This window comes from Dryas octopetala, chromosome 3, assembly GCF_963921425.1.
Source record: "Dryas octopetala chromosome 3, drDryOcto1.1, whole genome shotgun sequence".
NCBI classification, from domain to species: Eukaryota; Viridiplantae; Streptophyta; class Magnoliopsida; order Rosales; family Rosaceae; genus Dryas; species Dryas octopetala.
In genome coordinates, this window is record NC_141368.1 from 21,496,368 (window position 1) to 21,636,569 (window position 140,202).

The 140,202-nt window shown below is 38.4% G+C and overlaps 3 protein-coding genes, 2 non-coding genes and 1 pseudogene across 5 annotated transcripts; 4 read left to right on the top strand and 2 right to left on the bottom strand.

The window, feature by feature from the left end:
• Nucleotides 1–13,004: 13,004 nt before the first annotated feature.
• LOC147291775 (transcription factor TGA2.2-like) lies at nt 13,005–23,998 on the top strand. The gene is made up of 9 exons (XM_086234766.1): nt 13,005–13,196; nt 13,338–13,507; nt 13,761–13,838; nt 13,934–13,993; nt 16,608–16,685; nt 16,819–16,870; nt 21,187–21,458; nt 22,637–22,885; nt 23,528–23,998. The coding sequence occupies exons 2-9, from the start codon at nt 13,442–13,444 to the stop codon at nt 23,672–23,674; spliced, it is 1,002 nt and encodes a 333-aa protein (XP_086090892.1). The 5' UTR covers nt 13,005–13,196; nt 13,338–13,441; the 3' UTR covers nt 23,675–23,998.
• A 20,161-nt stretch (nt 23,999–44,159) lies between these two features.
• LOC147291776 (uncharacterized) lies at nt 44,160–45,404 on the top strand. Its single transcript, XM_086236020.1, has one exon. The coding sequence runs from the start codon at nt 44,160–44,162 to the stop codon at nt 45,402–45,404; it is 1,245 nt and encodes a 414-aa protein (XP_086092146.1).
• Nucleotides 45,405–54,321: 8,917 nt separating this feature from the next.
• LOC147291777 (uncharacterized) lies at nt 54,322–56,016 on the top strand (annotated as a pseudogene).
• A 21,362-nt stretch (nt 56,017–77,378) lies between these two features.
• LOC147291778 (uncharacterized) lies at nt 77,379–77,982 on the top strand. Its single transcript, XM_086237681.1, has one exon. It carries the CDS (start codon nt 77,499–77,501, stop codon nt 77,886–77,888), a length of 390 nt encoding a protein of 129 aa, XP_086093807.1. The 5' UTR covers nt 77,379–77,498; the 3' UTR covers nt 77,889–77,982.
• A 16,697-nt stretch (nt 77,983–94,679) lies between these two features.
• Nucleotides 94,680–94,789, bottom strand: LOC147291779 (small nucleolar RNA R71). Its single transcript, XR_015121578.1, has one exon. It is a non-coding gene; the product is annotated as a small nucleolar RNA R71 (small nucleolar RNA).
• A 6,798-nt stretch (nt 94,790–101,587) lies between these two features.
• LOC147291780 (small nucleolar RNA R71) lies at nt 101,588–101,697 on the bottom strand. The gene has a single exon (XR_015121579.1). It is a non-coding gene; the product is annotated as a small nucleolar RNA R71 (small nucleolar RNA).
• Between the last annotated feature and the right edge of the window lie 38,505 nt (nt 101,698–140,202).

The following is a 140,202-nucleotide window of genomic DNA, read 5'->3' on the forward strand; positions in this document are numbered from 1 at the left end:
GTAACTCTGATTTACGCGTGTTTCGTGTCTACGAACTCGTGGACTTGAGACCTATCCAACGTGCCCAAAGTTAAAGACGAAAGCCCACTAATTTTAAAAATCAACTTTGGGTCAAGCTCAATTTAAAACAAAAATTTAAAGTTAAATCAAAACCCTTTTTATTTCTCAAATAAATTCCCAAAATAATCAAAATAAATTCTCAAAATATTTAAAATAAATCCTTGAAAAATACGGGGTCTCACATGATGAATGCTTGGAGGCTACTCCAGGGTGATGTGGATATCACTCTTAAGACTTGGAGGCTACTTCAAGTCTCCATATGGACATCTACACATATTATAATGTTCACAACATAATGTATGAATTGATGGTGTTTCAATGTTCAAAAAACAATACAAGGTTTTTCCCCTCTAATATGAATTATTGTGTGAATTTTAACTTATGGTTATTGTTGTTAGAATTTTGCAGTTTTTGTTTTTTGCTAAGAGCAAAATTTTGCAGATGATCCTTCTAATAACTAACAAAAAAGCTCTAAAACTAACTAGTTAACAAGTTAATATGAACCTAACCACTCTTTTGGGCACACCACTCGATGTAATCTCATAACCCAAATCGTTCATTTTTTTTATGCCCCACTTCAAATGTCATCAATGTAAAAAATCTCTAAAATCGAAAGTCATTTAGCGATTTGATTATAATAACAACCATTTATATGCTTTAACGTATCGAAAAAAATGTTCGTCTATTTATTTAATCACAGTTAGATGACTCAATGATTTCTTTTTCGGATTTTGAAATCACTCATGTAGTAGGCCCAAAAGGGTGGTTAGCTTCATAGTAACTTACTAACCAGTTAGCTAGCTTTAAAGCGCTCCAACAAGAACTAATAATCATGAAGGATTTAAATATTTTAATTTCTCATAACTTTAATTAATGAAAAAATGTTCCTTAAAACCAAATAACTTTGGTTAACAACTATGGGGTATCTAATAATAAAAATACATATTTAGTTTAATTGGTTAGGAGTGTGGCATTTAATTTAACATTACATAATAGATCATGATAGAGTATAGAATAAATATTTATTCAATTAGAGGAGGAAATAATTTCATCTATGTTTGCTTGAGGTCAGCTTTCTAAAATATCTTATTCTTAGTTGGATTGAGATCTTCTTAGGCAGGAAGTATATTCTTTAGTTTGATAGAGATCTAATTTTTTAAGCAATTTTTTTTATTCTTTTTAAGATAAGCACACAAAAATCTATAAAAATTACAGTTAATGTAAAGTTTCACAGAGTTATGTATCTCTTAAAATGTATAACAATCTTCCAATTTCAGAGTAGGCATTATTCCTCTTTAGAACATATAATAAATTAATATAAAATCCCTAATCAAACTTCTATCTAGTTAAAGTAAAATAATATCTTTTTTTTTTCATCTTTTCTTTTGAATTAAGTATATATTCAATGATTTGTATGCCTATTTTAATGGAATAATTGTACTATTTTAAATTATCAAACTACTAATTAATATCACATCATTTTATTTATATTTATTTATTTTCAAAATTTTAAATGCCATAACATTTTATTTAGTATGTCCATTTTTGGTATAACATTTATACTTTTTGATAGTATTTATCGATTGACCTTCTTGGTGTGTATAAACATGTACTTAATTGATAGGACCATAACTAGATTTCACTTTCAAATTCGGAGTTAAGGGTGGGCATCAAACCGCCCAGACCGACAAAACCGCCACCACATGTCACACCCCAAAATGAGGTCTGTCACTTTGGGCATGTTGTAACGACCCGACCCAAATTTTCACTAGAAATTTAAATTTTTATTTAACTATGTTTTTAAGAGGTTTATAAAAGATGTTGGATTGTATTTTAAAGATTTTGAAATTTATTTGGAAAGTAAAAAGGGTTTTGAATTAAAGTTTTGATTTATTTATTTTCATTTTAATTTAAGCTCGACCCAAAGTTGACTTTTAAAATAAATGGGCTTTTGATTTTGACTTTGGGTCCGTTAGATAGGTTTCGATTCCACGATTTCATAGACACGTAGCACGCGTCATTTCGAGTTACGGTTTGAAAGATACGGACACGCGAAGTGAGGGGCAATTTTGTAAATTTGTATAAGTGGGTTTTTAAAATACCCAAAATCAGAAATTTTTTTCTGATTTCTCTCTCTCTCCAGAAAATTCTACACTCTTCTCTCTCCCCTTTTATCTCTCTCTCTCCCCCCGCACCCACTCACTTCTCCCTCTCTCCCCGAGCTCACTCACCTCCTCCTCTCTTCTCTCACCGGCGCGGCCAGCTCCGGCGACCAGAGGCCGACGACCAGCAACCCAACTGACCCAGTTTTCTCTCTTCCCGTGCTCTCTCTCTCTCATTCGCGTCTCTCTCTCTCTCTCTCTCTCTCTCTCTCTCTCTCTCTCCCCCTTCTCGGCGCGCGACACCACCAGGCCGGACCGTCCTCTCCGGCGAGTTTCTCGACCAGCCCAGGCCACCGGCGAGCCTTCCCGACGCCGACCACCTCTCCCGGCCATTCCTCCAGCTAGCCCAGCTCCCACACGCGCGAAAACAGGGCCAGAGGAAGCCCAGCCCGCCGCCTCTTCCTCGCCGGATTCCGGCCAAATCTCAGCCCATTTCATCCACATTTTTGGTGAGTTTTCTTCCTCTTCTATTGGGCCTTCATTTCCCTAAATTCATATTGTTCAATTTCAAGTAATTGGGAATTTGAAGTTTTTGAGTTTTGAAACCATTTCGGGTGTTCTTTAATTTTCGGACTAGAGGACCATTTGTGTTGTTTTGAGTAATAAATTCTATTCCTAGGAACCCCAATTGTGGTTTAAGATTGAAGGACTGAATGTGTTTGAGGAATTGGGCATTCTCGGCTAAAAATCTGATTTGAGACAGCCACCTTGGGCGGCACACAAGGGGATTTCGAACCCCATTGTATTTTAGTGAATGTAGGATGATTTTAAGGAAATGGTGGAGTGAGTTATTGATCTTGGTTAGGACGTTTTTGGTTAGGCTGAGCCGAGGAGCTTCCGGAGTGTTCATGTAGTGGTTTGGGGTCTATGAGTGGAGGTTGGGAATCGTCGAGCTAGAATGGGAGTCGGGTGGGGACGCTTAGGTTTTATACACACATCTACGTTTAAGTGTCTTGAGGCGGAACTAATTGTAATTCGTTGATTATCTATTTTATAGGCGAGACGACCGCAGCCCGAAACGATTCTGCGGAGGAATCGGAGCTAGGATTCTCACTGTGAGTGGACTTTTGTTTTAAAAATATTTTGTTTATTTTATGGTTGAATTTATTAGCTTATCCCGAGTTTTATTTGAGTATAGTTTGAGTAAAATATTTTGGGGTTGAATTTGTTATAAATGATTATGATTTTCAAGTTTACATTTCCGTTAGTTTGATTAATATTCTTATTTTAAGTCTTATTACATGATTTTCATATGAGGTTGATGAATTAAGTTGGTTTTAAGAGTCGAGAGAAAGATGCGATTTCAAACTTGTTTTAAACAAGAATTTATTGGAAATTGATTTTCAAAGTTTTTGAGAAAGCCTTGAGTTGATGGCAAAAGGTGTGAGAATCTCATTGGGACTTTTCATTTTTAAGAAATTATTTTGCGTGGCATTGAGATATTAAAAGTGGTTTTCAAACCACCTTTGCAGTACCCTCCAGGTTTCAGATTTAATAGGTCTTTGGGACCCATCACGATGCACATATAGGCTTTGGGCCGTGTGTCGGGATGCTTCGCCCTTTGGGGGCCGTTCTGCGTGCGCGTATGACCAGGATTGCCTGCACGTGCTGATTTATTCACACGTGTGTATGGCCAGGATATTGCCTGCACGTGTTGGATTTACTCCACGCGTGTGTATGGCCAGGATATTGCCTGCACGTGTTGGATTTACTCCACGCGTGTGTATGGCCAGGATTGTTCAGGGTATATAGCATGGTGGAAAATGAAATTGGTATTTTCAGAGTTTGAGTATGGATTTTAAGTGAGAAATATTTTTCGAGTTTTATAATGATTTTGATTTTATTATTATTTTTATGACTTTGTTAATTTAAATGATTTGCTATTGAGATATGTGTTATCTTTTCCTTAAGTTTTATGGGTTTTATAACATTTTTAAGACTTGTGAAATTGTTTTAAAACTGGGGGATTTCAAACAGTAACGAGAGGTTTTAGAGTTAACGTGGTTTTTGAAGGATTTTCTGGAACAGAAATTTTACTTATGTTTCTCGTTAAACTGTCCACTCACTGAGTCGTCTCACGGTTTATTTGTTTTGTCTTAAATTGTCCCCCAGGTAGTAGATTTGGTGGAGGTCGAGCCAAACACGTCGAGGCAGTTGCAATCATCTCCTTAGTTGGACCTTGTAGGCGCCATTTAATTTTTGTAAAAATTCCTTGTAATAGAATAGCAGCTCTGATAACCACCCTGCAAATTTTAAGTTGGATTTCTGTGAGATTGTTGGGTCTGAGACCCTATTTGGTTGTGGTAGAGGTGGTTGCTGTCTTAGAAGTGTTTTTAACAGGTCTTGAAATTTTTGGGTTAGTCCATTTTCAGGGGAGGTTCTGCCGAATTTTCGGTAGGATTTTCCTTGATTTTGGATTCCCGCAGGATCTTTCCGGGTTTCAGGGTGGAATCCGGGAGCGGTCCTGTCACATGTGGTAGTGCCACATTGGTTATCAGTTTTAAGATAATCTCATCTCAAGGCCAATAATCAATGTAAGGCAATTAACACATCCAAATACCTTGGAAATCAGAGTTTAATTAAATTTTTTTTTTTTTTAGAATGATATGAAAATATATATGCAGCCATGGAAACTTTGCATAAATGGTGAGTTGTGAGGTTTACAGTTGTAAGTAAGAACAATAAAATGGAAATTAGACCCTTGTTTGAAACATTCAAAATAAACCAACTTTTAAAAATAAGTAGTATAGATCAAATTTTTTTGAGATGTCAAAGACTAAATAGTTCATAATTAAAGCAAATAAATCAAATAGCGAGCCATACTAATCCTTAGTAATTTCAATAATGGGATATATTCTCATTCAGAAGGTAAAATAAAAGATAAAATAAAAAGGGGTTGTTACACACTCATCCATGGAGGGATCCTCCTCCTCCTCACTTGAGTAATGAGATGTTGGGGGTGTTGGTATGTCAATACGTGGTGACCTATTCAACCAACCTCTTCTCTCTTCTTCAAAATCCGAAAGTTCCACCATACTCACCATCTTTCCTAAGGGTTCCTGCACCATCAAAATTGTGTAGGGGTGAGCATCACCAAAAACAATTGATCCTTTGCTCAACCAGTTCAAAAACATTGCATACATTTCAAAATAATTTTCATACTAACTTAGGTTTAAATTAAAACTATACAACTTTGCCAAACTGGTTCAATATCACAAACAAGCACATTCAGGGCATGGAAAAACAACAAATAGGCATATGATATCTTACGTACTAGTCCCCTAGACCGATTGATAATGACAAGTAAAGGTAAATAGGTTCCCAAGCTCACTTGTTGTTTATGAAACCTATAAGCAACAGTCTCGGATTATATCATCACATCACTGTTTCACAACTATTTATGGATTAACTTATGAGAACAAATGCATGTTAATTTAAAGAGCAATGCAGTGCGTACCTTTCCTCCAAGTAAAAAGCTCACTTGTCAACTGTTTAAAAAAAGTGGACTTGTCTCTAATTTGTTAAATTGTAATTTTCATTACCCCTATCCTAGCCTAGTATTCAATTTACAAGCAGGCCTTAGATGGTGAGATGTCTTATAATGAAAGTAGATAAGTTTATCCCTAGCATATTCTTAAAATACATAACTTTCTAGAGTAAATTGTATGCATACTTTTAGGAATTTGAACCCAAGGATAAAAAAATATTTATCCCATTATCTCTAATTAAGAAGCTTAAACACTCAAAACACATTAGAGTTTACATTCTTTATTCAAATCACTATAAATGTTAATATAATGCACAAACAGATCCCTTGGGAAGGAATCTATTTTCAATAAACCAGTGATGTGTCATGCACATGAAATCATGAAATGACAGTTCCATATATGCATGCTCAAGTTCACTATACAAGTCTTGTTTGCGTGCATTTATCAATTTAGTTAAAGGATGCAGTCAAGCATAGAATAAATATTAACAATTGTAGGGGCTTGCATTTCTCAGATTTTCAATTTGAAACAATTAATTTTTTTTTTTCCTTATCAGTTTTATTCCTAGGCTTTGATCCAACTAGTATTTATTCCTAAAGACATGCATTCCTATACCAAAGCAGTAAAACCAAGTTCCAAATTCATTTATACATAGCAGTTCCAACCATGTAGGGTGTAACCAACACATTTCTAAGGTGGTTGGTTCCTTACTAGTCTCAGGTTCATGCAATGGGGAAGGTTGCAGACTCCACATGGTTTGTTTCAAGTGCACTCAAGTTATATTTATGGCCAGTACATGCTTTGTCCCATTCCGAGGCAAGTTGAAGTTATTAACATGCCTTAACATGTTTTTCTAGTTAGTACACAAGTATATTACCCAAACTTGGTATTTATAAACCTTGCAGGCCAAAGTAACTTTAAGGAATCTAGCAAGTCTAAAACAATTGGTTCAATGAGTCAAGCATTGTAAGAACTTATTATCAATTGAATTATTCTAGTGCTTAGCATATATGTTTTTAACCTAATAAGATCATTGTAACATCTATATATACTAATGCATACAACACCAGAAAAATCAAACACAAGCACAAGTTCATACGTACATAGTTATAAATATATAAAAAACATAGGGTTTAAGTGGACTAGCTCCCCCTACATAAGATGTAGTCCTTGTCTTTGCTACACTCCCAAACAAGTTGATTTCCTAATCCAAGACATAATAAAATCAGAATCAGCATTTGTAAATCAAGCTTTAGGTTTTCGTATGGTTAATTTAATGGCATATTGGCTCACTTAAGTGGCATTTAATTCCCTAATCCAGGAATGGCTACCAACTGCCTTCACACAAGTTTTAAATCATGTAATAAAATTTTTGGCTAATTAAGTTCCCAACCCCAGTCACGATATCCCTCACAAAATACACACATTCCCATCGCGCTTTGCAGACATCTCCTTCTCTCTCACCCTCGCTCAAACTCACTCGGTTCTTCTCTCTCACTCGATCCTTCTCTATCCTTCTCATTCTCAGTCGGCTCGCAAATCTTCCTTTTCCCATCCTTTCTCTTTCTCTGCCTTTCGCTTGTCGCAATCGATGATGAACAAATTCAACTTCACGACGACGATCCGCCTTCTCCAACGAGTTGCGACATCGACCACCCAAGACATCATCGTCCTCTCGACACTTATCGTCATGGTTTCTAGTAGCTTTGAGGTGTTTCTCTCTTTATCTTCTTTGCAGTATGCAACACCTCTCATCCTCATCATTTTTCTCCTGCTTTCTTTTTCTCAATCTTTTGTGTTTGGGTAAGTTGATTCGATTCTAGAAATAGTAAATGGATTTTGATAAATCTAAGTTTGGGGAATATCTAGTACTTTTAGATTTTCTAAATAAATTTGGGCCTTTTTTGTAAACTTTTTAAACTTTTAGATTGCAATCAAGGAAGGCAAGCAGTTTCATTGCCTGTTGTTCAAACATGGGTTCGATTGAGCAGTTTCATTGCCTGTTGTTCTTTCCAGTCTCACAGAAGTAGGTAATATGAGACCCAAGACGTCAATATTTCCTTTTCATTTTTCTTTTCACTTATTTTAGTTATATTTTCAATCCATTATTGGTTTTTTCTTGTTGGTTACTGTCAAGAAGTTAAATTTCGATTTTTGGGAGTATCGAAATTTTAACACGTATTCGTCAAAATTTCGTTAAGATTTTGCCAAAATTTTGGAAATTTTGGAAATTTTGCTCACTCTTGCTCTCTCTCTCTCTCCTCACTGTCTTCTCCTTCTCTGTCTTCAGCAAAATAGAACAGTTCAAACAATCAAACCCACCCAACGAATGCGAAAATGAAACCAAGGAAATAATCTTTTGAGAAATGAATAATCTTGAAAAACCCAACCAACTCTTTGCTCACTTAACTGCAGCCAACTCCGGCCAGATCTCGGCGGCCCGAGAGAGGGAGAAGAGATCGGGGAGGAGAGGAAGAAGAGAGGGAGATCGGGGAGGGAAAGGAGAAGGAGGAAAGAGGAAGAGATTGACTAGGCTGGGAGAGAGAAATGAGAGGGAAGTAGTCACAAACTCTTACCCAACCTAGCTAGTTGTCTTCAATTCACTCAGGCGGCTACAGCAAACCCTATTTGGACTACTCAATTATTTGTCTATGTACTGTTACTATTGTATTCGATTACTTCTCTCAACAACAGCAGCATAGTCAAATATATATTAGTTATTTTTTTAATTTGGGTAGGACCGCATGATTAAATTTTTTATTTTTTTTATAACAAAGAAAAAGAAAAAAGAGGTTTACTGATCTTATTTGTTTGCTAATGACCAGTAATATTTAATTAATGATTGACTAGGCTGTTAAAGTATATGGGAAGGAAAGAAAAAGAAAAAAAAAAAAAGAGGAAAAAAAAAAAAAGGTTAAGGGCTTGATTGAGATTTGGGGCCTTTGGGCAATTGGAAATAAAAAAAAGGGTTTGGGGTTTCGTTTAGTTGTTTTTATACCCTAAACGGCTAAACCCTAATATATTTCCATATAAAAAATAATTAAAAATACCCTAAAGGGCCTAAACCCTAATATCTTATATCATATCATAAACAATATAGAGTATAAATTATAGAGTATATAATGTTTAGTATATATATTATAGAGTATAAAGAATATTAGGGTATATATAATATATATGATTTAATGTATAGATTATAGAGTATAAAGAATATCCTAACTCCATTTATTCATTATACTAATTTTATTTAACAGTATTTGCCTCCAGCACACATTATATTCATCTTATATAACATGAAACCTACTATATAGTTAGGTTCTTCAATGTCTTTTATCAATATAGTAAATAATATGTTAAATAAATATATGGTAAAGTTTCATTCAAAATTTCCGTCGTTTATGTCTAATTTTTGTCGAAATTCCATCGAAATTTCTGCGAAATCCGAAATTTTACTCCTTGGTTACTGTTTTGGTTTTGAATGCAGATATTTGTCATGGGATGACTATTTCAGGGCAATTGCATTTTTATCAACTGAAAGATCCAAAGATCCTAACAAACAGGTCATATTCTATGCTCCTTTTTAGCATGTTGTCACACCCCAAAGTGGGTCCTATCACTTTGATTGCTTGCTGAAATATTGTCATTTGATTCAGGAATATCTCATCATTTGAGTCGTCATACTCGTTTTCAATCTCGTTTTCGTACTCGTTGGTAGAAGACATCCTGAAAATTAGTGTGATTGAAGCGTATGAAAGTGAAATAAAAAATAACAATAAAAAATAGAGGTACATGTGATTGGTAGAAGACATCCATCATATTTATGGAGGTACATGTGAAATCAAAGATAATGATCCAACGGACTAGATTAAAAGTGAAATTTAATAGAATCCAAATCTTATCATCTCGGAAACATAAACGAATCATATGATCTTATCAATGTGTCATGTAAAGGAATGAAAGTTAATTTGCTCATGTGACATTTAATAGAATCTGAATCTTATCATCTTGAAAACATAAATTGCTCAGAAGCTTATCATCTAGGAAACGTAAACGAATTGTATGGTCTTATCAATGTGCCATGTGAAGGAATCAAAGTTGGCTTGCTCATGTGACGTTTAATAATAGGATAATTTATTAAAATTCATAAAACTACACGACAAAGAGTACATATAATTGAAAAGACGCACATTTAGATAAAGTAGACAACAAACATAATTGAAACGGACATAAAATACATTTAGTCAAATTGTGAAAACTCGATGTACGTTGGGATAGTACCTTCTTGAACTTGAAGTGCCATGAGTGGCCTGAGCTGCAACAGTTGAATTCCATCTTGCCATAACTTCACGCTGTCGTGCCTTCCAAAACACTCGTTGGTCTCCGAACATGTGGTTGAGGTTCTTGCCCATAATGATCAAGTCTTCATGCCTTTGTTTTCAATCGTCAAATCGCCCCATGAATAGCTCTTGTTATTTCGACAACGAGTTTATGGGTTGGACAATGGTGGTGATACCGTCGACAACTTGAGTCGATTGAGCACTATCGTGTCTGGCCTTTTTTGATCTATCTCTGCCAGGTGGCCTCGGGCGGCTATCAATTGGTTGAAAGACTGAAGCATCCTTATCTACACTTAATCGAACCGAGTCATCGACATTAGTGAGGGTGTCAGCCTCGGTGGGGGTGTCGATTGGATTCCCCTCCGGTTCATATTGCCACTTCACAAAGTTTTGCATCTTGGCAAAACAATGGTGGTATGCAAAAGGACGGTTTTTCGGGTGAAGTGTTTGGTATCGTGCATTGGCAAAACTCACCTAGTAACATGAAAACAAATTAATAAATCATAAATAGTATACAAATTCATGAATTTTGTTTTGGCCAACAAATATATTTGAATTTAATTAACAAAAAAACTCACCACATCAATTTGGTTTTGCCCGCTAGTGTGTTCCTGTTCCACTGCCAAGATACATTTTTGATACTTCGTGGTGGCTTGCCCTATATTCTTGAAGTGAGCTTGGACCGCCCCAAGTTGTCTCCCATTAGCCATGACTTGAGAACAATTCTGAATAAATTCTTCGTACACTTTATGCAAAACTCCGTGTTCCTTTGATTGTCGCCGATTTCACAATCTTTGGAGTGTTGCATCCAAGCAACAACTAGAGCTACCTCTTCCTCATTGGACCAATTGAGACCCTTTGGATTCACCATGATTGAAAAAAATAAAAAAATAAAAAAATTCTACAACCAAAGTTAGTATGCAAAATATATATGAGAGTGACTGAAAATGATAGATAGATGTGTGAAAAAATGAAGTGTGAATGTTCAATTTATAGGAAAAATGATGAAATAGCCGTTGAGAATTTTTAATTATTTTTTCTGATTTTTCTGTAATTTTTTCATATTTCTATTTTTATTTTTTTTTGTATATTTTTTAATGTATGTATAACAGTAAAATAATGTAAACCGTTGGATCACCAACGAATAGATCAAAGGACGACGCAGATCGTGCCACGAGTCTGGGCCAGCGCATATTTTTTTTTAATTTTTATATTAATAATGGTCAGATTGCAAGAGCCGTTCGATCCCAACAGCTCTTGCATTTGAGCCGTTCCGTTCGTGACTGTGAGGTGTGCGTGAGGGCGCGTGGGGGACAGCGCTGACGCTGCACAGTGCAGCTGTCGGCTGCTTTATCTCACCCTCGACTTCTACTTTTTTACCCCTCCTCTTTTCAGTAATTCTTTCTCTTTGTGAACAAACCAAAAAGCTATAGAGGGGGCTGCCTTGTCAATTCATCTTTGATGGGGCCCACCGAAATGTTGCTCTCACTCTCAGTCGGATCTATTCTTCATCCTCAAATATTAATCTCACTCACTCTCACTCTCACATCTCCGGCCCACTAATCAACATTTGATATCTAATTCACTCTCACTCTCACTCTCACCCACTGTTCATGGCCTAAAGAATCATTAATTCATACTAAAAGTACCCTCAATTTTTTTAATAATCCCAAATTACCTATTAAGAAAATAATTTTTGTTAACAACACTCAAACTTTTTAGTAATTAAACTAGTTTTTATTTCGATTCATGATCATTAGTAAATACAAAGTGAATCAACTTTATTTTCATCTCATTCTAAATGGTTAGTAAACAACTTTAATGAGAATGACTCCTCCTCACTACAATTCCTTCTCTCACCCATTCATTCTCACTTCGATTCATTTTCTCTCTCATTCCATATTAGTAAACGTGACTTAATTTAAGTTGTCAAGAGCTTTTATGCAAGATTGGAGATGCAAACTCTATTATATCTATAGGGAATATTATTTTTTTTTGGGGCTTTCTCTAGGATTAGGTTATTTGGGTTTGGGCGTACATATTAGTATACTTCAATTTGTTACCCTCGGCAAACCTCACTTTTTTTTTTTTTACTTTTTTAAATTTCATCACATTTTCACACACTTTGGGTATGATACCCATCTAGTATTTTAAAGACAAGGAGTGGTGCATGCACTTAACATGTGTGTTTTATTTTTAAAAATGAAGCCTTTTTTTTTTTTAAAAAGAAAAATAAATAAGTGTTTTTTGGGCACATTAAATAATAGTTAAATTGCCAATTTCATCCCTATAGTTTGACTAAAAAATTAATTTTATCCTTATAGTTTCAGTTTCAATAATTATGTCCTTGTAGTTTCAATAGTTTGCAATTTAAGGACAAATTTCAATTTTTGTCAAATTTTGATTGTTCTGTCATAGAAACTGGAAAAAATTGAAATTTGTCCATAAATTGTAAATAACTGTATTGAAATTAAAATTATAGGGATGAATTTGACATTTTGATCAAATTAGATGAACAAAATTAATAATTTAGCCAATGATTAACAGGTGCTTTCTTATTCTTCCTTCTCTCCCATTCAAATATAAAAACAATCTTCCTTCCTCCCAAACAAGGTAGTTAGCAATAATTACCTCTCAGAAAATCAGAAATGGTGATGGAGATTATGATGGAAAGTGGATTTTATCCAGGTGGCCTCCTTGTCAAAGATGTAAAATTGCCTAAACAATTAATATATTACCTTATTTTTTGTTTTTGTTCAGAACTACCACTAGTATGTCTGGCGCTACGCCACTACCAAATAAACAAGGGGTTCCCTCCCAAGCACCCAAAAAAAAAGAGAAAAGAACTAATTTTTTATTTTTTATTATTTTTTATTTTTCGGGTTTTGCCATAATTTATGAATTATTATGGTATATATACAATTATTTTTCTGTCTCTGTGGGAAAGAACAAATTTATGCTCAAGTGGAAAGTGGGTGGAGACCCCTCCTCTCTCCTGAGTCAAAGCTTTTAGGACATATGTTGATGCAGTTACTGTGTTGAATTCAGCAAGACAACAAGAGAAGAAGAATAAAGTGGTGGCGGAGCAGTTGCTTCTTCTTCTGATCCCCTCCATAGGACACAATCACTTCTTCTGATAAGCTCTGAAGGTTTGTTTCTTTTCAATTAATGAAGTTTCCATTTGGGTCTTTCGTTTTATGGTAGCCTTGCAAATTTTAGTTGTGGGCTTGCTGTGTTTAGGTTTTTCTTCTTTTGTTACTTCATTTTTGCTCATTTGGCCAACAATACAGTTAGCACCCGCCGTCAGGGGCTTGCAGTCAGAAAAGGGTCAACCATCATATCTGGTTCCTGACTGTATCAAGTGGTAATATTGACAACCTGGGAAGAGTCCACCATGGCTGATGGCAGTCCTAGGACTGATATCTCCACAGATGTGGATACTGATGATAAGAATCAAAGGGTATTCTTTCTTTCACCACATCTCTCTCTCTCTCTCTCTCTCTCTCTCACTCAGTCACTCACTCTTTGTTGGGTGCTTTTTCACTCAATAATTTTAGGTAATACCAACTGTTGAGAATTACCTAAAATTATTCACTCACTCACTATTGTTTTATGAAACAAAAACATCCTTCATTTCTACTTAGTGGAACATTGTGTAGATGTTAACCAATATTTTCTTCCAATCTGACATTATGAGCACTCTGTATGTGCAGTTTGATGGAGGCCAATATGCCAATACTACTGCGGCTTCTGATTCCAGTGACAGATCAAAAGACCCAAAAGATCAGAAGGTAATGTACAGCAAATCAATTACGAAGATGTGATATATGAACTCATGCTAGTCTAGCAGGGCTGAGATGCTCATTTACTTGATTAAATTTTGCAGACTCTTCGCAGGCTTGCTCAAAATCGTGAGGCTGCAAGAAAAAGTCGGTTGAGGAAGAAAGTAAGGCCTTTCTCTTACTTTATTTTATATCATTTTCTTTATTAATTTGTTCAATTATGTTTCTGATGCAATTTTCCTTTCTTAATATCTATTTATTTTTTACTTTTGTTATTCCTAGGACAGTCAGTAAAGCTCAAAAAACAAGGGTCTGACCTTGAATGTGAATGGGATATTTAGGGATCGAATTCTGTTTCCCAGCCAATTTTTAAATATGATACTTATTTAGTGGATTTATATCCTTAGTTTGAGGAATAATAGGACTGACAGTGGGTTTGCATCATAGCATGAGTCAGCTCTAATCTGATAAGTTACCAGCCTGTTCATGGTCCTAGTATCTTAGTAAATTATCGGCTGTTGGTGAAAGAAAGGTTTGACCATTTGATGTGTTTGAAGCTCATGTGGTTTTCATTGGCATTCTTATAATTTTATCAAAAAGGTAAAGCTTCAATTTTGTTCATCATGAACACTTATTTGAGATTGTTGATTTTGACTTTCTCTTGTGACTGGTCACTCGTTCTTCATTTTCCACATGTACCTTTCTAGGTTTCAAGTCTAAGTCCCATATTGTTACATACAGCTTATAAAGCTTTCCTTCAGTCTACCCGTTCTTTTATTTGAGTAATTATAGAATAATGAAATGAACGTGGATTTAAGCTCTCGAAAATAGGCCCTGGTCCACTTTGGATATAACCTACAGTTGTGAGCTAAAACCAAGCTGAACTTTGCCTAGCCTAGCCTATTTAATCTGATATAGTTCTAGAGACTTTGATTCAGCATGGCATATCACCATACCGAAAAGCCTATCTAATCTGATATAGTCATGATTACTTAACGTTGTTGACCTTATCTAGGAACAGGTTGTCTGTTTAAAACTCAACTTCTAGTTTACACATACAGTTGCGGATTACATAATGTGTTTGTTCTTCTATAGCTCAGATTGATATGGGGAATCTGCAACATAGCAACCAGTTCTTGCTTTTCAGCAAATCGTGGTGAACTTCTGTGACCTAGCCTCTTAAAATTGCAATAACAACCTTTTCAAGTTATTCTCAACTTAATTATGAAGTGCCATTTTCAACTTAATTAATTAACTCCCTGAATAGACAAAATATAATATTTTGTGCAGCCCTGAGTTCAAGAATATGTTACTGATCTAGTTTTAATTGAAAACCAATTTAATACTACTTATTTGCAACATACTTGTTGAACTAGTTTGGCTCACTGGACTTGGATGTGCTTGTTGGCCCAGCCATTTAGATAGAGATTGTTGAAACTAAATATTCTGGAACTAGTAGTTGCCTTTTCTTTCTAAGTTTGTGTCATGCCTCATATGATATGGTTTTTCAGGAAGTTACTTCGATGATTATAAAGGCTAATCGCGATGGGGCTTTACATATGTAGCCTTCTATTTGTCAGGATTAGATATTGTAGGATAAGGATGTGGCTTTGCATCAGTGTGAAAAAGGATCAAGAGTAATGTATTTTAATGGGGCAGTTTTTTTTTTTTTTTTTTTTTTTTTTTTTTTTTTTTGCAAGAATTAGGATCTTTACTTCTCTAATTCTGTTGGAGAGTTATAATGAGCACATTGATTAACTTTTTTTCTTAGATATGCATATATATATATATAGTACAAATTGTATTTCCACATTACTTTTGAGAAAACTAATAGATTTTGGGAAATTTGCTGCACTAGATAATACATTCTGGCAAAATATTATTCATATTTTATGCAAGACCTTATTCCTACTTCCATGGGCTAGGATTTAGTTATTTCTCACTTTGAGAGTTTGAGGAGCGAAAGAAGGACATTGATGGTGAAGGGAAGAGTAATGTACTTGATGTGACCTTTCAAATGGGTTTTATTAGCTCAAAGCATATTACAGTTGACATAGTTTATAAGGCTTGGGAATTAATTATCGTTTCCCATTTGGGGGTGGTAGGGGTTCTAACTCTTTTTTCACCTTGATGTTTTTTGAGTCGGTTTCTTGCCTTGTAAATGCCAAGAAGTCCTTTTGTAAGTGGGGGGACTTTCCTTTGATACTTCCACAGGTGGAGTATTAAATGCCAAAATTACATTTATGCAATTTGATATATTTCAATTCTTAGTCGTTCTTAGGCTGGGATTCTTGCTTTGGCCTGGATATAATTAAGGCTAAGGCCTGCTAACCAATCATAGTGTTGTTTAATCTCTGCTGCTAGATGAGAAAGTATTTCCCCATAGCCATTCGAAGGAAGCCTAAAAATAGGCACGATAGGTAGTCAATGCATGATGAGTGCATGACTGGCGTTCTGTTAGTAATATTTTATTGTAAAAGAGAGGTGGAAGTTGAATTCGCTAGGTCTCCGATTATATATTTCTTTGTTTGTTTGTTTTGATGAAGTGGACTTCTTCTCCACTATGTTGTATTTTTATTTATTATAGCAATGAAAGTGCTATTTCTTCTTAAAAAAGGTATCCTCTCTTCTAAGAAGTGTGCTTTTCTTTTGTTAAAGAAAAAAACAGGAAAAGCATAGATCTACATATTTTTCTTTGGTTGTTGAGCCCTTATGCTATGTGCATCCATAGTTTTTATAAATTTTTATTTAGTTGAATTTGTGCTTGTTTTGCTGTAGGCATATGTTCAGCAGCTGGAGAGCAGTCGTTTGAAGCTGACTCAACTAGAGCAAGAGCTTCAACGAGCAAGACAGCAGGTCAAATCAATTAATTTCTTCACTGTTGTATTGAATGTATTTTACAGTTCCCCTAGTCTTCCTTGTAAATGAACACTTTGCTAGATGTGCATGGCTTGCATCTCTACTAAGATTTTATTTTTCTTTTATTCAGGGTATATTCATATCAAGCTCTGGAGACGCTGCCCATTCAATGAGTGGAAATGGTATTACTTCTTTCCTGAGGTTTGGATTTTGAAATTTTTAACTCGAAGTAAGACTAGCACCTGATAATTGTGGATAAGCTTGTCATTATTGTGATGTTTAGGGAATAACAAGTTAATGATTGCAACTATATCTTGTAACCGTGGTCAATCTCATATTGATTCAATGGAATATTCTTGGGTAGGAAAAAGGGTCTGGTGTTGGGGTGCTGTGATCGCAATTTTCTGGGTGGTTTGGTTAGAAAGAAATAGAAAGTTTTTTGGGGATGCTAGGGGTGAGGAGGTGGATCTGTTGTGGGATAGGGTTTGGTTTTGGTCTTCCCTTTGGGCTTCGATATCCTCTGAATTTAGAGATACCTCTTTCCAAGCTATATTTTATGATTGGAGTGCAGCTGTATTGTAGTCTTGGTGGTTTTTGTTTTCCTGATTGTTAGTGTTTTGGTTGCACTCTGTGTTGTTTTTCTGAGCAGTGGACATCTTGTCCTCTGTGTTGTACTTCTTTCTCATTAATAAAAGTTTGTTTTTCATAAAAAAATAATGTTGATTCAATGGTTCTTTTATTTTTGAGTGGTTAAAATCAGTGTTTTTTGTGTTCTCTTGCTTCTTTTCTCCTACATTTATTCTCTCTCTCTCTCTCTCTCTCTCTCTCTCTCACGTCAGTGCTCACAAGCACAACCAGAAGATTTTTAATAGCTATTGCTAGCGTGTATACATGATGCTTGGTTAAGCAATTGGCAGTAATACTTGATGTGATAGTATTGGGTTAATGGTGGTTATGGTGCTGGTTGCATTGCATCAGTGCAATGTTAGTTGAGTGTATTGTTTTGTAATTGGAGCTGGTGCAGTTTGCTGATGGTGATAATTATCTGTGCTAGTAGTTTCTATAGTGACAGGGTGGTTCTGGACATTGTGATGTATGGTTCTTGATTTATTACCTAATAAGTTCTGTGGATTCTGATAGCAATTAGATTTCTCTTCCTAATTTATGGTATATTTTTCTGTGTAGAAGGTATCAGGGAAAGGACCAAAATAATAAATTATAGCATCTTATATTTTTTTTTATTTTTTTTTTTAAATACATGAGAAACATGAAGCATGTGGGAAGGGTAGAATTCCAATATATGAATTTTACCCATAGAGAATTTTTGGCTGTCTAATGTTGTGATCATTGCAATGTAGAAATTTGGTCTTTTCAAATGCCTTTTAACTAGAAGATGGAATCACTTCAATTTCATATAAAAGTATTAAAGGTGGTGTAATTTCCATGAAATGCATCTTTTCTGTTTCAAATATACAGATAATTAGATATTTGTCCATAAAATATATATTTTTTTATGATTAATCCTGGTCTTTTTATTTTTGTTGATTTATGTCCATGGACTTTTTGACCAAGTTTATTTCCTTATTTTTCTTGGTGAGTCAGCCAGATTGTTGAGATGTTTGATTCCTTATTTTCTTATGCCTATTTTGCCCCTTGAGGTCAATAATGGAAACAAATTGAAAATCCCTGATTTTGTGCATCTTTTCCTCCTAACTTGGAATTTTGAATGTTTGTATTGCCTCTATGATGCACCCAACCCTAAAATTTGTCAATGAACATATAACACAAACGCCCAACTATGAATCCAATATACCCAAGATACATGTACTCTACCTACTATATCGATGGAACTGCATTACAATAGGTAAATAGTAAAACTATTAGTCAAAATAGGAAAAAAATTAACTTCCATTACAACAAGCAATTATACAACGAACCACACGATGGAAGTAATGACAAATTTCAACTATCTATTGTCAAGGAATACACTCACACTATCAAATACGCACAATCTCCAAACAACGTAAATAATTATGGGTTGGGTTGCCACACAAATTTGTATGACTGAAAAAACCACCAAACCCCTAGAAAGGCTAGAACCAAAGAACAAGTGTTATTTTAGTCAAGCACGGTAAACCTAGGCCCTTTTTGGTTTGCAGAATGGGTTCTTTGGTAATATAATTACCATCCTCATTCTTAGGGATATGAATGAAAGATTTTCCTTCCAGTTTTTGAAAATGTTGGAAAATAACCAGGAAATACCTTTTATTTCCATTCCAACATTTGGTTTGTACAGGAGTGAATTAAAATTTGTTCAATTTTTCAATAATACCCTTATATGTAAAATTATCCATACTTGTATTGGTACTTATAATTTATGATGGGGTAATTCAGTCATTAAAAATGTACTAAATGCATTCCCAAGGAGGCCCAAGGGTTTGAAATTCCTCTCTTCATGGGTGTGATATACCCATGTGACAGGTATCACATTCCCAAGAATGTGCTTACCAAACATGAGAACGAAATCTCATACACATTCCCAAGCCTCTAATTCGCAAACCAAACCAGGCCCCTAATGTTTAGGTAGAAACATAGGCAGAGTGGCTTTCATATATTTATTTGCCTTCTATATAGGTATAAAATATAAATATACCTACATCATAGGTAAAGAACAGAATTTCTAGCAAAAAATAATTCAAGATAATTTGCACTAATTTAAGGGGTAGAATTGGTCTGTACATTCGTGCATTCCATGAAAAGAGCATTTCTAGGAAAACCAAGAGGAGAAACCAATTGAATCAGCTTAAGATAAATCCCACAGACCATTGAACAAGAAAGGAGGACAGTGGCTAATCTTGCAAAAGAACCAAACAACATTGAATACCAAATTCCTAAAATCAAATCTCAATCCAACAAGTACACAAAAAACATTTGGAAGGTGTAGGTTAGTGGACGTCTTGTTCACTGCATTATAGGTTGTATTGTTCTTTTTTCCTTTAATGAAAGTTTGTTTCTAATAAAAAAAAAAAAAAGTACACAAAAAACATAGAAATGCAAAATGTCTTACCTGAACTTGTGCTTCTCTGATGTAGAAAAAGAACTGGTCTCTCTTACCAAAGAAATAAAGAATTGGTCTCTATATTCTTGCTATAAATTCTATAATTTGCACTAAGTGTTGAATTGATCTGTTATTTGCACTGAATGAAGGTTTTACAAATTTGTTAACACATTATACCTACATCATAAGTTGAGAGCAGAACAAACTACATGGAAACACCAAAACCAAATCAGCTAGGTAAATACCTAGGCAATGACACATTTCATAAAAGGAAAACCATTCTGGCATTCAAACTTGTTGTAAGGGACACCACGAATGTCATTCCAAACTTTGGGTTTAGAGGGAATTTGCATGTAGCTGAGGTGATGGAGTTATTGTCTCTGGAACTCTATTAGACACTGCTTGGTTACTCTATTCCAGGGTTGATACAAGAAGATGGCAATGGAATCCTCGGGAAGCTTCTTCTGTAATTTTTACTGTAGGTTTTTTTAGCAAAAATGAAAGTAAGCTGGGTAATTTCTAGGAACTTTTTTTTTCCTCCTTTGTGAGAAGCATAAAATGTCTGGTAAGGGAAATAAGACCATAGTAATGTGGGGTGGTATGGTTTTGGCCGTGCTCTGGGTGATTTGGTGAGAGAAATAAAAGAGGGGTTTGTGAAGACTTTTCTGGCAATGGGGCTGAGGAGTTATGGGATAAAGTTCGGTTTTGGTCCTTACTTTTGACATCTGTTTCTACAGAATTTAGGAGGTTTATCTTTTACAGACATTTGGTTAGATTGGCAAGCAGCTGTGTGTTAGGTCTTTTCTGCTTTAGCAGACATTTTGTAATTTTGCTTCATTTGTGCTTCTTTGTAGTGGTCTGCTTGTCCACTTTCTCTTTATATTTATTGTTTCAGCTTATTGTCTCATTTTCCGAAGAACAACCTGGTCACTATAATCCAAACTTAAACCCCCCCTCCCTCAACTATGTTAGTTATTACCTACTCAAGAGGTAACAAAATCAAACTATACAAACCATAACTCACAGAAAAGCCCATCCCAACTAAGACATAGCCACTAAATTTTCAACCAGAAACAGCAAGAAATCATGCCTTTCCCATAGGTATGCTATCATACATGAACCCCTCTTTTATCAATACACCCCTAATCACACTTTTTCATTTGGTATATTGAATGCCAACACACCTATGAACACTTTCCATATCATAAACCCCCGAAGATTGAATTTAAAACATATCAAATGTCAACAAAAGCATGGACCACACCACAATTTAATAAAAAGAACACAACTTCAGATAGATACTATTTCACAATTACCACTTGGATGGCAGCCAACTGTGGAAAAGTTTTAGCATTATCTTCCTTTTCAATTTGGTCCTCTTCTCTTACTTTAGGTTCAGTGGATGAGGTAGGTTATCTTGTTCACTGTATCTCTTTGCAGGGGCTATGGCATTTGATGTAGAATATGGACGGTGGCTGGAAGAGCAAAATCGACAAATTAATGAACTGAGATCAGCAGTAAATTCTCATGCAAGTGATGCAGAGCTTCGTATTATTGTAGATGGAATCTTGGCGCACTATGACGAGATTTTTAGGCTGAAGGGCACAGCAGCTAAAGCTGATGTATTCCATTTGCTGTCTGGCATGTGGAAAACACCTGCTGAGAGGTGTTTCTTGTGGCTTGGTGGTTTTCGTTCATCTGAGCTCCTGAAGGTGAGGCCTTTTATCATTTCTTGATGGCTTCCAGGACATAGGCGTGGTTCCGGAATGCAGTCAAATGTAAAGATTCCTGTAAATACTCTCCCATAGTTCAGTTTATGCATGTTGAACTTATAATGAGGAATAGAAAATCAATAAAGAGAACAAGAATTAGCTGAAATGTTCAAGAAATACAGTAAAAGGAAAAAAATTACGATGCCAATCGCTATAAAATTTATGAAACTATATGTAGTTCAAGAATCTTGTTTGTAGGCGAATCCAAGACCTAGGATGCTGGTTAAGGACATTCTGCATATGCCCAAATAGGGTTTCAAATTTTTTTTCTTGAATATCTATCTCTCACTCATATTATATTGGAAAAACTCCTCCTTGTGTCTCTTTAGTTTCATCTTTCCCCTGAATGTATTGTTGGACTCTTTCATTTTAGGATATATCGTGGGATACTATTGAAGGGATTCTCCTTCACTCTTTCGCACTCCCAAGAAAAGAATCTCTCTCTCTCTCTCTCTCTCTCTCTCTCTCTCTCTCTCTCTCTCTCTCTCTCTCTCTCCCCCAGCGATCATACCCACAATCTTATTACTGATTTCAAAAATTATTCAAAAGCAGTGCTATTAGTGGGCTTTGAAATTGTCTTAGTTACCCTCTTTTGTATAACTTTATAACATTGCCCTTAGACTGTGATGCTGCTTTGTGCATCGAAACTACCCTAGGCATCATATTTTTACCAAAGCTTTGCAGAGTACAGATCATTATTTTAGTGAACCATTTGATTCTAAGTCTTTAAAAGGTTTGGGCATAAAGATTCATTCCTTGTAATATAGCTGCTGTGCTTTGCCAGCTCTTGTGTCATCTTCCGTATTCAGTTTTACCCCTGTTGAGATCAGATATTCAAATCAGCTCTTAAATCTCTCATATAATCTCTCATATATGCACTAGGCTACCCCTCGGGCCCACAAATTGGCAATCATGTTTGGTATCCCTAACTCTTCATTATTTTGGAGGGTTAATATTTATGTTTATACATGTTCATGAATACCTACGTGCTTGCATTTTTATTTCTAGGAGTTCCAATTCATGTTCTCTGTAATAAATCATGATTGTTTATGCGTCTTGAATAATTTCGTTGTCTTAATCCTCTTTATAAAATTAAAATTGAATCATTATGTGTGCAGCTTCTTGTTAATCAGTTAGAGCCTCTGACAGAGCAGCAGTTGATGGGGCTTAACAACTTGCAGCAATCGTCCCAACAGGCGGAAGATGCATTATCTCAAGGGATGGAGGCATTGCAACAATCTCTAGCTGAGACTTTGTCCAGTGGAAATCTTGGCTCCTCAGGTTCCTCTGGGAATGTGGCCAACTACATGGGTCAAATGGCCATGGCGATGGGAAAGCTCGGGACCCTTGAAGGGTTTATCCGCCAGGTAATTCCTTATAATCCTTCATTTCTTTTTTTTTTTTCTTTTTTTTTTTCATTTTTGTATTCAGTACTACATCATAAAATACACATATTAACCGTGGAAGCGAAGACTGTTAAATTTTCATAAATACATCAAAGAATAAGATGGGACAAAAATCAATACCCTCATCCCCACCTCTTCTTTTTCTAAAATGTGAAAATGTTAGATAGAACTGCTTGATGTTTAGTTGGACTTCTGAAATATGTTATTATTTAAAATGCTATGGCTGGTCATATTACTTATGGACTTTTTTTTTTGTTACATGAATTCTTAGTCTTTTCTACAAGTGTACTTAAACTAAACTATTTTGGGTTTTATTGCATGAATAATCTTTGTTATAGGATAGTTTTAGATTAGCCATCAACCTGTTCTGTCATTGTTTTGGATTGTGTGAAAAGGTTTAGACAGTGTGCACAAATTTGTTTTTACCCCTCATTTTTTTGGACAATGTCCTGAGGCCATCCCAAAAAATAAAAAAATGAAAGAAAAACAAATCTTAAACTAATTATTTTCATGTATGTTTCTTTTTTTGCATCTGGTGCTTTTACTCTCTCGTCTTTATAACTTTTGAAAGTGCCTTATTGTTTCATGGGCTAATAACATCAGGCTGACAATTTGCGGCAACAAACACTGCAACAAATGCATCGCATATTGACAACCCGCCAGTCAGCTCGTGCACTCTTGGCTATACATGATTATTTCTCACGCCTACGTGCTCTTAGTTCTCTCTGGCTTGCCCGTCCTAGAGAGTAAAAAACGCTTTCGGAGTTGCTCCCAAGCTGATTGGTAAAATTGTGGCCTGCAGAACATCTGAATAGCAATTGACTTTCTCTAGTACAGCACTGGTATTACTTGGTCACCGTTACAAATTTTCTTTTATAGATTTTTATGATGCTGTTATAGCTGCAGAAATTGTATCTTTAGTGCTAATCCTGTAATTTTTGTTTTTTTTCTCATTCTAGTCAATGACCCAGTAATGCTATTAGCGACGATGTTCATGTATTTTGTTTTGTTAATAATAGTATCATTATTGATGTAATTGTAACTGAATTTCGAAATGAATTTTGGTTCATGGGATGCGTGACGCTCGAAAGTGTTTGATACTCAGGTTCTTTGCTCCACGAGAAAGTCTAATATTTATTCAAAAAGCACGAGATATTACTTATTGCCATGTTAAGGAGCAGGAAATGGGAAAAAAAAGAAGAAAAAAAAGAAGAAGAGCTTCCTAAGGGCTAGTTTGGTTACATTTTCTTCGTTTGTTTTTGCTTGCTACTTTAATTCAAAATAGAAAGGAAATAACAAACGAGGGTTTACTTGAGTGGTTAGGTTCATGGTTTGCTCTTGGCTTGTTCGATTATGTAAAGGTAGTGTTTGTACCATGGATTTCAAGAGGTCACTTGAGCCCAAAAGAGCTAATAGGCCAAGTCTAAGACCCAATTTCGTAAGAGTGCTGCTATTTGCACACCCTAAATTTCTCTTTGCACACCCTTTCTTGAAAAAAAAAAAAAAAAACTCAAGGGAAAAGACCATTTGGCCCTTCCCTCACCCACACACCCCCATCCATTTTTCTTTTTGCACACCCTCCCTAAACAGAAAAAAAAAACACACACACCCAAAACTCACACACCCCATCCCCATCTCCCCCGTGCCCACCACCATGCACCAGCCCCGACCACCCCAGCCCTCCAGCCACCGCGCGCAGCGCTCTCTCTCTCTCTCTCTCTCTCTCTCTCCTTCCCTCTCTCCTCTCACCCAGCAGACAGCCAAACAACTTAAAAAAAAAAAAAAAAATGCAGCGGGTTCGGCGGACCAGTGCCGAACCCGGTGGTTTCGTTCGACAGGTACCCGCCGAATAGAATAGGATTGTTCGGTGGGTACTTACCGAACGAAACCATCGGGTTCGGCACTGGTCCGCCGAACCCACTCCAATTTTTTTTTTTTTAAGTTATTCTCTCCGGCGCGCGACGGTGAGCTAGCTGCGAGGAAGGTGGTGGCGCGCGGTGGTGGTTCTGCGAGGAATGTGGTGCTGCTGGTGCGAGGAAGGTGGTGATCGGCGGAGGGAAAAAAAACAGAGAGAGGGGTGGGGTGGTCGGGGCTGGGTTGGGCGGAGGGCTGGGGTGGTCGGGGCTGGGTTGGGCGCGGGGAGAGTGGTGTAGCATGGAGGAGAGAGAGGGGTGGTGCATGGTGGTGGGCACCGGGAGAGTGGTGCAGCAGGGTGGTGGGCGCAAGGTGGTGGTGCTGCGCGCGGGGAGGGTAGTGCAGCATGGTGGTGGGCGCGGGGAGGGTGGTGCAGCAGGGTGGTGGGCGCACGGTGGGGATGGGCGCACGGTGGGGCCGGGGCTGGGTGGAGGGGAGGGAGGAAGTCGGGCTGGGTGGAGGGGAATGAGGTGGTCGGGCTGGGGCTTGGTGGAGGGGAGGGAGGAGGTCGGGCTGGGTGCATGGATGGGAAGGAGGTGGGCTGGGTCGGGGCTGGAGGGAGGGTGCGACGGGGCTGGGCTTGGTGGAGGGGAGGGAGGAGGTGGGTGCTGCGTGGGTGGCCGGTGGGTGTGGTCGGGTGAGGGAGATGAAGGGGGTGTGTGTGTTTTTTTTTGTTTGTTGATGGGGTGTGCAAAAGAGAAAAAATTGAGTTAGGGTGTGTTGGGTGAGGGGTAAGTGTGTCTTTTTTTTTAGTTTTGATTTTTTTTTTACAAAAGGGTGTGCAAAAAGAAAAAACAGGGTGTGCAAATAGCAGCACTCTTTCGTAAAGTCCAAAGCTTTAGCAAGTTTGATTTGCTTGCGTGAGTAGATTTTTTCACGGCTACACCAAGCCGAGAAGATTGTAGAAGGGGCCAATAGTATGTAGGCACATGTCTACAAGTACTGGATAGCAATTGTCATGAAAAGATAAGTACAAATGCCAGACTGGTTCAGTACCCTACACGTGGGGTGATCTAAGGATATTCTGCTTAGGGTTTTTAGAGCCCATCCAAGTATAAATAGAAAAGCTACGGCCAAAGAAAAGGATTCATCAACTCATATGCAAAAAACTCTCTGCAATTCGCATATTCTTGGCATGGCTTGATCCTTTATTACATTTCGTTTGTTTGTCGAATTTTTGTTTGATTGCATACCACATTTAATTTTCAGTTAATTATTGAGAATTGTGATCCTCAAATATTGAATTTGATTTTAATTGTATGTTTGAGTTCGCTTTTATTAGTCTTTACTTCTTGGTTTGATATTGATTCGTTTCATTGAATGTATATCTCTCCTGAGATCTGAACATAAATTAAAAAGGAAAGTGGAATTGAATCATCTACAAGGAAATTTCACTTATTGCACTTATTTACTCATGTGTTTTGCTTTGAATATGAGCTATTCATTCAATGTTGGTTATATCTACAAGGAAATTTCTAATTCCAATCAGTTAGATCCAGAACCTTTTCGATTTCCTTTAGATCTATTTTCTCAGTTTCTTGTTCGTTTAAGTTTAATTGAACTTGCATTTAATTACGCAAAGATGATGGACATTTCTTAAGTAAGTATCAAGCACCAATGAACATTTACTTAAGCATTTTTAGTACATTAAAGTTCTAGAATGCCCAGGCAGTAAAAATAACTCAGTACAATCGTTTGATTATAAGTCAATCTTCTTTCCTTTTATTTTTACTTCTTTCAATTAGTTGCACCATCTGATCTTACATTACATCAAGATCTAGATTGCATTCGTTACAAGTACGGCATCACTTGGTGACACGCCTTTCATTTCATTATACACTCGCGTCCAGAGTTGCATATGTTATGAGATGAACGAATCTTAGCCTGACACGTGGCGGGAGACATTTTTTACCATAACATAATTTGGCACGCCCGGTGAGATATTGTTCTAAAAGTCTTTTAGTTTGGAATGTCTGAATCTTGAATTTACTTTCATTTTTGCTTTCGCATTTTGTTTTAGTTTGTCTCGTTATTCCGTGCATTCTTGAGTTTGTTTCTTTTGGTTTATGGTTGAGACTCGAGGACAATATGCATTAAGAATTGCACTAGAAAACAGTGAGCAAAGAGTGATTAGTGAGTTTCCAGAGATGGCAGATGGACAAGGAGCTTTTGGTGTTCTGGGGCCCTTAGAGTTGAATCGACTTGAGGTGCAAGATGTAGCCCACCCGAACGAACGAGTTCTTGGCGAAGACTTTGGCCAGCGAATAAACGAAATGCATGCAGCGAATGTTCGCATAGAAGAAGGACTTAACGGCGGTTTCGCTGGAGTAAATGCCGGGATTCGTGAATTAAGGTAGACGATCGAGAATATGTAGAATGCCATTGTCCAAGCCATAAGAGACCAAGGCGTAAGGCGAAGGCAGGATAGGCCGGCCAAACGAGAGGTACCAGAGGTGGTAGTCCAAGCACTCCCTGTTGTGGGCCAAGGCGCGGCGCAAGTTGTACTTCCACTTCCTCAAGTACTACGAGCCGTTCCTGAGCAAGCCAATTTGGTTCAACCTCAAGGTGGAGCATATGTGCCACCACATAATCGTGCGCTAGTGGTAAACGCTTTTAGGGCGAATAGAGGAAATGGAGAAGGCATTCGAGCATAATTACAGAGGTATGACTACCAAAGAAATGAGAATCCTCGGCAGTATGTTCGCCAGTAGCCGAGGAATAATGACAACAATGGCCATGGATACGGAAACGGTGCCGGACGAATGATAGTGAATGAAAACTATTTCGCGGGCCAACATGCACAATTTCTGACAAGAGTAGAAGCAGAAAACATGATGCAGGCCCTCGTGGCCAACCAAGGGCGATGTAATGGGGTTGGTTGTCAATTGGAATCTCTCCAGAATTTGAACCATCGCCTAGTTGTAGGCCCACGCTTTGGAGCAAACTTGAATCAGGAGCATCTTCTTTTGAGCCTCCTTCAACCAAAATTGGTTCATCCTGCGAAAGCGATAAAAAGGTTAGAATTCGTCATGAACAAACCAACAAGTAGAGCTTGAAAGGAGTAAGTCAAATATATAATACCGTAGAGGAAGGGAGGGAAAGAAGTTGGGATATGGAGAATACAATTGAAGAGGTTGCACTGCAAGAATCTGAACAAAACCCTCGCCTGTCGATTTGTCACCAGCAACCACATTCTAAATAAAAAGATTAATGATAGTGAGGATTTGTTAGAAGACAATAAAAATATCTATAAAAGTAAAAATATACCTGACGACCATTATTGGGTTTGGGCACATATGGAGGACCACGATATATGAAAACCCTAGGCGAAAGAAAACAAACCTCAAAGTGTGGGAAATCAGACATATCTAGCGATAGCAATCCGCTTGGTTGGTGATCATCATTCTCTTCACCGGTAACGATGGTGTCTTCGTCCTAAACAAGGAAAAGAATAATAGGTATTGGGAGTTTAAGAATGACGAAAAGAGTCCAAGCTGAAAAGATTACCTGGCGGACATCAATTGTAATGAGAGAAGGCATCGGTTGAGAACTTGATGCCGAAGCTGTTTCTTGTTTTCTTTTTTCTCTTTTTTCTTTCTTCTTCTTTTCTGGCCTTTGCCATTCGTCTTTCTTCTTTTTTCTTTTTCTTCTTTCTTCTCTTTGTCTTCTTCTCTTTTTTTTTCTTCTTTTTCTTTCTATTGATTTAGAAATTGAATACCCTTTGGGCTATGCAGATGATATAGAAAGGAACCATTAGGCAGATCTTCCTTGACGAACATTGAGGGTTCTATAAAAAAAAAAAAAAAAGAGTTAGAGTTTTATATGTGGCAGAGAGTAAATACAAAATAAGTTGAGCTTTCTTACTTAATGGTGAATTGGTTGCAGCAGCAGCAGGTGGTACATGGGAGCTCTAGCCCGTTTCACCCTTGTGTTTTTTCCGTCTAATCAATGGTGGAGGAGAATCGGCAAGCTCTTCTTCTTCACAAGGCTCTTCCGTCGAAGCTTTGGCCGATTCTTACCTCATCTTTCTTTTTCCCTTTTTGTGAGAATCTAAGGCTTACCCAATGGTTTCTTCTTGCTCGTCCATTTCTTCTTTAGTTAGCGGATTTTCTTCTTCAGTTAATTGTTTTGATGCTAAGGTTTTCGCCTTTATAACTGCTGCACTAAGGATAGTGGGTGGTTTGTAATCCCTTGGCTTCCTGTCATTGTTGGATTTGAAAGGAATACCCTCAAGGGCGAGAATATGAGCAGTTTCTCTGTCATCAGACAAAAACTTGGAAAACTAAGAAATCTACCAAGTGGCGAATGGTGTCATTACATGACAGTTAATTTTCCTTGGTTGGAGTCTGAGTAATTTCTTGGCAAGTGAAGACCATGCATGTAACGCCCCGATCCTAGGGCCCAAAAATACACTGAAACTTTGTCCTTTAAACCTCTTTTCAAAGAATGAGTCATGCACTTAATATAATAAATAAATACGTTAAATAAATCAGAGTGTGAGCCCAAAACATTTATGTAAAATTCACTATATAAAATCAGTTAAATCAAATTAAAATAGGTCCCACTGCCTCGTCTTCTCCTCACTGCCTCCTCAGCCTGCTTAACCTGCAAAACACCAATAACCACACTGCACCATATCCATGGTACACCGGGTCATTCAAATAAACAACCCGGTAAGCTCACTAGAGCTCGTATGAGTGAAATAACAGAATAATTATCCTCAATAAAATCCTCAACTTCCATGCTTAATAATAATTTACAATAATATCCATAAATATTCAATCACACAATAATTTCATCACCAATCATCCAAGCATCAAAATAAATCATAAATCCTTGTATTCAAATCAAATCTCATCAATATATAATAATCATCATTCTGGCAAATCAATTGCCTAAACGTCAACTATTAATCTCAACCTCAAACATAATTTATATACTTATACCATATCTCCAACCGGTTCACGATAATTCAATCCACAAATCATATTCCATAGTCTCATGGCAAATCATCAACATTTCCATTCTCAAGATTCAAGCCTAGTCTTACCAAGTCCTAGTCACACTAAATCCTAGTAAACAAAAGCAACACAAGCAAACAGTACAAAATGAACATCTATCTAATTTCACTCACACCGCTCTTTGAAATCCCCCCGCTTTAAAACTATTTTCAAAATCTCTTCTTTCAAATCCATTTTTAAATCCCCTCAACCGTAAATTAAACTCTGAAAGTAACACAGTTCTCAAGCTGAAATCAATATTATCAACTGTATATAAATAATTTAGGCTAAAAACTTTCAACTCAAATAAACCTCGATATACTGAAAAAGCATTGAAACTGTTCAAACTAAGAAATATCAAATTTGAACTGATTTAAAACACAAGGTCTTATTGAAAATGTCATTTAAAGTATTTACTGATGCAAATTCATTTCTCAAATACTCCACAACTGAAAACTCACGCCACACTAGTACCCAGGAAACTGCTGGTCATACACCGCCGAGTCATCTCTAGGCAAGTGCAGAGCAAATTTATACCTGCTGTAATGCTGGTCATACACCGCCGACTAGGCAAGTGCAGAGCAAATGTCATGCTGGTCGTACACTGCCAACTAGGCAAGTGCAGAGCGAGTGCTGGTCGTACACCGCTGAGTCATCTCTAGGCGAATGCAGAGCAATATATACCTGCTGAAGGGGGGTACTAATATGGCGGTTTGAAACCGCTTCTGTATACCTCAATCAACCACATCTCAAAAATATTCTTCCAGATAAAAACTGAAATTTAATTTTTCCCATAAATCCGCTTAAATAAAATCATTCTCAAATTGTGAAAGCTGCTTGATCAAAATCATTTTCTAAAGGACATAAATTCATTAATAAAACTTCTCCAAAATAATACCAAAAACCATTTCCAGAAACTGTCCATACTCAATTAAATCAAGAAAAGAGTTGAATTATAAAACGTGCAAAACATTTCGAAAACCAAAGATCTACTCATAGCCTACCCCGAGCTACACCGAAACCTTCTCCAAAATTGATTCCTACTCACGCCCCCTCACTTGTTTGTCATCCCTACTCACAGTCTACTGTATAATAATTGCTTAATCCTCACTTATATACCTCGACAACAAATATTTCTTCTCTAATTCAGCAATTATCATCATTCCTTGATCCTCGAAAATAGACATTTCTCATCTAATGGGTACTTAATCCCAGGGCAACTCTATAAATTCCCAACTAATTTCTTAACCTCAAGTCCTCATCAATTCCTTCTCATGATCTAAATCCTATACTTAACATTCTCTAACATAAAGCAACAAACACACAAAACAAACAATTCATCTACCGTATAAGTTTCACTCATAGTTTGACCGCGTGAAAAAACCGAAGTGCCCTTCACGGCGCCATTACTCGGATATCAAATCCGGCAGCATAACGGCATTAGGGATAAGATTTCCCGAGCTCGTGTACCTGTTAAGACCAGACAATCAACAATTTAATAACCAGATATCACAACTTGGCCGTTCAACAGCTGAAATGGGCGGTAACCACCCCACAAGGTGGCTGCCCAGTCCCAAACAACACACCAAAATTCACAGAACTCACCCACGGGCTTCGGTTGACTGGCCAGGAGCCAAAAACTAACAATTCCAGCCATCGGCACGGCCAAACGCGGCGGGATCTGCGGTTGTCCTTGGTGGTCAACCTGCACCAATTTCAAAACTGAAAATTAACGTAAACAAATTACACCGGCACGGAGGGGACGTCGAGAGGATCAACTTTTATACCTGGGTCGACGGCCAAAAGTCGCCGGAATCACTCGAAACTGGCCGGAGAAGCCGCCGGCCAAAATTCTTCGATCCGCCGCCATGGGGGGTCGTTCGGAGCCAGGGAAGGCCGGGGCTGAACTCGCCGGGGCCTGGGGAAAAGAACCCAGGTGGTCTGGTGTCCTGTCGTCGCGGGAAAAAGGAGATTGTCGGCAAGAGCCTCTCTCGGTCTTCGCGTCGATCCGTCGTGATGGTGGCTCAGGTGGGTGATCGGCGGCCAGGGAGAGGAAGAGGGAGAGACGGCGAGGTTGGTGGGCCGAAAACCCAGCCCATCTGCTGCCGGACGCGCCGCCACGCGCTGGTGGCAGATCGGCGAAGGTGAGAGGCGCGAGAGAGAGAAGCGCGGGGAGAGAGAATCGAGGAGAGAGGAGAGAGAAAATCAGGAGAGAGGATATCTGATTTTGGGTATTTAAAACCCACTTTCGTATAATTACAAGTTTGCCACTCACTTCACATGTCCGTATCTTTCGAACCGTAACTCCGATCGACGCGTGCTTCGTGTCTACGAACTCGTGGACTCGAGACCTATCCAACGGACCCAAAGTCAAAAACAAAAGTCCAATAGTTTTAAAAGTCAACTTTGGGTCAAGCCCAATTTAAAACAAAAATTTAAAAATTAAACCAAAACCTTTTAAATTTCCAAATAAATTCCCAAAATCCTTAAAATAAATTCGCAAAATAATTAAAATAACTTCTTGAAAAATACGGGGTCTTACAATGCATCCTTACGAAGCGCTTTATAGAAGTTTCTTGCCCCATTAAAGTAAGTTGCCTCAGTATATTCTATTCACCAAGAAGACAGATAGTTAGCAGAATTAAAATGAAGAAATGAAAGGGGTTGGCACAAACCAAATTGATGAGCAACCAAGTGAGGTTGGTAGATCTCAGCATGAGCCTTGTAAAACTGCAGCTTGTCTGCTACGAGTCCCATTAGGATGTTCGCCTAGAATGTTCGCCTTGTAAAAGGGCTTCCCTAAGGTAAGTCTTTGTTGACTAGAATGTTCGCCTATATTTGGTTGGTTTCTTCCAACACATTAAGATCCGTTGGTAAAGTCCCATCAATTTCGATAGATAGGTAGAGAGGATGATGACAGAAGACACAAGTCTGAAAGACTTTCTCAGGGATGTTCGTTTGGACAGAAAAAATGAAAGCATTCTTCTACTGTGTGGGACCTCAAGGATAAAGGAATGATGAAGTTGGTAATTACTTCATCCCTCGGGAATTGAACGTTGGGTTTTGTACGAAACTGAGGGAAGTATGCTTGCAACCATAGTTGGAACATCCACAAAGGGCCGCCTACGTTTGGGTCCATTCGCCCCACATTAATATCTCGCAAGCAGCGGTAGAGATTGGCCAGTACGAAGGGTCCCAAAGCAAATGTGTAGCCTGATGCTAAAGCATCGGCCATGCAAGCGAATTCCTGGACAACCTTATTACTTTTGGCGCATAACACATACTTGCTCAGCCAGTAGGACAGGAAAGCTGAATGTTCATGATCAGTTACTGATCCTTTTCCTCGGTTGTAATGTTTGGCAAATGTCTCGTAGCTACTAACTGGGCTAGAAGCTTTGACGTCTCTTCTAAAAACATGCCGCTAATTTACTTTGACATATGCGTCCCTATCTAGCTTTTCTTCGAAAAATGGAGAGATGAAGTTGCCATGGGGTCTGAATCCAAAACTTGCGGCCATATCTAAGATAGTCGGAGTAAGTGGCCCGTGGGGAAGGTACATAACGTTCATAGCTGAAGACCAGAAACACAGAGCTGCTGCAAGAAGTGGACGATCAAAAGTTAAGGCTTTGGTTGATAAGGCAATAATGTTTCTGATGCCAAGAACTTCCTATATCGCCGATTTTTCAGCTTCAACTCGTTTATACCAACGAAGCCATTCAGAATTTGATGCAGAGGTTGGCCATACAATTGGAGGCTTCTTTGATACCTAGGTTCCCCAAAGCCCATCATGATAAAAAGTGGAGTGATCTACAAATTGGATATTCATAATTTTCTCCACAAGAATGGGCATTTTGTTCCTGAAGAAAGGACCAAGGGCTGCCATAAAACCAAGATGACAGGACCGCCCCCGGATTTCACCCTGAAACCCGGAGAGGTCCTGCGGGAATCCAAAATGAAGGAAAATCCTACCGAAAATTCGGCAGAACCTCCCCTGAAAATGGACAAACCCAGAAATTTCAAAACCTGTTAAAAACACTTCTAAAACATCAACCACCTCCACCACAACAAAAAATAAAGTCTCAGGCCCACAACAAGTAATACAAATCTAATCAAAGCATATCTAATCAACTATACAATCATATCTCATTTTATTTATTTCAAGGGAAAACCTTGATCCTATTATACTAATAAGCTGGATATGAGAAACTCGAATGCCTCGACGTGGTACTGACAGGACCACCCCCGGATTCCACCCTGAAACCCGGAGAGGTCCTGCGGGAATCCAAAATCAAGGAAAATCCTACCGAAAATTCGGCAGAACCTCCCCTGAAAATGGACTAACCCAGAAATTTCGAAACCTGTTAAAAGCACTTCTAAGTCATCAACCACCTCTACCACAACCAAATAGGGTCTCGGACCCAACAATTCACAGAGAAACCAACTAAATATTTAAAGTGGTTATCAGAGCCTCTAATCTATTACAAAGAATTTTACACCGAAAAATAAAATGACGCCTACTGGTCCGAGAAGGAATATGGATGTAACCACCTCGACGTGATTGGCTCGACCTCCACCAAAGTTACTACCTGGGGGGACAATTTAAAACAAAACAAGATAAACCGTGAGACAAACTCAGTGAGTGGACAGTTTAATAGAGACGAAAATAAAAGTAAACTTCCTATTTCAGAAAATCCTTCAAAACCACGTTTAGCTCTAAGACCTCACATCACTCTTTGAAATCCCCCAGTTTAAAACCATAAAGTTTATTTAAACTTAAGAAATCCAACAAAACAATATATATTTAATAATTTCTGAAAATAACCAAATTCATTTTCCACCATGCTATATACCCTAAATAACCTGGCCATACACCTGTGCGGAATTCCTGCATCGCACAGGCAGGCAATATCCTGGCCATACACACACGTGGAGTAAATCCAACACGTGCAGGCAATATCCTGGCCATACACACGCGTGGAGTAAATCCAACACGTGCAGGCAATATCCTGGCCATACACACGTGTGAATAAAATCAGCACGTGCAGGCAATTCTGGTCATACGTGCACGCAGAGCAGCCCCCAAAGGGCGAAGCATCCTGACACACGGCCCAAAGCCTATATGTGTGCCGTGATGGGTCCCAAAGACCTATGTATCTGATAACCTGGAGGGTACTGCAAAGGGTGGTTTGAAAACCATTTTTCCATAATCAAATCATAAAATCATTTTCTCACGGATAGAAAATATCTTTATCGTTCCCAGAAACTTTAAATCCTCAATCCACAATGCATAAGCACAACTAGTAAAATAGTCATTAATAAATCTCATTCGAAACACATAAAACCAATCAAATCTTGACCATAGGCTAAAATATGAAATAATCCATACGTGTAAAAATAAGAAACTAGTTTTCTTTCAAACGTCCAATAATAAAACTTATTCGAAATAACATTTGAAATTCAACGTTTAATACCAATGATCAAATCCCAAATCAAATCAAAATATTATGAAATCTTTAACGCAATTATTTGAAAACCAAAGTTCGCTCACATTTGTTATTACTAAAACAAATTCAATTAACCAAGATAAAAATGCAAATTTTATAAATCATTTTAAGGAAGTAAGGTCCACTCACAGTGAGAATCCTAGCTCCGTTCCTCCGCCGAATCTTTTCGGGCTGCGGTCGTCTCGCCTATAAAATAGACAATCAACGAAATACAATTAGTTCCGCCTCAAGACACTTAAACGTAGATGTGTGTTCAACTTAACATCACGCCCAACACTCGTTCTAACTCGACGATTTACGACGTTCAAAATTAAACTTACAAACAACTTCGGCTTCTCTAATCACACTCACGTAGCCATGCTCAACAACCCACTCCACAAATGCCCAAAATAGTCCTTAATTCACGAATGGAAGTAGGGGTTCGGAATTACTGTGGGTGCTACCCAAGGTGGCTGCCCCAACTCCAAATTCAACCAAGAAATGCCTAATTCCTCAAACCCACTCAATCCTTCAATCTTAAACCACAATTGGGGTTCCTAGGAATAGAATTTATTATTTAAAACGACAAAAATAGCCCTCTAGTCCGAAAATTAAAGAACAACCCGAAATGGCTTCAAAACCCAGAAATTTCAAATTCCTATATACTCGAAATTAATCAACATCAGTTAAGAAAATGAAAACCCAAAGGAAGAGGAAGAAATCTCACCAAAAATAGGGATGAAAGGGGCTGAGATTTGGCCGGAATCCGGCGAGGGAGAGGCGGCGGGCTGGGTTTTCTCTGGCCCTGATTTCGCGCGTGTGGGAGCTGGGCTGGCTGGAGGAGGGCCGAGCTGAGCTGGTCGGCGTCGGGGGAGGCTCGTCGATGGTCGAGGTCGGTGGGAGGTGGTTGGCGACGGTGGCTGTGGTGGGTATGTGCGCACGCAGAGGGAAGAGAGAGAGAGATGTGCAGGAGAGAGAGAGAGAGGTCGGCGTCGGGGGGGGGGGGGGGGTCTCGTCGGTGAAGCTGGGTCGGCGAGGGGTGGTCGGTGCCTGGGACGTTGGCCGGTGACGGTGAGGGGTGGTGGGTGGGTGATAGCGCGGGGAGAGGGTGCGGGGGAAAGGAAAACCGAGAGAGAGAGTGCGGGGAGAGAGAGAGATAAAGGGAGAGGGAGAAGTGTGTAGAATTTTCTGGAGAGAGAGAGAGAGAAATCAGAAAATTTTTTCTGATTTTGGGTATTTAAAAACCCACTTTTATAAATTTACAAAATTGCCCCTCACTTCACATGTCCGTATCTTCCAAACCGTAACTCGGATCGAAGCGTGCTACGTGTCTATGAAATCGTGGGATCGAAACCTATCTAACGGACCCAAAGTCAAAATCGAAAACCCATTTATTTTAAAAGTCAACTTTGGGTCAAGCTTAAATTAAAACAAAAATAAATAAATCAAAACTTTAAATCAAAACCCTTTTTATTTTCCAAATAGATATCAAAATCTTTAAAATACAATCCCACATCTTTTATAAACCTCTTAGACACATAGTTAAATAAAAATTTAAATTTCTAGTGAGAATTTGGGTCGGGTCGTTACAGGTACGGTCCGACCTCGGTGATCGCTACTACCTGGGGGGAAAACGTCAAAAGCAAAATGTGAGAAAAACTCTCAGTGAGTGGACAAAATATAAAAACCAAGTATTTAAGTTATTCATCCTTCCAAATTCCTTTAAAATCAAAACTCCTCTAAAACCTCGCGTCACTCTTTGAAATCCCCCAGTTTTAAAACAATTTCACATGTCTATTTCAAAATCTCCTTGTAAACCACAATCATGCTTAGAGTACGGGGAAAACATATGAACATAAAACTATTTCAAATCCTCAGAATGCCCAATGCATAAGAAAAACTCGTAGAATAATAAATGGGTGAAAATCTTAAAAGGAATCATGCAGTAACAAAAAGAAACTCATCATATGTAAATCTTTTACACAAATCAATTAACTGAAAATCAATCTTTGAAAATAGTAAGTTCTCAAACTGAAATCGTCGTACTTAAAAAAAACCTTTGCTGCCATAAACTCATCACTTAAAATACTTAACAACTGAAAACACACACCAGTCAGTTACCCATATAATCAGTCATACACGCGCAGAGCCAAGAATCTGTCTTACGCATGCAGAGCCACAAATTCTGTCTTACGTGCACGCAGAGCCAACCCCCAAAGGGTCAAGCATCACGACACACGGTCCAAAGCCTATGTGTGTGCCGCAATGGGTCCCAAAGACCTATCTAATCTGATAACCTAGAGGGTACTGGAAAGGTGGTTTGAAAACTATTTTTCCATAACCCAAATATATGTTTTTTTTTTTCCATCAAGAATAAATATCTTGGTGCTTTCCCAAAAGAAGCTTTAAATCCATAAGCCAACATACGAAATTCGAATCAATTTCAATATACAAAGATCGAAATAATACTTTTCGACAAAACTAAAATATTAAATGAACTTTGTAAAATAAAATGAGAAACCAAATTTCCTTTCCCAAAGCCCAACAACTCACTAAAACTAACATGTAAATATATGGTATAAAAACTTTTTATGAACACATTTGAAATTCGAAATCCATCGCCATCGATCAAATCCAAAATCAAATCAAAATATTATGCATAATAGGATTAATGAAATCTTTAATGAAATTATTTGAAAACCAAAGTTCACTCACATTTGTTATTACTAAAACAAATTCAATTAACCAAGATAAAAATGCAAATTTCATAAGTCATTTTAAGGAAGTAAGGTCCACTCACAGAGATAGCCCTAGCTTCCATCCTCTGCTGCGTCGTCTCGGATTTCAGGGTTGTCGCCTATAGTTAAATGAAATTAGGCTCGGCTCAATGACGATTACAGTGTACGTGTAAAGCCTAAACGTTCCGCTCAACCTTTCTATTTTTTTTAAAGATGATTTATTACTTTTCTTAAGGTCTGATTACCCAAATCTCTTCTAATTCCTTCCCGGCTCAAAATCCAACTACACCCAAACATTTAATCCACCAAATATATCCAATTAAACTTTATGCGCGCCATACCTCAACCAAGACTCGTCTGTGAATCGATTCGATACAGAAAAGTATCTGAATACAATCCAAATTGAGGTTTTCCTCAAATCCATAAGACTTCCACCTGCTCCAAATCAGTAACCAACTTAGAAATCGCTCTAAAAAAACAAATCTAATTTCCAATAATGACAATGAGGGACGAGACCACCACTGATGCCGCCCAGCTTTGTTGTTTCCAAGACTAATTTAGCCAAAAACAATCGACTTCAATAGAACCCATTTAATTTCTCAAACTTAATCATCAATAGGGTCTCCTAGGGAAGAAATTAGTCCAAATTAACCACAAGAACAACCTTTAAATTCGAAAACCCAAAGAAATCCAAAATGGCTAAAAATCTCAGATTTTCAATTTCCTAATTACTGAAATAAATCAACATAAGTCTAGGGAAAGGAAGGCCTATCAAGAGTGGAGAAAAACCCACCTGAAACACGTTGAATTGAGGCCGAAGATGGTTGGAACCGACGAAGTGAAGGGGTAGCTCGAGGTGGTTTTTCTGGCGAGTTTTCGCGTGCAGGGGGAAGAGCTCGGCGAGGAGGACGACTGGAAGGTGACGTCCGGCTAGAGGGGGAAGGTCGCCGGTGGTTGGGGTCGGCGGGAGGTGATCGATGCTGGTGGTTGGTGGCTGCGCGCAAAGAAGAGGGAGGAGAGAGAGAACTCAAGGAGAGAGAGAATGAGGAGAGAGAGTAGGCTGGGGGGTGGTCGGCGCCTGGGGGAAGCTCGCCGGAGCCAAAGGCCGGGAAGGTGGTCGGCGATGGTGAGTGGGGGTGGTGGCTGGGTAATGGCGCAGGGGAGAAGGTGCGGGGGAGAGGAAAGCAGGGAGAGAGAGTGCGGGGGTGAGAGAAATAAAATGGGAGAGAGGATGTTCTAGAGAGAGAGAGAAACTTCTAAAAAATATATGATTTTTTAAACCCAATTTGTTCATTTTACGAAATTGCCCCTCGCTTCAAACCCCCATATCTTTCAAACTGTAACTCGGATCGACGCGTGCTACGTGTCTATGAAATTGTGGGGTCGAAACCTATCTAACGGACGCAAAGTCAAAATTGAAAGCTCATTTATTTTAAAAGTCAACTTTGGGTCAAGCTTAAATTAAAACAAAAACAAAAATAAATAAATAAATCAAAACCCTTTTTATTTTCCAAATAAATCCCAAAATCTTTAAAATACAATTTAACATCCTGTAAAAACTTCTTAAAACCATAAAAATTTAAATTTCTAATAAAATTTGGGTCGGGTCGTTACACAAGCTCTCTTGCAAACCCAATGCCAAAAAAAGAAATAACTTCACTTTGAGCTTCAACTAATGCTTCAACAGTGAGTAATGGGGAAATTGAGTTGTTGAAAGCTTTCGCCTCTTCACCCATCTTCTGGGAAGAAACAATTTATCTGACTTGGGCCATTTGAACAGAATGAGTTGGATGGAGAAAGAAGATGAAGAACACAGAGGGTTCAAGAGGGCAGACTTTTTTTACGCTTGAAAATTTAAAAGCTTGAAGGCGTAAGGGTAGGGATGACAAAGATGGATGATTTATAATAGAAATTTGTGAAATCAAGGAGACGGTTTTAGGGTAATCAAGTGCTTGTAAAAAGTTTTTTTTTCTTAATCGATTTGATATGACAGGAAGTTTAAAAGGAGAATGCAGAAGCAATCAGAAGGGGCTTCAGAATTTGTGGAAATAATTATCTATTAGGAAAATGGCGACCATATTTTAATTATGGCTACAAAACCGAGATGAAGTGACATACCGCCTAGGGTTTTGGGATAGAAACAAAGCGATGCCACTTCTGAACATCCGAAGGGACGTATGACCAATTAAATCATGACACGTGTCTTGAAGCACTCGAAAAAGTCACTACAAGCATTTAATAAGGTTGGGGTGTTTCCTTACTTGGAAAACTTTTCGTTCAAAGCAAAATACTTATCAAGATCTTTTGCTTGCCATCGTTTTCGTTCACCCGGCTTCTGAAAAATATAATAAAGTCTTCAATCTTTCGGCTAGATCAAGCCGAAGCTATTCACACTTGGGGGACAATGTTTATACCATGGATTTCAAGACGTCACTTTAGCCCAAAAGAGCTAATAGGCCAAAGTCTAAGGCCCAATTTCGTAAAGCCGAAAACTTTGGCAAGTTTGATTTGCTTGCGCGAGTAGATTTTTTCACGGCTACACCAAGCCGAGAAGATTGTAGAAGGGGCCAATAGTATGTAGGCACGTGTCTTAGGAAGTTGACAAGTACTGGATGGCAGCTGTCATGAAAAGATAAGTGCAAATGCCCAGACTGGTTCAGTACCTACACGTGGGGTGATCTAAGTATATTCTACTTAGGTTTTCAGAGCCCATCCAAGTATAAATAGAAAAGCTATGGCCAAAGGAAGGGATCCATCAACTCACACATAAAAAGCTCTCTGCAATTTGCATATTCCTGACATGGCTTGATCCTTTATTACATTATGTTTTCTTGTCGAATTTTTGTCTGATTGCGTACCACATTTAATTTTCAATTAATTATTGAGAATTGTGATCCTCAAATATTGAATTTGATTTTAATTGTATGTCTGAGTTCGCTTTGATTAGTCTTTACTTCTTGGTTTGATATTGATTCCTTTCATTGAATATATCTCTCTTGAGATCTGAACATTAATTAAAAAGGAAAGTGGAATTGAATCATCTACATTTATTGCACTTCTTTCTCATGTGTTTTGCTTTGAATATGAGCTATTCATTCAATGTTGGTTAGATCTACAAGGAAATTTCTAATTCCAAATAGTTAGATCCAGAACCTTTTCGATTTCCTTTAGATCTATTTTCTCAGTTTCTTGTTCATTTAGATTTAATTGAACTTGCATTTAATTACACAAAGATTGTGGACGTTTCTTAAGTAAGTATCAAGCACCAACGAACATTTACTTAAGCATTTTTAGTACATTAAAGTCATGGAATGCCCAATCAGTAAAATGAACTCAGTACAATCGTTTGATTAGAAGTCAATCTTCTTTCATTTTATTTTTACTTCTTTCAATTAGTTGCACCTTCTGATCTTGCATTACATCAAGATCTAGATTGCATTCGTTCCAAGTACGACATCACTTGGTGGCACGTCTTTCATTTCATTATACACTTGCGTCTAGAGTTGTATATGTTATGAGATGAACGAATCCTAGCTTGACACGTGGCTAGAGACATTTTTGACCATAACAGGTACCTATTTAGCTATTTGTTAAAAATATTGTAGACTTCCTAGGGAGGTCGAATTTCGAAGCTGGATTCGCTTGATGGACTTTTGGGTGTCTAGAAAAACATAGAAAAGTTAAATAAAAAATTATATTTAAATCAATAAAACATTTCAATATTACATAATAGTCCATGTAAATTTTCTTTTACCATAAAGGTCAATGAGTTTTGAAATTATATTTCATTTTAGTTGTAAAGCCAAATCCACTTGATAATATCATGTACTTTAGTGCATAGGAAAATACTAATTAATTTGTCCATCCCATTTTTTCATTATTTATGAGCATAAAATTATGATGTTGTCCTTAATTTTGTTTAGGGTTTAGAAATGACGTGCAGGTATATAAATGAGGTTTAGGGTTTAGAAATAGGGTTTACGGTTTAGAATTAGGGTTTTGGAACTTATGGCTTAGGGTTTAGGCCCCGAGTTTTGGGTCAGAGCTCAAAACATTAAGCCGTTTTACTGCGTAGTAGTAAAAAACAAACCTAATACAAATCGAAATTTGAATAGTAATATATGTTTATTAACCTATTGTATTTTTTTTTCATTTTGGTTAATAGTGACTAAAATAAAATTATGAAAAAGTGAATTGACTAAAATGTAATTGTGAAAAGTTTAATTGATTTATTTGTAATTAGCCCAAAATTAAATGAGAGAATAGTGAGACAAATGTAATTGTAGGGAAGAAATGTTATCTTATTTGTCAATAGGGTGAATCGGCCGACTTGACTGATGAGTGTGCATTTTGCATCATTTTATTATACTAATTCTCTAACCTAGAGTGTTAGAACTCGATACTTTTGTGTCTGTTGTCTTGTTTTTGTGTTTTTAGGTCAAATGAAGCATAAATAGGAAAAAACAGCAAATGGAGCCATTTTGGGACATTTCCTAGTCAAATTAAGAAAAGAGCAGAAATCTTAGACACAAGAGGAAACATCAAGCCCAGAACCATCATTGTGAAGCCAAAAATGAGAAATCTTAATTGGATCGTAGGACCTCTACAAGGAAATAGTTAAAGTTTGTATGTTGTGTGTGTTTGACGTTCTCATAGATCTTAATGACTCTTGCATGGGTAACAATTGCCTTAGCTTAGTACTAGGGAACATGTAACACCACTACAATTATATAAATAGACAACGGTTCGTATATTGTTCGATATCTTAATTTAACACACAACAGGTATTAAGAAACCGTGATATGATGGTATCATATCCAATGCTATTTGGTTGGATAGATTTTTCTAAATTATTAAAAACAATAGTTTTAGGAAAAACCGTTGTGTAGGGCAAGTTACACAAAAATTAAAAATTTGCGGGTCTTTTGTATTGACAAAGCGGATGCCCGCTTTAATGAAACCCTTTTGGCGCCTTAAGTCTTTTTGGGTCAAACCCTCTTGACTTCACCCACTCATCAGACAGAACACTTAGCCCCCATTCGAGAAGCATGCACTGGGACTGAAGAAGCACTCAACCCCATTGAACACTTCATCTACATCCTCAATCTTCACTCCACCCAATTCGTACACTCATCACTGGGACTGAAGAAGCACTCGTCGCTCAATCTTCACTCATCGCTCAAGCCTCACTCATCGCTCAATCTTCAATATTTCTGCCATCTTTCTCCTCCTAGCTCCTTCCTTATCGCCCATTTCTGTGCCCTAATTTCAACACTAATCAACTAAAGAAGCACTCCCGTTTATCATCTTCGCCTATCACTCAGGTACATTTGGGTTAGGGTATGAAATTTGTTAAATAAAAACAGATTTCAATATGGGTATGAAAAATCAAATTTCGAACGGGTCTTTTCCTCTTTAAATAAAAGCCCCAAATTTGGGTTAGGGTGTGCACTTCTGTTTTGTGGTTAGAAAAGCACCAAATTTCGAGGTTTTTTTCCTGCTTGATTTTGTGCTTTGTTTAGAACTTGATAACTTGTATAATTAATTTCCTATATATGACATCATTAGTTGAAGAGGTGAATTGCTTAGTGAGCTTGGGGCAAGAAAATAGGCTGCGCACTGATTGGATTGGAAAGGTGAGTTCATCAGGTTGGTTTTCATTTTATTTTTCTTGTTTGGTTTTTTTCTTTCCCTGTTTTGTTGGTTCTGGCATGTAGTTAGGTACAGTTTGGGATTACTCACTACTTTGTTTGAGCTTGGTACTTGCATGTTAAATAACTACTTTGTTTGGTACAGTTTTATTTTTAGACTATTGTAGGGATTGTGTTGATTTCTTGATGCTATTCACATTACTTTTGTTACACATTATAGAAAACATACTTGATTTTGATGGGAATAATAGTTAGGAGTCTGAAATTTTGTATTGAAGTGCATATATAGCTGCTGCCCCTCCAATACCCAAAAATATGTGTGTTAAAGGTACAAGGTTTATGGGTTCTGGTATAGTGGTTATGTTTAGTTTGTGTTTCTTTTTGTTTTGTTTCAATAGAGTCAATATTTGGTATGATTTTATAAATGATATGTTTGTTTTTTGTGAAAGATGGATAAGTCATGGATGTATGCGGATAGGAGATCAAGGGCATATGAGTTAGGGATTCAAGAATTCTTCAATTTTGCATTACAGCATGCTAGAAACCCAAACCTCATTCATTGCCCTTGCCAAAAATGTGGAAATATGAGACAATTTGGGATTGGAGTTATAAGGGATCATCTATATTTAAATGGGGTTGACCAAAGTTACCAAACTTGGATATGGCATGGAGAAGTTTCAAGTACAATTGCGAATGTAGGTAGATGTGTGGAGAAACAAGATGCTAATTTTGTCTCTGAAACAGTGGATATGGGAGATAATGAAGAGGAAGAATGTTCAAATGATTGTAACGATTTCATTAATTCGGTTGGGGATGGCGATGAAACTTTATATCCTGGTTGTGATAAATTCACCAAGTTGGGAGCACTTGTAAGATTGTACAATTTGAAAGCAAAGCATAGATTGAGTGATGCAAGTTTCACTGACTACTTGATTGCCTTTGGGGATTTTCTTCCATCAGGTAATAACATACCCACGTCTATGTATGAGGCAAAGAAGACTTTGTGTGCATTAGGGATGGACTATGAGAAAATACATGCATGCCCTAATGACTGCATTTTGTATAAGAATGAGTATGCTGATGAGATTAATTGCCCTAACTGTACTGTGTCAAGGTGGAAGTTAAGTAAGGATTCAATTGTTAAGGAGGGAGTGCCCGCAAAGGTGTTGTGGTACTTTCCCATTATCCCAAGGTTTAAAAGGATGTTTCAGTCTAGTAAAACATCTGAGAGTTTGCCTTGGCATGTTCATGAAAGAGTGAATGATGGTAAGATGCGGCATCCTGCAGATTCCCCGTCTTGGAAGTTAGTGGACTATAAGTGGCTTGAATTTGCTGAAGATCCTAGAAACCTTACACTCGCACTTGCAGCTGATGGTTTCAATCCCCATAGCTCTTTAAGTAGTAGATACAGTTGCTGGCCTGTTCTACGTGTCACTTATAACCTTCCACCATGGTTGTGTATGAAAAGAAAGTTCATGATGATGAGTCTATTAATTTCTGGTCCTAAACAACCTGGAAATGATATAGACGTTTACCTAGCATCTTTTATTGATGATTTAAAAAGTCTATGGCAGGGAGTTGTAGGAGTGTATGATGCATACAAAGGAGAGTATTTCACTCTAAAAGCTGTACTTTTATGGACAATAAACGATTTTCCAGCCTTTGGTAACTTATCTGGATGTGTGGTAAAATGATATAATGCATGTCCAGTATGTGGAGAACACACAAAACCCCACAGGTTGGTTCATGGTAATAAATGCTCATACATAGGCCATCGAAGATTCTTAGCACGACATCATCCTTATCGAAAGCAAAAGGCTGCATTTAATAATTGTCAAGAATTTTCTCCACCTCCTGTGTCATTAAGTGGGGAGGAAGTATTGGCAAAGGTAGAAAGCCTTAATTTCTTACCTTTTGGGAAGAAAAAGTGGCCCCGTAACCGGGTGGAGGGTGATACAAGAGCGTGTTGGAAAAATAAGTCAATCTTTTTTGAACTCGAATATTGGAAATCTCTTCATGTTCGGCATATTCTCGATGTTATGCACATTGAAAAAAATGTATGCGATAGTATTATCGGTACATTGTTGAACATTCCTACCAAAACAAAAGATGGGCTTGCAACTTGTTTAGATCTCCTGGACATGGGGGTACGTACTGAATTAGCACCTATTGTTGGAGAAAAAAGAACTCATTTGCCTGCAGCTAGTTGGAATCTTTCAAGGGAAGAGAAGAGAACCGTATGCAATTGTTTTTTTGGTATGAAAGTCCCTGAGCAGTATTCTCAAATGTTAGAAGTCTGGTATCAATGGAGGATTTAAGGCTTGTTGGCCTTAAGTCACATGATTGTCATGCCTTCATGCAACAATTGCTCCCCGTGGCCATCCGTTCAGTATTGGAGAAGCCTGTGAGATATGCTATAACTAGATTTTGTTTCTTCTTCAATGCTATATGTAGTAAAGTGGTGGATACTTCTATACTAGATAAGACGCAGGAAGATCTAGTGGTTACACTTTGTTTGCTCGAGAAGTATTTTCCACCATCATTTTTTGATATTATGGTTCATTTAACGGTGCATCTTATTAGAGAAAATCGGTTACGTGGACCAGTTTACTTTAGGTGGATGTATTCGTTTGAACGGTATATGAAAGTGCTAAAGGGGTATGTTCGGAATCGGTATCGACCCGAGGGTTGCATTGCCGAGTGTTATATTGCTGAAGAAGCTTTGGAATTTTGCTTTGAACATCTTTCTCGTGGCAGTACTGTTGGAATCCCATCAAGATACAATCAGGGATCTTCTAAGGAATGTAAGCCCTTATCCGGTGCTTCTATACATAGGGTTGATTGTGAGCTTTTGGACCAAGCCCATCTGTTTGTATTAGAGAATACAAATGAAGTGACACCTTATATAGCTTAAGGGAAATCTGACTTCATTTTCATGTTCATTAATTAAGTCTTTGAGTAGCACAACTGTCAATATTAATTGAGGATTCTAACATTTTTTTGTAGTGAGCATATGAGCTATTTGAAGGCTACAAATCCTAGGTTCAAAAAAAAATGAAAAGTGGTTGCAAGATAAGCACAATCGCACTTTCATTATTTGGTTAAAGAATCAAGTAAGTGTTAGTTTCTTAAAAGGATGCACTAAGCTATATAAGTAATTCCTAGATTGTATGGAAATGAGTGTTTATCTTTGCAGGTTAAATCTGACCTCAATTGTGAAACTAATGACATACCAGACACGCTGAGTTGGCTAGCTGATGGGCCATGCATGGAAGTCCCGAAATTTAATGCTTATTCCATTAATGGGGTTCATTTTAATACTAAGACTCGTGATGCAGTTCGGGCTGTTCAAAACAGTGGCATGTGTTGGGTTGGTGATACAATGCAAATTTCTAGTGCGAAAGATAAAAACCCCATAATCACAGATATGTGTTTCTATGGGGTGATTCAAAAAATATGGGAACTTGACTACTTCAAATTTAGAATTCCTATCTTTAAGTGCGATTGGGTTGAGAATACAAATGGAATTAAAATAGATGATCTAGGCTTTACTTTGGTCAATCTTAGTAGGATAGGTTTCAAGCATGATCAATTTGTTTTGGCTAGCCAAGTCAAACAAGTCTTTTACGTGGAAGACCCTGCAGATGCTGCATGGTCTGTTGTTCTATCAACCCAAGATAGAAATTACAATGATTGCGATTATGATGATGAGTTGGGGGATATTATAGTGGATCATGAATCTTCCATCCATTGAGACATTTGATGACATTGTTAGTGAAAATCCTACAAACTGCATTAGACCTGATGGTGAGGGTCTATGGATTGATCAGTAGTATCAAAAGGGAATTTATCTAAGGTAACTAGTTTTTTTTGTTTTGCTTGGGCCATGACTGTGTGCTTATTTTTAATGTGTGATTTCTGGTTAAGTGTTTTTCTGGTTATATAAAGCTTTTAATCCATGTATCTAATTATATAAAGCTTTTAATCCATGATTGGTATTGTCCTGCAGGTTTACTGCATTCTTTGTAAGATAGGATAAGTAAAGGTTCCTCAAGAAAAAGCCAAGGCAAAATTTAGCAGAAACTACAGATAAGTAAAGGTTAGTTCTATTAATCTAATTGGAAGGATCTATAGCATATCTCTATGACACTGCCTTTCATGAGTTTTTACTTGGTACTGAAAATTAAATCTTTAGTAGTAAATTCTATAGGTTTCAATCATTTATTTATTTTTTTTTTTACAGTAATCAAAATCAGCTGAGCCCACTTCAGTGGGTGCAAAGGCAGTGGCTTCCTCCAAGAAGAAGACTTCCAAATCAAAGGCAGCTGAGCCCACTTCATCTCAATCAAAGGTGACAAAGGACACTGCCACCACCGAGATCTCAGTTAATGGAAAGAATAAGAGAGGCATGGTTACAATGCCTCGCATTGTAAAGCGAAAAATAATGAAAGTCAAAAAGGTGGTGGAATTCAATCCAAAAGGCTAGCCACATGGGAAGGCAGCGATCGAGATGCAATCTTACATTGGGACTTTAGCACGTACAAAGGTCCTAATTATCATAGACACTTGGAAGAAAGTAGATGATCATGTAAAGGACAAAATTTGGGAAAATGTAGAGGTAAGCAACATTTGTCCCAAATTTATATGACTAGTACATTATCATACTAAAACATTATAAAATTACATTTTTATTAAGATGTAAATTGTGTAACGTGTGTTTCTCTATGCAAGTAGATGGCTTTTGTGCTACCTGCTCAATGTAGGAAGATGGTGTTAGCATCTGCATCATCTAAGTGGAGGGAATTCAAGTCTAGACTGACTACTAAATATGTACTCCCTTACAAAGACCAACCTAATTTATTAATTGACCCTCCTAAAGAGTATGAATTTATTGAGAAGGCAGATTGGAAGGTCTTTGTGAACTCTAGGATTTCGATTCAGTGGGAGGTAAGATATTAATTTGTACATAAATTTCCTACTTTACAGAAATTATGCTTATTTTTTCTTGGTTATATTGAATTCTTGTAGCCCCTCCATTTCTTTTCTGGTTGGGCAGTAATGCTTCACGAAAGAAAAAAAAAACAAATTAAAAAACATAATTTTCTTAATCTTATTGTCACCTCAAGAAGAGCAATCAACATTACATCATCATCCTTGACTTGGTTCAAATATCACCATTATGGCTGAATTGATAAGTAATGTTATTAATATACTGTACATCATATTAGCATTCAGGCATACATAACTATATATACTGTTATTAATATATATACTATACTTTGTCAATTAATAAGTAATGTTGCAATTGTGTGGTTGGATTCAACTCATGAATTGCATGCAAGTGAGCTGCCAGGACTTTGAATTGGGATGACCATGCAAGTGATCCTTGGCCTGGTCTGCATGTCAGCTTTTTCTTTTCTTTTATTTCTGTACAATTGTTGTTTTTAAACTTGTAAATAGAGCCCTCACTTTGTGGAAATATTATATTTTGCAGCAACTTCACAACGAACAGGTGGATAGGAAATCTAAGCATGAGTATCATCATAGACTATCGCGTAAAGGGTATGTTGGTTTGGAGGATGAACTGGTTAGTGTGAATTTTAACTGCCTTGGTTGAATATATATTAAGATGTTAATCAAGTTTATTAAGATGTTAATCATTTGTCTATTTTAAAGATGAAAACAATGCCTGATGCAGAGTTTGATCGGGCAACACTTTGGATTAAAGCACACGAAGATAAAAGTGGGAAGATCCCAAATGGAAAGGTAGCGGAGACTGCTGCCAGAATTGTAAGTAAGCTACTGATATTGTATTGATTATAATCCTGCCAATGTTGGATCTGACAATGTTGACTTCTTTTAAATTTGAAATCAACTTTATTTGTCCTTGTTTATTTATAAGACATATATTGTTTCAGGAGGATTTGAAGAAACAAGTAGCTGATGGCACATTATCTATTTCTGGTACCACTGATGTGCTAACAATTGCATTAGGGACCCCTGAGCACTCGGGGAGAGTTAGAGGTGTGGGAGGTTATGTAAAGCCAAGTTCTTACTTTAGGCTCCCTCCAAGAAAGAGTATAAAAGACACAATTAGAGATAGTGTCAAACAGATCATGGAAGAGGAGCGAGAGAAGATAATAGCTGAGGAACGAAAATGTTGGATGGAGAAAATTCATGAAATAGAGGAAGGGAAGAATTCCAAGGCTGAGAGACCAACCCTTGAGATGTTAGCCCCTACTCCCGGTACTCCATCAACTCCTCATACTGTTGGATATACATCTGACAAAGCAAGCACCAATGCAGTCAAGAAGACTCTTATTCTGAACAAAGTTGAGGATAATATTGAAGAAAATGTGGAGAAGGTGTAACGACCCAACCCAAAGTTGACTTTTAAAACTAATGGCCTTTCATCTTTGACCTTGGGTTCGTTTGATAGATCTCGAGTCTACGAGTTCGTAGACACGAAGCACGTATAAAACAGAGTTATAGTTTGAGAGATACGAGCATTTGAATGGAAGGGCAATTTTGTAATTTTGTAGGAGTGGGTTTTAAATACCCAAAAATCCAGAAATTTCTGGACACTCTTTCACTCTCTCTCTCTCTCTCTCCCCCGCGTCTCTCTCGCCCCTCACCCTCGCCGCCCCTGTCGCCGGCGCGTCCGGCGGCGGTGGCTGGGCTGGGTGTTTGGTCCACCGTGCTCGCCGTCCTCCCCTCTTCCTTCCCATGGCCGCAGATCACCCACCGGAGCCACCACCGCGACGAATCAACGCAGTACATACCGACGGTCTCCTCCGGCGATCTCACTTTTCCGGCCACGCCACGACCAGCGACGGGTACCGACAGACTCGTCTCGTCGTCGCCGTCCTCCCCAGCCCGGTCTCGCACCCCGCCGTCACCTCTCGACGCCGCAACAACATAAAACAGAAAACAGAGCCACCGCCGTCGAGCTGATTTTTCCGGCCAAGACGCGACATCGGACCTACTGGGCTTTGTTGCCCTCGTCATGGTGAGTTCAACCATGGTCTCCGTTCGTCCATACGAGGCTCCACGACGGAGCAATGAGCTCGGGAAGCCAAGCCAGCCGCCGGCTTCCGCCGTCAATTCCGGCGTTTCCGGCGACTTTTGGCCGTCGGTCCAGTTGACAAAATCGATCCTCTAGGTACGGGTAATCTTTCCCCTAAGGTGTTGATGTTCAATTTTGAGATTTTAGAAATTCGATTTTAGAGTTTATGTCTATTTGAATATTTTGAAATCGGACTCAAATTTGTGATGTTTATGTGCAATTGAAGGTTCTATTATATGATTAGGATTGTTTGGAGTTGAATTTGGACATTTCTAGGTTTGTGCCGCCGCTGCCACCGACGGCTCCGCCACTTGTGGCGGCGAGTTGGGTGGTTTTTCTTGTTAATCAGCCTCCCCAGGACTCTTAGAGGCCAACCCTAGGGTCTGTTTATGTGTTGGTGAGTATTGTGTATAATTTGGGGCTGGGCAGCCACCGTACGTGGTGGTTACCGCCCATTTCGGTCATTGAACGGCCAAATTGTGAACCCTGAATATTTAAATATTGATTGTCTGGTCTTAACAGGTACATGGGCTCAGGAAATCTCATTCCCGATGCCGTTATGCTGCCGGATTTGGTATCCGAGCAGTGGCACCGTGAAGGGTATTTCGGTCTTTTACGTAGTTAAATTGTGAGTGAAACGTATCGGACTTTCAATGTAGAGTACCGTTAATAAATCGTCGGTTTTGTGTGATTTGATGCTTTATGTTAGAGGAAGCCAAGTATAGGGTTCAGACCATGAGAAGGAATTGACAAAAATTGAGACTAAAGGATTAAGTGTGGATTAAGCAATTATCATACAATAGACTGTGAGTAGAAATGACAAACAAGTGAGGAAGGGGTCGTGAGTAAGAATCAATTTCGGAAAGGTCTCAGTATAGTTCAGGGTAGACTGTGAGTGGATCCTTGGTTTTCGAAATGTTTTGTACATTTTATAATTTAACTCTTTTCTTTATTTATTTGAGTATGGACAGTTTTCTGGAAAAGGTTTTGGTATTATTTTGGGGAAGTTTTATTAATGAATTTCTGTCCTTTAGAAAATGATTTTGATCGAGCAGCTTTCACAATTTGAGAATGATTTTATTTAAGCGGATTTATGGAAAGATTAAAATTTCAGTTTTTATCTGGAGGAGTAGTTTTGAGATGTGGTTGATTGAGATATACAGAAGCGGTTTCAAACCGCCATATTAGTACCCCCTTCAGCAGGTATGTATTGCTCTGCACTCGCCTAGAGATGACTCGGCGGTGTACGACCAGCACGCAGGTATATATTGCTCTGCACTCGCCTAGAGATGACTCGGCGGTGTACGACCAGCACTCGCTCTGCACTTGCCTAGTTGGCGGTGTATGACCAGTATGACATTTGCTCTGCACTTGCCTAGTTGGCAGTGTACGACCAGCACTTGCTCTGCACTTGCCTAACCGGCGGTGTATGACCAGCATCACAGCAGGTATAGATTTGCTCTGCACTTGCCTAGAGATGACTCGGCAGTGTATGACCAGCAGTTTCCCGGGTACTAGTGTGGCGTGAGATTTCAGTTTGTGGAGCATTTTGAGAAATGAATTTGCATCAGTAAATATTTTAAATGACAGTTTCAGTAGAGCATTGTGTTTTTATTCCAGTTATTTTAACAGTTTTACAATTTGAAAATACTATTTATTCTCCAGAGTTCGAATTACAGTTTTGAGATGATCTAAAAATGGATTTGAAAGAAGAGATTTTGAAAATAGTTTTACAGCTGGGGGATTTCAAAGAGCGGTGTGAGTGAAATTAGATAGTTTGTTTTGTTGCTTTGTGTGCTTGTATGGCTTTTGTTCGTTAGGACTTGGGCTAGTTAGAACTTGGTAAGGTTTAGGCTTGAAGCTTGAGAAGGGAAGCAAGAGTGATTATGCCGTGAGGTTATTAATTAGGATGTGAATGTTTGAGGTTGATGTTGAGGTTAATAGTTAACAGTTAGGCAATTTGATTTGCCAAAATGTTTTATTATTATTATTGATGAGATTTGATGTGCATATGAGGAGTTTTTGATTATCTTGATGCTTGGATGATTGGTGGTGGAATGTTTTATGATTAAGTAATTATGGATATTTTGTGGATTGTTTTTGAGTTTGGGGATTGAGAAAATTATTGAGGACAATTATTATGTCATTTCACTCATACGAGCTCTAGTGAGCTTACCGGGTTTGTTGTATAACCCGGTACACCATGGATGTGGTGTAGGATTGTGTTTTGCAGGTTAAGCAGGCTGAGGAAGCAGTGGGGAGAAGACGAGGCAGTGGGACCTAGAGAGATTTATTTAATTGTTTTTACTCAGTGGTTTGTTTAAAATGTTTTTGACAGAATTATATTTACTTATGTTGTCGTGCATGGCTCAAAAGTAAGAGAAAACAGATTTAACAGTTTGATGTTCAGTATTTTCATGGGCTCGAGGTTCGGGGTGTTACAGAAGGAAATGAAGAAGAATGCTAAACAGCAGGTGGACAAGAAAGACACGCAGAAGATCGATGTGGATGCTGATTGTGTCCACCTGGAATCTGGGCAGGATAAGAAAATTGTTTTGAAGGTATATATTTCATCCCAACTTAACCCAAAGTATTTTCCCTACATTAATCTGTATGTGAGCTAATTAATACTATATTTGTTGTGAGATGGCAGTGCACGAGAAACCACTAGCTAGCTTGTTCACATGTATAATAAATCACTATAACATATATTCATTGGAGTTCACCATCATATAATCATACATACTATATAGCTAGTATGACTGTAAACTAAGTGGCTCAATCCTCTGAATTAACATACAATAATTTGACTATAAACCTTGTTTGAATCTAAATTATAAATTTATAATAATACTTGGCCATTTACCCCTCTCTGCAATATGCATTGTATTCATCAGATCAATTCCTCCCTTGCCTAACTACAAAGCTAGCTAGCCTTAATTTTTCTCATTAAGTAACCATGAATATGACTCATAGACACTCTTTTATGATTTGACTCATAGACGACACACCTTGGCAAGCTGGTAGCTGCTGCATGTACAAATTAAGTAGTCAAATAATACAACATATTGATTTTTGATGATTATAGGAACTCCATTGAGGTTTGAATGAATTGAAACCCAGCCCTACAATTAATTTTTATATTGTTATATGTGCTTTGGATGTGTGCTCACTTGACAAGATTGTGTTGAAGAAAGCGAAAGGTGAGAAGCAACATAGGATGAAGGGGATTGTGTTGAACTTGCAAACAATGCCTACGCCACTGAAGTTGTTGTGCATGTATGCACAAAATGTAATGAATGAGGGATTAACAATCAACTTTGAAATAGAGGCGGACGTTTTTGGGGCAGCTCGTAGAACCTACATACTGTACGAAGATATTACCCAATTTGGTGGCATGGTTGAAATATCAGCCAACTGCATTGTGGTTTACATGAGGTAAAAAAAATGAATAGGGGATTTTTACATATTAATATCCAGCAAAAAAGATGAGATTATTCAATCATGCTAGCTATTTGACTTGCTAAATATTTTTTAAGTACTTGTACAATGTGGTGAAGAGATCAAAGATGGTAAACATGGTTGGTTTCGTAGACCCTGCTCGAATTGGTGCAATAGGGTGTGGAACTGTAACGGAAAGAACACGGTACTTGGCAGATAGGTTCGCCACGTCTTCTAACGATAAGATTTTTTGAGTCCCTTACAATTCCGGGTAAGTTATTCAATATTAAAATATCTTTGATTGTCAATGTAAATACACATTTCCAGCCATGTAATGTATTTAAAGAGAATTTTTAAATGCGTAGAAATCATTGGATGTTGACGGTTATCAATCCGGACAAGGAGATTGTCTATTTTATGGACCCAATGAGAAGGCATTTGATCGGTGATAAATGGAGAACTATTGTGGACAAGTAAGGCTGTAAATTTTTTCTCATCAGTTTATAATTTCATTTACATATCTCAGAAAGTGTTAAAATCATTTGGTTTTTCGATCATGCCACAGCGGGTTTAAAATATTCAATGCTCAAGTGAATAGGCAAGGGCGTAAAACAATAATTTGGAAAAATATGGCGGTAGGTTGGCTTGTTTGCTTTAAACATCAAATAATATATATATTGCTAAATGAACTGTATATGTGCTCATTCTAATTAATGTTTATTTGTATTTAGGGCATTCCTCAACAACCAAGTGACAAGGAGTGTGGTTATTTTGTTATGCGCTTTATGAAGGAAATAATTGAAGATGAGGGCTTAGCTTTTGTGAATAAGGTATGAATTAGTCAGCCAACCTGACATTATGTTGGTCATGTTTTTCGTATGAGCAGTGATATGATAATTTTCTTTTACTTGGACATTTTGAACCCTTGGTACTCTTAGGAGCTATATAATATATATCATGTCAAAATGACTTATAAATTGTTTAGACCTTGCTGGGCATTTATAAATGGGTATTTGAATCTCGAGAAAGAAGTTAATGTATTGTTGCAATTTATAATGCTTTAATTTGTTTTATGGCTGAAAGCTTGGAAATGTAGTAAAGGAATAAAAGGAAACAAATTAGTTGAGGGAGTCTGTTTTGGGTGCAGATTGGGAATACTTGGTGGATTCTTTCAAAATTGTGGAAGTGGACAGGTTATATTGGCCCTTGTTTGATGATCACTTGTGTTAATATATTGAAGCTTGATTCTGGATATAGGCCCCTATTTTATTTTATGGATGCTAACTATATGTATATATATGCTTGCTACTGGATGTTGAAACGTGACAGGGGCATATTCTTCTCTTGCATGCCTATGTTTTTCAATACACCTACTTAGGGGCGCGCATGTTCTTTATTTTTTTCTTTCTGCTGGACTGTTTGCATTTTTGGTTGAATTTTATTTTTAATTAGTACTCCATCTTTGCCTTGTTTCAGTGGGAACGAAGGCAGGACAACACTTATACCCAAGAAGATATCGATGAAGTCCAGGCTGAATGGGCAAACTTCGTGGGCCAGTTTATGTAGACATTTCTGGTTGGATTTTTGCATGACACCTTTTTGACGTAGGCCATATGTTTAGCTAGACTAGCTTAGGGTATATATGATATATTGATTACTTTGCTAGATTAGCTTGGGATGATTGATAGGCTAGCTGCTGGATAATATTTTGATATATATATGGCAGCAATTAGGTTGATTAATTAGATTGATGCCTAGTTTTTTGGAAAGGTATATATGGAGGGTTTTTGTTTATGGCATATATGGCCAGCTTTGTGAATGAAATTGGGTTAAGGGAGCAAGGTACATAAATACAATTACTACCTTCAAATATCTTATATTATTTGGTACTTTAGAAATTCCAATCTTTTATTATTGTGAATTGGTATTTTGTAAATGTATAATTTATTAGGAATGTTAATTATGAAGGGAATCAATTTGGAACAATTAATGGTTGTACCAAAACAATCTATCTCATCAATCAGATTGTGCATTGTTTGTTCATAATTGAATTGTGGTCAAAGACAATTGGGAGTTTCTAAAAACAGATATAAACAGGCACATTATACAACAGTCTTTCGATCAAAAGCGTGGTCTGTGCCCTTGACTTACAATGGTTCAATATCATAAACCATTGTCTAATTCTTAAGCATACCACACAAATCTCAAAAAGCCATTGTGCTAAGTGCCTTCATACAATAGTTTCTAACCCAAAATCGATGTACCAAATAAGTATATACAACGGTTATATGGTTAATATTCAATTTTCTTACTGCATTAATACAACGGTTTCATATAAACACCGTAGTTTGAAAAACCTATAGACATGGAAATACACCTATTTTCGAATAGCTTACACAACGGTTTTTAACAATACACCGTTGTTTTAATGACTATTTCACCTTGTGTTTCTACCTAAAATAATTGTAAAACCAATTCTTTACTTAACGTAATCGTTGTTTAACATATCTCTACACATCGGTTCTTAACTATAAACCGATGTTTAAATTGGTACTCAACAACGGTATCCTCCAAATCATTGATTTTAAAGGTTGTATATACAACGGTTGTACATCTATAACTGTTGTGTAGGTGCACCAGGACAATGGTTTTTAGCCGTTGTTTATTGAGGTATGAATAGACATTGGTCGATTAGTGATATGTTCATAAATTCATATCCTTTTATATTCCTCTTACTTAGTTTTTGTGAGTTCATTTGATTAAAAGATTTAAATTTCATTTAGTTTTGTGTTTTTAGATTCCGAACAATAAAATGAGAAATTTCACCATTTATTCTCCTTAATATATTTTAACATGAATCCAATTGGATATAGAAGCTAACACCATGAAGTTATTTCAGGTTAAATTTCGTGACATTTGAAGACTTCTAAGGTGTTCATTTTGAATTTCAAAGTCAGCCCAAAACTGCACCCGAGGAGAACTGAGTCAGCTGCATTGTGTGGGGCATAACTCTTTGGTTTGAGCTTGGATTGAGGCATATAATATATGGTTAGAAAGCAGACATCCAGGGCTTTCTATTGATATATAAAATGTAAATTTCTGAGTTGGTTAAGGCCTCCAAATTACTCTCCAAAGACAGCTCAGAAATCCTGTTAGCAAAAGATAAAGTGGTACCAAGGCATCTTTCCATTTTGGGTAATTACCTATCACATGCTCTCTTTCCTTCCCCTTTGTTTGCCCATTCTAAGCAAAATTCAGAAACCACAATGTGAAGGCTCTAAATGAGGCAAAGAGAACATCTACCTATCTCAACATCCTTTAAGGATCATCCATTGAGGGATAAGATGAAATATTCTCATTTTTGAATTAACCAAACTTTATCCCTTCATTTTCTTTTAATCCTAGCCACATATTCTAGACATAACAACTCACCCAAACCATAAAACACTCTCTCATTTTCGAGCTCCCCCCTCCATCTTCTCTAATTTCACTCATTTCATCATTCATTCCATCATCTCATCTCAAAAACACACATCTCATATTCCATCTTCCAAAACCCTAGCCTTTTCTCATCTCTCTACATCATTTCTTTTCTCCATCTTCCCTCCATCAACTCTTCTTCTCCAAAAAGCCAAACACCATCACAACACCCATCTACCATATTCACCACCATTATTGCAAGAGGAGGTTGGAGGCACTTGGGACAAGAAGCTATTTTGGGCATCCTTGGAGGAGTGACACCCCTTGGGAGCTTGGCTTCAACATCTAGAGTTTTCTCTTTTCCTTCTTGTTTCCATTTATGTTTCAATTTGTGATGTTGTTTGTAACTTTTATGGCTAGTGAGTAGTTTCTTGATTTGGGGCTAGGGATCTAGCTCTAGCCCAACCATGTAATGACTTTGTGATTTGTGATATAAATGTCATTTTGGATATATATGCTCTTATGCTAGTTTAAAGATCATGAATTGTATGTGTGAATTTACCACTTGTACATATGAGAAATGTTGTCATGTAGAAATTGGAGATTGGTAACCTTTAGTTTCTAAAGCTTGTTGCATAAGAGCATGGTAATTTAAAAGCACTTTGGTTGGATTGTTTTAATTGCTTGGATTCTTCATCCTTAGAACTTTATGCACCTAGGGTTTGCTATGGCATTAATCTTAGGTAGTTACCTATCACTTTGGTTAGGATAGTTGATAACATGAAAGAGGATGTGCCCTAATTTACCTTGATTGGAGGTTAGGAGGGAATCTAATCTATCTAATTTGGCATAATCACTAATTGCATTGTTTGTTACATGGGAGGGTTAGTGTGAACCCCTAATAACCCCAAATCCTTCATCATCATTGAATTTAATTTGTACTTTAATTTCCTTGTATTTCCATTTGTTAGTTTCAAATATTTTAGTGTTACGTACCATCTATCAACCAAACAACAACTCAACACTACATATTTGCACATACCATTATGTTTAGTCTTGACTTTACATAGTACATAGTAGGTTGTTTGTTAGTTTTATAACCCTAAAATCAATCTAGCTTGTGATTGAAATCCTAATCCAATCTCTTGGGTACGACAACCCCCTACTTCCATTTCCATACTAAAACTTGACAACCTTGCACTTGAGGTAGGATAATAACAATTAGACGACGGTAAATTAGAAACTCACACAACGGTTAAAATCCGTCGTCTGATTGCTATTTTGTAGTAGTGTAAGTTAACTAATTAGGGGAGGCCTAAGAAGCTCTTAATTATGTCTTAGAAGAACAATTGCGAGAAAGTAACTAGCTAAACCTTTTTAGCAGTCAAACTTGGATATGTTGTGTTTAAATTGATTTTTCATTAGCCTTGGATGGTTAGAGTATGCTTATTTGAATTGATGGCTGAATGCTTAACATTACAAGATAGTATAAACTGTGTGTGCGTGTGGTGATATGTGCGTGTGTTACCAACTTCCAAAACCACATGTTTAGTTATTCTAATTGATTAATTGAATTGATTTGTTGTTTATTAACCATTCCCTGTGGGATCGATCTCGTGCTTGTACGCTTTGCTACTGATGCGATTCGTGCACTTGCGAGTATACTTAGAATAGAATGCATTTTTATTTCGTTCTAAGAAAACAATCAACATTGACCCAGTTGGATTGGGTTGGTTAAATTTTTGGCATTTTCATAAATAATTTGGAATCATAACCTACTAAATTTCTTTTAGTAAATAATTATAAACCCCCTAATTCTACGTACCCTAGTTAATTCATAGCCTCCAACCATTTTTGTAGTTAATTCATAACATCTACTTTTACTTAAATTTTTGCCTAAACCCCCTAGTCAATTGACTTTTATTTTTGTTGTAATTCCGATTGTGCCCTTTCCCATTACTGCACATGTGCACATGACGCACTTTTCAATTTCATTCCTCTTATTCTCATTCTCTCTCTTTCTTCTGTCTCTCTCTCCTTTGCGTTATCTCTCTCTCTCTCCCTGCGCGGCTGTGCCGACTTATGCTCTGTCATCCGGCAATGGTTGCCAGCGAGACCAGTCTCGATCTTTTCATCTCTCCTCCCTCTTCCTCTTCTTGTATTCCACTCTCCATCAAAGCTAGTGTCGACGCCAAATCAGGTCTAGGCAGACCCAAGCTCCCTAACTGGCGATCCACCGATTCTTGCGACGACGAGGTGCCGGACAGCCGTGGATGGCTTCCTCTCGTCGTCCCGAGTCCACTGGTGCCATCAGAAGATCTGGACGACCCATGCCCCGCCGTTTAGAAGGAGAGAAGTTGGCGACATCCTCGCCGGCGATCTCTGTGTTCCGGCAACCATTTCCGTCGAGTCAGGTACCCATCCTCTTCTCCTCGTTGTGCTCTTCAGTTCTATGTGTTTGGATTGGTCCAATTGTTAATGAATCGAAAAACCCCAAATCGAGCCTTCCTTTTTAGTTGTTGGATCTGTTTGAATGCTTAGGTCTGCATATGTGTGTATAGAAAAGTATAGAATGCTCGGGTCTGCATCTGATTGATTGTCTTATGAATTGCTCATTGTGCATGAACCCCATATCGGTCAAAGTATAGAAAAGTATCATTTTTCTATTAGGCAGCATTTGTGTGTAATTAGATTCTTCAATCTTCATATGGAAAACATTTGCACTCAGCAAATGCTCAAGTAGTCAATCTTCCTTGTTGGTACTAATCTCCTTGGTCATCATAAATGGAATCGATCACATTTATATTGTATTGACAATTTGACATCTAATGGAGGATTCTCTCTCTCTCTCTCTCTCTCTCTCTCTCTCTCAAACTAATATTATGGTAGCAGTGGTTGTTAGGTGACTGAACTTTGTAGACTTGAAAAGAGCTTTTCTTAGAATAAAAAAGGCTACACAACTTTGTGGACTTAATTTTTGTGCATAGCCGCTACACAACTCAATTTTTAACTATTCTTGAAAAGTTTTATAAAATCTACAGCTATTTTGGAAGAAGTAAAGTTTTGCTAGTTTTGAATCTTTTGATAAAAGCTGTTATATAAAAAATCAAAATAAAAAAGGGTTATGCTTGTCTTTGAGCTGTTATAAAAGGAAGGCTGTTATACAAGCTATTTATAAAATCTAAAGATGTTATATAAAAAATAAAAATAAAAAGCTATTTTTGAAGATTTGAGCTGGTTGTTCACTATGGAGTTGGCTAACTTGTCTTTGACATATGACAGTGGATTGGTTATTTTAGGTGAAATTGTTTCAGTTCGTATTTAGTTTTAGTTAATATTCAATCTCAGTTCATATAAAGTTCTTTTAGATTGAAATTGTTTTATTGTTCACTTTTAGTTACAATTTGAAGATTTGAGCTAGTTGTTCTATATGGAGTTGGCTAACTTGTCTTTGACATATGACAGTGGATTAGCCATTTTAGGTGAAATTATTTCAGTTTGTATTCAGCAGTTAATATTCAGTTTCAGTTTATATTCAGTTCATTTTGACTGAAATTTTTTTATGGTTCACTTTCAGTTACAATTTGAAGATTTGAAGATTTGAGGATTGAAGTTCTGAAGATTTTTGTTCAGTTTCAATTGTAATTGAAAAAATGCCCAATGCTCTGTAACTATCTAATTATTTATTCAGTGTATAAATGAAATTGAATTTTATTTTGGGTGCAACAGAATTTTTAAGTAGTGTGACAGTGTAATTAAAATATTTTAAGCAGCAGATTTTTGAATCTTCAATTTTAGTGTAACTGAATTCTTGAAATTCAATTTCATTATAACTGAATTCTTGAAATTCAATTTCAGTGTTTGATTTTAATTTTAGCGAAATGTTGAGTTTTAGCAAAAAATACAGTTTCAGAAAAAAATAGTTTCAACAAAATTCAGTTTCAGCAAAATTCAATTACAGTAACATCAGCACACGTCAGCGTGCGTCAGTGTACGTCAGCGTGCATGTAACGACCCGACCCAAATTTTCACTAGAAATTTAAATTTTTATTTAACTATGTTTTTAAGAGATTTTTTTTAAAGATGTGAAATTGTATTTTAAAGATTTTGAGATTTATTTGGAAAATAAAAAGAGTTTTGATTTAAAGTTTTGATTTATTTATTTTTGTTTTAATTTAAGCTTGACCCAAAATTTGACTTTTAAAATAAAAGGGTTTTGATTTTGACTTTGGGTCCGTTGGATAGGTTTCGAACTCACGATTTCATAGACACGCGGCACGCGCCAATCCGAGTTACGGTTTGAAAGATATAGGCGTTTAAAGTGAGGGGCAATGTTGTAAATTTATAAAAGTGGGTTTTAAAAATCAGATTTCCTCTCTCTCTAGATTTTTCCACAACTCTCTCTCTCTCTCTCTAGAACTTTCTCTCTCCCTTTTTATTTCTCTCTCTCTCTCCCGCACTCCCTCACTTCTCCCTCTCTCTCCCCGAGCTCACTCACCTCCCCCTCTCTTCTCTCACCGGCGTGGCCAACTCCGGCCATTTTCACGGCGACCAGAGGCCGGCGACCAGCTAACCCCACTGGCCCAGTTCTCTCTCTCCCAGTGCTCGCTCTCCTTCGCGTTTCTCTCTCTCTCTCTCTTCCCCTTCTCGGCGCGCGACACCACCAGGCCGAACCATCCTCTTCGGCGAGTTTTCCGACGACCCAAGCTCACTGGTCGACTCCCCACACCGGCGCAGAAATCACCCAGCAGCGAGCCTTGGTCACCTCAGCCTCGCGCGCACAATAACAACTCAGAAACAAACCCAGCTGCCACCCTCTGTCTCGCGGGATTCCGGCCAAACTTCAGCGCCATCCACTTCGAAAATAGGTGGGTTTTTCTTCCCTTCATGATGGGTTTCACTCTCTTGTGGCTTGGATGTGTAATTTTGGGAAATTTCTGAAGATTGAATATGGGGGTGGGGACCATTTCGGAAATTTCTTGGGCTTTCAGATTAGAGAACTGTTCTTGTGGTTTTGTGGGACAAATTTGCAATATTAGGAAGTTCAATTAATGTTTAGGATGCAGAAATTGAGTGGGTGTTTTATTTTGAGTAATTGTAGAGAATTAAAATTGGAGTTTTAGGGCCATTTCGGGTTTTAAGTTGGATCTTCAATTGGGAGCGAAATATTGTCGTTATTTTGGGACAATTTGATTTCTAGAAATTTCAATTTATGCCTAGGACTGAGAAATTGATTGGGCCTTGTTGGAATCATTCTTATTTGGCTATTTTGGCTTTGAAAATGGCCACCTTGGGCGACACTAGTGGAAGTCTTGCTCACCGCTGTCATAACGTGAAATTAGGATTTGCTCCAAGAGCGATTTCTAAGTAGGTTGTTGTTTTGGCTAGGTCCGGAGTTGTTGGAGAAGCCGAGAAGTATTGGACATAAATTTGTGACCTTGCCGATACAAAAATTCATCTTAGGAAGAATTTTCCGATCAAGGTGAGACGACTGGGGTTCGTGACGATCCGGTGGAGGATCGAAGCTAGGCTATCACTGTGAGTGGACTAACTTTTAATTTTTTTGAAATATTTTACATGTTGATGATTAAATTCCATTACTTAGCTATATTGAGTTTGAATTTAAGCTAAAGGATTTTAAGCTAAACTTTGGTTTTTTAAATTCTTCTTTCCTAAATTTAAAATTGATATTTATGGTTTTTGCATTTCAAAGTTTCATGGATTTATGAACTTAGATATTTTGAGTTGAACAAATGTATATTCGATGAGTTTGGTTTGGTTAAGAAGAAATTTGGAAGAAAAATGAAAGGATTGAGATTTGAATTATGTGTTTATGAGTTATCGGTTTTCAAACCACCTTTGCAGTACCCTCCAGGTTACCAGATTTAATAGGTCTTTGGGACCCATCACGGCACACACATAGGCTTTGGGCCGTGTGTCGGGATGCTTCGCCCTTTGGGGGCCGCTCTGTGTGCACGTACGACAGAATATCCGGCTCTGCGTGCGAACGACAGACTCTCGGCTCTGCGCACGTAAGCCAGAATTTGTGACTCTGCATGCGTATGACAGATTCTCGGCTCTGCGCATGTATGACAGATTATTTATGGCTCTGCATGCGTATGACAGATCCTCGGCTCTGCGCATGTATGACAGATTCTATGGGTAACTGACTGGTGTGTGTTTTCAACTGTTAAGTATTTTAAGTGATGAGTTTATGGCAGCAAAAGGTTTTTAAGTATGACGGTTTCAGTTGAGCAGTTTTATAAATTTTTCAGTATATTGAGAGTGGTTTGAGAATGAAGTTTTCAGTTTAAATTATTTTATTATAAATGTATTATATAGTTTTATTTCGATATTTTATTTTAAATTTATAAACTACTCAGAATTTTTAATGTTTGAAGTTTTATTCGATAAAGAGTTGGTGTTTTGGTTTAGTTTTACAATACTCTTAAGCCGGAAAATGATTTTAAAACTGGGGGTGTTCAAAGAGCGACGTGAGGTTTTGGAGTTAAAAATATTTAGACTTGATTTCATCTCCATTTAACTGTCCACTCACTGAGCCTATCTCACCGTTTCTTGTTTTGTCTTAAATTGTCCCCCCAGGTAGTAGCGTTGGTGGAGGTCGAGCCAAACGCGTCGAGGCATAGCATCCATTTTTCATTCCTGGTCCCTGTAGGCGCTATGTTTATTTTTGTGAAAACTTATTGTAAATGATTAGTGGCTCTGATAACAACTCCTAAGGTTTAAGTGGGTCCGAGACCCTTTATTTGCTTGTGGTAGAGGTGGCTGAAAGACTTAGAAGTGCTTTTTAACAGGTTTAGAAGTTTCTGGGTTAGTCCATTTTCAGGGGAGGTTCTGCCGAATTTTCGGTAGGATTTTCCTTGAATTTGGATTCCCGCAAGACCTCTCCGGGTTTCAGGGTGGAATCTGGGGGCGGTCCTGTCAACTTGGTATCAGAGCCAGGTTTTAAATTTCTGTAGACTCTGCACCTTGTGTGCATCCTTCGAGGTATGGAAAGGTTTTCCTCAGCTTGTGTGGACATGCCTCCTCGACGTGGCCGACCTCAAGAAGTTTGTGGTAAGTTTTGGGGGTATAGTTTATTCGAATAACGTGAGTATTACGATTACGGTACGTCTGTATTTTAGGCTTGACTCGTGCACTTCAAGGATAATTTTTATTAGTACATAAGGAGTTGAGATCGTGGAGAAGTACTTGGGTGTTTGAGTTTAGTAATAATTTTTCGAGGTTATGAGCAGAGGGTATTTAGAGTACTATTGGATACATTTAGAGATCAGAGGGTCAATTAGAGTTGCGCAGCGGAAGCGTGGTGGGACTTAAACAAATCACCCCGATACGTGATCAATAAAAGGATTAGCGAGGAAATGGAGACAACTTGGGCAAGAATTCAGATTTTCTTCGATTAAGCCAAATGGTTAATTATATCGGCTACAATTACTAATAACACAAGTTGAGAATTTACAAGTCAAGTAAAATAAAGGAGTTAGCATATCAAGCACATATTGATACGAGCAGTCGGTACAGCACACGATCATGCGCGGATAGCGATCTTGACGCCTCTCGGTGAATTTTTGGATGGACACGATGACGCTCTCTCGTTGCCTATTCGTGACACCTACTCCAGTGGTGCAATGATGAAACTTTTAGTGGATCACCTAATGAGTTACAGGGCACACCATCGCTCTAACGTCGAGATAGGAGTTTGTGATTCACATTTTGGATTTGACATGGCGACAATTCACTTTGACGAGTATTATATTTTGTTTGGACTAAAGGAGCGAGGTACTACATATAAAGAAATATTGCGTTAGTCAAGTCTCATGGTGGGATCGTACATGGGTGGAACCGGCTTAGACGCTTGATAAGAGTTACGAGTTCGGGCATCACTTGTCCGTTATGGTTATACTAAATTTCGAGGACGAAATTTTTTAAGGGGGGAAGGTTGTAACGACCCGACCCAAATTTTCACTAGAAATTTAAATTTTTATTTAACTATGTTTTTAAGAGATTTTTTTTAAAGATGTGAAATTGTATTTTAAAGATTTTGAGATTTATTTGGAAAATAAAAAGAGTTTTGATTTAAAGTTTTGATTTATTTATTTTTGTTTTAATTTAAGCTTGACCCAAAATTTGACTTTTAAAATAAAAGGGTTTTGATTTTGACTTTGGGTCCGTTGGATAGGTTTCGAACTCACGATTTCATAGACACGCGGCACGCGCCAATCCGAGTTACGGTTTGAAAGATATAGGCGTTTAAAGTGAAGGGCAATGTTGTAAATTTATAAAAGTGGGTTTTAAAAATCAGATTTCCTCTCTCTCTAGATTTTTCCACAACTCTCTCTCTCTCTCTAGAACTTTCTCTCTCCCTTTTTATTTCTCTCTCTCTCTCCCGCACTCCCTCACTTCTCCCTCTCTCTCCCCGAGCTCACTCACCTCCCCCTCTCTTCTCTCACCGGCGTGGCCAACTCCGGCCATTTTCACGGCGACCAGAGGCCGGCGACCAGCTAACCCCACTGGCCCAGTTCTCTCTCTCCCAGTGCTCGCTCTCCTTCGCGTTTCTCTCTCTCTCTCTCTTCCCCTTCTCGGCGCGCGACACCACCAGGCCGAACCATCCTCTTCGGCGAGTTTTCCGACGACCCAAGCTCACTGGTCGACTCCCCACACCGGCACAGAAATCACCCAGCAGCGAGCCTTGGTCACCTCAGCCTCGCGCGCACAATAACAACTCAGAAACAAACCCAGCTGCCACCCTCTGTCTCGCGGGATTCCGGCCAAACTTCAGCGCCATCCACTTCGAAAATAGGTGGGTTTTTCTTCCCTTCATGATGGGTTTCACTCTCTTGTGGCTTGGATGTGTAATTTTGGGAAATTTCTGAAGATTGAATATGGGGGTGGGGACCATTTCGGAAATTTCTTGGGCTTTCAGATTAGAGAACTGTTCTTGTGGTTTTGTGGGACAAATTTGCAATATTAGGAAGTTCAATTAATGTTTAGGATGCAGAAATTGAGTGGGTGTTTTATTTTGAGTAATTGTAGAGAATTAAAATTGGAGTTTTAGGGCCATTTCGGGTTTTAAGTTGGATCTTCAATTGGGAGCGAAATATTGTCGTTATTTTGGGACAATTTGATTTCTAGAAATTTCAATTTATGCCTAGGACTGAGAAATTGATTGGGCCTTGTTGGAATCATTCTTATTTGGCTATTTTGGCTTTGAAAATGGCCACCTTGGGCGACACTAGTGGAAGTCTTGCTCACCGCTGTCATAACGTGAAATTAGGATTTGCTCCAAGAGCGATTTCTAAGTAGGTTGTTGTTTTGGCTAGGTCCGGAGTTGTTGGAGAAGCCGAGAAGTATTGGACATAAATTTGTGACCTTGCCGATACAAAAATTCATCTTAGGAAGAATTTTCCGATCAAGGTGAGACGACTGGGGTTCGTGACGATCCGGTGGAGGATCGAAGCTAGGCTATCACTGTGAGTGGACTAACTTTTAATTTTTTTGAAATATTTTACATGTTGATGATTAAATTCCATTACTTAGCTATATTGAGTTTGAATTTAAGCTAAAGGATTTTAAGCTAAACTTTGGTTTTTTAAATTCTTCTTTCCTAAATTTAAAATTGATATTTATGGTTTTTGCATTTCAAAGTTTCATGGATTTATGAACTTAGATATTTTGAGTTGAACAAATGTATATTCGATGAGTTTGGTTTGGTTAAGAAGAAATTTGGAAGAAAAATGAAAGGATTGAGATTTGAATTATGTGTTTATGAGTTATCGGTTTTCAAACCACCTTTGCAGTACCCTCCAGGTTACCAGATTTAATAGGTCTTTGGGACCCATCACGGCACACACATAGGCTTTGGGCCGTGTGTCGGGATGCTTCGCCCTTTGGGGGCCGCTCTGTGTGCACGTACGACAGAATATCCGGCTCTGCGTGCGAACGACAGACTCTCGGCTCTGCGCACGTAAGCCAGAATTTGTGACTCTGCATGCGTATGACAGATTCTCGGCTCTGCGCATGTATGACAGATTATTTATGGCTCTGCATGCGTATGACAGATCCTCGGCTCTGCGCATGTATGACAGATTCTATGGGTAACTGACTGGTGTGTGTTTTCAACTGTTAAGTATTTTAAGTGATGAGTTTATGGCAGCAAAAGGTTTTTAAGTATGACGGTTTCAGTTGAGCAGTTTTATAAATTTTTCAGTATATTGAGAGTGGTTTGAGAATGAAGTTTTCAGTTTAAATTATTTTATTATAAATGTATTATATAGTTTTATTTCGATATTTTATTTTAAATTTATAAACTACTCAGAATTTTTAATGTTTGAAGTTTTATTCGATAAAGAGTTGGTGTTTTGGTTTAGTTTTACAATACTCTTAAGCCGGAAAATGATTTTAAAACTGGGGGTGTTCAAAGAGCGACGTGAGGTTTTGGAGTTAAAAATATTTAGACTTGATTTCATCTCCATTTAACTGTCCACTCACTGAGCCTATCTCACCGTTTCTTGTTTTGTCTTAAATTGTCCCCCCAGGTAGTAGCGTTGGTGGAGGTCGAGCCAAACGCGTCGAGGCATAGCATCCATTTTTCATTCCTGGTCCCTGTAGGCGCTATGTTTATTTTTGTGAAAACTTATTGTAAATGATTAGTGGCTCTGATAACAACTCCTAAGGTTTAAGTGGGTCCGAGACCCTTTATTTGCTTGTGGTAGAGGTGGCTGAAAGACTTAGAAGTGCTTTTTAACAGGTTTAGAAGTTTCTGGGTTAGTCCATTTTCAGGGGAGGTTCTGCCGAATTTTCGGTAGGATTTTCCTTGAATTTGGATTCCCGCAAGACCTCTCCGGGTTTCAGGGTGGAATCTGGGGGCGGTCCTGTCAGTGCATTAGAAGAGTTGGAACGACCCGACCCCAAGTCTTTTTTTTAATAAAAATTTAATCTTATTGGGCGGACTTTATTAAAATTTTGGAAGGGAGTTCTAGTGTTTAGAGGGGCGTTTTAAAAATTCAAATTTGATGGCCTTTAAGCTCGATGCGGCTAATTAGAACTCGAGTTTCCAAACGTGTAGGCGAAAACGGTAAAATAATTGGAAATTTCGGTAGGAAGGGTGGAGAGTTTTCTACTTGGATTTTGATGGATTCAAGGGTCATTTCGGGTTTACTTTGAAAACTGGTTTTAGGGATTGTTCTTGGACAATTTTTGGGTAATATCCACCCCTTTGACTTCAAATTGAAATTTAGAATTGAAAGGTTTGAGGAATTTAGAGAGATTATGAAATTTAGATTTGGTGCCGCCACTTTAAGCGGCGATAGCGGGGGTTCCGGCAACCCAGCTGCCACGTAAATTTACCTAGCGCTAATTTGAGTACCAAAACTAAGTTGGTTAGTGATTTTGAATAGGTGGGTGCGACTTGAGCGACGAAAGTTTCAATTTGGCTCATGATCGGATACTTTGCGGGTGTCGTCTTTAACTCTCGGACAACCCCAAGTAAGTTAGACCACTTGCAGGATTAATTTCTTTTGAATTTGTGGTTGAATTTGAGGAAGTGGGTGTCATAGTTGGAGCCGGGACGGATTTGGAATAGGGTGAGAGTGTATAGTTTAGAGAAAAACGATTTCTAACTAGTAGAAGAACGTGAGTCGGGAGGAACGTTTAGGCTATCACACACACACACACTATTAATTTACGTAAATTGAGTCTAATTTCTTATTTTATTGGTTATTGTATAGGCGAGACAACCGTAACTCGTGACGATCTGGCGGAGGATCGAAGCTAGGGCTATCTCTGTGAGTGGACTTTGATTTTAAATCATTTATGTTTTCTATGTAGTTTTAATCTAATTGATTTAGTTTGAATCTATCCCGAGTTTTAAATCATGAGCGTTTGTCAAATAAGCATTTATTTTAGTTAACACCCTATCTTGGATTTTATAAATTTCACGATCAAGAAATATCTCAACATACTTTAATACATGAATTTATGTTAAAAGTACTATGATTTGAAATAGCGTATTTAATTTCGACTTGGTTATGGAAAGATGGTTTATATCTCGTAGTTTTTCATCTCAATGATTATTTATATTTCTTGTCGGATATTACAATTTGATGAGTTGAATCTTGTTAAAGAGAGTTTTGGAAGAAAAATGAAAGATTTGAGACTTGATTTAAGCGTGTTGCAAAGTATTTTTGGTTTTCAAACCACTCGCCTCGTTACCTTCTCAAATTTGTTGGATTGGATAGGTCTTTGGGACCCATTACGGCACACACATAGGCTTTGGGCCGTGTGTCGTGATGCTTAGCCTTTTGGGGGTGTGACAGGACCGCCACCGGGTTCCACCCTGAAACCCGGAGAGGTCCTGTGGGATCCAAAATCAAGGAAAATCCTACCAAAAATTCGGCAGAACCTCCCCTGAAAATGGACTAAACCAAAATTTATAAACCTGTAAAAGCACTTCTATGTCTTTCAGCCACCTCTACCACAAGGGAAAAAAAAAAAAAAAGTCTCAGACTCACTCACAATGCCAAAACCATAAAAGATTCTTATTCACCAAAGCACATGATAATCAGAGCATAACTAAACTTCGTTTACAATATAAAAGTTAATCCACAACTTAAGGGAAATGACGCCGAAGAGCTGAAAGTCTTGCCTCGACGTGGTACGGCCCAACCACAACGATCTATAACACCTGGGGGGAAAATGTTATAACAAAATAAAGAAAACGTGAGATAACTCTGAGTGAGTGGACAAAATAAAGAAACAAAACATTAAGTTATTAATCCTTTCAAATTCCTTTAAAATCAAATCTCCACTAAGACCTCACGTCACTCTTTGAAATCTCCCAGTTTTAAAACCATTTCACAAGTCTATTTCAAAATCTCCTTGTAAACCACGATCATGCTTAGAGTATGAGAAAAACATATGAACATGAAACTATTTCAAATCCTTAGAATGCCCAATGCATAAGAAAACTCGTAGAATAATAAATGTGTGAGAACCTTAAAAGGAAGTCATGCAGTAACAAAAAGAAACTCATCATATGCAAAATCTTTTAAACAAATCAATTAACTGAAAATCAATCTTTGAAAATAACAAGTTCTCAAACTGAAATCGATACTGTCAATTTATAAATAAATAATTTAAGCTGAAAACTTTCTTCTCAAACCACTCTCAATATACTGAAAATCAATAAAACTGCTCAACTGAAACTGTCAAACTTAAAAACCTTTTCTGCCATAAACTTATCACTTAAAATACTTAACAATTGAAAACACACACCAGTCAGTTACGCATAGAATATGTCATACACGGGCAGAGCCAAGAATCTGTCGTACGCATGCAGAGCCAGAAATTCTGTCTTACGTGCATGTAGAGCCACCCCCAAAGGGTCAAGCATCATGACACACGGCCCAAAGCCTATATGCGTTCCGTAATGGGTCCCAAAGACCTATAAATCCGACAACCTGGAGGGTACTGAAAGGTGATTTGAAACTATTTCCGATAACCAAACAAAATCTCTTGTTCCACCAATAGAAAATATCTTTATAACATTCCCAGAACTTTAAATCCTCCAAACAAATGCATAAACACCACTAGTAAAACAATTCTCAATAAATCACATTCAAAAACATAAAACCAATCAAATCTTTTGACCATAGACTAAAATATGAAATAATCCATACGTATAAAAGTAAGAAACTAGTTTCCTTTCCAACATCCAACAAGAAGAAATTTATTTGCGATAGCATTTGTAATCCAGAATTTAATACCATTAATCAAATCTCAAAATCAACTTCAAAACGTTAAATATAAAACAATTTGTGAGATTTCCATAAACTCTTAGAAAAACCAAAAGTCTATTTAAACTTCAAATTCTCAACTAAAATTTCATACCCAAACTAAATCACGAATTTTATAAAACATTTAAAGAAAAAAGAATCCACTCACAAACAACTTCGGTTTATCCAATCACATTCAACATAGCCAAGATCAACAACTCACCCAACAATTGTCCAAAAATAATCCTTTATTCACAGATGGCAGTGGGGGTTCGGAATCACTATGGGTGTCGCCCAAAGTGGTTGCCCCAAATCCAAATTTTAACTAAAATACCAAATTCATCAAATAAACTCAAACTTTCAATTCTAAACAACAATTGGGGTTCCTAGGGATGAAATTTATCCAAAACCATCACCAATAACAACCATTAACCTAACTCCACTTCAGTATACACCCAAAACGAAAACATTGCAAAATACTCAGATACCAATAATACTTTTCTCACGTCTTATAACCACCGTGACACGGCTTAAGGTTTCGTTGATCGATCGGCCACAAATTGTTGTCCTTAGGATATGCATAATATGTCCATAAAAACAATGCATTACAATCAAATTCCAGAGTTCACAAATAGTATTAATTTGGTCGTTGATCAATCGATTTAGGTGATAACCACCACGCACGGTGGCTGCTCGGCTCTAAACTACACCCAAAAATTTCAGGAAACTCACCCAAAACACAACAAGCTCTAGAATTAGCCTCGAGGAGTCTCGCGAAGACTGATTGGCGCGAAACTATTCAACCCGCCACCACGAGTGGCAGAAATCGGAGGTGGCAGGGACGACATGACCTGGAAATTACCCAATTTCAACTCCAATTAATTCTAATTACACAAAGGATCCTTCAATTGCCCAAAAACATCTAAATTTCGAGTCCAATTTCAAGAAATTCGAAATAACAAAAACCCTAAAATCAAATTTTCAATTTCTCAGAATTGGACAAACACACTTTAGGGAAGAAATAGCCCATACCTAGAGGATCAATTTTTCTAACTGGGTCGACGGCCAAATCTTGCCAGAAATACCGGAATCGACGGCGGAAGCCGGTGGCTGAGTTGGACTTCCCGAGCTCATTGCTCCATCGTGGAGCATCATCGAAGCAAGAGGACACCACGATTGAACTCACCGTGGTGAGACGAACAAGACCCAGTGGGTCCGGCCACCCAAATCTCGCCGGAACAGTCAGATCAACGGCGAGGCTCGAATCGGGTCCAGGCTGGGTTTCGGGTTTTCGGGGCTTTACTGGGTTGAACGGAGACCAGGGGTAGAGGAAGGCGATGGCGAGGAGCCAAAGCCCGACACCAGCCGCCGCCGGACGCGCCCTCACGCACCGGTGGCAGGGGCGGCGAGAGAGGGAAACGCGAGAGAGAGAGAGAGAGAGAGAGAGAGAGAGAGAGAGAGAGAGAGAGTGAGAAAATCTAATTTTTGGGTATTTAAAACCCACTTTTGTAAATTTACAAAATTGCCCCTCGCTTCAAACGCCTATAACTCCCAAACCATAACTCCGATTGACGCGTGCTTCGTGTCTACGAACTCGTGGACTAGAGACCTATTCAACGGACCCAAGGTCAAAATCAAAAACTCATTTATTTTAAAAGTCAACTTTGGGTCAAGCCCAAATTAAATCAAAACCCTTTTTATTTTCCAAATAAATCCCAAAATCTTTAAAATACTTTTCAAAATAAACCTTAGAAAAAAAATTCGTGGCTTCACAATTCAATATCCTTTAAAAACCTCTTAAAACTATAGTTAAATAAAAATTTAAATTTCTAGTGGAATTTGGTTCGGGTTGTTACAGGGTGGCTCTACGTGCACGTAAGACAAAATTTCTGGCTCTGCATGCGTATGTTAGATTCTCGGCTCTGCACATGTATAACAGGTTCTACAGGTAACTGACTTGGTGTGTTTTATTATAAATGTATTATACAGTTTTATTGCAATCGTTTATTTTAAATTTATAAGCTACTCAAAATTTTAATGTTTGAATTTTATTTAATAAAGGGTTTATGCTTTGGTTTGGTTTATTGAATTATGATAGCAACTTTGAACGTGTTTCTGAAAGCGTTTTAAAACTAAGGTATTTCAAATAGCGACGTGAGGTTTTAGAGTTAAACGTGGTTATAAAGGGTTTTCTGAAAAGATGTTTTACCTTTAATTTCATTTCCATTTAAATGTTCCACTCACTGAGTTTATCTCACAGTTTTTCTTGTTTTGTCTTAAATTGTCCCCCCAGGTAGTAGTTTTGGTGGAGGTCGAGCCAATCACGTTGAGGCATTTACGTCCAATTCCCTACTCGGACCCTGTAGGCGCCATTTTACTTTTGTAAAAATTCCGTGTAATAAAATAGTGGCTCTGATAACCACATTTAAATTTTAAGATGGTTTCTCTTTGAAATTGTTGGGTCTGAGACCCTTTTTGGCTGTGGTCAAAGTGGTTGATGTTTTAGAAGTGCTTCTACATGTTTATAAATTTTTGGGTTAGTCCATTTTCAGGGGAGGTTCTGCCGAATTTTCGGTAGGATTTTTCTTGATTTTGGATCCCACAGGGCCTCTCTGGGTTTCAGGGTGGAAATTCGGGGACGGTTCTGTCAAGAGTAATTTATGATTATAAGTTATAAGGGGTTTTGAGAGAGTTTTCTAAGTGAGTGAGGGTTTAGGTAAATTTTTTGAGTGCTTATAGGGTTTAAAATTATTTACTTATTTCTTTCGACCAAAACAAAAACCTACTAAATTTCATAGTAGCCGAGTCAAACCAACATGTGTTTGCTCTAAAAATATTCCAGGTACCAATTGGGTTTAAAATTGACCCAACCCATTAACCCAATATGTACTCACACTTAGAGAAGGACTTACCTGCAACACAAGTATGCCACCTGCTATCCCCTCCCTCTCTTCTCTCTCTATCTCTCTCATTCTCTTTCTCTCACTCTCCTTCTCTCTCTCTCTCTCCTTCTGCCTCTCTCTACTTGACAGGTAAGTTATTCTCCTCACACACTTAATTTTCCACTCATTGTTTGTTTGTTTTCTTTTCTTCTTTTTTTTTTTTCCAAGGGAATCAAGGTTCAATGGAATCCAGCTGGTGTGTCTTAATCAGCGGAAGAGAGTAAAGACGTAATAGATCGATTTTCTTTTTATTTCTTTTCTCTACTGTTACTGGCCACGGATAATATCATATTTAAAAGATAAATAAGTTTTCCTTTGACTGCGATTGGTGTGAGTATGTCTAGTGACAGCGATTGAATACCTATACATATTACATTCTAGTGGATAGAAACTCTGAATTCGTGGAGATAACACATGACTTTCTCGAAGGTCAAGCCAACATCATAATCCAACCAACTGGCACAACTTCCTTTCTAAAATGACAATAATAATAACAATTATAATAGTAATAAGTACTATAATTATAAATAATATCAAATTTCACTTTTGATTCTTAGAGTTTGGGTCAAGATTTATTTTAGCCTTTATAATTTTAATTGTTTTGATTTAGTATTATAGTTTACAAATCGTTAAAATTCGACGACATATTATCATTTTTATTTTTTAAATTGTCAAATTTATTGTATTTTTGATTATGTATTTTAAAAACTATTCTGATTTTAGTTATGTGATTTACATACCAATGACGAATTTAACGAATTGATGAACAAGTGCAACAATTATAGAACCAAAATCAGGATAATTGAAACTATAGGAAATAAAGTGAAACTTAATGTAAATTACATAGACTAAAATTGAATTTCGCCTCATAATAATCCATTTTAAAATTGAGTGGTTGTGTTGTTGCCACGTAGTGAGTGTGATTGCCTAACGACTTGAAAGAGGTCGGAACATGTGTGAAGTGTGAATACATACTTTGGCTGAACATGTGTGAAGTGTGAACACATACTTTTGGACTAAGAATATAAAAAGAAAAGCAATCAGATCCAAAAATTAATATATAAAATTGACAATTAAGTTTCTACAAAAGGCACAAAAAATTAACAAACTTCTAGATCAATCGTGTTGGTAATAAAAATATGGTCTTTAGCAACAAAACAAAACAAACTAACTAGAAATGACTTTTTTTATTTTATAATCTCTTCTAACTAATAGAGATTTAGTATCATCCATCATATCAAATAGTCAAGAAATATGACTTCTTCTTCTTTTTTGTTTTTTAGTAACTTCTTAAATGTAAATGAGTTGATTTTGAAAAGACCCCAAATTCATAATCGCCACAAAAGCATTACTAAAGAAGTATTATATATATGATTATCCTAGGTTACATTAATAATTTTGGAAGCACATTTTATAATAAAAATAAAAAATAAAAGGGCACACTTGTCAGTACATTTTAAAAATGTACCTGTATCATTTCTTTGTCTAGGTTACCCTGAACTTCTAAGTGGTTCATTAGAAATCAAAGAATTACAATGTAGTTTCTAATTTTATTACTAAACCCTAAATTTTAGAAAGGATTACAATATATTTTTGGAGTGGGAGTTTCTAGATGGTAGGGGGTCAGACAAAAAATAATTCTAACTTCTAAAGAGTTTAAAATTACAAATTATATAGTTTATAATATTATGTTTCTGTCTAAAATAACATAATACTGGATGCAAATTTTTGAGTTTATATTTTGGCTATTTTTTAAAAAATATTATTTGAAAATAAAATCGCACGTTTTGTTTTGGTCGAGAAATCGCACTCTTTCAAAACCTTAAAGTTTATGTTGACAATATAATTGAAATTGATGTAGGATAAAAAAGCAAAAGCCATATATCTTTATTTCTCCTTTTTTCATTAATAAAAAAGAAAAAGAAAAAAAAGAGAGCATGGTTAGAAGAAAACCCATCATAAGTTTTTAGAGCATGTGATAATTACTCAAGATAAATAATTAAAAAAGAAGAATGAAACTGACCCAACTCTTTTAGCCAATGCCTTTCAAACACGTCTGAGTTTCCAGACTCCACGATACTAAATTCCAGTCATAGGAGGCTGCGCACGTGAGTGTTATCAGACTTGCTTTGTTAGTTGTTACATTGAACCCATGCCTTAGTTTATAGTATTTCTGCTACTTTGTTTCGGACAATGCTTGGTTCACCCTCAGGGGTACCAGCAGGTCACTCAACCCCTAGAAATGCTTGTTCGGAAGTGCAGACTCAGGATCAAAATCGTTTAATTTTTAGATTACCTATTAAAGATTATTTGCGCAAAAAATCAATTTAATTAAAAATCGTTTGATTATATAACTATTACCAAATAAATAGAATAAATAGACGATTTGGTCAAAAAATTATTTTTTAAATACAAATTGTCTATTTATTTCATTTATTCGATAACAGTTATATAATTAAATAATTTTTGATAAAGTTAATTTTTTATATAAATGATCTTTAATATGTGATCTAAAAAATGAACGGTTATGATCATAAAATTACATTGCCGAATAAGCATTTTTTGGAGGTGAGGTGCACATGGAGGTCACCCCTAGGGGTGACCCAACTATTGTCTATATATATATATATAAATATGGATAAAGATAATCGCTACTAATTCGGGTTATCTTTTTTATGTTTGTTCACCTAAAAGATAATATATATTATGTGTTTAAAATATAAAAAACTATCATCAATTTTTGAGATATGTCAATTTTTAATTAATTTGTTTTGTTACTCAATACGACCAAGTTATATGAGAATAAATTTTGACGAAAGTTTTTATTTATTTTTCCACAGAAAGAGGTGGCACAAAATGTCTATATGCATACGGGTCATGTAAGTATCTTAGTGGAATCTTCTACGTTTGCAATTTCCAATTACATTCAAGTTTCTCAATCAAATCCCTTTCATTTTCTTCCATTTCTTCTAACCTCCTCTCCTTCCTAGAAGCCCACCCATGACTCCCCAGAAGTCCATTTTCGTACCTTATATATATATATATGTAACCCTAGGCAAAGTTGGTCATCAGATTTAATCCATAAACATATTAGTTTGGTTGTACACTTATTGATAAGTGGCCCCAATGGATGTGTTGGGTGTTAATAACCGCATGAAGTCCCCAAAGCAGAGCAAAAGAAGGAGATCAAAGGGTGTGAAAGTTGTGTACATATCGAGCCCCATGAAGGTTAAGACCAGTGCTTCTAAGTTCAGGGCTCTGGTGCAGGAGCTCACCGGGCGAGACTCCGATGCCGAGCGGTTCATGGAGACCAACGGTGGTCATCATCATCATCTAAATGTTCATGAATTTACTCCTCATGAGCACCAACTGAAGCATAATGGTGATGATGATCATCATCTTCAGCTTCCTTTCTCAAATTCGCTTTATGAGTTTCCAGATTGCTCGGACTCTTTGTTTGAACCACTCAATGGGCATTTTGAGCTGGATGTGCTCAGAAGCTTTGATCAAATTTAGACTTTGCATGTTAGCTAATATTCTGTCTGTAATTACTAATTAGCCATAATTATATATTTTTTCATTAATACAAGTTTATATATGTTCTATTTAAGCCTTGAGTTATGGTATATATATATAGTTAGTGGTTGCAGTATATTGGGTAATGATCTGGACAGTCCTCTAGTATAAACTATAAAATGCTTATGTTTTGGGAGTGTCAATCTAAGTCGTACAATCAGGCAAGAATAAACTAGATCAATGATCAAGATTTGACAATATGTATTTTATGTTAATTACGTACGACTCTTGCAAAAGAACATTTCAGCTGCTATATTATCCTATTATTGTTTTCACTTTTATTGTTATGTTTCTTAAGGCCAGGCATATGCTGCAGTTGCCAAATGCAAGGAGGAAAAATTTAGTCATGGTAGTTGTGATGTTTTTGTGAATCATACAAAGGGAAATTAATTAGCTGCCCCACCATAAAAGAAAAAAAAAAAAAAAAAGCAATGTGCATGCTTCTGACTCGAATTATTAGAGCAGCTTATAGTTTTGCTCTACACTTTTGACTCTCAAGACAGCAAGATTTAAATTGGCGACTGAAAAAGCAATGTTGTACAGAAAAAAAAAAAACAAAAAAGGGCAATATATTGTGTCTCAGTGTTTATGCATAAAAGTTTGGCAATGATAATGGGTGTAGCACCTTGAATTTTCGACTTATGAAAATTTTATTATTTAAGTTTTTTAAACTTGTTCTTAAGGTTTGTTTAAAATAATTAAAATTTTCCTTAATTTTGTTTTGACTAACCAAGACCTTTGATTGTAGTTATAGAGTTTAGTTGCTTAAAGTGATTGGAAAAGGAAATTCAAAAGTTTGGTGATTATTTTATTATTTTTATTTTTCAGAATTAAATTATGGATGAGGAATTTTCATAATTTTTTTGAAAGTGATTTACCTATTTTGAGGCTACAAGAAATTAGTATTCATTGATATGAGTCCGTACGAGTTTTCGGAGAATTATTTAGAGTCCCGAACTATTTTTGATGAATTTTTGAAGTTGGAGAAATTAGATAAAATAATAAAATAAAAAGAAAATAAAAAGATTGTTGAATGGGCAGACAGCCGGCCACATGGCGCGCTGCCATTGGAGAGAACGCACTGACGCAGCACTGACTAGGAGTAAGTCAGTGACCTCATGAGCTCGCATTGAGACCGGCCGCAATTTATAATCTTGGCCATCCGATCTCATTAATTGCTGTCACACCCCAAAGTGGGGTCTAGCACTTTGGGCACGTGGCAGTGCCACATTGGTCTTCAACATCAACACGCTCTCATTGAAACCCTAATGAGAGCATGCCAAGATCAAGGATCAATGTAAGACATTTAAAATACAACAACCAGTTTCAAAGAGTGGGAAAATTTTTCATTTTTGATACCAAACAATCAGAGTAAATCCAGTAAAGGAAGCTATGCAAAAATGGTGAGCTTTTTGGTATTTGGTAAGTAATAATCCGATTAGAATTTAAAGAGCAGACCCTTTCTTGAAAACAATTAAGTCAAGATGCTTTGATAAGTATCAATCTATGACTTACTTTAAAATGGGAAATTCTTAATGTACCAAAACCAAATTGAGAAACAAGTAGAAAAGAAAATAGTATGTGAGTCATTCTAATCCTTAAGCATTTAAATCCACATATTTCACAACTAGAAAGGAATAAAATAAAAAGATTGGGGTAATAACACACTCATCCATTGTTGAATCCTCTTCTTCATCACTGGAGTATTCTGATGTAAGTGGTGAATGTAAACTAATCCTTGGAGACTTCTACGTACCTGCTATCCCATCTTCATCCTTCACTATTAGAAATCTCCACAAAGCTAACCGTGTTTCTTTCCTAAGGGTTTCCTGCAACTTAACAAACTGTGTAGGGATAAGCATCACCAAAGCAGCTGATCACACACTCAACTAGTCTAAGACAAACTCAAGCATTCTAGTAGAGACATTCAATAACAAGTAAGTTTCATTAATTAAAGTCATTGGTATTTGCCAAAATGGCTCAAGAACAAACAATTAGTTAGACAGTTAAGCATTTGGCAGCCTATGTATAACAAAAAGGTACCAAATCATATTATTTTGAGGTATAAACATACTTATTTTCAAGAGATTATAATCATATACAAATGAGCACATCTTGTATCACAAAGCAACATCAATTGTACATATAGCTCTCGGGATGAACATGGAAATGTAACATACAACAATATTCTTCATATTCAAGTATGTTTAAGTTTATGAAATGCAAATGCATATTAATTTAAATAACAATGTAATGCATACCTTTTTCTCTATAACAAAGCATACCTGTTAAAGTTGTAAACAGTGAACTTATCCTCTAATTTATAAATTTAATTACCTATATCCTCATATTCTACTAATAAGTAGGTCTAGATAGTGAGATGCATGTCCTTTCATCGAAATAGATAAATCAACCTACTTCTCATCTAGCATATTCATAACTCTCATAACCAATTCTAGATAAAAACTTGTATGCATACCTTTAAGAAAATTGAACCAAAGACAGAGTAAGAATTGTAACCCTTCATCTTTAATTAGGAAGTCCAAACACTTAAACCACATTATTGTAAACATTCTTGATTTAATAACTATAAATGCTAATGTAATGCTTTGGCAGCCCCCATAGAAGGGGTGACTGCCCTCAATGAACTAAATAAATATATATACATATCATGCTATGCAATCATATGATGACAGTCCATATAGGTATTCAATCAGGTTCGTTACATAAGTCATAAGCACATGCTTCTTAATTTCAAACAAGTATATCACATTATAAGCAAATAGGTAAGCAATCAGACTATGTGTTTATCTCAGGTTCGAATTCAAAACAGTGAGATCATTAATACATTTTATTTATTGGTTTGATCCTCTTTACCTATTAAGCTAGTTTTACTCCATAAGAACAATTAAGTCTTAAAACAAGTTGAAAACCAAATTGTATTAACCTTAGGGTACTTTCAAATTATGCAGATCCTATTAGTTTAATTTAGGTGTTCTTACACTTTTAAAACATGAATAAATCAAAGTGATATCATTTTCTTTTCAAGAGAACCAAAGCTATTAGAAAATCTACTCTTTAGTTTAGTTCCTACCATTAAAGCATGTTGTCTAAGCAAAAGTGTTTACAGATAAAACCAAATAGGTTTTCTAATTCAATTTAGGTAGCAAGTTACTTTCCAACCCTAATAAAGTAAGTTGAAATCATCAACATGCTATCCATGTTGACTTTCCTATTTTCAGTGAGCATTCAAATTAAAATACCTTATAACTAGCATGTAATTGTGCATTAGGTCACAGTCCACTTTTAAATTAGCTACTTGATTCCTTAATGATCATGACAGCCAAGGAAACATATCACAATATCAAATTACTATCCAATTTGAGCCATACATAAGGGATTAAACACATCTATACATTTAGCTATGAATTCAAGTATAAAGAAACTTAGTTTGAAAGGACTATCTCCCCCTATCTCAAATGAAGCCTCTTGTCCCTGTTGCAATCCAACAAACTGAAAACCATCAAATTCAGAGTACAAAAAAAAAACAGATTTTACACTTACATTCTCAATTTAGGGTTTTCTAGGGTTTTAATATCGTATTGGCTAAGTTAAGTGGCATCTCAAGACCTTTAATCCAAAAACAACCATCCTATGATCTCAATAAGTTATAAATCAAGTACTCAAACACATTTGAAAGTTTTAAAGGTATTACAAAAGCCATACCAGAAAAAGGGTATGTTGATGATTGGATTTTGTTCAAAAACATGGGGTTTGACAACTCAAATTTCGATCTAGAGGTAAATGGACTCCCTCATGTTCCTCGAACAATCCCATGGGTGATAATCGACTTGTGCAAACTGAAATTTTGGGCCAAAAAGCATTAGATTTGGCAGTTTTATGCACAATTGGGGTTTTCAAAAGATCAAAAGAGCAGTACATGCTCTGCCAATTTTATAAAATTCTAAAAAAATAATTTGAATACGATTTTTTACAAGAAGTTAGGAGGCACATTGATACTCATACATAAAAATTTTCAAAGCAATTGGAGTTGTGAAAGTAAGCTTTTGAAAGAGACAAAACGCACGGCAGAAAACTGATTTATGCATAATTACTGTTCATATAGTCAAAAATACTATCTTTGTGTATACTGAACAAAATTGAGTGAGACCAATTGGAATATGTTTGAAATCATGTGTGTGAACTGCTGTAGAAATTTCAAAATCATATTCCAAGTGCATTGGAAATCGTGCATGAAAACTTAAGACTTTTTTTTGAAAAATTCTGCAGAAAATTGCAGTTTTTGAGGCAACTTGCAAAAATCACTATAAATTCATATCAAGTCGGATTCAAGTGATTCTTGACTCAAAAGAAAGATATACATGTGTACTTTCACACACAAAAACGGTTTCATCAATATCATTGTAGATTGGTACAAAATTTAACAACAAATTAGCAAGGTCAGTAGGAAGAAAAATAGTCAAACAAAGTTTAAAACATGCAACCCTATGGTCTTTTCGAGATGCACTTAACCTAGCCAAACATACATCATCCTAAACCTAGAAACTAACATTCAAAGACTTGAAAGATGGGGTTTGTGGTTCCTTACCAAGTTTAGCCTTTGAAACCAGTGGCTGCAACCTTGTTCCTCTTCTTCCTTTCAATTCTTCAAGTTCCTTTCTTTTTGTCCTCTCTCTCTCTCTCTCTCTCTCTCTCTCTCTCTCTCTCTCTAAAATCAGAATTAACCGTTGCACCGAAATGACATTTTAGTGTGTTCTTAACACCAAATATGGTTCAATAGGTCTAAAACACCAATATTAACATGAGAAAGTGTTTTGACATGTCTTTCTTGCCATCCAGGAACGTTTTGGTGCAATTTGGATAAAATTTGACCAAGTATGTAACGAAATGACCTTTTTGTGCGTTCTTAACACCAAATGTAGTTCAATAGGTCTACAACGCTAATCCTAACTTCATAAAGGACTTCCTCATGTCTTTCTCGCCAACCGGGAATGCTTTGGTGCAATTTAGACGAAATTAGACCAAGTATGCACAAAAATTACGTTTTCGTGCGTTCTTAACACCAAATAGGGTTCAATAGGTCTACAACGCTAATCCTAAAATGAAAAACTGTTTCGACATGTCTTTCTCGCCAACCAGGAAAGTTTTGGTGCAATTTAGACGAAATTGGACCAAATACGCACTGAAATGACGTTTTCGTGCGTCCTTAATACCAAAAGTGGTACAATAGGTCTAGGATGTTAATCCTAATATTAAAAAGTGTTTTCCTATGTCGTTCTTAAAATCCGTGAACGTTTTGGTGCAATTTGAACGAAATTGGATTGACTTTGCATCGAAATGATGTTTGTGTGCGTTCTTAACACCAAATATGGTTCAATAGGCCTAGAATACTAACCCTAACATGAAAAAATACTTCCCCATGTCTTTCTCGCGAATCGGTAATGTTTTGGTGCAATTTAAGGAAATTGGACCAAGTATGTACGGAAATGTCATTTTCGTGCGTTCTTAACACCAAATGTGGTTTATTAGGTGTAGAATGCTAATCATTACATGAGAAAGTGCTTCACTATGTCTTTCTTGTCATCTGGGAACGTTTTGGTGTAATTAGGATGAAATTCGACCAAGTATGCACCGAAATTACATTTTCGTGCGTTCATAACCTCAAATGTGGTTCAATAGGTCAATAATACTAATCCTAAGATGAGAAACTGCTTCCCTATATCTATTTTCCCATATGTGAACATTTTGGTGCAATTTAGACGAAATTGGACCAAGTATGCATCGAAATGAAGTTTTTGTGCGTCTTTAACCCCAAGTGGTTCAATAAGTCTAGAATGCTAATCCTAACGTGAGAAAGAGTTTCAGCATGTTTTTCTTGCCAATCGGTCACGTTTTGGTGCAATTTGGATGAATTGGACAAAATATGCACCGAAATGACGTTTTCGTGCAGTCTTAACACCTAATGTGGTCCAATAGGTCAAGAACGCTAATCTTAGCATGAGAAAGTGTTTCCCCATGTTTTTCTCTCAAACAGGAAACATTTTGGTGCAATTGAGACGAAATTGGACCAGGTATGCACCGAAATGACATTTTCGTGCGTTGTTAACACTAAATGTGGTTCAATAGGTTTAGAACGCTAATCCTAACATGAGAAAGTGCTTCGACATTTCTTTCTTGCCGACCGGTCACGTTTGGTGCAATTTGGACAAAATGGGACCAAGTATGTACCGAAATGGCGTTTTTGTGCGTTCTTAACACCAAATATGGTTCAATAGGTTTAGAACGCTAATCCTAACATGAGAAAATGCTTCGACATTTTTTTTTTGCCAACTGGTCACGTTTTGGTGCAATTAGGAGGAAATTGCACCAAGTAGGCACCGAAATGACATTTTCGTGCGTTCTTAACCCCAAAAGTGGTTCAATAGGTCTGTAAAGCTATTCCTAATATGAGGAACTACTTCCCTATGTCTTTCATCGGGAACGTTTTGGTGCAAATTGTATGAAATTGGACCAAGTATGCACCGAAATAACGTTTTGTGCGTTCATAACACCAAATGTGGTTAAATAGGTCTAAAACGCTAATCCTAACATGAGAAAGTGCATCAACATGTCTTTCTAGCCAACCGATCATGTTTTGGTGCAATTGAGAAGAATTGGACCAAATATGCACTGAAATGAGGTTTTCGTGAGTTCTTAACACCAAATGTGGTTCAATAGGTCTAGAAAGCTAATCATAAAATGAGAAACTACTTCCCTATATCTATCTTTCCATCCGTAAATGTTTTGGTGCAATTTGGACGAATTGGACCAAGTATGCACCGAAGTGACGTTTTCGTACGTTCTTAACACCAAATGTGGTTTAATAGGTTAAGAATACTAATCTTAACATAAGAAAGTACTTCCTCATGTCTTTCTCGCAAACTAAGAATGTTTTGTTGCAATTTGGATGAATTGGACCAAGTATGCACCAAAATCACGTTTTCGTGCATTTTTAACACAAAATGTGGTTCAATAAGTCCAGAACGCTAATTCTAACATGGGAAAATGTTTCCCTATATTTTTCTTGCCAACAGGTCACTTTTTGGTGCAATTAGAACGAATTTGGACCAAGTATGCACCGAAATGATGTTTTTGTGCGTTCTTAACACCAAATGTGATTCAAAAAGTCCAAAACTCTAATCATAACATCAAAAATTACTTTGATATGTCCTTCTTACCAACTGGTCATGTTTTGGTGCAATTAGAACGAAATTGCACCAAGTATGCACCGAATTAACGTTTTCGTGCGTTCTTAATACCAAATGTGGTTCAATAGGTCTATAAAGCTAATCCTTACATGAGTAACTGCTTCTATGTCTTTCTTTCCATCCGGGAACGTTTTGGTGCAATTGGGACGAATTGGACCAAGTATGCACCGAAGTGATGTTTTCGTGCGTTCTTAACACCAAATGTGGTTCAATAGGTCAAGAACGCTAATCTTAACATGAGAAAGTGCTTCCCCATGTCTTTCTCGCAAACTGGGAACGTTTTGGTGCAATTTGGACGAATTGGACAAAGTATGCACTAAAATCACGTTTTCGTGCGTTCTTAACACCAAATGTGGTTTAATAAGTCTAGAACGCTAATTCTAATATGAGAAAATGTTTCCCTATATTTTTCTTGCCAACAGGTCACTTTTTCGTGCAATTCGGACAAAATTGGACCAAGTATGCACCAAAATGATGTTTTTGTCATTCTTAACACCAAATGTGATTCAAAAAGTCTAAAACTCTAATTATAACATGAAAAACTACTTTGACATGACTTTCTTACCAACATGTCACTTTTTGGTGCAATTAGGATGAAATTGGACCAAGTATGCACCGAAATGACGTTTTCGTGCGTTCTTAACACTGATTGTGGTTCAATAAGTCTAGAACACAAATCCTAACATGAGAAAGTGCTTGGACATGTCTTTCTTTCCAACCGGTCATGTTTTCGTGCAATTCGGATGAAATTAGACCAAGTAAGGAATGAAATGAGGTTTTCGTGAGTTCTTAACACTAATTGTGGTTCAATAGGTCTAGAACGATAATCCTAACATGAGAAAGTGCTTCGACCTGTCTTTCTTGTCATCTTGGAACGTTTTAATGCAACTTGGACGAAAATGCACCAAGTATGCACCGAAATGATATTTTTGTGCGTTCATAAATCCAAATGTGGTTCAATACGTGAAGAACGCTAATCCTAAAATGACAAAGTATTTCAACGTGTCTTTTTTGCCAACTAGGAACGTTTTGGTTCAATTTGGACGAAATTGCACCATCTATGCACCGAAATTATGATTTCATGCATTTTCAACACCAATTTAGTAGATCTAGAATGCTAATTCTAACATGAGAAAGTGTTGTGACATATCTTTTTTCCTAACCGGTCACGTTTTGGTGCAATTCGAACAAAATTGGAACAAGTATGCGATGAAATGACGTTTTCGTGAGTTCTTCACACCAAATGTGGTTCAATAGGTATAGAACGCTAATCCTAACATGCGAAAGTGCTTCCCCATGTCTCTCTTTTAAACCAGGAACGTTTTGGTGCTATTTGGACGAAATTGGACCAAGTATGCACCGAAATGACATTTTTGTGCGTTCTTAACACCAATTGTGATTCAATAGGTTTAGAACGCTAATCCTAACATGAAAATGTGTTTTGACAAGTCTTTCTTATCAATCGGTCACATTTTGGTGCAATTTGGACGAAAATGCACCAAGTATGCACCGAAATGATGTTTTTGTGCGTTCTTAACACCAAATGTGGTTTAATATGTCTAGAATGCAAATCCTAACATGAGAAAGTGCTTCCCCATGTCTTTCTCACCAACCTGTAACGTTTTGGTACAATTAGGACGAAATTGGACCAATTATGCACCGAAATAATGTTTTCGTGCGTTCTCAACACCAAATGTGGTTAAATTGGATAAGAACGCTAATTCTAACATGAGAAAGTGCTTCCCAATGTCTTTCTCGCCGACCAGGAATGTTTTGGTGCAATTTGGACGAAATTGGACCAAGTATGCCCCGAAATGACGTTTTTGTGCGTTCTTAACACCAATTGTGGTTCAAAAGGTTTAGAACGCTAATCATAACATAAGAAAGTGTTTTGACAAGTCTGTCTTGTCAATCAATCACGTTTTGGTGCAATTTAGACGAAAATGCACCAAGTATGCACCGAAATGACGTTTTTTAGCGTTCTTAAACCCACATATGGTTCAATTGGTCTAGAACAATAATCCTAACATGAGAAAGTGCTTCTCCATGGCTTTCTCACGAACCCGGAACGTTTTGGTGCAATTAGGAAGAAATTGGACCAATTATGTACTGAAATAATGTTTTTGTGCGTTCTTAACACCAACTGTGGTTCAATAGGTCTAGAACGCTAAACTTAACATGAGAAAGTGCTTCGACATGTTTTTCTTGCCGACCGGTCGTGATTTGGTGCAATTTGGACGAAAATGCACCAAGTATGAACCGTGCGTTCTTAACACAAACTGTGGTTCAATAGGTCTAGAACGCTAAACCTAACATGAGAAAGTGCTTTGACATGTTTTTCTTGCTGACCGGTCGTGATTTGGTGCAATTTGGACGAAAATGCACCAAGTATGCACCGAAATGACATTTTTGTGAGTTCTTAAAATCAAATGTGGTTCAATAGGTCTAGAACGCTAAACCTAACATGAGAAAGTGTTTCCCTATGTCTTTCTCACCAACCTGAAACGTTTTAGTACAATTAGAATTAAATTAGACCAAATATGCACCGAAATTATGTTTTTTTTGAGTTCTTAACACGAAATGTGGTTAAATAAGTTAAGAACGCTAATTCTAACATGAGAAAATGATTCCCAATGTCTTTATCGTCAACCGGGAACGTTTTGGTGTAATTTGAACAAAATTGGACCAAGTATGTGCCGAAATGAGTACAATAGGTCTAGAACGCTAATCCTAACATGTGAAAGTGCTTCCGTATGTCTTTCTCGCCAACCGAGAACGTTTTGGTAGAATCTAGACGAAATTTGACGAAGTATGCACCGAAATGATGTTTTCGTGAGTTCTTAACACCAAATGTGGCTTAATAGATCTAAAACACTAATCCTAACATCAGAATGTGCATTGACATATCTTTCTTGCCATCCGAGAACGTTTTGATGCAATTTGAAAGAAATTGTATTAATTATGCACTAAAATTATGTTTTCGTGTGTTCTTAACGCCAAAATGTCGTTCAGTAGGTTTAGAACGCTAATCTTAATAGGAGAAAGTCATTCCCCATGTCTTTCTCACCAACCGGGAACGTTTTGGTATACTTTGGACGAAATTGGACCAAGTATGCACCGAAATGACGTTTTGTGCTTTCTTATTATAAAATGTGGTACAATAGATCAAGAACGCTATTCCTAACATGAGAAAGTGCTTCAACGTGTCTGTCTTGCCATCCCGAAATGTTTTGGTGCAATTAGGACGAAATTGGACCAAGTATGTACCGAAATGACGTTTTTGAGCATTCCTAACACCTAATGTGGTTCAATAGGATTAGAATGCTAATCCTAATATGAGAAAGTGCTTCCCCATGTCTTTCTCACCAACCGGGAATGTTTTAGTGTAGTTTGGACAAAATTGGACCAAGTATGCACCGAAATCACGTTTTTGTACGTTCTTAACACCAAATGTGGTTTACTAGGTCTGGAACGCTAATCCTAACTTGAGAAAGTGTTTCTGCATGTCTTTCTCACCAACCGGGAACGTTTTGGTGGAATTCGAACGAAATTGGACCAAGTATGCACCGAAATGACGTTTTTGTGCGCTCGTAACACAAATTGTGGTTCAATAGGTTTAGAACGCTAATCCGAACATGAGAAAGTGTTTCGACATGTCTTTGTTGCCATTCGGCAATGATTTGGTACAATTAGAACGAAATTGGACAAAGTATGCACCGAAATGTCGTTTTCGTGCGTTTTTAACAACAAATGTGGTTCAATAAGTCTAAAACGCTAATTCTAACGTGAGAAATTGCTTCGACATGTCTATCTTGCCATCCGGGAATGTTTTGGTGCAATTAGAACAAATTGGACCAAGTATGCACCGTAATGATGTTTTTGTGAGTTCTTAACACCAAATGTGGTTCACTAGGTCTAGAACATTAATCCTAACATGAGAAAGTGGTTCCGCATTTGTTTCTCGCCAACCGGGAACGTTTTGGTGGAATCCAGACGATATTGGACTAAGTATGCACCGAAATGACTTTTTCGTGACTTCTTAACACCTATTGTGGTTCAATTTGTCTAGAATGCTAATCCTAACATGAGAAAGTGCTTCCTTATGTTTTTCTTGCCATCCGAGAACATTTTGATGTAATTAGGACGAAATTGGACCAAGGATACACCAAAATGACGTTTTCGTGCGTTCTTAACACCAAATGTTGTTCAATAGGTCTAAAACGCTAAACCTAACTTGAGAAAGTGCTTTGCCATATCTTTCTCACCAACCGAGAACATTTTGGTGCAATTTGGACGTAATTGGACCAAGTATGCACCAAAATGACGTTTGTGTGCGTTCTTAACATCAAATGTGGTTCAATTGGTCAAGAACGCTAATCCTAACCTAAGAAAGTGATTCCCCATGTCTTTCTTGCCATCGGTGAATGTTTTGGTACAATTAGGACGAAATTAGACCAAGTATGAACCGAAATGAAGTTTTTGTGCGTTCTTAACACAAAATGTGGTTCAATAGGTTTAGAACGCTAATTCTTACTAGTGAAAGTGCTTCGACATGTCTTTCTTACCATCCGGGATGGTTTTGGTGAAATTTGGACAAAATTGGACTAAGCATGCACCGAAATGATGTTTTCATGCGATCTGTTGATTTCTCTAGCTCAAGTGCAAGTGTCAAGTTTTAGTATGGAAATGAAAGTAAGGGGTTGTCGTACCTAAGAGATTGGATTGAGATTTCAACCACAAGCTAGATTGATTTTAGGGTTATAAAAGTAATAAACAACCTACTATGTACTATGCAAAGTCGAGACTAAGCATAATGGTATATGCAAATGTGTAGTATTTGGTTGTTGATTGGTTGATTGATTACAAGTAACACTAAATTAAAGGCAAACTAATTTAAATGTAAAGCAAACAAATTCAAGTACAAGTTTAAATTGATGATGATATAGGATTTGGGGTTTTGGGGTTCACACTAATCCTTCCATGTAACAAACAATGTAACTAAGCATAATGGTATGTGCAAATGTGTAGTATTTGGTTGTTGATTGGTTGATTGATTACAAGTAACACTAAATTAATGGCAAACTAATTTAAATGTAAAGCAAACAAATTCAAGTACAAGTTTAAATTGATGATGATATAGGATTTGGGGTTTTGGGGTTCACACTAATCCTTCCATGTAACAAACAGTATAATTAGTGATTATGCCAAATTGATATATTACATTGTCTCCTAACCCCCAGCCAAGGGGAATTAGGGCACATCCTCTTTCATGTTATCAACTACCCCACCCAAGATGATAGCTAACTACCCAAGATTAATGCCATAGCAAACCCTAGGTGCATAAAGTTCTAAGGATGAGAAATCCAAACAATTAAAACAATCCAATCAAGGTGCTTTTAAATTACCACACTCTTATGCAACATGCTTTAAAAACTAAAGTTCATCAATATCTAATTTTTACATGACAACGTTTCTCATGTGCATAAGTGATGAGTTCATACATACAAGTCATGATCATTAAACTAGCATAAGAGCATATATATAAAAATAGGCATTATTTCACAAATCACAAAGTCATTACATAGTTGGAGTTGGGCTAAATCCCTTGGCCCAAATCAAGAAACTACTCACTAGCCATAAAAGTTACAAACAACATCACAAATTGAAACATAAATGGAAACAAGAGGGAAAAGAGAAAACTCTAGATGTTGAAGCTAAGCTCCCAAAGGGTGTCACTCCTCCAAGGATGCCCAAAATAGCTTCATGTCCCAAGTGCCTCTAAGCTACTCTTGTAAGAATGAGTGAGTTGTTATGTCTAGAATATGTGGCTAGGATTAAAAGGAAATTAAGGGATAAGGTTTGGTGAATTAAAAAATGGGAATATTTCATCTTATCCCTCAATGGATGATCCTTGAAGGATGTGGAGAAAGGTAGATGTTCTCTTTGCCTCATTTAGAGCCTTCACATTGTGGTTTCTGAATTTTGCTTATAATGGGCGAACAAAGAGGAAGGAAAGAGAGCATGTGATAGGTAATTACCCAAAGTGGTGCAAGTGGCTTTCTTTGTTGTGCCTTGGTGTGCTCCTTAGGTTATGCTCCTACCTCTTCCTCAAAGCTTGACAATGTTACTTGATTGTTGTACTCCTTGCCACTTCTCAAGGTAGTGATAAGCTTAACTTGCTCATGTTTGGGGTTGCACTCCAGCATGCTTGGAAATACACCTTTGATGAGTGTGCATTTTGCATCACTTTATGATACTAATTCCTTAACCTAGAGTGTTAGAACTCGCTATTTTGTGTTTCTTGTCTTGTTTTTGTGTTTTCAGGTCAAATGAAGCAGAAATGAGAAAAAGAAGCAAATGGAGTCATTTTGGGACAATTCCTGGTCAAACCAGGAAATCGAGTGAAATCCTGGTCAAACCAGGAAAAGTGCAGAAATCCTAATCAAATGAGGATTCCTAGTCACACTAGGAAACATCAAGTCCAGAACCATCATTGCGGAGCCAGAAATGTGAAATCCTGATTCGAACAGGAAATCCTGGTTGAACTAGGAAACCTAACCCAACTAGGGAAAGGAGTCCTAGTGACACTAGGAGACCCCAGGGGCAATATGGTCATTACGAGAAGTCGAAACGGATAAGGAATCTCTCATTTCCAAGAAATCCTAGTTGCACCAGGAAATGTTTTTCAAGGTTCCAGAAGCTTCCAGAAGGTGGTGGAAATCCATGGAAATGAATGGAGGGAAGAAATGAATTTGAATTCAAATGGGAATGAGGGGCAAAATGGGAAGTCAAAAGTGGAGGGCCCATGGGCCCTAGGGATGCCGAACCAAGTGGGCCATGCATGCACATGCATGGGCCCAAACCCTAGCAGCCCAAAAGCCACACGCAAGGAGGAAGATGGCAGCCCATGCATGCGCATGCATGCCATGCAAACCCTAGCAAGGAAGAGGCCATGCGCAAGCCCAAGGTGACAAGCCCAAGATGGAAGCCCATGGAGTGAAACCCTAGCCCATCTTGTGCAAGCTACTGAAGCCCAACATGGAAGCCCAACATGCAAGCCCAAAGCCCAAGACTACCAGCCCATGCGCCAAGGAGGGACCCTAGCTAAGCTAGGCGTGAGCCACTCAAGCCCAAAAGGGAGCAGCCCATCACGCCAAGGCCTAGTCCAGCTAGCCCTAGCTGAAGCCGCAAGGCACTAGGAGTGCAAACCCTAGCCAGCCGCAACTTGCTTTTCCTTGCCTCTCAAGGAAAGCTTCTCCTATTTAAACCCCCTCCATTCAGACTTTGAGGCATCACTTTTCACCCACACTCCAGCCGAAATCACCCTCTCCTCTTTGTTTTATTTTTCTGTTCTAAGCTTTTAATTTCAGAATTTAGGATTGTTCTAGGGAGAGCTAGCCGAAGGTAAAGAGAGAAAGAGAAGTGGCGTGGCTGCAAGGAGGGACACCCCTAAGTCGCAAGCCCTAGCTCACCATAGCCGTGAGCCAATTGCTTGCGCAAGGTGCCTTCCCCTTGCTGTCTTGCCGCAGCCCCTTCCCCTTGTTTCTTCTGATTTTTGTTCTAGTTTCTTCTTTATTGTTGGATTATGCTACTGAAGTTATTTTAATTAATTCGCTGGTTTTATTTAATTTGTCTCTTTATTTCTTTTATAGTTTTGGTTCTGATTTTATTTAAGTTGCTGAATTCAATTAGTTTATAGCTTTGGTTTGTTTAATGCATGTTTCAGATTTTAATTAGTTTATATTTGTCAATCTAGTTTAGTTATGTTTCTGATTTTTAATTAGTTCATGCATTCAATTTTGTATACTTTACGTTTCTGATTCCATTTAGTTTATGCACTTTAAATTAGTTGTTTAGTTTATGTTCCTAAGTTTGTTTAGTTTGCGTTTCTGATTTCCGTTAGCAATCATGAATTGGGATTTCATTTATTTGTTGCTGTTTTCTTTTGTTTATTTGTTTTAATTATGTAGGTTAGTTATTCTATCTTGCATGTTAGTCGTAGGTTGATTAATGGATTCGTATGCTTTAACAAATCGTTTATCCGTCTCTTGGTCTGTTAGTTTGATGTTTGCACATATTAAATTTCCACTATCTATTAAAACCCCCGTCACTAGTTGTTTGCATCCTTTGACTGGCCACCTTAGGGTAATTGCATCTAGTTTATCTGTTAGGTTTAGCTGTGAAATAGTCAAAGACACTGAACCACAAGTAACAAGGGAATAAGGGATTATTCTTGGTAGTGGGGTTGGGCGACCTCTATAAGGAAATAGTCAAAGCTTATATGTTGTGCATGTTTGACGTTCTCATAAAACTTAATGACTCCTGCATGGGTAACAGCTGCCCTAGCTTGAACTAGGGAACATGTAGGTTAACTAGCTAAGGAAGGCCCAAGAAGCTCTTAGTTTATGCATTAGGAGAACAATGGCGAGAAAGTAACTAGCCAAACCTTTTTAGCTGTCAAACTTTAATATGTTGTGTTCAAATTAACTGTCATTAGCCTTGGATGGTTATTGCATGCTTATCTGATTTGAAACTGAAAATTAACATTGCAAGATAGAATAAAGTGTGTGTGCGTGTGGTGATGTGTGCGTGTGTTTCCATCTTTCAAAACCCCCCATTTAGTTATTCTAGTGATTATTTGCACTGATTTGTTGTATATTAACCATTCCCTGTGGGATCGACCTCGTGCTTGTACGCTTTGCTACTAATGCGATTCGTGCACTTGCGAGTAAACTTAGAATGAGGTAATTGTTTATTTTGTTCTAAGAAAACACATCAACAAGTTTTTGGCGCCGTTGCCGGGGAATGGTGTCTAATATCAATGAATTGGTGTAATTAGTCATTAGAATTAGGTTAGATTAGTTAGATTTCAGTTTGTGCTAATTTTTAGTTTTTAATAAATGCCATGCCTTTATTTGCATTCTTTCTACTGATTGTGTGTTTTTCTCTTGATTAGGTGTGTTTTATGAACCCTGAGCTTGTTGCTAGGTTGGAGAGGCTTAAGAACGAAGCTTTAGGTGCATCACAAGTCAGCCCGCAACCTAGTGCATCAGATTCGAGTAGTGAAGAGACTGAGAGTGTCGACATGGCTGAAGCAAACGAGATAGTGCCGCAGCCCCTGAGCCATTTTTCAGCACCTTCGCTGCCCACTCAACCATCATGCATCCGGTATGCCACCATAGCCACTGATTTCGAAATAAAGAGTGGTCAGATTCATTTGTTGCCGAGCTACCATGGGCTGAATGGGGAGGATCCGATCCATTTCTTGAAGGAGTTTTCCGGGGTTTGTGAAGCCGCACAATTGAGGGGCCTGAATGCTGATCAGTACCGTTTGAGGATGTTCCCTTTTGCGCTTAAGGACAAGGCAAAGAGGTGGTTGTATTCGCTGCCCAGTGGTTCCATTTCGACATGGGATGATCTTTCGAGCAAGTTTTTGAACAAGTTCTATTCCATTTCCAAGACTAATTCTATTCGGAAGGAGATCCTTGGATTTGTGCAGAAGGCGGACGAACCATTCCATGAGACTTGGGACAGATTCAATGAGTTACTTACTAGCTGCCCACACCATAACTTATCTCCTTGGTATGTGATTTGCTGTTTTTATCAGGGATTGTTGGAGAGAGACCAAGCCAAGGTGGATTCGGCATGTGGTGGTGCATTTATGTCAAAAACGGAGGATGAGGCTACAGAATTGTTTGAGTCGCTTTCTTTGAGTTCTCAACAATGGGATTCTAATCGTGCAAGAGGAGGACCAAAGAGAGGGTTGTATGAGGTAGCTGATGTGCCGAACACCATGGAGGGACAGATTATGGAAATCAAGACTATGGTGCAGAAGTTATCTTTGGCTCAAGAGAAGATGATGAGTGCGCAAGGACAAGGGGGTGACGTCGAACAAGTGAACCAGGTTGGGAATTATCCTAGGGTGCCATATGATCCATTTTCTAACACTTATAACCCTGGATGGAAGAACAACCCTAATTTCAGGTGGAGCAACAACAATGGACAGCAAGCTAGTGGGAGCACCAACAAGCCATATGTGCACCCTAATGCCGAGAGGTCTAGTTTGGAGGACAAGATTGCTCAGATTGCTCAAAGCACCACTTCCCTTGCCCAAAGCACCAACGCCTTCATGAACCGTACCGAGCAGCAGATGCAAGCCAATTCGAAGGCTATTGCACACTTGGAGAGTCAAATGGGTCAGATTGCCACTACTTTGGGTCAGAGAGAGAAGGGGAAGTTGCCAAGTCAGCCCATCGTCAACCCGAAGAATGAGGAGCATGTAAATGCTATTTTGAGGACTACTGCAAGAAAAAGAGTTAGAGTGATCAAGACTAAGGAGGTGAAGGAAGTGATTGAGATCAGTGATAGTGAGGAAGAGGAGGATCCGGAAATGACTGAAGAGCATAAGGATACACGTGTGATTCCCCTCATTCCGGACATCGACATCACCAAATTTCCAGCAACCATGAGGGAGTTGAAATCTATTGAGAAGAAGGTTGAGAAGCAAGGGCATAGTCACAATGTTCCTAGGGAGATTCGTGGTTATCTCTTTGCATCTTTTCCAAGCAAGAAGAAGGATCCGGGCTCGTTGGTCATATCATGCAGCATAGGGGAGCATAAGATCACCAATGCCTTAATTGACAGTGGTGCAGCTATCAATGTCATGCCGCTGGTTGTGTTCGAGAGGCTTGGGTTCAAAGAGGCTGATTTGCAACCAGCTGATGTGAACATTCGCTTCGCCAACTCTTCAGCCCAAGAAGCTTGTGGTATGCTTGTGGATGTTTTGGTTAAATGTCGTAAATTACTAATCCCCTCTGATTTCATAGTGCTAGATGTGCCGACAATTCCGGGCGATGTCTCTATTATTCTTGGGAGACCATTTTTGTGCACCTCTAACATGGAGTACAAAGCATTGGAGAGCGCCATGACAATTCGGCACTACGCCAAGCGAGAGTTGTATGTGCTCACTTCCGAGATGCCAGAAAACGAGGAGGTCACTTTTTATGGAAAGGAGAAGTCCGAGATGGAGAGCTTCCTCAGTTCGATCTTAGGGAATGCCGAGAGTAGCAATGGCAAGAGGAAGAGGGAAGGACGCAAGTGAAGGAGATGGCAATGTCAGGCTGAAGACAGAAAAACAAGCGCTTATTGGGAGGCAACCCAAGTTTTTGGTTTCGAATAATGGAGGAGAAGTCGTTGAGGACCAAGGAGGCCGCGCCTACCCTTGGAGTGTCCACACTTGCGTACGCAAGTAAACAGTTTCTTTATTTCGCTTCATAAGACAATTTCTTGTTTTGGTGTGTTTATTTGATTTTGGATGTTTGCAATTTCCCGTTTCGCTTAATTTGATCATTCTTGCATTTATTTCATATACATTGAGGGCAATGTATCATTTAAGTGTGGGGGGAAGGGCAATTGTCATTTGTTAGTGTTTTTAGGTTAAAACAAGTGTTTAGGGTGTTTTAAGTGTTTTTGAGCGTTTTTAGAAAAAAAAGAAAAAAATTTTCGTTTTAGTGTTTTTAGGTGTTTTTAGGTTAGGAAAAAACTTTTTCTTTTGTTTTTAAACTTAGGGTGTCAAAACAACATCAAAATGCACGTTTTCATTAGATCTCATTCACCTTAGTGATGGATGTGATTCTTTTGAAGTGTGCGACATCGTTTTAAAAACAAAAAGTTTTTGAGTCATTTTGGTTGTTTCAGGTCGTTTTGAGTCCCCAACTAATTGATTTGAGTGTGCATGATTGTTATGAGCATGTTTGAGTATTGTGTGTATATTTGGTGTTCTTTTCATTCTAATAGTGTTCCATAACATATCTTGCAATTCTATGTCATTTGGCCTTGTTGATATGAATTTAGGTTGTGATTAGCATTACTAATGATTATATGCATAATAGAGTAGACTTGCATGACCTAAGTGAGCTTTTGAGCCCTGTTCTTCAATTCTTGAGTGTTGCGCGCCACTCTGATTCTATCATTGTCATATAAGTCGTTGTTTTGATCTCATTATCTTTCATTTGGTCATTTGCTTGGAATATGCATAATCTTGAATCAATGAGCTAGAACTCTTTTCTTGTGTACACAAAGCATGCCGTATTTGCATAACTCTTGAGAAATGAATTTAGGCCCTGTTTGTGTACCCCATAGCCTGAAAGCCTACCCATTACATGTTTTATCCTTAGTTACCCATTTTGAGCCTTTTAAGCCGTTTTCTTTGTTACCCCATACCAAACCCTAAGTTTGGGGGTGTACCACCCCTTTCATCCGTTTTACCCTTTTTATGGTATTGCAAGTTGTTTATATGTTGATTGAGGTGAAAAAGAAGTGAAAATGCATAGCTTATACAAAAATGTGTCAGAAAAGTATGTATACCGTGCCCAAAGAAAAGAAAAAGAAAAGAAAAGAAATCAAAGAAAAGAGATGGGACGGTTTCAAAAGAAAAAAAAAAATTTTGAGCAAAAAGAGTTCAAAGTAAGCTATGAAGTGCAAAGATGCAAAGTGTACCTCAGAATGTTCTATTGGTGCTTGCAATTCCATGAAATTAGCCTTTTGCGTTTCCTTTTCATTTCAGTACCCTATCCTAGCCTAAGCCTTCATTATAACCCTATTAAAGCCCTAGCTGATCTCAAGAGTGTGTATTATACTTATGTGGAGTCTATTTAAGAAGGGAGCCTATGGTTATTGATTCTATTTCAAGCATTTGGATTCCTTTCATGAGATCAGTATTTCTTTCTAAATGTGCCTTTATTTCATGTACATATGTGAGCTAATTGTTTTTGTTACATGTTTCCTCTCACAGATACTTTTGAGTGCACATATCAACCCAATTCTTGAGTGTTTATCATTGAGAGTATGCCATAGTGAGGATTGGAGTTGAATCTATTATGTATGTATTGATTTAGTCTTGTTTGTCTAATACTTGGATTTATGTCAAGGATGGCTTATATGACAATAGAGGAGCGAGGTGTGTTATTTGAAATGTTATTAGAATTTGGAGAACACAATTTATATGCCTTGCTTTCACTATGTGATTAATGGTTATGCGCATGAATTCAGTTGTTGGGATGTTGGAGTCAGTCTTGAGTCTTTTCTTTCTTTTATTTGCTCGAGGACTAGCAAAATCTAAGTTTGGGGGTGTGATGAGTGTGCATTTTGCATCACTTTATGATACTAATTCCTTAACCTAGAGTGTTAGAACTCGCTATTTTGTGTTTCTTGTCTTGTTTTTGTGTTTTCAGGTCAAATGAAGCAGAAATGAGAAAAAGAAGCAAATGGAGTCATTTTGGGACAATTCCTGGTCAAACCAGGAAATCGAGTGAAATCCTGGTCAAACCAGGAAAAGTGCAGAAATCCTAATCAAATGAGGATTCCTAGTCACACTAGGAAACATCAAGTCCAGAACCATCATTGCGGAGCCAGAAATGTGAAATCCTGATTCGAACAGGAAATCCTGGTTGAACTAGGAAACCTAACCCAACTAGGGAAAGGAGTCCTAGTGACACTAGGAGACCCCAGGGGCAATATGGTCATTACGAGAAGTCGAAACGGATAAGGAATCTCTCATTTCCAAGAAATCCTAGTTGCACCAGGAAATGTTTTTCAAGGTTCCAGAAGCTTCCAGAAGGTGGTGGAAATCCATGGAAATGAATGGAGGGAAGAAATGAATTTGAATTCAAATGGGAATGAGGGGCAAAATGGGAAGTCAAAAGTGGAGGGCCCATGGGCCCTAGGGATGCCGAACCAAGTGGGCCATGCATGCACATGCATGGGCCCAAACCCTAGCAGCCCAAAAGCCACACGCAAGGAGGAAGATGGCAGCCCATGCATGCGCATGCATGCCATGCAAACCCTAGCAAGGAAGAGGCCATGCGCAAGCCCAAGGTGACAAGCCCAAGATGGAAGCCCATGGAGTGAAACCCTAGCCCATCTTGTGCAAGCTACTGAAGCCCAACATGGAAGCCCAACATGCAAGCCCAAAGCCCAAGACTACCAGCCCATGCGCCAAGGAGGGACCCTAGCTAAGCTAGGCGTGAGCCACTCAAGCCCAAAAGGGAGCAGCCCATCACGCCAAGGCCTAGTCCAGCTAGCCCTAGCTGAAGCCGCAAGGCACTAGGAGTGCAAACCCTAGCCAGCCGCAACTTGCTTTTCCTTGCCTCTCAAGGAAAGCTTCTCCTATTTAAACCCCCTCCATTCAGACTTTGAGGCATCACTTTTCACCCACACTCCAGCCGAAATCACCCTCTCCTCTTTGTTTTATTTTTCTGTTCTAAGCTTTTAATTTCAGAATTTAGGATTGTTCTAGGGAGAGCTAGCCGAAGGTAAAGAGAGAAAGAGAAGTGGCGTGGCTGCAAGGAGGGACACCCCTAAGTCGCAAGCCCTAGCTCACCATAGCCGTGAGCCAATTGCTTGCGCAAGGTGCCTTCCCCTTGCTGTCTTGCCGCAGCCCCTTCCCCTTGTTTCTTCTGATTTTTGTTCTAGTTTCTTCTTTATTGTTGGATTATGCTACTGAAGTTATTTTAATTAATTCGCTGGTTTTATTTAATTTGTCTCTTTATTTCTTTTATAGTTTTGGTTCTGATTTTATTTAAGTTGCTGAATTCAATTAGTTTATAGCTTTGGTTTGTTTAATGCATGTTTCAGATTTTAATTAGTTTATATTTGTCAATCTAGTTTAGTTATGTTTCTGATTTTTAATTAGTTCATGCATTCAATTTTGTATACTTTACGTTTCTGATTCCATTTAGTTTATGCACTTTAAATTAGTTGTTTAGTTTATGTTCCTAAGTTTGTTTAGTTTGCGTTTCTGATTTCCGTTAGCAATCATGAATTGGGATTTCATTTATTTGTTGCTGTTTTCTTTTGTTTATTTGTTTTAATTATGTAGGTTAGTTATTCTATCTTGCATGTTAGTCGTAGGTTGATTAATGGATTCGTATGCTTTAACAAATCGTTTATCCGTCTCTTGGTCTGTTAGTTTGATGTTTGCACATATTAAATTTCCACTATCTATTAAAACCCCCGTCACTAGTTGTTTGCATCCTTTGACTGGCCACCTTAGGGTAATTGCATCTAGTTTATCTGTTAGGTTTAGCTGTGAAATAGTCAAAGACACTGAACCACAAGTAACAAGGGAATAAGGGATTATTCTTGGTAGTGGGGTTGGGCGACCTCTATAAGGAAATAGTCAAAGCTTATATGTTGTGCATGTTTGACGTTCTCATAAAACTTAATGACTCCTGCATGGGTAACAGCTGCCCTAGCTTGAACTAGGGAACATGTAGGTTAACTAGCTAAGGAAGGCCCAAGAAGCTCTTAGTTTATGCATTAGGAGAACAATGGCGAGAAAGTAACTAGCCAAACCTTTTTAGCTGTCAAACTTTAATATGTTGTGTTCAAATTAACTGTCATTAGCCTTGGATGGTTATTGCATGCTTATCTGATTTGAAACTGAAAATTAACATTGCAAGATAGAATAAAGTGTGTGTGCGTGTGGTGATGTGTGCGTGTGTTTCCATCTTTCAAAACCCCCCATTTAGTTATTCTAGTGATTATTTGCACTGATTTGTTGTATATTAACCATTCCCTGTGGGATCGACCTCGTGCTTGTACGCTTTGCTACTAATGCGATTCGTGCACTTGCGAGTAAACTTAGAATGAGGTAATTGTTTATTTTGTTCTAAGAAAACACATCAACAAGTTTTTGGCGCCGTTGCCGGGGAATGGTGTCTAATATCAATGAATTGGTGTAATTAGTCATTAGAATTAGGTTAGATTAGTTAGATTTCAGTTTGTGCTAATTTTTAGTTTTTAATAAATGCCATGCCTTTATTTGCATTCTTTCTACTGATTGTGTGTTTTTCTCTTGATTAGGTGTGTTTTATGAACCCTGAGCTTGTTGCTAGGTTGGAGAGGCTTAAGAACGAAGCTTTAGGTGCATCACAAGTCAGCCCGCAACCTAGTGCATCAGATTCGAGTAGTGAAGAGACTGAGAGTGTCGACATGGCTGAAGCAAACGAGATAGTGCCGCAGCCCCTGAGCCATTTTTCAGCACCTTCGCTGCCCACTCAACCATCATGCATCCGGTATGCCACCATAGCCACTGATTTCGAAATAAAGAGTGGTCAGATTCATTTGTTGCCGAGCTACCATGGGCTGAATGGGGAGGATCCGATCCATTTCTTGAAGGAGTTTTCCGGGGTTTGTGAAGCCGCACAATTGAGGGGCCTGAATGCTGATCAGTACCGTTTGAGGATGTTCCCTTTTGCGCTTAAGGACAAGGCAAAGAGGTGGTTGTATTCGCTGCCCAGTGGTTCCATTTCGACATGGGATGATCTTTCGAGCAAGTTTTTGAACAAGTTCTATTCCATTTCCAAGACTAATTCTATTCGGAAGGAGATCCTTGGATTTGTGCAGAAGGCGGACGAACCATTCCATGAGACTTGGGACAGATTCAATGAGTTACTTACTAGCTGCCCACACCATAACTTATCTCCTTGGTATGTGATTTGCTGTTTTTATCAGGGATTGTTGGAGAGAGACCAAGCCAAGGTGGATTCGGCATGTGGTGGTGCATTTATGTCAAAAACGGAGGATGAGGCTACAGAATTGTTTGAGTCGCTTTCTTTGAGTTCTCAACAATGGGATTCTAATCGTGCAAGAGGAGGACCAAAGAGAGGGTTGTATGAGGTAGCTGATGTGCCGAACACCATGGAGGGACAGATTATGGAAATCAAGACTATGGTGCAGAAGTTATCTTTGGCTCAAGAGAAGATGATGAGTGCGCAAGGACAAGGGGGTGACGTCGAACAAGTGAACCAGGTTGGGAATTATCCTAGGGTGCCATATGATCCATTTTCTAACACTTATAACCCTGGATGGAAGAACAACCCTAATTTCAGGTGGAGCAACAACAATGGACAGCAAGCTAGTGGGAGCACCAACAAGCCATATGTGCACCCTAATGCCGAGAGGTCTAGTTTGGAGGACAAGATTGCTCAGATTGCTCAAAGCACCACTTCCCTTGCCCAAAGCACCAACGCCTTCATGAACCGTACCGAGCAGCAGATGCAAGCCAATTCGAAGGCTATTGCACACTTGGAGAGTCAAATGGGTCAGATTGCCACTACTTTGGGTCAGAGAGAGAAGGGGAAGTTGCCAAGTCAGCCCATCGTCAACCCGAAGAATGAGGAGCATGTAAATGCTATTTTGAGGACTACTGCAAGAAAAAGAGTTAGAGTGATCAAGACTAAGGAGGTGAAGGAAGTGATTGAGATCAGTGATAGTGAGGAAGAGGAGGATCCGGAAATGACTGAAGAGCATAAGGATACACGTGTGATTCCCCTCATTCCGGACATCGACATCACCAAATTTCCAGCAACCATGAGGGAGTTGAAATCTATTGAGAAGAAGGTTGAGAAGCAAGGGCATAGTCACAATGTTCCTAGGGAGATTCGTGGTTATCTCTTTGCATCTTTTCCAAGCAAGAAGAAGGATCCGGGCTCGTTGGTCATATCATGCAGCATAGGGGAGCATAAGATCACCAATGCCTTAATTGACAGTGGTGCAGCTATCAATGTCATGCCGCTGGTTGTGTTCGAGAGGCTTGGGTTCAAAGAGGCTGATTTGCAACCAGCTGATGTGAACATTCGCTTCGCCAACTCTTCAGCCCAAGAAGCTTGTGGTATGCTTGTGGATGTTTTGGTTAAATGTCGTAAATTACTAATCCCCTCTGATTTCATAGTGCTAGATGTGCCGACAATTCCGGGCGATGTCTCTATTATTCTTGGGAGACCATTTTTGTGCACCTCTAACATGGAGTACAAAGCATTGGAGAGCGCCATGACAATTCGGCACTACGCCAAGCGAGAGTTGTATGTGCTCACTTCCGAGATGCCAGAAAACGAGGAGGTCACTTTTTATGGAAAGGAGAAGTCCGAGATGGAGAGCTTCCTCAGTTCGATCTTAGGGAATGCCGAGAGTAGCAATGGCAAGAGGAAGAGGGAAGGACGCAAGTGAAGGAGATGGCAATGTCAGGCTGAAGACAGAAAAACAAGCGCTTATTGGGAGGCAACCCAAGTTTTTGGTTTCGAATAATGGAGGAGAAGTCGTTGAGGACCAAGGAGGCCGCGCCTACCCTTGGAGTGTCCACACTTGCGTACGCAAGTAAACAGTTTCTTTATTTCGCTTCATAAGACAATTTCTTGTTTTGGTGTGTTTATTTGATTTTGGATGTTTGCAATTTCCCGTTTCGCTTAATTTGATCATTCTTGCATTTATTTCATATACATTGAGGGCAATGTATCATTTAAGTGTGGGGGGAAGGGCAATTGTCATTTGTTAGTGTTTTTAGGTTAAAACAAGTGTTTAGGGTGTTTTAAGTGTTTTTGAGCGTTTTTAGAAAAAAAAGAAAAAAATTTTCGTTTTAGTGTTTTTAGGTGTTTTTAGGTTAGGAAAAAACTTTTTCTTTTGTTTTTAAACTTAGGGTGTCAAAACAACATCAAAATGCACGTTTTCATTAGATCTCATTCACCTTAGTGATGGATGTGATTCTTTTGAAGTGTGCGACATCGTTTTAAAAACAAAAAGTTTTTGAGTCATTTTGGTTGTTTCAGGTCGTTTTGAGTCCCCAACTAATTGATTTGAGTGTGCATGATTGTTATGAGCATGTTTGAGTATTGTGTGTATATTTGGTGTTCTTTTCATTCTAATAGTGTTCCATAACATATCTTGCAATTCTATGTCATTTGGCCTTGTTGATATGAATTTAGGTTGTGATTAGCATTACTAATGATTATATGCATAATAGAGTAGACTTGCATGACCTAAGTGAGCTTTTGAGCCCTGTTCTTCAATTCTTGAGTGTTGCGCGCCACTCTGATTCTATCATTGTCATATAAGTCGTTGTTTTGATCTCATTATCTTTCATTTGGTCATTTGCTTGGAATATGCATAATCTTGAATCAATGAGCTAGAACTCTTTTCTTGTGTACACAAAGCATGCCGTATTTGCATAACTCTTGAGAAATGAATTTAGGCCCTGTTTGTGTACCCCATAGCCTGAAAGCCTACCCATTACATGTTTTATCCTTAGTTACCCATTTTGAGCCTTTTAAGCCGTTTTCTTTGTTACCCCATACCAAACCCTAAGTTTGGGGGTGTACCACCCCTTTCATCCGTTTTACCCTTTTTATGGTATTGCAAGTTGTTTATATGTTGATTGAGGTGAAAAAGAAGTGAAAATGCATAGCTTATACAAAAATGTGTCAGAAAAGTATGTATACCGTGCCCAAAGAAAAGAAAAAGAAAAGAAAAGAAATCAAAGAAAAGAGATGGGACGGTTTCAAAAGAAAAAAAAAAATTTTGAGCAAAAAGAGTTCAAAGTAAGCTATGAAGTGCAAAGATGCAAAGTGTACCTCAGAATGTTCTATTGGTGCTTGCAATTCCATGAAATTAGCCTTTTGCGTTTCCTTTTCATTTCAGTACCCTATCCTAGCCTAAGCCTTCATTATAACCCTATTAAAGCCCTAGCTGATCTCAAGAGTGTGTATTATACTTATGTGGAGTCTATTTAAGAAGGGAGCCTATGGTTATTGATTCTATTTCAAGCATTTGGATTCCTTTCATGAGATCAGTATTTCTTTCTAAATGTGCCTTTATTTCATGTACATATGTGAGCTAATTGTTTTTGTTACATGTTTCCTCTCACAGATACTTTTGAGTGCACATATCAACCCAATTCTTGAGTGTTTATCATTGAGAGTATGCCATAGTGAGGATTGGAGTTGAATCTATTATGTATGTATTGATTTAGTCTTGTTTGTCTAATACTTGGATTTATGTCAAGGATGGCTTATATGACAATAGAGGAGCGAGGTGTGTTATTTGAAATGTTATTAGAATTTGGAGAACACAATTTATATGCCTTGCTTTCACTATGTGATTAATGGTTATGCGCATGAATTCAGTTGTTGGGATGTTGGAGTCAGTCTTGAGTCTTTTCTTTCTTTTATTTGCTCGAGGACTAGCAAAATCTAAGTTTGGGGGTGTGATGAGTGTGCATTTTGCATCACTTTATGATACTAATTCCTTAACCTAGAGTGTTAGAACTCGCTATTTTGTGTTTCTTGTCTTGTTTTTGTGTTTTCAGGTCAAATGAAGCAGAAATGAGAAAAAGAAGCAAATGGAGTCATTTTGGGACAATTCCTGGTCAAACCAGGAAATCGAGTGAAATCCTGGTCAAACCAGGAAAAGTGCAGAAATCCTAATCAAATGAGGATTCCTAGTCACACTAGGAAACATCAAGTCCAGAACCATCATTGCGGAGCCAGAAATGTGAAATCCTGATTCGAACAGGAAATCCTGGTTGAACTAGGAAACCTAACCCAACTAGGGAAAGGAGTCCTAGTGACACTAGGAGACCCCAGGGGCAATATGGTCATTACGAGAAGTCGAAACGGATAAGGAATCTCTCATTTCCAAGAAATCCTAGTTGCACCAGGAAATGTTTTTCAAGGTTCCAGAAGCTTCCAGAAGGTGGTGGAAATCCATGGAAATGAATGGAGGGAAGAAATGAATTTGAATTCAAATGGGAATGAGGGGCAAAATGGGAAGTCAAAAGTGGAGGGCCCATGGGCCCTAGGGATGCCGAACCAAGTGGGCCATGCATGCACATGCATGGGCCCAAACCCTAGCAGCCCAAAAGCCACACGCAAGGAGGAAGATGGCAGCCCATGCATGCGCATGCATGCCATGCAAACCCTAGCAAGGAAGAGGCCATGCGCAAGCCCAAGGTGACAAGCCCAAGATGGAAGCCCATGGAGTGAAACCCTAGCCCATCTTGTGCAAGCTACTGAAGCCCAACATGGAAGCCCAACATGCAAGCCCAAAGCCCAAGACTACCAGCCCATGCGCCAAGGAGGGACCCTAGCTAAGCTAGGCGTGAGCCACTCAAGCCCAAAAGGGAGCAGCCCATCACGCCAAGGCCTAGTCCAGCTAGCCCTAGCTGAAGCCGCAAGGCACTAGGAGTGCAAACCCTAGCCAGCCGCAACTTGCTTTTCCTTGCCTCTCAAGGAAAGCTTCTCCTATTTAAACCCCCTCCATTCAGACTTTGAGGCATCACTTTTCACCCACACTCCAGCCGAAATCACCCTCTCCTCTTTGTTTTATTTTTCTGTTCTAAGCTTTTAATTTCAGAATTTAGGATTGTTCTAGGGAGAGCTAGCCGAAGGTAAAGAGAGAAAGAGAAGTGGCGTGGCTGCAAGGAGGGACACCCCTAAGTCGCAAGCCCTAGCTCACCATAGCCGTGAGCCAATTGCTTGCGCAAGGTGCCTTCCCCTTGCTGTCTTGCCGCAGCCCCTTCCCCTTGTTTCTTCTGATTTTTGTTCTAGTTTCTTCTTTATTGTTGGATTATGCTACTGAAGTTATTTTAATTAATTCGCTGGTTTTATTTAATTTGTCTCTTTATTTCTTTTATAGTTTTGGTTCTGATTTTATTTAAGTTGCTGAATTCAATTAGTTTATAGCTTTGGTTTGTTTAATGCATGTTTCAGATTTTAATTAGTTTATATTTGTCAATCTAGTTTAGTTATGTTTCTGATTTTTAATTAGTTCATGCATTCAATTTTGTATACTTTACGTTTCTGATTCCATTTAGTTTATGCACTTTAAATTAGTTGTTTAGTTTATGTTCCTAAGTTTGTTTAGTTTGCGTTTCTGATTTCCGTTAGCAATCATGAATTGGGATTTCATTTATTTGTTGCTGTTTTCTTTTGTTTATTTGTTTTAATTATGTAGGTTAGTTATTCTATCTTGCATGTTAGTCGTAGGTTGATTAATGGATTCGTATGCTTTAACAAATCGTTTATCCGTCTCTTGGTCTGTTAGTTTGATGTTTGCACATATTAAATTTCCACTATCTATTAAAACCCCCGTCACTAGTTGTTTGCATCCTTTGACTGGCCACCTTAGGGTAATTGCATCTAGTTTATCTGTTAGGTTTAGCTGTGAAATAGTCAAAGACACTGAACCACAAGTAACAAGGGAATAAGGGATTATTCTTGGTAGTGGGGTTGGGCGACCTCTATAAGGAAATAGTCAAAGCTTATATGTTGTGCATGTTTGACGTTCTCATAAAACTTAATGACTCCTGCATGGGTAACAGCTGCCCTAGCTTGAACTAGGGAACATGTAGGTTAACTAGCTAAGGAAGGCCCAAGAAGCTCTTAGTTTATGCATTAGGAGAACAATGGCGAGAAAGTAACTAGCCAAACCTTTTTAGCTGTCAAACTTTAATATGTTGTGTTCAAATTAACTGTCATTAGCCTTGGATGGTTATTGCATGCTTATCTGATTTGAAACTGAAAATTAACATTGCAAGATAGAATAAAGTGTGTGTGCGTGTGGTGATGTGTGCGTGTGTTTCCATCTTTCAAAACCCCCCATTTAGTTATTCTAGTGATTATTTGCACTGATTTGTTGTATATTAACCATTCCCTGTGGGATCGACCTCGTGCTTGTACGCTTTGCTACTAATGCGATTCGTGCACTTGCGAGTAAACTTAGAATGAGGTAATTGTTTATTTTGTTATAAGAAAACACATCAACAACCTTGCTTCCTTTCCTTAACCTCATTGGCCAATTGCTTCATTTGCATCTCAAGCTTGTTCAAACCATTGATTAGAACGTTGATCTTCTTATCTTGCTTGATTCGCCATGCTTTCTATAATGAAACTAGCTAGCAAATCTTCAATAGAGAGTTTCTTGATTATCTTTTTATGCATTTGTTGTTGTTGTGGAGAAGCTTCAAAAGGTTGGTAGGGTGCTGCCCTAGGAGCATGGTATGAATTGCTTGATCCTTGTTTGTGGAATGAAGAGCTGTTGGACACATTTTATACCTTTATTTTACCTCTAAATTATACATTCTTAATCCTAGTCTTTCAATAAAATTAGTGTATTTAAGGTCTTATTTCCTTATTTTTAACTTCTAAGTAATTTTTTGTTTTTATTAGTTTTCCTTCTTTTTTTGTTATTTTAGTTGTTATTATAAAGTGTGTTTTAAACTTTGTTGTTTATTTTGTGTATGTAAGTTTTTAAAAATAAAATGGCAACAGCCCATCACTTTTTCATTGCAACTTAATTTGATTAATAACGCAATCCATGAGTAATGTATTCACTTGCTTTTGTTTAATCTTTTATGAAGTATGATCACCATTAGCTGAGGTTGAGGCATTAGATCGAACATCAATGCAGTGCATTCATACCATATTAATCAAATCATCTGAAGTGGAACATGCATTTGCATAGGAACATATCACAAGCAACCAAACTGTTCAGCAGCATGGGCGAGTGGAACAACAGCGGAAAACAGAGCAACAGGCGCGTGGGACTGCAACACCCCAACCCGCCGAGAGCTCCAGCGACCCGTCGGTGTTGTGGCGACCCCTTGGCGGTGGTGGCGACCCCTTGGCGGCGACTGGGCGTTGGCTCACTGATGTGGCGTGGGCTCGGCAAGTCTGGTCCCAGCTGACACACACTCCACCTTCTTCTGTTATTGGCGTACAAAACTTAAAGAATTCCTTCACCTAAGTTTGCTCTTCACCAACACCAATCCACTTCTGTATTCTATCTCACTTTTGCATTGTTTAGTTCATCAAATTGCTGCAATCGCACCAAGCTCACTTTTGCATTGTTTAAGTCATCAACGTGCACCTCGCCAACTCATTCCACTGAAATGATGCATTCATTATTCAAGCCAGCAACTGTGTTCTCTGCATCCTCGCCATCCCCTGCATCTATAAATAGAAGGCTTGACAACCTTCATTCTTCACCAATTCACTATCTTACACAACATTGAGCTCTCATAGACTCCTTGTCTTGAGTTGCTCCCTCCCCCTCTTAATTCTCTATTTAAATCTCTGTAATTTACATTTGTGTTATTTAAATTTATGTCATTTAATTTTATGTCATTTACATTTATGTTAATTAAATTTCTGTAATTTACATTTGTGTTATTTAAATTTTTCATTTACATTTATTTACTTTTATGTCATTTACGTTTGTGTAATTTACATTTAAGTTATTGTGTTGTAATTTATATTTGAATTGTGTTTTTAATTTCAATTTATCGTTATTATAAATATGTTATACTTATGTTGTTATTATCTTCTTATTATACTATGTGTAACTAAATTCCATAACTAGGGTTTCAATATAACCTATCAATAAGATTTCATGTCTTTAAATTAATAATATCCTTATCGGTTAATTCTAATTTCTTTTATCCATTTGTATAACTAAATCCCTGATGAGTGTTCATTTTACGCTATTTTATGATACTAACTCCCTAATCTAAAGTGTTAGAACTCGATCTTTTTGTGTCTGTTGTCTTGTTTTTGTGTTTTTAGGTCGAATGAAGCATAAATAGAAAATAGGAGCAAATGGAGCCGTTTTGGGACATTTCCTGGTCAAACTAGGAAAAGAGCTGAAATTCTAATCAAATGAGGATTCCTAGTCACACTAGGAAACATCAAGTCCAGAACCATCATTGTCGAGCCAGAAATGAGAAATCCTGATTGGAACAGGAATTCCTGGTTGAACTAGGAAACCTAACCCTACTAGGGGAAGGAGTCCTGATGACACTAGGAGACTCCAGGGGCAATATGGTCATTACGAGAAGTCAAAATGGATAAGGAATCTTTCATTTACAAGAAATCCTAGTTGGACTAGGAAAGGTTGGTCAAAGTCAACTCAATCAAGTCAAGGTTCCAGAAGCTTCTAGAAGGTGGTGGACATCCATGGAATCAGATGGACGAAATGAATTCGAATCCAAGAAGGAGAGAGGGGTAAAATTGGAAGTCAAAGTCAATGGTCAAGGGTCAACCATATCATGTCATGAAGTCAATTGGGCTTTGGGCCTAGGTGAAGTCGAAATCCACAAGAATGGTGAGGTGGCAGCCCAACACATTATTTGCATGCTTGCAGCCCATTCAGCCCAAGTCATACAGCCATGCGCAAGCCATGCATTCGTAAAGCCCATCACGCCACTTGCTTGTTGCAGCCAGCCCATGTTCTTTTAAAGGAAACCCTAGCCCATCACGCCTACAAAGAGAAAGCCCAAGGAATCCTAACTGAAAAAGAAGTCAAACCCTGGAAAATAGAGCACCAATTTCGACAGCAATTCTGTAATTCTCCAGAACGAATCAGGTAGTATCCATATATGGTTGGAAAGATACGGATGTTAGCTTCGCAGGGAATTTTACGGATTTCGATTCCGAGTTTTCTAGCTCAAGATATGGTCATTTTAGTGGAGGTAGCGCAGCAGTTCCGCGAGCTGAAAACGGAGTTACGCCAAAAAAGAGCCCAAATCAGCCCAAGGCCCATGTTTGGCCGAAAATTATAAGTCTTGGTGTGCAAGGAATGCACTTATCCCACATTGAAGAGAAAGAGAAATCTCAGCCCCACTCTCCTCTATAAATACATCTTTATAACTCAAAGGATCCCCTCTCTGAAATTTCAGAAACCCTAGCCTAGTCTCTCTCTCTTCTTGCCGCACACCCTAGCCTCCTTTCTTTCTCTTTCTTTTCTCACGCACCCTAGGAACCCTAGCAGCCCCCATTATTTCTCTTCCCTTGCCGCAGCCACCATCATCTCTCTTTCTTTATTTTTCTGCTGAACCAAAGGAGGAGGAAGACGTCAAGCCGCTACCACCTTGTGCCGCTGCTGCCACCTTGTGCCGCCGCTGCTGCCACTCTCTAAGGATGTTCTCTTTGTTTTTCTTTTGGAATTCTAGTTTTTAATTGTTTTGTTTAATTAGTTTGCTTTCCAACATGGATTGGAAATTTATTTATGTTATTCAGATTTTCTTTTCTATTTTAATTATGTAGGTTTATTTATTCTATCTTGCATGTTAGTTGTAGGTTGATTATTGCATTTGCATGCTTTAACAAATCGTTTATCCGTCTCTTGGTCTGTTAGTTTGATGTTTGCATGTATTAAATTTTCATTATCTATTAGAACCCGTCACTAGTTGTTTGCATCCTTTGACTGGCCACCTTAGGGTAATTGCATCTAGTTTAATTGTTAGGTTTAGCTGTGAAATAGTCAAAGACACTAAACCACAAGTAAAAAGGGAATAAGGGATTATTCTTGGTAGTGGGGTTGGGCGACCTCTATAAGGAAATAGTCAAAGCTTATATGTTGTGCATGTTTGACGTTCTCATAAAACTTAATGACTCCTGCATGGGTAACAGCTGCCTTAGCTTGAACTAGGGAACATGTAGGTTAACTGGTTAAGGAAGGCCCAAGAAGCTCTTAGTTTATGCATTAGGAGAACAATTGCGAGAAAGTAACTAGCCAAACCTTTTTAGCAGTCAAACTTTAATATGTTGTGTTCAAATTAACTGTCATTAGCCTTGGATGGTTATTGCATGCTTATCTGATTTGAAACTGAAAATTTAACATTGCAAGATAGAATAAAGGGTGTGTGCGTGTGGTGATGTGTGCGTGTGTTTCCATCTTCCAAAACCCCCCATTTAGTTATTCTATTGATTAATTGAATTGATTTGTTGTGTATTAACCATTCCCTGTGGGATCGACCTCGTGCTTGTACGCTTTGCTACTGATGCGATTTGTGCACTTGCGAGTATACTTGGAATGAAATAGATGTTTATTTTGTTCTAAGAAAATATTCCACAATCCCTATACTTGTTTTAATATATGATCAATATTGGAATATGTATGTTGATTGCCTTGTTCAATAGGTCTAGAACGCTAATCCTAACATGAGCAAGTCCTTCACTTGTCTTTCTTGCCAATCGGGAATGTTTTGGTGTACTTTAGATGAAATTTGACCAAGTATACACCGAAATAACGTTTTTGTGCGTTCTTAACATAAAATATGGTACAATAGGTCAAGAACACTAATCCTAATATGAGAAAGTGCTTCGACATGTTTTTCTTGCCAACCGGCAACATTTTGGTGCAATTTGGACGAAATTGAACCAAGTATGCACCAAAGTGACATTTTTGTGCATTATTTAGACCAAATGTGGTCCAATAGGTCTAGAATGCTAATCTTAACATGAGAAATTGCTTCGACATGTCATTGTTTCCATCCGATAACGTTTTGGTGCAATTTGGATGAAATTGAACCAAGTATGAACCGAAATGACGTTTTTACGTTCTTAACACCAATTGTGGTTTAATAGGTATAGAACGGTAATTCTAACTTGAGAAAATGTTACGATATGTCTTTCTTGCCAACCGATCACGTTTTGGTGTAATTTAGATGAAATTGGACAAAGTATGCATCGAAAAGACGTTTTCGTGCGTTCTTAACACAAAATGTTGTTTAATATGTCTAGAACGCTAATCCTAACATTATAAAGTGTTCGACATGTCTTTCTTGCCATCCAAGAATGTTTTGATGCAATTTGGACCAAATTGGATCATGTATGCACTGAAATGATGTTTTCGTGTGTTCTTAACACCAAAATATGGTTCAATAGGTCAAGAACGCTAATCCTAACATGGGAAGTGCTTCGACATGTTTTTCTCGCCAACCGGCAACGTTTTGGTGCAATTTGGATGAAATTGAACCAAGTATGCATCAAATGACATTTGTGTGCATTATTTAGAGCAAATGTGATTAAATAGGTCTAGAACGCTAATCCTAACATGAGAAATTGCTTCGACATGTCTTTCTTTTCATCCGAGAATGTTTTGGTGCAATTTGGATGAAATTGGACCAAATATTAACCGAAATGACGTTTTTGTGCGTTCTTAACACCAAATATGGTTCAATAGGTCTAAAACGTTAATTCTAACCTAAGATAGTTCTTCCATATGTCTTTCTCGCAAACCGGGAACGTTTTGGTGCAATTTGGAAGAAATTGGACCAAGTGTGAACCGAAATAACATTTTTTTACGTTTTTAACACTAATTGAGTTCAATAGGTATAGAACGCTAATCATAACATGAGAAAGTGTTTCGACGTGTCTTTCTTGCCTACCGGTTGTGTTTTGGTGTAATTTAGACGAAATTGGACAAAATATGCATCAAAAAGACGTTTTCGTGCGTTCTTAATACAAAATGTTGTTCAATAAGTCTAGAACGCTAATCCTAACATGAGAAAGTGCTTCGACATAGATTTCTTGCCACCAGAGAATGTTTTGATGCACTTTGGATGAAATTTGAACAAGTATGCATCGAAAGGATGTTTTCGTGTGTTCTTAAGACCAAATGTGGTTCAATAGGTGATGAGTGTTCATTTTACGTTATTTTATGATACTAACTCCCTAACTTAGAGTGTTAGAACTCGATACTTTTATGTCTATTGTCTTGTTTTTGTGTTTTTTGGTTAAATGAAGCAATGATGGAGAAAGAAGCTAAATGAGGCTATTTTGAGCTAAAAATGAAAGAAATGGGAAAAAGAATCTTGAGGGAATCTGCTAGAAGGATCTAGAATTTAGAAGGAATCTTTGAAGAATCTTAGACATAATCTTTTGGGGAATCTTTTTTGTTAAGGTTGACTTTTGGTCAAAGGTCAAAGTCAATGGTCAACTGTGCCACATCATCACATGACATGGACCACACATGTAGCCCATTCACTATGGGCCATGCGCATAACCCTAGCCCAAAGGACCAAGGCCATGCGCCTATTGCAAGCCCAATTGGAGGAAGCCCAAGTTGTGCCATTCCAAGGTCCAAGAGCCCAAGCCTATGCCGCACTCACTCAGCTGACCCAAGGCCCAAGGAAGGAATCCTTCATGCTCAAAGGGAAATCTCATAAGATTTAGTCAAAGATCACAAGGAATCCTAGCTGAAAAAGAAGTCAAAACCCTGGAAAATAGAGCACCAATTTCGACAGTGATTCTGTATTTCTACAGAGTGAATCAGAGGTCATGCCATATATGGTTGGAAAGATACGAATGTTAGCGTTGCAGGGAATTTTACGGATTTCAATTCTGAGTTTTCTAGCTTAAGATATGGCCATTTTAGTGAAGGTAGCGCAACAGTTCCGCGAGCTGAAATGAAGTTACGCCCAAAAAGAGCCCAACTCATACAGCCAGCCCACTTGCAACCCATTAAGCCCATCACGCCTACAAGGTTGCAGCAGCCCATGTTATTTTAATGAAACCCTAGCCGCACCTTGTCTTTTCCTTGCCTCCCAAGGAATCCTCACCTCACCTCTATAAATATATCCTATTATCTCATTGTTTAAGGTTCCCATACTTTTATATTTTGAGAATTCAGAGAGAGAAGGGGAGGCCGAATTTCAGAGAGAGAGAGTGAGAGGGTGGCGCCACTTGAGGGAGAATGAGAGACCATGTACCGCAGCCCTAGCTCACCTTTGCCGTGAGCCTCCTTGCTGCTATGTCTCTCCTCTTCTTCTCTCTTGTGCCGCTGCCACCCTTTTGTGATGTTCTTTGTTTTTCTTTTGATTTTCTTCTTTTTCTTTAGGTAATTAGTTTGTTCTTGCTTTCATTGTGGATTTAATTATTATAATGGAAGTTAGATTTTTTATTTTATTTATTATTATGTTTTGAGTATTTTATTGCTTTGCTAAGATGGATGATGAAACTTTAATTATGAGTTATGCAATGGTGACACTTGTGATTTAATTTAATGTATGTAGTAAGTCCTTGATCTCTAGTAAAATTGACTCTATTTGTTACGCATCTTTGACTGATCACCTTAGGTTGCATGCATCTAGATTTATGTTGTGGAACTAAACAAGCTCAAAAGGATGATAGTTTTAGTAGGCAACAAGTGGGTATCCTAAGATAATATTCATGAGAAAAGGGATCATAGATGACATAGGGTACATTAATTTGGAGCTATGCGCTATGTGTTTATCATTTTCACAAAACTTAATGACTCTTGCATTAGTAACAACTGCCTTAGCTTAGTACTAGGGAACATGCAAATTAACTGACTAAGGAAGGTCTAAGAAGGTCTTAGTATATGCATAAGGAGAACAATAGTTAGAAGTGTCCTCAAAAAGGCCTTCGGCTGGTAAACTTTATTACATTTATGCATTATCTTGAATTGCTTGGTTGTATTTCCATCAATTGGTGTGAATTCTTAATTCTTAGCATTGCAATTGTGTGTGTATGTATGTGGTGTGTGTGAGTTTAACAATCTACAAACCCCCCTGCCGTGTGTGTGTGTTTGGTGATTCTAATTGGTAAGTTGAATTGGTTTGATGTGTATTTACATATTCCTCGTGGGATCGACCTCGTACTTATACGCTATGCTTACATGAGTGATTCGTATACTTGCGAGCTACAACTTGGTATTCATTTTTAAATTCCAAGTAAAACAAGTTGTACAAAAAGGAGCAACAATAGGTCAAGAACACTAATCATAATATGAGAAAGTGCTTTGATCTGTCTTTCTGGCCATCCAGAAACATTTTGGTGCAATTTGGACGAAATTGGACCAAGTATGAACCAAAATGACGTTTTTGTACGTTCTTAACACCAAATGTGGTTCAATAGGTTTAGAACGCTAATTCTAACATGAGAAAGTTCTTCCCTATGTTTTTCTCGCCAACTGGGAACGTTTTGGTGCAATTTGGACAAAGTTGGACTAAGTATGCACCGAAATGACGTTTTTGTACGTTCTTAATGCCAAATGTGGTTCAATAGGTCAAAAACGCTAATCCTAACATGAGAAAGTACTTCGACATTTTTTCTCGCCAACCGGCAACGTTTTGGTGTAATTTGGACGAAATTGAACCAAGTATGCACCAAAATGACATTTCTGTGCATTATTTAGACCAAATGTGGTTCAATAGGTCTAGAACGCTAATCCTAACATGAGAAATTGCTTCGACATGTCTTTCTTTCCATCCGGAAACGTTTTGGTGCAATTTGGATGAAATTGGACTAAATATGAACCGAAATAACATTTTTGTGCGTTCTTAACATCAAATGTGGTTCAATAGGTCTAGAACGCTAATCCTAATCTAATATTGTTCTTCCCTATGTCTTTCTCGCCAAACGGGAACGTTTTGGTACAATTTGGACAAAGTTGGACCAAGTATACACCAAAATGACCTTTTTATGTATTCTAAATACCAAATGTGGTTCAATAGGTCAAGAACGCTAATCCTAACATAAGAAAGTGCTTCCCTATGTCTTTCTTGTCATCCATGAATGTTTTGGTGTAATTAGGACGAAATTAGACCAAGTATGAACTGAAATGGCGTTTTTGTTTGTTCTTAACACCAATTTTGGTTGAATAGGCCTATAACGCTAATCCGAACATGAGAAAGTGCTTCGACATGTCTTTCTTGCCACCTGACAACATTTTGGTACAATTAGAATGAAATTGGACCAAGTATGCACCGAAATGAAGTTTTCGTGCGTTGTTAAAAACAAATGTGGTTCAATAGGTCTAGTACGCTAATCCTAACATCGGAAATTGCATCGACATGTTTATCTTGCCATTTGGGAATATTTTGGTGCAATTAGAACAAATTGGACCAAGTATGCACCGAAATAACATTTTCATGATTTCTTAACACCAAATGTGGTTCACTAGATCTAGAACGCTAATCCTAACATGAGAAAGTGCTTTCGCATGTCATTCTCGCGAACTGGGAACGTTTTGGTGAAATTTAGACGAAATTGGACCAAGTATGCACCGAAATGACGTTTTCGTAACTTCTTAACACCAAATGTGGTTCAATAGGTCTAGAATGCTAATCATAACATTAGAAAGTGCTTCTCTATGTCTTTCTTGTCAATTGGGAACGTTTTGGTGTAATTAGGATCAAATTGGACCAAGGATACACCGAAATGACGTTTTCATGCATTCTTAACACCAAATGTGGTTTAATAGGTCTAGAATGCTAAACCTAACATGAGAAAACTCTTCCCCATGTCTTTCTCGCAACCCGAGTTTTGTTGCAATTTGGACGAAATTTTATCAAGTATGCACTGCAATGACATTTTTGTGCGTTCTTAATACCAAATGTGATTCAATAGGTCTAGAACGCTAAACTTAACATGAGAAAGTGCTTCGACATGTTTTTCTTGCCGACCGGTCGTGATTTGGTGCAATTTGGACGAAAATGCACCAAGTATGAACCGTGCGTTCTTAACACAAACTGTGGTTCAATAGGTCTAGAACGCTAAACCTAACATGAGAAAGTGCTTTGACATGTTTTTCTTGCTGACCGGTCGTGATTTGGTGCAATTTGGACGAAAATGCACCAAGTATGCACCGAAATGACATTTTTGTGAGTTCTTAAAATCAAATGTGGTTCAATAGGTCTAGAACGCTAAACCTAACATGAGAAAGTGTTTCCCTATGTCTTTCTCACCAACCTGAAACGTTTTAGTACAATTAGAATTAAATTAGACCAAATATGCACCGAAATTATGTTTTTTTTGAGTTCTTAACACGAAGTGTGGTTAAATAAGTTAAGAACGCTAATTCTAACATGAGAAAATGCTTCCCAATGTCTTTATCGCCAACCGGGAACGTTTTGGTGTAATTTGGACAAAATTGGACCAAGTATGTGCCGAAATGAGTACAATAGGTCTAGAACGCTAATCCTAACATGTGAAAGTGCTTCCGTATGTCTTTCTCGCCAACCGAGAACGTTTTGGTAGAATCTAGACGAAATTTGACGAAGTATGCACCGAAATGATGTTTTCGTGAGTTCTTAACCCCAAATGTGGCTTAATAGATCTAAAACACTAATCCTAACATCAGAATGTGCATTGACATATCTTTCTTGCCATCCGAGAACGTTTTGATGCAATTTGAAAGAAATTGTATTAATTATGCACTAAAAATATGTTTTCGTGTGTTCTTAACGCCGAAATGTCGTTCAGTAGGTTTAGAACGCTAATATTAATAGGAGAAAGTCATTCCCCATGTCTTTCTCACCAACCGGGAACGTTTTGGTATACTTTGGACGAAATTGGACCAAGTATGCACCGAAATGACGTTTTTGTGCTTTCTTACTATAAAATGTGGTACAATAGATCAAGAACGCTATTCCTAACATGAGAAAGTGCTTCAACGTGTCTGTCTTGCCATCCCGAAATGTTTTGGTGCAATTAGGACGAAATTGGACCAAGTATGTACCGAAATGACGTTTTTGAGCATTCCTAACACCTAATGTGGTTCAATAGGATTAGAATGCTAATCCTAATATGAGAAAGTGCTTCCCCATGTCTTTCTCACCAACCGGGAATGTTTTAGTGTAGTTTGGACAAAATTGGACCAAGTATGCACCGAAATCACGTTTTTGTACGTTCTTAACACCAAATGTGGTTTACTAGGTCTGGAACGCTAATCCTAACTTGAGAAAGTGTTTCTGCATGTCTTTCTCGCCAACCGGGAACGTTTTGGTGGAATTCGAACGAAATTGGACCAAGTATGCACCGAAATGACGTTTTTGTGCGCTCGTAACACAAATTGTGGTTCAATAGGTTTAGAACGCTAATCCGAACATGAGAAAGTGTTTCGACATGTCTTTGTTGCCATTCGGCAATGATTTGGTACAATTAGAACGAAATTGGACAAAGTATGCACCGAAATGTCGTTTTCGTGCGTTTTTAACAACAAATGTGGTTCAATAAGTCTAAAACGCTAATTCTAACGTGAGAAATTGCTTCGACATGTCTATCTTGCCATCCGGGAATGTTTTGGTGCAATTAGAACAAATTGGACCAAGTATGCACCGTAATGATGTTTTCGTGAGTTCTTAACACCAAATGTGGTTCACTAGGTCTAGAACATTAATCCTAACATGCGAAAGTGGTTCCGCATTTGTTTCTCGCCAACCGGGAACGTTTTGGTGGAATCCAGATGATATTGGACTAAGTATGCACCGAAATGACTTTTTCGTGACTTCTTAACACCTATTGTGGTTCAATTTGTCTAGAATGCTAACCCTAACATGAGAAAGTGCTTCCTTATGTTTTTCTTGCCATCCGAGAACATTTTGATGTAATTAGGACGAAATTGGACCAAGGATACACCAAAATGACGTTTTCGTGCGTTCTTAACACCAAATGTTGTTCAATAGGTCTAAAATGCTAAACCTAACTTGAGAAAGTGCTTTGCCATATCTTTCTCACCAACCGAGAACATTTTGGTGCAATTTGGACGTAATTGGACCAAGTATGCACCAAAATGACGTTTGTGTGCGTTCTTAACATCAAATGTGGTTCAATTGGTCAAGAACGCTAATCCTAACCTAAGAAAGTGATTCCCCATGTCTTTCTTGCCATCGGTGAATGTTTTGGTACAATTAGGACGAAATTAGACCAAGTATGAACCGAAATGAAGTTTTTGTGCGTTCTTAACACAGAATGTGGTTCAATAGGTTTAGAACGCTAATTCTTACTAGTGAAAGTGCTTCGTGTTGTATGTTTTACTAGAGCAAATTAAATACCCTTTTCTGAGCTCTAGGTTAACTCGCAAGTGCACGAATCGCGGAGTAGCAAAGCTTACAAATACGAGGTCGATCCCACAGGGAATTGTACCAGTGTTATGATCACTAACTTAATTAAATTCGATTAAATCAACTCTAACTCACACACGCAAATGGGGGGTTTTGATTGGTTTTTTGAGATTAAACAAACTAACAGATAAATGACGAAACTTTAAAATAACAACTGAATGAATTTGTATAAGACAATAATAAAGAAACACTAGGGGTCAGAATCCACCACTAGCATACCATTCACTCTACTATGGATATTAACAATCAATATATAAACATGTCAACAAAGTTCGTCTACTAAAAGGTTTGGCTAGTTACTTTTAGCAATTACTCCCCTTACTGTGCATAAACTAAGAGCTTCTTGGGCCTTCCTTAGCCAGTTAACTTGCATGTTCCCTAGTTCTAAGCTAAGGCAGCTGTTACCCATGCAAGAGTCATTACGATCTGTGAGAGTGACAAACACATAGCGCATAGCTCCAAATTAATGTACCCTATGTCCTCTATGATCCCTTTTCTCATGAATATTATCTTAGGATATCCACTTGTTGCCTATTGAAACTATCATCCTTTCGAGCTTATTTAGTTTCACAACATATATCTAGATGCATGCAACCTAAGGTGATCAGTCAAAGATGCGAAACAAATAGATTCAATTTAAACAGAGATCCAAGATTTGTCAACATGTAAATAATTAAAATATCAATAATCCATAGTGAGAGTAAACAGCATCGCTAGGGCTTCATCCTAGCCCTAGCCCAATATTCAGTTACACATAATTAAATTCACAAATAAATAATGCATAATTAAAACAATGAAAATAAAAGAAAGGGAGAGAGATCAAGCCGGGGCAGCAAGGTGGAGGTGCGTCTGCAATGGTGGTGCGTGATGGGCTGCTGCTCGGCCTTGGGCTCCACGGCAAGGAGGCTGAGGTGCTCGGCAAGGTGGTGATGCGTGGCTGAATGTGGTGGCTGCGGCTCGGCTTCCTTCTCCGTCTTCAACTCAGCGCAAAAATAGAAGGCACACAAACAAAGGTGGCTGGTAGGTTTCGGCCACAAAAGAAAAGAAGAAAAATAAAGAGAAGAGAGATGGTGGCTGCGGCACAAGAAGAACAAGAAAGAGATGGTGGCTGCTAGGGTTTGCTTCAGAAAAATAAAAGAAAGAGAAGGAGGCTAGCTAGGGTTTTCTGAAAATTAAAGAGGAACGAAGAGAACTTCCGAACAGAACAGAACAGACCCCCCTCCTTGAGTTGTAAAGATGTATTTATAGAGGAGAGTGGGGCTGAGATTTCTCTTTCTCTTCAATGTGGGATAAGTGCATTCCTTGCACACCAAGGCTTATAATTTTCGGCCAAGCATGGGCCTTGGGCTGATTTGGGCTCTTTTTGGGCGTAACTCCTTTTTCAGCTCGCGGAACTGCTGCACTACCTCCACTAAAATGGCCATATCTTGAGCTAGAAAACTCGGAATTGAAATCCGTAAAATTCCCTGCGAAGCTAACATCCGTATCTTTCCAACCATATATGGCATGCTACCTGATTCGTTCTGGAGAATTACAGAATTGCTGTCGAAATTGGTGCTCTTTTTTTCAGGGTTTTGACTTCTTTTTCAGCTAGGATTTCTTGGGCTTTGGCTTGTGGGCTGCATGACTTGGGCTTAAGTGACACACACCAGCCCCCTAGGGTTTTGCGCATGGCTGATAGGCTTGGGCTTGCGCATGGACTTCCTCTTGGGCTGGCGCATGCATGCATGCATGGCCCCTTCAGATTTCGGCATTGCATAGGCCCATGGCCCATTTGACTTGTTGACTTTGTCATAGTTGACCCTTGATCATTAACTTTGACTTCCCATTTTGCCCCTCATCTCTATTTGAATTTGAATTCCTTTCTTCCCTCCATTTATTTCCATGGATGTCCACCACCTTCTAGAAGCTTCTGGAACCTTGACTTTGTAGAGTTGACTTTGACCAACATTTCCTAGTGTGACTAGGATTTCTTGTAAATGAAGGATTCCTTATCCATTTCGACTTCTCGTAATGACCATATTGCCCCTGGGGTCTCCTAGTGTCATTAGGACTCCTTTCCCTAGTTGGGTTAGGTTTCCTAGTTCAACCAGGATTTCCTGTTCCAATCGGGATTTCTCATTTCTGGCTCCGCAATGATGGTTCTGGACTTGATGTTTCCTAGTTTGACTAGGAATCCTCATTCGACTAGGATTTCGGCCCCTTTCCTGGTTTGACCAGGATTTCTCTCGTTTTCCTAGTTTGACTAGGAAATGTCTAAAAATGGTCCTTTTGGCTCCTTTTCTCTTCTTTGCTCATTTTATCCTATAAAAACAAAAACAAACTAACAACACACAAAATACCGAGTTCTTGCACTCTGAGTTAGGGAGTTAGTATCATAAAATAGTGTAAAATGAGCACTCAACACACCCCCAAACTTAGATTTTGCTAGTCCTCGAGCAAAAAGAACAAAGAAAAGACTCAAGACAGACTCAAAACATCCCAACACATGACTTCATAAGTACAGCCATAAATAGCATAATCAAGCAAGATACATATAGAATTTATTCCTCAATCTCTAATAATGCTTCAATTAACATACCTTACTCCTCCATGAAATATATAGACCATCCTTGACACAAACTCAAGTGGTTAGCCAAACAAGACTAAATCAGCATACACAAAATAGATTCAACTTCAATTCTCACTAAGGCATACTCTCAACAATAAAACGCTCAGATATTGGGTTAACACGTGCACTCAAGTATATGTGAGAGATGATATGATAAACAAATACAAAAAGCTCACATATTAATCATGAAAGAAAAGCACATAGAAACAAAAATACTGATCTCAATAGAAGGAATTAAAATACTTGGAACAGAATCAATAACCATAAGCTTCCCTTTTATCTAGACTCCACATAATGAACCACATTCCTCCCAAGATCAATTAGGACTTTTATGTGGGTTGTAATGGAGGCTTAGGTTAGGATAAGGTATTGAAATGAAAGGGAGAACAAAGGGCTACATACTATGGATTTGCACAAGGAAATCAATAGAGGCATTCTTTGCATAATTTGTACTCATAGCTCAAATTCGAACACCTTTCCACTTCCATCTTTTGAAATCGACCCTTCCCTTTTTTTTTTTTTTTTTTTGAAAGGGAACGACAAACAATCTTAAACACAATTTCTTTTCCTTTTTCATCGAGCTATGCATAGACATTTCTTTTCAACCTCACATTTTCACCACTCCATGCAAATTCATAGGTAAGGTAAACGGGTAGAGGAGTGAAACTCCCCCAAACTTAGGGTTTGGTATAGGGGTGAACAAAGAAAAGGTCATTAGGCTCAAAATGTTTGACTAGGGTTATAACATAGGGTAGGCTTTTTAGGCTATGGGTTAAAAACAAACAAGGCCTAATATCCTTTCCTAAGATCCATGTAGTTATATCCATGCTTTGTATAGAATAAGAGAGAAGTTCTAGCTCTTTGATTCACAATTATATTCCAAGTACTTCAACAAAATAAAGAATAATGAGATCACAACGACTTTATATGACAAGAAAATATTAGAGTAACGTTGACACTCAAGAATTGAAGTACAGGGCTCAAAAGCTCACTTAGGTCATACAAGTCTACTCTATTAAGTATATGCATCTCTAAGCATGCAAGTCATCACTTAAGCTCATGAAAACAAGGCCACAAGTCCATAGAGTTGTAAAGCATGTTACGAAACAATACTAGATAAAGAAGAATACATACTATATATACAAGCTAGACATGCTCAAAATAACCATACATAATGAAATCAATTAGTTGGGGACTCAAGACCTAAAACAAACAAAAACACTAAAAAAAATTTTTTTTTTTTTTTTTTTTTTTTTTTTACACACTAAAAACTAAAAATTTTTTTTACACACTAAAAACTAAAAATGCATTGCATTCCCCACCCCCAAACTTAAAAGAAACATTGTCCTCAATGTTTAAATGAATGACAAATGTAATGCACAATGTAATGAAAAGAGGAAGGGAAATACAACAAATAAAATAAAACTATTGAACTGAGCAAAGAGAGGGTGAAAACGTACCTTGGCTGATGTGAAAATGGCTTGCCCACGCATATGTACAAAATCACCTCCTCGTCGTCATCCATCCCTTGGGTTGCCTCCCAAGAAGCGCTAAGTTTCACGTCTTCAGCCAGACCTAGTCTTGTACTAGAAATCAATTTTTTCTTGGTTCAGCTCAAAATCAGGTTCAAGGAAAGGCTTCACACGATGACCGTTAACCTTAAATGTGTTCCCATTTTTCGGATTCTTGAGTTCAACTGTACCATAGGGAAACACTCGAACCACCTCATAAGGTCCGGTCCATCTCGAACGCAACTTGCCCGGGAAGAGACGTAATCTTGTATCATATAATAACACCTTCCCTCCAACAAAGAATTCTCTTGGGCGTAGCTTCTTATCATGGTACCTCTTGGTCCTTTCCTTGTACAACTTAGCATTCTCATATGCGAAATGTCGTATTTCCTCCAGCTCACTAAGTTGCAACTTTCTTTTCTCACCAGCGGCATGAATATCAAAATTGAACTTCTTAATCGCCCAATATGCCTTATGCTCAAGCTCAACTGGTAAATGACAAGCTTTCCCATAGATTAGTCGAAACGGAGACATTCCAATGGGTGTCTTGTAAGCGGTGCGATAAGCCCATAATGCATCATTAAGCTTAGTAGACCAATCCTTCCTATTGGCGAGCACTGTTCTTTCCAAAATGAACTTGATCTCACGATTCGATATTTCCACTTGTCCACTCGTCTGCGGATGATAGGGAGTAGCCACTTTATGCCTTATTCCATATTTCTTCATCACGGCCTCAAATAGCTTATTGCAAAAATGGGATCCCCCATCACTAATGATTGCTCTCGGGGTACCAAATCGTGCAAAGATATTAGTCTTAAGGAAATTCAAGACCACCCGAGCATCATTAGTCCTACAAGCGACAGCTTCCACCCACTTAGACACATAATCAACTCCAACCAGAATGTACTCGTATCCAAAAGAAGATGGAAATGGCCCCATGAAATCTATACCCCAAACATCAAAGATCTCAACTTCCAACATAAAGTTCAGCGGCATCTGATCACGAGCAGAAATATTTCCCATCTTCTGACATCTGTCACATGTGAGATAAAACTGATGACAATCATGAAAAATAGTGGGCCAAAAGAAACCTGCTTGAAGAATCTTGTAAGCGGTCTTAGTTCCTCCACCATGGCCTCCACATTCTTTAGAATGACACATCTCAATGACATTCCTCTGCTCTATTTCCGGTACACATCGTCTTATCAACCGATCTGACCCATATTTGAACAAATAAGGATCATCCCACACATACTGTCTGACATCATGCAAAAACTTCTTCCTTTGGTAGTGTGTCAGATCATTGGGCAACACTCCACTTGCTAAATAATTAGCTATGTCAGCATACCATGGAGTAGTCAAGATGGCAAAAAGCTGCTCATCCGGGAATGACTCTCGTAACGGTAGTGTGTCCTCTTCAGACTGTTCCTCATTGACGAGTCTACTCAAATGGTCTGCTACCACATTCTCACACCCTTTCTTATCCTTGATCTCAATATCAAATTCCTGTAGCAACAGAGTCCATCTAATCACCCTCGGCTTGGCGTCTTTCTTATTCAGCAGATACTTGAGAGCGGCATGATCCGTGTAGATGATGATCTTAGACCCAATCAAATAACTTCTAAATTTCTCCAAAGCAAAGATCACAGCAAGCAACTCCTTCTCTGTAGTAGAATAGTTCAACTGTGCATCATTCAGAGTCCTGCTTGCATAGTAAATCACATGCGGCAACTTCTCAACTCTCTGACCCAAAACAGCTCCAACAGCATAATCACTTGCATCACACATGAGCTCAAACGGCAAGTTCCAATCAGGTGGCATAATGATCGGAGCAGAAGTGAGTAGCTTCTTCAATTTGTTAAAGGCAACCAAGCAATCCTCATTAAACTCGAAATTCACCTCTTTTTGCAATAAGGTGCACAAAGGCCTGGAGATCTTGGAAAAATCCTTGATGAACCTCCTATAAAACCCCGCATGGCCTAGGAAACTTCTTACTTCTTTAACACTCGATGGAGGCGGCAATCTCTGAATCACATCAATCTTGGCCTTATCAACTTGTATGCCCTCCTTTGAAATCACATGACCCAATACTATCCCTTGTTGAACCATGAAGTGACATTTCTCCCAATTAAGCACTAGATTGGCTTCTTGACATCTTTTCAGAACTAAAGACAAGTTATCCAGGCATGCATCAAAAGACGAACCAAAAACAGAAAAATCATCCATAAATACCTCAATGATTCGTTCCACCATGTCAGAGAAAATAGACATCATGCATCTCTGAAATGTTGCAGGCGCATTGCACAATCCGAATGGCATCCTCCTATAAGCAAACGTACCAAATGGACATGTGAACGTGGTCTTCTCTTGATCCTCGGGTGCAATAGCAATCTGATTGTACCCACTGTACCCATCCAAAAAGCAATAGTGACTATGGCCGGCCAACCTTTCCAACATCTGGTCGATAAATGGCAAAGGAAAATGATCCTTCCTTGTTGCGGTGTTAAGCTTCCGATAGTCAATACAAACACGCCAACCGGTTTGCGTCCTTTGGGGAACCAACTCATTATGCTCATTCTTCACCACAGTAATACCACTTTTCTTCGGCACCACTTGAACAGGACTAACCCACTTCGAATCACTGATAGGATAAATAATACCAACATCCAACAATTTGATTACCTCATTACGCACAACTTCCTTCAGAGTTGGATTCAGTCTTCTTTGGGCATCACGAGTAGGCTTGGATTCCTCCTCAAGTAAAATTCTATGCATACATACTGTGGGTGAGATTCCCTTGATATCGGCTATGGTCCATCCCAATGCCAACCGATTTTCCTTCAAAACTCTCAGGAGTCTTTCTTCCTCGCCTGCACTCAAATTAGCTGCAATAATCACAGGCAAAGTCTCATTTTCTCCCAAAAATGCATATTTCAAGTGCTCCGGTAACGGTTTCAGCTCCAACTTAGGTGCTTGCTCAATAGAAGGAAGCGTTTTCTGATTAGTGGGTACTAGCATTTCAAACTGGTTGAACCACTTATTCCTGAGAGGTCGGTTGCCCTCCAAACGTGTAGGAATTGTTTCCACGTTTTCATCTAATTCACTGGACTCTGGTGTTCCCAAAGCAACCTCCAATGTATCTTCTGCAAGATTAGTTTCGCCCACTTCCTCAACCAATGGGTCCAAACTATCAATCCTTAGGCAATCATCCTCCTCCTTTGGATACTTCATTGCACCAAAAACATCAAACTCAACCGTTTCACCAAGTACAGACATTGTCAACTTCCCATTACTCACATCAATCTTGGTGTTTGCTGTGGCCATGAACGGTCTTCCCAATATGATCGGTAGCTCATTTCCTCTAATTGGGGTATCCTCCATTTCAAGAATGATAAAATCAGCGGGCATGATCAAATCTGCAACCCGAACCAGCACATCTTCAACCACACCTTTCGGAACCTTTACTGAACGATCTGCCAATTGAAGAGTGACACTAGTAGGTTTAAGGTCTCCTATGCCCAACTGTGCGAAAACTGAATATGGCATCAAATTAATACTTGCTCCCAAATCCAGCAATGCCTTCTCAAACTTATGATCCCCAACCAAACAAGGAATCGTAAAACTGCCAGGGTCCTTCAACTTGGGCGGCAACTTTCTTTGCAAAACAGCACTGACTTCTTCACTTAGACACACCTGTTCATGTTCTTTGAATTTCCTCTTGTGTGTGCACAACTCCTTCAAGAACTTGGCATACTTAGGAATCTGCTGAATAGCATCAAGCAAAGGAATGTTGATTTCCACCTTCTTAAACATCTCCAAAATTTCCTTGGCTTGCTCATCCTTACTCTGCTTCCTTTGACGTTGAGGGAAAGGCAACGGAGCTCTTGGAATAGAGGAAGTAATCTCGGCCTTCTTGCTAGCACGCGTAGCAATGTGCTTTTCTTGCTTCTTTCTTTCCTCCTCTTCCTCATCCTTAACCTTAACTTTATCCCTCTTGTACTTTTCCACTTGTTCAGGATCTAGCATCTCAACTTCATCCTCATTGCCTGCATTATCATCTTGAGTAGTGCCCACTTTGTTGTCAATCACTTTCCCACTTCTCAAAGTAGTGATCGCTTCGGCCTTATCCTGAATTGGTGCACCCTTTACCACTTTGTCCAAAGTCAAAGTCACTTGTTCCAATTGGGCTTCCAAATTCGAGATAGCTTTAGCTGTGACGCTCAATTGCTCCTCAGTCTTATTCATAAACGTCTTAGTATCATTAGACATCGAAGTTGTACTCTGGGCTAATGCAGCCATCATGTCCTCCAAATAAGTACTTCGCTGCTCAACTGGAGACTGTACACTCGGTCTAGCTTGAACTCTTTCAACCTCGAAACATGACTCTCCATGTGATGGCCTAGCTCCTTGATTCGCCATCAGAACTTGCATCATTTGCTTAAGCTCAGATATCTCAGCTTCCATAGCTGATTTCTTTTCCACTCTTTTTCGTCTATTCCACTGTTGTGAATTCAACGCCAATGTATCAAAGAGTGTCCATGCTTCTTCAAAAGTCTTCTTTTTCAGTGCTCCTCCACATGTCATGTCCACCATACTACGATCTTGATCCAACAAACCCTCATAAAAGTACTCAATCTGCATCCATGGGGCAAAATTATGATGCGGACACGAAGTCAGAAGCTCTTGATACCTTTCCCAACTCTCATGAAACACTTCGTCCTCTGATTGTGTAAACCCTAAGATCTGCTTCCTCATAATGATAGTCTTGCTAACTGGATAGAACCTCAGAAGAAACTTAGATGCCAGTTCCTCCCATGTTGTAATTGAAGCGACCTGCAAGGAAAACAACCACTGTTTAGCTTTATCTTTAAGAGAGAATGGAAATAACCTTAACTTCCTTTGATCATCACTCAACCCCCTCAGCTTGCCAATCTCGCATATTGCATGAAATTCCTTGATATGCACGTAGGGATCCTCTCCTTCTAACCCATGAAATAATGGAAGGAGTTTGATTGTCCCACTTGAAAGTTCAAAATCAGCTTCCACTTGAGAGTAAACAATGCACGTAGGTTGAGCTAGAAGCGTTGGAGACGAATAATCACTCAAATGTATTCTCATTTGAGAGGCTTTCGACTGCAGGGTCTCCTCGACTTCCTCTTCTGATTTCTCTTCTTCGTATGCTTCTTCAGATTCACTCCCTCTCGGCGACACAAGAGTCGACCTCATCCTTAATGGTGTCCAATTGAGTCTCGGCCTTCCCTTGTACGCACTCAACACCTTTTGGCCTTCTGCACGTGAAAGAGGAGTGATCTTCGAATTTGACTCTTCCATTGTACCTTAGAAACAAGAGAAATCAGTAAGAACCAAAAATAAAAACAGAAAATAAAACCTAACTAAAATGACTTAACTAAAGATAATCAAACTAGCAATCAACACAAATAACAGTTCCCCGGCAACGGCGCCAAAAACTTGTTGTATGTTTTACTAGAGCAAATTAAATACCCTTTTCTGAGCTCTAGGTTAACTCGCAAGTGCACGAATCGCGGAGTAGCAAAGCTTACAAATACGAGGTCGATCCCACAGGGAATTGTACCAGTGTTATGATCACTAACTTAATTAAATTCGATTAAATCAACTCTAACTCACACACGCAAATGGGGGGTTTTGATTGGTTTTTTGAGATTAAACAAACTAACAGATAAATGACGAAACTTTAAAATAACAACTGAATGAATTTGTATAAGACAATAATAAAGAAACACTAGGGGTCAGAATCCACCACTAGCATACCATTCACTCTACTATGGATATTAACAATCAATATATAAACATGTCAACAAAGTTCGTCTACTAAAAGGTTTGGCTAGTTACTTTTAGCAATTACTCCCCTTACTGTGCATAAACTAAGAGCTTCTTGGGCCTTCCTTAGCCAGTTAACTTGCATGTTCCCTAGTTCTAAGCTAAGGCAGCTGTTACCCATGCAAGAGTCATTACGATCTGTGAGAGTGACAAACACATAGCGCATAGCTCCAAATTAATGTACCCTATGTCCTCTATGATCCCTTTTCTCATGAATATTATCTTAGGATATCCACTTGTTGCCTATTGAAACTATCATCCTTTCGAGCTTATTTAGTTTCACAACATATATCTAGATGCATGCAACCTAAGGTGATCAGTCAAAGATGCGAAACAAATAGATTCAATTTAAACAGAGATCCAAGATTTGTCAACATGTAAATAATTAAAATATCAATAATCCATAGTGAGAGTAAACAGCATCGCTAGGGCTTCATCCTAGCCCTAGCCCAATATTCAGTTACACATAATTAAATTCACAAATAAATAATGCATAATTAAAACAATGAAAATAAAAGAAAGGGAGAGAGATCAAGCCGGGGCAGCAAGGTGGAGGTGCGTCTGCAATGGTGGTGCGTGATGGGCTGCTGCTCGGCCTTGGGCTCCACGGCAAGGAGGCTGAGGTGCTCGGCAAGGTGGTGATGCGTGGCTGAATGTGGTGGCTGCGGCTCGGCTTCCTTCTCCGTCTTCAACTCAGCGCAAAAATAGAAGGCACACAAACAAAGGTGGCTGGTAGGTTTCGGCCACAAAAGAAAAGAAGAAAAATAAAGAGAAGAGAGATGGTGGCTGCGGCACAAGAAGAACAAGAAAGAGATGGTGGCTGCTAGGGTTTGCTTCAGAAAAATAAAAGAAAGAGAAGGAGGCTAGCTAGGGTTTTCTGAAAATTAAAGAGGAACGAAGAGAACTTCCGAACAGAACAGAACAGACCCCCCTCCTTGAGTTGTAAAGATGTATTTATAGAGGAGAGTGGGGCTGAGATTTCTCTTTCTCTTCAATGTGGGATAAGTGCATTCCTTGCACACCAAGGCTTATAATTTTCGGCCAAGCATGGGCCTTGGGCTGATTTGGGCTCTTTTTGGGCGTAACTCCTTTTTCAGCTCGCGGAACTGCTGCGCTACCTCCACTAAAATGGCCATATCTTGAGCTAGAAAACTCGGAATCGAAATCCGTAAAATTCCCTGCGAAGCTAACATCCGTATCTTTCCAACCATATATGGCATGCTACCTGATTCGTTCTGGAGAATTACAGAATTGCTGTCGAAATTGGTGCTCTTTTTTTCAGGGTTTTGACTTCTTTTTCAGCTAGGATTTCTTGGGCTTTGGCTTGTGGGCTGCATGACTTGGGCTTAAGTGACACACACCAGCCCCCTAGGGTTTTGCGCATGGCTGATAGGCTTGGGCTTGCGCATGGACTTCCTCTTGGGCTGGCGCATGCATGCATGCATGGCCCCTTCAGATTTCGGCATTGCATAGGCCCATGGCCCATTTGACTTGTTGACTTTGTCATAGTTGACCCTTGACCATTAACTTTGACTTCCCATTTTGCCCCTCATCTCTATTTGAATTTGAATTCCTTTCTTCCCTCCATTTATTTCCATGGATGTCCACCACCTTCTAGAAGCTTCTGGAACCTTGACTTTGTAGAGTTGACTTTGACCAACATTTCCTAGTGTGACTAGGATTTCTTGTAAATGAAGGATTCCTTATCCATTTCGACTTCTCGTAATGACCATATTGCCCCTGGGGTCTCCTAGTGTCATTAGGACTCCTTTCCCTAGTTGGGTTAGGTTTCCTAGTTCAACCAGGATTTCCTGTTCCAATCGGGATTTCTCATTTCTGGCTCCGCAATGATGGTTCTGGACTTGATGTTTCCTAGTTTGACTAGGAATCCTCATTCGACTAGGATTTCGGCCCCTTTCCTGGTTTGACCAGGATTTCTCTCGTTTTCCTAGTTTGACTAGGAAATGTCTAAAAATGGTCCTTTTGGCTCCTTTTCTCTTCTTTGCTCATTTTATCCTATAAAAACAAAAACAAACTAACAACACACAAAATACCGAGTTCTTGCACTCTGAGTTAGGGAGTTAGTATCATAAAATAGTGTAAAATGAGCACTCAACACTTCGACATGTCTTTCTTACCATCCGGGATGGTTTTGGTGAAATTTGGACAAAATTGGACTAAGCATGCACCGAAATGATGTTTTCATGCGATCTGTTGATTTCTCTAGCTCAAGTGCAAGTGTCAAGTTTTAGTATGGAAATGGAAGTAAGGGGTTGTCGTACCTAAGAGATTGGATTGAGATTTCAACCACAAGCTAGATTGATTTTAGGGTTATAAAAGTAATAAACAACCTACTATGTACTATGCAAAGCCGAGACTAAGCATAATGGTATATGCAAATGTGTAGTATTTGGTTGTTGATTGGTTGATTGATTACAAGTAACACTAAATGTTGTATGTTTTCCTAGAGCAAATTAAATACCCTTTTCTGAGCTCTAGGTTAACTCGCAAGTGCACGAATCGCGGAGTAGCAAAGCTTACAAATACGAGGTCGATCCCACAGGGAATTGTACTAGTGTTATGATCACTAACTTAATTAAATTTGATTAAATCAACTCTAACTCACACACGCAAATGGGGGGTTTTGATTGGTTTTTGAGACTAGAAAAACAAACAGATAAATGACAAAACTTTAAAATAACAACTGAATGAATTTGGATAAAACAATAATAAAGAAACACTAGGGGTCAGAATCCACCACTAGCATACCATTCACTCTACTATGGATATTAACAATCAATAAGTAAACATGTTGATAAAGTTCGTCTACTAAAAGGTTTGGCTAGTCACTTTTAGCAATTACTCCCCTTACTGTGCATAAACTAAGAGCTTCTTGGGCCTTCCTTAGCCAGTTAACTTGCATGTTCCCTAGTTCTAAGCTAAGGCAGCTGTTACCCATGCAAGAGTCGTTACGATCTGTGAGAGTGACAAACACATAGCGCATGGCTCCAAATTAATGTACTGTATGTCATCTATGATCCCTTTTCTCATGAATATTATCTTAGGATACCCACTTGTTGCCTATTGAAACTATCATCCTTTCGAGCTTATTTAGTTTCACAACATAATTCTAGATGCATGCAACCTACGATGATCAGTCAAAGATGCAAAACAAATAGATTCAATTTAAACAGAGATCCAAGATTTGTCAACATATAAACAATCAAAATATCAATAATCCATAGTAAAGGTGAACAGCAATGCTAGGGCTTCATCCTAGCCCTAGCCCAATATTTAACTATGCATAATTAAATCCACAAGTAAATGATGCATAATTAAAACCATGGAAATAAAAATAAAAGTGAGAGAGATCAAGCCGGGGCAGCAAGGTGGAGGTGCGGCTGCAATGGTGGTGTGTAATGGGGCTGCTTGGCCTTGGGCTCCACGGCAAGGAGGTTGGGATGCTCGGCAAGATGGCAGCGAGATGGTGATGGCGTGGCTGCTGGAGATGGCTGCTGCTAGGCGGTTGCACTTGATCTTTGATGAGTGTGCATTTTGCATCACTTTATGATACTAATTCCTTAACCTAGAGTGTTAGAACTCGCTATTTTGTGTTTCTTGTCTTGTTTTTGTGTTTTCAGGTCAAATGAAGCAGAAATGAGAAAAAGAAGCAAATGGAGCCATTTTGGGACAATTCCTAGTCAAACCAGGAAAACGAGCGAAATCCTGGTCAAACCAGGAAAAGTGCAGAAATCCTAGTCAAATGAGGATTCCTAGTCACACTAGGAAACATCAAGTCCAGAACCATCATTGCGGAGCCAGAAATGTGAAATCCTGATTCGAACAGGAATTCCTGGTCGAACTAGGAAACCTAACCCAACTAGGGAAAGGAGTCCTAGTGACACTAGGAGACCCCAGGGGCAATATGGTCATTACGAGAAGTCGAAATGGATAAGGAATCTCTCATTTCCAAGAAATCCTAGTTGCACCAGGAAATGTTTTTCAAGGTTCCAGAAGGTGGTGGACATCCATGGAAATGAATGGAGGGAAGAAATGAATTTGAATTCAAATGGAAATGAGGGGCAAAATGGGAAGTCAAAAGTGGAGGCCCCTTGGGCCCTAGGGATGCCGAACCAAGTGGGCCATGCATGCACATGCATGGGCCCAAACCCTAGCAGCCCAAAAGCCACACGCAAGGAGGTAGATGGCAGCCATGCATGCGCATGCATGCCATGCAAACCCTAGCAAGACAAGGGGCCATGCGCAAGCCCAAAGGTGACAAGCCCAAGATGGAAGCCCATGGAGTGAAACCCTAGCCCATCTTGTGCAAGCAACTGAAGCCCAACATGGAAGCCCAACATGCAAGCCCAAAGCCCAAGACTACCAGCCCATGCGCCAAGGAGGGACCCTAGCTAGGCTAGGCGTGAGCCACTTAAGCCCAAAGGGAGCAGCCCATGCCGCAAGCCCAAGGTGCAGCCAGCCCTAGCTGATGCCGCAAGGAACTAGGAAAGCAAACCCTAGTCAGCCGCAAGTTGCTCTTCCTTGCCTCTCAAGGAAGGCTTCTCCTATTTAAACCCCCTCCATTCAGACTTTTAGGATCACTTTTTCTCTCCTCCTCCAGCCGAAACCTCTCCCCCTCCTAGTTTTATTTTTCTGTTTTAGGATTTTATTTTCAGCTTTTATTTCTCTTGTAAGGTGAGCCAAATTCAGAGAGAGACTTAGAGAGAGGGTGGCGTGACAAGTGAGAGGGAAGGACCACCTGCTGCCGCATGCCCAAGCTCACCTTGCCGTGAGCCAATTGCTTGTGTTAGGGGCCTCCTTCTTCCTCTCTCCTTGCCGCAGCCCCCATGTGCTTGCACCTCTGATTTTTGCTTTCTTTTTCCTTCTAGTTTCAGATTTAATGTTGGATATTGGTTTCTGAATTTATTTAATTTAAGTTTCTGAATTTAATTAGTTTATAGCTTTGGTTCTGATTTTAGTTAGTTGTTATCTAATCTTTGCAATCTGATTTTATTTAGTTATCTCTTTATTGCTTTCAATTCATGTTGCTGAGTTCCATTTGTTTATGCTTTTAATTTCTTTAATTTTGCGTTTCTGATTTCCGTTAACAAGCATGAATTGGGATTTTATTTATTTGTTAGTTTCTGTTTTTATTTGTTTTATTTAATTATGTAGGTTAGTTATTCTATCTTGCATGTTAGTCGTAGGTCGATTAATGGATTCGTATGCTTTAACAAATCGTTTATCCGTCTCTTGGTCTGTTAGTTTGATGTTTGCGCATATTAAATTTCCACTATCTATTAGAACCCCCGTCACTAGTTGTTTGCATCATTTGACTGGCCACCTTAGGGTAATTGCATCTAGTTTATCTGTTAGGTTTAGCTGTGAAATAGTCAAAGACACTAAACCACAAGTAACAAGGGAATAAGGGATTATTCTTGGTAGTGGGGTTTGGCGACCTCTATAAGGAAATAGTCAAAGCTTATATGTTGTGCATGTTTGACGTTCTCATAAAACTTAATGACTCCTGCATGGGTAACAGCTGCCTTAGCTTGAACTAGGGAACATGTAGGTTAACTGGCTAAGGAAGGCCCAAGAAGCTCTTAGTTTATGCATTAGGAGAACAATGGCGAGAAAGTAACTAGCCAAACCTTTTTAGCTGTCAAACTTTAATATGTTGTGTTCAAATTAACTGTCATTAGCCTTGGATGGTTATTGCATGCTTATCTGATTTGAAACCGAAAACTTAACATTGCAAGATAGAATAAAGTGTGTGTGCGTGTGGTGATGTGTGCGTGTGTTTCCATCTTTCAAAACCCCCCATTTAGTTATTCTAGTGATTATTTGCACTGATTTGTTGTATATTAACCATTCCCTGTGGGATCGACCTCGTGCTTGTACGCTTTGCTACTGATGCGATTCGTGCACTTGCGAGTAAACTTAGAATGAGATAATTGTTTGTTTTGTTCTAAGAAAACACATCAACAAGTTTGGCGCCGTTGCCGGGGAATGGTGTCTAATATCAATGAATTTGTGTAATTAGTCATTAGAATTAGGTTATATTAGCTAGATTTCAGTTTTTGTTAATTTTTAGTCTTTAATAAATGCCATGCCTTTATATGCATTCTTTCTACTGATTGTGTGTTTTCTCTTGATTAGGTGTGTTTTATGAACCCTGAACTTGTTGCTAGGTTGGAGAGGCTCAAGGACGAAGCTTTGGGTGCATCACAAGTCAGCCCGCAACCTAGTGCATCAGATTCGAGTAGTGAAGAGACTGAGAGTGTCGACATGGCTGAAGCAAATGAGATGGTGCCGCAGCCCCTAAGCCACTTTTCAGCGCCTTCGCTGCCCACTCAACCATCGTGCATTCGGTATGCCACCATAGCCACTGATTTCGAAATCAAGAGTGGCCAGATTCACTTGTTGCCGAGCTACCATGGGCTGAATGGGGAGGATCCGATCCATTTCTTGAAGGAGTTTTCCAGGGTTTGTGAAGCCGCACAGTTGAGGGGTCTGAATGCCGATCAGTACCGTTTGAGGATGTTACCTTTTGCGCTTAAGGACAAGGCAAAGAGGTGGTTGTATTCGCTGCCCAGTGGTTCCATTTCGACATGGGATGATCTTTCGAGCAAGTTTTTGAACAAGTTCTATTCCATTTCCAAGACAAATTCGATTCGGAAGGAGATCCTTGGATTTGTGTAGAAGGCGGACGAACCATTCCATGAGACTTGGGACAGATTCAATGAGTTACTTACTAGCTGCCCACACCATAACCTATCTCCTTGGTATGTGATTTGTTGTTTTTATCAGGGATTATTGGAGAGAGACCAAGCCAAGGTGGATTCGGCATGTGGTGGTGCATTCATGTCAAAAACGGAGGATGAGGCTACAGAATTGTTTGAGTCGCTTTCTTTGAGTTCTCAACAATGGGATTCCAATCGTGCAAGAGGAGGACCAAAGAGAGGGTTGTATGAGGTAGCTGATGTGCCGAACACCATGGAGGGACAGATTTTGGAAATCAAGACTATGGTGCAGAAGTTATCTTTGGCTCAAGAGAAGATGATGAGTGCGCAAGGACAAGGGGGTGACGTGGAACAAGTGAACCAGGTTGGGAGCTATCCTAGGGTGCCGTATGACCCATATTCCAACACTTACAACCCTGGATGGAAGAACAACCCGAATTTCAGGTGGAGCAACTACAATGGACAGCAAGCTAGTGGGAGCACCAACAAGCCGTATGTGCACCCTAATGCCGAGAGGTCTAGTTTGGAGGACAAGATTGCTCAGATTGCTCAAAGCACCAATGCCTTCATGAACCGTACCGAGCAGCAGATGCAAGCCAATTCGAAGGCTATTGCACACTTGGAGAGTCAAATGGGTCAGATTGCCACTACTTTGGGTCAGAGAGAGAAGGGAAAGTTGCCAAGTCAGCCCATCGTCAACCCGAAGAATGAGGAGCATGTAAATGCTATTTTGAGGACTACTCCAAGAAAAAGAGTTAGAGTGGTCAAGACTAAGGAGGTGAAGGAAGTGATTGAGATCATGGATAGTGAGGAAGAGGAGGATCCAGAAATGATAGAGGAGAAAGCTGATACACGTGTGATTCCCCTCATTCCGGACATTGACATCACCAAATTTCCAGCAACCATGAGGGAGTTGAAATCTATTGAGAAGAAGGTTGAGGAGCAAGGGCATAGTCACAACGTTCCTAGGGAGATTTGTGGTTATCTCTTTGCATCTTTTCCAAGTAAGAAGAAGGATCCGGGCTCGTTGGTCATACCATGTAGCATAGGGGAGCATAAGATCGCCAATGCCTTAGTTGACAATGGCTCAGCTATCAATGTTATGCCGCTGGTTGTGTTCGAGAGGCTTGGATTTAAGGAGGCTGATTTGCAACCATTTGATGTGGACATTCGCTTCGCCAACTCTTCAGCCCAAAAAGCTTGTGGTATGCTTGTGGATGTTTTGGTTAAATGTCGTAAATTACTAATCCCCTCTGATTTCATAGTGCTAGATGTGCCGACAATTCCGGGCGACGTCTCTATTATTCTTGGGAGACCATTTTTGTGCACCTCTAACATGGAGTACAAAGCATTGGAGAGCGCCATGACGATTCGGTACTACACCAAGCGAGAGCTGTATGTGCTCACTTCCGAGATGCCAGAAAACGAGGAGGTCACTTTTTATGGCGAGGAGAAGTCAGAGATGGAGAGCTTCTTCAGTTCGTTCCTAGGGAATGCCGAGAGTAGCAATGGCAAGAGGAAGAGGAAAGGACGCAAGTAAAGGAGATGGCAATGTCAGGCTGAAGACAGAAAAACAAGCGCTTATTGGGAGGCAACATTCTCATTTGCTTCAGCCATTTCTACGCTTCCCATATCCTCACTACTCGAATCTGATGCGCTAGGTGGATGGCTGCCTTGAGATGTACCTAAAGTTTCCTTTTTGAGCCTCTCCAACCTTGCAACAAGTTCAAGGTTCATAAAATACACCTAATCAAGAGCAAACACACAATCAGTAGAAAGACTGCTCATAAAGGCATGGCATTTATTAAAAACTAAAAATTAACAAAAACTGAAATCTAGCTAATATAACCTAATTCTAATGACTAATTACACCAATTCATTGATATTAGACACCATTCCCCGGCAACGGCGCCAAAAACTTGTTGATGTGTTTTCTTAGAACAAAATAAACAATTACCTCATTCTAAGTTTACTCGCAAGTGCACGAATCGCATCAGTAGCAAAGCGTACAAGCACGAGGTCGATCCCACAGGGAATGGTTAATATACAACAAATCAGTGCAAATAATCACTAGAATAACTAAATGGGGGGTTTTGAAAGATGGAAACACACGCACACATCACCACACGCACACACACTTTATTCTATCTTGCAATAGTTAATTTTCAGCTTCAAATCAGATAAGCATGCAATAACCATCCAAGGCTAATGACAGTTAATTTGAACACAACATATTAAAGTTTGACAGCTAAAAAGGTTTGGCTAGTTACTTTCTCGCCATTGTTCTCCTAATGCATAAACTAAGAGCTTCTTGGGCCTTCCTTAGCCAGTTAACCTACATGTTCCCTAGTTCAAGCTAAGGCAGCTGTTACCCATGCAGGAGTCATTAAGTTTTATGAGAACGTCAAACATGCACAACATATAAGCTTTGACTATTTCCTTATAGAGGTCGCCCAACCCCACTACCAAGAATAATCCCTTATTCCCTTGTTACTTGTGGTTTAGTGTCTTTGACTATTTCACAGCTAAACCTAACAGATAAACTAGATGCAATTACCCTAAGGTGGCCAGTCAAAGGATGCAAACAACTAGTGACGGGGGTTTAAATAGATAGTGGAAATTTAATATGTGCAAACATCAAACTAACAGACCAAGAGACGGATAAACGATTTGTTAGAACATGCAAATCCATTAATCAACCTACAACTAACATGCAAGATAGAATAACTAACCTACATAATTAAATACAATAAATAAAAGAAACAAAACAGCAACAAATAAATGAAATCCCAATTCATGATTGCTAACGGAAATCAGAAACGCAAACTAAACAAACTTAGAAACATAAACTAAACAACTAATTTAAAGTGCATAAATTAAATGAAATCAGAAACGTAAGATACACAAGATTAAACGCATGCACTAATTAAAATCAGCAACATGAATTGAAAGCAATAAAGAGATAACTAAATAAAATCAGATTGCAAAAGATTAAATAACAACTAACTAAAATCAGAACCAAAACTATAAACTAATTAAATTCGGAAACTTAAATTAAATAAAATCAGAAACCAATATCCAACATTAAATCTGAAACTAGAATGAAAAAAAGAAAACAAAAATCAGAGGTGCAACAAATGGGGGCTGCGGCAAGGAGAGAAGAAGGAGGAGGCACCTAGCACAAGCAATTGGCTCACGGCAAGGTGAGCTTGGGCTTGCGGCAGCAGGTGATCCTTCCCTCTCAATGTCACGCCACCCTCTCTCTAAACCTCTCTCTGAAATTGGCTCACCTTACAAGAAAATAAAAGTCTCAAACTAAAACTCTAAAACAGAAAAATAAAGCTAGGAGGGAGAGAGTGATTTCGGCTGGAGTGTGGGTGAAAGAATGAATCCCTCAAAGTCTGAATGGAGGGGGTTTAAATAGGAGAAGCTTTCCTTGAGAGCCAAGGAAAGCAAGTTGCGGCTGGCTAGGGTTTGCTCTCCTAGTGCCTTGCGGCTTCAGCTAGGGCCAGCTGATCAGGCCTTGCGTGTTGGGCTGCTTGGGTTTGGGCTTGAGTGGCTCACGCCTAGCCTAGCTAGGGTCCCTCCTTGGTGTTTGGGCTGGTAGTCTTGGGCTTTGGGCTTGCATGTTGGGCTTCCATGTTGGGCTTCAGTAGCTTGCACAAGATGGGCTAGGGTTTCACTCCATGGGCTTCCATTTTGGGCTTGTCACCTTTGGGCTTGCGCATGGCCCTTGTCTTGCTAGGGTTTGCATGGCATGCATGCGCATGCATGGCCCTGCC

What these genes read in the sequence shown, in the direction of transcription:
- LOC147291776 (XM_086236020.1), top strand. Translation starts at nt 44,160, where the DNA reads ATGGATAAGTCATGGATGTATGCGGATAGGAGATCAAGGGCATATGAG.
- LOC147291775 (XM_086234766.1), top strand. Translation starts at nt 13,442, where the DNA reads ATGGCTGATGGCAGTCCTAGGACTGATATCTCCACAGATGTGGATACT. An exon ending in AAAGTCGGTTGAGGAAGAAA is followed by an intron (nt 13,994 to 16,607) that starts GTAAGGCCTTTC and finishes GTTTTGCTGTAG; the next exon opens with GCATATGTTCAGCAGCTGGA. An exon ending in GTTCATCTGAGCTCCTGAAG is followed by an intron (nt 21,459 to 22,636) that starts GTGAGGCCTTTT and finishes TTATGTGTGCAG; the next exon opens with CTTCTTGTTAATCAGTTAGA.
- LOC147291778 (XM_086237681.1), top strand. Translation starts at nt 77,499, where the DNA reads ATGGATGTGTTGGGTGTTAATAACCGCATGAAGTCCCCAAAGCAGAGC.